The sequence below is a fragment of the Vitis riparia genome, chromosome 14, assembly GCF_004353265.1.
Source record: "Vitis riparia cultivar Riparia Gloire de Montpellier isolate 1030 chromosome 14, EGFV_Vit.rip_1.0, whole genome shotgun sequence".
Lineage (NCBI taxonomy): Eukaryota > Viridiplantae > Streptophyta > Magnoliopsida > Vitales > Vitaceae > Vitis > Vitis riparia.
In genome coordinates this window covers 26,673,802-26,817,980 of record NC_048444.1, presented here as the reverse complement: position 1 = coordinate 26,817,980, position 144,179 = coordinate 26,673,802, and the positions used below count along the sequence as shown (strand labels likewise).

The window sequence follows — 144,179 nt, the reverse complement described above, 5'->3', positions numbered from 1 at the left end:
CCAAGACTATGGCCAAGACACAATTTAAAACCATGACTTTAATGGATGGTGATCAAGCATCATAGCAATCCAACCAATAGAAAGTGGCTAAATCTACTTCATCCAACCAAATGAGGTGAGAAAAAGCATTTGGTTGATGCAGCAAATAGTAAAAATCACTGTGGAAAAAGGGCACTCAACACTAATTCCAACTTTACTTTAGTGTTATTTTGGATTAGTTATATCTATGATTGATTAATAAATAATAAATGGAATGACCTTTTTATCAAAAGCACAATTCAATTCAGAAAGTGCTTGTATATCATCTTCCCTTGCTTGGACTGCCACCATATAGGGCTGACCATATGTTGCTCACTATGCATTAACAATGTCAATAGCTGCTGTATTAGCTTGCAAAATGGAACTAATGGTATCCCACTGGACTAAAACTTCCATGTTTAAATTAATTTAGAAAAACCATTGTTTCCTAAATGTTTTGATTTAAATATTTGATACAAAGAAGATCTATCAATTTCAGACAACAAATATTTTTCTTGACTGATACGATCAATTGTTAATCTAAATCTATTGTGCTAATTATGTAAGGAGAGAAGACATTTACATCATAAAAAAAGCAGTTCATGAATTTAGAGTTTTTAAACCAGAACAAGGAAAGGGATAGATTCCAGAAGGTTTGCCTGTCAAATTGAACTTCCAATTCTGTCCATAATTACTTAGTAGAAAAACAGATTCAAAAGAAAATATATCAGTTTCACAGAAAACTCATACAATACTATAATGTATATAAATGAAAGAGATAAAGAGGATAACATATTCAACTATGAATGTATATATATGTGTGTGTGTGTGTATGTATGTATGTATTTTACAATATAAACTGGTTTTTAACCAAAAGCCACTTGTATAAATCAATCACAAGAACAATGCCAGGTTCTAGTTTTCACAGTTGAAACCCCTATAATCCAGGCTCTAAAACAATATTTTCATACATCAAGTTGATCCAAAACCTGGCAGCATACTTTCTAATCAGACTTGACAGGGGAAACTGTTGTTCTAAAATATTTTGCACTCCGAATTACCAACAGAAATAGATGCTTAAAATGAGGCATTCATATAGAAGAAGATGCATAACCATTCAGAATATAAAATATACCTAGTTTTCCAACCACAATAGGTAAATACCAGGCTTTAGCATAAGCAAAACTCATTAGAAAATTTATTCCAGAAGTATGCTAACCTTTGCCTGCTTTATCAAAGAATTCATGGGAGTATGTGCATTCACAAGATGCCTCACTTTCTGCTCTTTAGAATTCACAAGGAACTGGTCCACAGTAGAATTCTGTCTCCTAAGAGCTTCTGGCATATTATCCAATGGATCTGAAGGCATGCAATCAATATCCTATAATAAAAGATCACCTTGTGTCATTCCAAAAGTATTGGATGATTTAAAAATAGAAATATGGATTCGATTCCTATAAGAAACATAACATTTTTTTCTTTTCTAGGCAACAGCAACTTCACTAAAGTAAATAAATTATTAGCAGTATCTTGCTAATTTTTCTTAACCTCTAAGATGGTTCTTCTAAAGAAAAAACGCAAGAAGAAAGCAAATTACCATATAGAGGAGCAACAACATGCAAATCAAATTCAATCAAATCCAAATAAAAAGAACTTTGGATCCCGCAAAATTTTCATCATCTAGAAAGTGGTTCTTCTAACGGAAAAAACAAAAGGAGAAAGCAAAATGATCATATAGAGGAGCAACAGCATTCATACCAAATTCACTTAAATGTAAATAAAAAGAACTTTAATAAGCCATCATTCTCAGCTCTAAGATTTTACACCCATTATTTTGGTGTCCAATCTTTATGAGATTCACAAAACTTTCTCCTTTTTACATGGAGCTTTTATTGTATGAGATTCACAAAACTGTCTGCATTTTACAGGGAGCTTTTATTGAGAGCCAGTAAATTTTGCACATTGTTCAAGTTGCAAGGGAAGCTGCGGATGAGAAACAATGATCAGAAAAGTAAGGCATGATTTACAAGTCAACTTTGAGAAAGCCCACACCATATAGATTGAGGTTTCATGGACCATGCTCTTCTAGGGAGAGGTTGTAGGCTTAGGTTGAGGAGGAGGATGAGCAATCTTCTACTAGGAGTGTCTAGAGGTCTTATGAAGGCGACCCTTTACCTCCCTTTCTTTCCATTGTAGTGGTTAATATTTTGGGCAGATTCATGCAGAGCAATGTAAAATTAGTCTAACTATGTAATTAGGTGACCGGTGTCTTTAAAAAGCCATTTCCAAGGAATCTCATTGCCTCTTTTCCCTTTTTGAAGTGATTAAAAACAAACTAATGCACAATTTTTAAGTGTAAATGAAGGACGAGAAATCTTTTCAAAATATATAAAATCTGATTAAAAGAAGAAATTGAGAGGAACTTCTCCAATAGGAACAAGACAACAGCTCTACATCACAAGAATGCTACATGAACATGTATGAGGTAGAACGTCTCCACATTCCTCAAGGGGGTAAAAATCTCATACAAAAGGAACCCAATGCTTGGCTTCTCTTTTTTTTTTCTAAAAGATCGGCAACATTATTAGCTGAACAAGACAACCAAGCAAAAGAACAGCTCAAGATACAAGAACATCTAGAATTTGATAGAGCCACCCACTATACCTCCAAGGCCCTCGCTTTGATTTAGACACCCAAGATATCAAAATGGCAGAATATTTCACCTGTAAGTAAGAAAGGTAAAGAGCACTCTAAAAGGGCTAAATTCTTTGCCTCAATGACTAAACCTTATCGGGAATGTCATGACTTTACTTAGTTACTACCAGAAGAGGAAGAACAGGCAATAAACAGATAGGAGAAAGATGCAGGGAGCTAAATTGCAGTAAGCAATATTAGTGTAGCAATACACTTAGCTTATCATTAATAAAAGACCACTATCATTAACAGGGCTAGTATCTCTATGCTATATCTCTTAAGCATAAAGCCAAAAGCATTAGCATGAAGTTTGAGGCCAAAGATCTTCAAGATCAGGTTGATATAGGATGTATATTTCTGATTATTGCAATTTCATTTAAACTTATTTTCACATTTTTAGATGAAATTTTAGTAAACAGACTAAAAAATATATTTCAAGCTGAAAATATGGACATTAATGAAAAATGATAAGACAGTGTCAATGAGTGCACTACCATGACAAATTCAACTCCTATCTCAGCACGGTCAAACTGAACCATACACTTGTCATGATCAACTGTGAGTACACTTCCATTATGAACTTCTCTCGTTTTGGGATGAAGAGCAATTACTCGTTGTCCAACTGATAAAGGTCGCGCTAGATCTCTGGGAAGTCCTTCCCTGGCACCAGTACGAAGCTCAGTATAATGAGTCCTAACAGACTTCCGATACTGTTTAAGTTTCTCTTTTTCTTCATGTAGAAAGCGTTCAGAAAACCTTCGAGGTTTGCCAAGGGAACTGCATCAACAAGAAATGAAACATAGAGTATGTCACCATCCACATGTACAGTTGTAAATAGACATGGCAACAGCAGGAAAACAAATTACCTTCTTATGACATCCCATTCCACACGAGATAGTCTTTGAATGTGCCCCAGTCCAACATGATCTAAGTACTCTACAAATTCTTTTTTAACAAACCAAGGGTAATCAATTGCACTGTAGAACCACTCGAAAGTGCACCATCTACGTGCCATGTAAGATGATAAGGAACAAGAAATCTTCTTCTACAAATACAGTGAAAAAAACAATTTATGTCAGCTTTATTTTATATCTTAGATAACTGAAGTTTCTGAAAAAGTGAAGGAAGATGCAAATTCAACCTTTAGGTAGTCTGTGCTGTATTGTAGTGAAGTAGAGTATTTACTGGATTGTTTACTAAAACTATTCTCAGGAGACTTCATCTCTTTCTGGATCAATGTTTTCTTCAGATGCATCTTCCGCCTACTTCTCTGTTTGGTTGGTAAGTTAACATGGCTTGCAGTGGAACCTGCTAAATCATTCCTTGCTTCTTTCTGATCACTATTTAGAGAAAGAGGTCTGACAGATTTCCATTGTTTTGACAGAGCAGCAATTTGACCAGCATGTCTACCTTTAACCATAGATTTATTCTCTTCTTCAGCTAAGGCCTGAAAAAACAAGTGCATAGGAAATGGAGATGTAACAACCTGTGCAACAAAGCAAACTTGACACCGCAGCCATTCTTGAAGAAAGAATTGTGATTATAAAATAAAGATGTCTTGACCTCATTGTTATTAGACTTCTACCTTTGAAAAATGTCTCGAGTTCTCTCTAACTTTCATGTAGACCATTACAATTTTTTCTTGCTCTAAATTTTAAGACAAGAAGAAAAATCAGTATTCCAGAGTGTTTACTATATGTCCAGATCATGATAGAAGAGTTTTGGCAAAGTGTCTGCAATTTAAAAAAATCCCATGTATCTGCACTGACAAAACAGCTTTATAGAAGTGTCCTTGCCAGATTTCAAAACATTACTTGTGAAGTATCTTGAAGATGTGTATATGTATTTGCCTTCAAAAGTAAAGACATTATTCTTTTAACAACACTCCAACAATTCCCCACCTTAAGGATTTGAACCTTCAATTCGAGGATGCATTGGTTGATTATGGTAAATAACAAACCCCTAAAGTGATAATAACAACTAAATGAAAGGCATTTCAACAGTGCTGGAAAATCTGAACCAATGTTCTCAGAACCAGATGGGACAGCCTGGTCAGATATGCAAACGGTGGTCTTGATTCCTTAATTGGTCCAGGCACCTCAGTGGACCAGTTAGGAATAGAACCCAAACAAACCCACTTGGATGAGTAAGTCTCTAGGCAATTAATTCATTCTGTTTGGTTCCAACCAATCAAACGCTATTAGATTTCAACAAAAATCTCTAAGAACTGTGAAAATTCATTCAGGACCTAAGCCATTAAACTTAATATATACAGGATACTATGGCAAATTATAAAGTTTGTATGCTAGACAGAACAAATATTTCTCTTTAAAAAAAAAAAAGAAAAAAGAAAAAAAAAGAAAACAAAAGAAAGAAGAAAGACAGAACAAATGAAGATCCAAATTCAAGCAACAAACATTTGCATCACATGAGCATCCACATATAATAATCAACACAAATGAAATACATTTACATTCTTAATCTTTCTGGAATCAACCATGGTCATTTGTTTGATCTCATCTCTTCTAACGGCATGAGGAAAGAATAATTGCATTAATTAGCAGAATTCAAAATTCTAATAATTTTGTTTGACAGGAAAGAATAATTGCATTAATTAGCAAAGTTCAAAATTCTAATAATTTTGTTTGACAGGAACTTCTTTGTACCTTTTTCTTTTAACAGATTCTCTTTTTTTTTTTTCCTTGAATATGTTCTTTTAATAAATCATTATCATTGTTTGTTAAAAAATAGAATCAAATGGGATTACCAACCTCTGAACTCCATGAGGCAACATAACTGATATATCTAACATGAGGTTGTAAAATGACTGTACTATAACTTACATATTGGACAGAAATTTAGGAGGTTAATAACTAGTTCAAAACACCATTAAGGTGAATAACTCACACAAAATTCGAAAAAAAAGAATAATAGATCTGCTGCTAAATATAATCAATTTGCTTATTTCATTCTCCAGAAATACACTTAAAATGAGAATTGGAATATGCATCAGCATTTGATATCTGAAACTTGAACAAGAATTGTTTTGGTCACCAAGTCAACCCATAAATTGGCTGAGATTCATGACATCAGCGAGAAAAAGGAGTGTGAAAGAGAGAGAGAGAGAGAGAGAGGTGGAGGAGCACTGAAATTTTTCATTAAGAATAGTAGTCTCTATACTAACCTTTGATGCCAAGGACTTGTCTTTCCTTTTCAATTGTTTATTGTTAGATTCAGGTCGTTGCTGTGCTTCTGAAAGAGCATTAACATCAATGGCTGAGTCCCTTCCATGTTCGTATTTTATAGAGGCAGTAACCTCAACTCCAGGAATTGCTTTAACTACTCTCTCTTTAGCTACCATGAGCTTATTCTTGTCCCTTTGATGGCTTGCCAACATTGCTTCATGTACATTATCAAGGGTTATTTTTTCTTCCTTCAACTGTATAGATGATTCTAAACCAAAAGAAAAAAACAAAAAACAAAAATAAGCAAGAGATTGAACATGAAAATAAACACAAAATACATGATACACACACATACAAAAGCAACAAAAATGTGAATTCTGTAGCTGTACAGAAACTTTTGCGGTTGAAACTGAGGACATTGAATCCTGAAGTCAGGTCAGGATGGACTTTGATTTTTTCAATATTTCTTTCTTTCTTTCCCTTTTTAGAAACAAAAAATGCTCAATTACCAAATCCAATAAAAGAAAAAGGAAATAAATTTCTATCAATGCATGATGGTGTTCAAGGACTTGAATCTCTATAGTGCAAGAGTACCGAGGATCCAAAAACACCGAGATACTATGGGTCCTCAATTTCATTTTGGGGTTTGGAAAAAATTTGAGGGAAATTAGTACCAAAATATGGAAATTTCAAATAGAAATTTGAAAGTGATTAATGGAAACATTGAAAGAGTAATCACCATTTACAGTCATTATTACAAGTAAAATGGAAATATGACTTGTGATACACAAGCAAAAAAAATTATCAACAATCAGAATAGAAAAAATGTTAACAAAAACATGTTTGAATACTAAGATATCATATAATAATTCACCTACTTCTTCAAAATAGAGGATAATTAGCTAAAAGAACAGCTAAAAGGGATTCAAATGCAGCATCTCATGCAACAAAGAATAACAAATGGGAAGTTCTTCAGATATCTTGATATCTCCTTGAAATATATCAAGATTCTGCATGAGAAATTGAAGGCTTGAAAGTGAAGCCTATTTTTTTTCTTGAGACCCTTTGAGATGCAAAAGCCCAGCTGAGATCTTGAGGATTAGATTTAATATCTTGGAGATGATGGAGGCAATGATGGAATTGATAGCAAATTTGTGAAAATGGAAGTGGTATTGGTAAGGTTTTGCAATACTGCGTTGATGTAAGTAATGGAGATTAAAATACAGGGAACAGAAATGGGTTCATTCCTCAGGTGGAAGAGGTTGCATGATGACAATGATGGTGCAGTAGAGGTTTCCAAAGTAGTGTTGTTGGCATTGGTATATGTGTGCATTACCACAATGGTGCTAATGATAGTGGTGATGATGTGCTTCTCATGGTGATTACATACTAGAAGTGTTGATGGCAGTGTTGCTAGCAATGTCCATGGACAAGACTTATTAGCAATGTCCATGGAGAAGACTTTCAACCTAGGTTAGATGTTGCTGACAGAATAAGATCCTATCTAAGGTAAGAATAACAGGCACCAGAGGCATTTGTTGATGAGAGTGATATGGAGAAATCTTAAAACTGGTCATTATTTTTGGGAAGAGGACTCCCCAAAAAGAAAAAAAGAAAAAAACTAGAAGGGCACTCCATACTTGGATTATGATACTCTTTAAGTTGGTGCAAGTCATTAAAGTCAAATCGAAACTATCAACCCTTATTCTTTCATACAAGGAGTAGGCAATAATGTAATAAAACTGAAGTGGTTCTAACTCCACAAGCAACCTGAGAAGTTGCTGTATTGCATGGACAAAGATGTGGGACATGAAATATAACAAAGCACAGTAACATAGGTGAGGCAAATGATTGAAAGAAAAAAAAAAAAAACACATGAAATTAAGGAAAATATCTACACATGCATGTGCACATACAAATACTCCTCATCTGGTCCAAACTTTTGAAGCTTGTGAGGAAATTAAGCACTCTCAACCTAAATCTGCTTTACAACCTGCCCCTTTTTAGCGCTTCTGAGCAGTGTGGTGGAGTTGGTGAAACATCAATACACATTACAAAAGATGAAATAGATGAGCCTAGTTTGCCACAGAATGCAAAGCAATGTAGACCAGAAAATATATACAAATACAATGACCTTTAACATGAGATCCTAACATACACATACACATGCTCACACTCTAAAGAATTTAAGAAGAAAGCATTAAGCATTCACCAGATTCTACAGCAGAGTCCGGCATCATAAGAGACAAATCAGCCAATGTTTGCAGGGCATCTAAGGCAGAGCTTTCATCTACATAAAGAACAATAAGAGTGATAAGTATATATGTATCATAAAAAAATCCACATGTAATTGCATGAAAATTTGTCCTCATGGCTTGGGGAACAGTTTCCAGAACTAATGGGATTTTCTCTCTTAAAGTTGAAGAATAGGGTTTCACGGGAATAATTTTCTTTCATTGAGATTATTCTTTTATAGAGTTTACAACATATACAAATCTTTCAAATTAGGAAACTAAATTACTGATTAAAAGGAAAGAATAACTCCTAACAATTACTTTCCTAAAAATACAAAGATCGACAACTAATAAATAATTTACAGTTTTACAAAGTTATTTCTTTCCATATCAGTTTCGGTTTTCCAACACTCCCCCTCAACCTGGCTTAAAGATATCTTCCATAGCCAGCTTGCCAACTAGAAAATCGAATTGCCTTTTGTGTAGTTCTTTGGTGAAGACATGAGCCACTTGTTCCTCAATAGGGATATAGGTCATACAGACCAATCCATTGTCTATCTTCTCTTTAATGAAATGCTTGTCCATTTCCACATGTTTGGTGCGGTCATGGAGAACCGGATTGTGAGCTATTGAAATTGCTGCCTTGTTGTCATAATACAACTTCATAGGAGATGAACCTGTCATCTTTAACTCTTCCAGTAATCTTCTTATCCACATAATCTCACAAATACCATGAGTTACAACTCTAAAGTCAGCCTCAGCACTACTTCTAGCAACCACGTTCTGTTTTTTACTTCGCCACGTAACCAAGTTGCCACCTACAAATGAACAGTACCCAGAGGTGGACCTTCGATCCACTATGCTTCCAACCCAGTTTGCATCGGTGTAGGTTTCAATTTGTAGGTGTCCTCGTGACTTAAACAGAAGACCTCTACCTGGTGTCCCCTTTAGATACCTTAGAATCCTATAAACAACTTCAAAATGCTCTCGTCCAGGCTCATGCATAAACTGACATACCATACTCACTGAGAATGCTATGTCAGGGCGTGTATGGGATAGGTAAATCAATCTCCCAACAAGTCTCTGATAAGGATCCCGGTCCTTCACATTCTTGGTTTTTGTAGGCTGCAGTTTTACATTCGGCTCTATAGGTGTTTCAGTAGGCTTACATCCTAACATACCTGTCTCATCAAGAAGATCAAGAACATACTTTCGTTGATTTACAAAGATACCTTCTTTGGACCTAGCAAACTCCATCCCAAGAAAGTATTTTAATGCCCCCAGGTCCTTAATCTCAAATTCCTCAGCAAGTTTCCCCTTTAGCTTCTCTAGTTCATTGCAATCATCCCTAGTTAACACAATATCGTCAACATACACAATTAAGATGGCTACTTGACCTTCATTTGAATGTTTGTAGAACATCGTGTGATCATCTTGACTTTGAGTATATCCATAATGCTTTATTACTTTGCCAAAGCGCTCAAACCAAGCTCTAGGCGACTGCTTAAGTCCGTATAAGGACTTCTTCAATTTGCACACTTTCCCAACTCCAAAACTTTCTTCAAAACCTGGTGGAGGACTCATGAACATTTCCTCCTCTAGGTCTCCATTAAGAAAGACATTTTTAACATCCAATTGGTGTAAGGGCCAATTGGAATTTACTGTAAGGGACAACAAAACTCTAATCGAGTTTATTTTAGCTACGGGGGCAAAAGTCTCTTGGTAGTCTATCCCATAGGTTTGAGTAAAACCCTTTGCCACAAGTCTGGCTTTGTATCTCTCAATACTTCCATCTGCTTTACTCTTTATTGTAAACACCCATTTGCACCCTACAATTTTTTTTTTCCCTTGGTAAATTTACAACCTCCCAAGTGCCATTCATTTTTAAGGCATTCATTTCCTCAAACACTGCCAATTTCCAACTCGGTTCATCTAGTGCTTCTTGAATATTTCTAGGTACCACAAGTTTTGAAATATTTGTAGTGAATGCTCTATAGTTGTCAGAAAGGTTACTAGAGGAGATATATTTGGCAATGGGACATTTAGTGCAGGCTCGGGTTCCCTTTCTAAGAGCAATAGGGAGATCAAGGTCAAGGTCCTGTGCAGGAACAATTGGGGCTAATCCTAAACCGGGTTCGGGTGCAAATATTTTTGGACTGGGACCAAAGTGTGATAGTAAACTTAGATCAATAACAGAAGAAGAAGCATGTATATGAGTAGGAATAGAAAGAGGGTTACCTGAGACATTTAGAGAGCCATTGCCCAGGGCTTTCGGTTGACCATGTGCTGGGATGATCGGCTGGTCTTTACTTCTTCCAGGGACTTTTTTCCTTGATTAAACCACAGACTCAAGATTGTTTCTATTTTTTTTCATTCGTAGTATTTCTTTTTCTAACAGACCAATTTCAGATTCGGATTCAGTAGGCTTCGTTTCCTTATTTTCTTTTTCGAGAGATATATCAAGAATTACACTAGGCAAAGGTTCAACAATTTCCCAAAAATTTGGTTCCACTAATTTCTCCCCCTGAAGTAAATTTTTGGTAAAATATGGGACATTTTCCATAAAGGAAACATCCATAGTTGTGTAAAAACGTTTTGTAAGGGGATTAAAACATTTGTAACCCTTTTTATTAGGAGTATATCCTACAAAAACACATTTTTCTGCTCTTGGGTCTAACTTAGATCTTGACCTTTTTGGAATGTATACATATGCAATGCAACCAAATATTTTCAAGGGTAATTCAGAATTAATTCGAGATTCTGGAAATACCTTTTTCAAACACTAAAAGGAGTGGTATACTGCAAAATTTTTGTAGGCATCCTGTTGATTAGATATGAAGCAATTAGTATGGCATCCCCCCATAAGTATTTTGGAATATTCATGTAAAACATCATAGCCCGTGCTACTTCTAATAAGTGTTTATTTTTACGTTTAGCTATTCCATTCTGTTCAAGGGTATCAGAACACGAGGATTCATGTAAAATTCCTTTCTCGTTTGAAAAGGTTTTCAAAACTTTATTAAAGTACTCAGTCTCATTATCAGATCTCAAAATACTAATTTTTGTTTGAAATTGGTTTTCAATCATTCTGTAAAATTCTTTAAAAATCCTTTCGAGTTCAGATTTTTCCCTCATTAAATATACCCAACAAAGACGTGTATGGTCGTCTATAAAGGTCACAAACCATTTTTTTCCTAAAATTGTGGTTACTTTTGAAGGTCCCCAAACATCATTGTGAAAAAGATAAAATGGTTTTGATGCATAGTAGGGTTTTGGAATGTAAGTTTTTCGTTGGCTCTTTGCCAAAAAACAACTTTCACATTGAAATGATAAAGGATCAACCTTTTGAAATAACACTGGAAATAAATGTTTTAAATAAGAGAAACTAAGATGACCTAATTTGCAATGCCAAACCATTATTTGATCACGAACAGAAAGAGAACTAATACTACTTAGTCCTTGAGCAATTTCATTACTAGGTAAATTATCCTCGAAATAATAGAGACCATTGATCATCCTAGCACTGCCAATCGTCTTCCCTAAGCTCTGGTCTTGAAAAATACAATGGGATTTGTTAGATAATGTATAGTTATTTAGGTTATTTACTTTTCCTTTTCCTTTTCTTTCTTTACTGTATTGTGGGTCCCATTAGCATGTATATATATACCGAAGTCTAATGTGTATTTTTTACAGTTTTTCAATAACAATAATTAGGGATTCTCCCTTTTCTCTCTCTCTTCACATGGTATTAGAGCCTAGTGTCACAGACTTAGTCGTTCACTAAGCTCGTGCGGCACTTAGGCAAGTCAAGATGCTTGATCTTGCTAAGTTAGCCTTGATCCCCAATGCTTAGCTTGCTCGGCTAAGACACTCGCGACTCGGAAGCTTAAGAAGCTTAGTAGGCAACTCCTTAAAGAATGGAAGCTCTTTATTGCTCAAAGAAGCTTTTACAAGTGTTTTGGATGCTCACTTGCTTGGTTAGGAAGTGATTTTGGGTGGTGCCTTGGCCAAATGAGGCCCTCACCTATTTATAGGCACCAAGGGAACTCTCTAGAACCTTGGAGGGTTCCTTACAAATCAAGAATATTCTAGAACTCCCTACACTAATCTATGTACATCCTTATGTACAAGAAATCTCTAGAATTCTCTAAAAAGCTCTGGACTTCTCTCATGCCTTCCACCATAGTGTAGAGATGTGTGGACATCTCTAGGCATTTCTAGAACCTTCCACACTCTTCCCACCAATGGCTTAGTGTAGATGGCTCCAGGAGTCTCCAGAAGCTTCCCTCCTCCTATATAAGCCCATAGGGAGGGTCATTTGAAGCATCCTGTGACACTCTCCCCCACCGATGCCGTCGACGTCCTCGTCGTTGCCTCGTTCTGAAACCTCTCGATGTGTTTCCAGAACTTTCTCAAGGCATCCGCATGTTCCCAGCTTACCTGCCTCTTGGGTAGTCCTTTCCATCGGACTAGATACTCTATCACAGGAGGGACCCCTTGTCTCCTGGTGACCCGTTCAGCCAGGATATTCTTCACCTCCTTCTCCCGTGAGGCTCCAGATGGATGCAGACCCGTGCACTTTCGATGCTTAGAGTGCTGCTTCCTCTTACCCATTGAGTTCACCTTTCCCTTGGTGACCTCTTCCATGTGTGTGCGGGCTACCTCAGCTCGCTCCCCTTTTTCCTCCTTTACTTGCACCCCTGCTAGTAAGGAGGTCTTAGGCGTACTAGGCTTCGGGTTGAATTGGAGGGCACCTAGTAGCTGCATTGAGCCCATATGTGCTTCGTCCTCCTGCTCCCTCTCCTCGATCATGGCACTAAGCGCCTTCCTCTTTGGACAATCCCGTGCCCAATGTGGTCCGTCACATAGGAAGCATTTGATTTTAGGCGTGAACTCCTTCCTTTCCGCCTTACCCCTTCCTTCTTGGACGTTAGGCGTCTTGCCTGATCCCTTTTTAGGAGCATTGTGGTCTCTTGGAACCTCGTCTCCCCCACCCATGGCGTGGCTACCCTCGAAAGGCTCATCCTTGGAGGAGTCTCCCCTTCTATAATCCACCAAGGACTCGGCTACTGCTATGGCCGTGGCTAGGTCTTAGACACCACGCCTCCTCAACTCTTGCTCGGCCCAGCTTTGCAGGTTGTCCATGAAGTTGAATAGCAATTCCTCCCCAGTTATGTTAGGAATCTCAAGCATGAGTGAAGAGAATTCCTTGACATAGTCGCGTATTGAGCCTGTGTGCTTGAGACGCCTCATGTTTTCCTAGCCAGGTAAGCCACGTCCTTGGGTAGAACTGCCTCTTGATCTCCCTCTTGAAGTCCTCCCACGTCTCTATGGTGCAAATGCCTTTCTCCATATCGGCAAACCTTCGACGCCACCATAGAGTAGCTGTGTCAGTAAGGTAGAGGGTTGCAGTTCTCACCTTAGCCGCCTCATCCGTCAATGCGATAGCTTCGAAGTATCGCTCCATATGCCATAAGAAGTTATCCAACTCTTTGGCATCCCGTTTGCCACTAAACCCATGTGGCTTCGGCACCTCCACCCTAGATGCCTCATGTGTGGCCATGACCCGTGCCGACACAGCGGCCTTGTAGATGGCCAACTCCTGCCTAACTTCCTGGTCTCGGGACTCCATCCGAGTGGCCAAGGCCTCTATCCTTGACTCCATGCTAGCAAGCATGCTCAAGACCTTTCCTTGGAAGGACATGAACTCCTCGTGTGACACTGGCTGAACTTGTGAGACTTGCACCCCCTCACGAAGGTCTTGGATCTGCTCCCTTAGATCCTCTAAGCCCTTCTCCATACCTTGCTCGATCAAGTCCAACCCCTCTCGAGTGTCCGCCATGGCTAGCTCCACCTTGGCTAGCCTTGCCTCCATGTTGGCAACGACATCACGAGATTTATCCTTCTTGCCCCTGCCCCGTGCAGTAGGCTCGGTCTCTCTCCCACGGGTTTGCTCGCTACTCTCCTCCACGTTAGAGCCCGACATGCTTCCTTTGATATGCCCACCTCTTAACCGTGCTCTGATACCACTTGTCACGGACTTAGTCGTTCACTAAGCTCGTGCGGCACTTAGGCAAGTCAAGATGCTTGATCTTGCTAAGTCAGCCTTGATCCCCAATGCTTAGCTTGCTCGGCTAAGACACTCGCGACTCGGAAGCTTAAGAAGCTTAGTAGGCAACTCCTTAAAGAATGGAAGCTCTTTATTGCTCAAAGAAGCTTTTACAAGTGTTTTGGATGCTCACTTGCTTGGTTAGGAAGTGATTTTGGGTGGTGCCTTGGCCAAATGAGGCCCTCACCTATTTATAGCACCAAGGGAACTCTCTAGAACCTTGGAGGGTTCCTTACAAATCAAGAATATTCTAGAACTCCCTACACTAATCTATGTACATCCTTATGTACAAGAAATCTCTAGAATTCTCTAAAAAGCTCTGGACTTCTCTCATGCCTTCCACCATAGTGTAGAGATGTGTGGACATCTCTAGGCATTTCTAGAACCTTCCACACTCTTCCCACCAATGGCTTAGTGTAGATGGCTCCAGGAGTCTCCAGAAGCTTCCCTCCTCCTATATAAGCCCATGGGGAGGGTCATTTGAAGCATCCTGTGACACTAGGGAGAAAAAAACTCTAATTATTTCCGGTTTATCCGTGAATCCATTCTGGGAAATCTTTCAATGACCGTGTTTCATTCTGGTCACCCTTCCCATCTCCTAAAGCTTTCGATCAACCCTCACCGCCGTCGAAAACCCTCACCACCAGCAACTTTTCCAACGACTTTTCCGGCGAAGTCCTTTTCCGACACCGACCATACCATCAGGTGCGCAAAGAGGAGATCTTCAACTTTTCTCAAAGCACCGGAGGAAGAATCCCGGCCACGTGCGTCTCTTCTCCGGCAGCTTGAATCTCACGAGCCGGCGCGTGAGGGCGCGTGGGGAACTTTCCGGCCACGCGCTTCCATCTCTAGCCTCACCTGACGCCATCTAGCCACCCTCCATCTGCGCTTGTGTCATCTGAGCCCTAAAAGTGCATTTTTTTGGGTTTTTGTCTCCGCCGGCCCTCTAAACCGCCTTTTCGGCGACCTCCGGTGACTTCCTCTCCACCCTGAGCCCTGCACGTGTTTTAGGAAGTCCGTGATAAGCCGTATTAGGGCTCTCTTCGATCCAAACGTATTTCATTCACCAGATAAGTAGATATGGCTACTAAAAGTTCCGCTTTTTCCTCTGTCATATCCGAATCTCCTATGATTACTTCGGAGAAATTGGTTAGCAGTGAAAATTATTTGTCCTGGTCTGCCTCTATGGAGCTTTGGTCTATGGGTCAAGGTTATGAGGATCACCTTGTTACGCAGAAGGCGGATATCCCTGAGGTTGACAAAGTAGAATGGAGGAAGATAGATGCACAATTATGTAGTGTGTTATGGCACGTCATCTTCGGGCCTACAAAACATGCTTTAAATTTTGGAATCAGGCGAAAGGGCTATACACGAATGATATCCAACGTCTTTATAAGGTGGCTTCTTCTATTGTCAATGTCAGACAACAAGACATGGATTTATCTACTTATATTGGCCAGATTGCCTCTCTTAAGGAGGAATTCTTGACCGTGATGCCTCTTACTACTGATGTTGGGGATTAACGCATACAGATTGACAAGTTCTTCATGGTTCTTACGCTTATTGGCCTCCGTCCAGATCTCGAGACCGTCCATGATCAGATTCTTGGCAGTTCCTCCGTTCCATCCTTGGATGATGTGTTTGTTCGCCTCCTCCGTATCTCCTCCACTCAGACTTTGCCATCTGATAACACTTCAGATTCTTCTATGTTAGTCTCTCAAACTAACTCTCGAGGAGGACGCAGTGGTAACCGAGGTAGAGGCCAACGTCCTCATTGCACCTATTGCAATAAGCTTGGCCACACTCGTGATCGGTGTTATCAGTTACATGGGCAACCTCCCCGCACTGCCCACGTGGCCCAGTCATCTGATCCTCAGTCGCCTCAGTCTCCCAGTTCCTCCACATCTCAGGGTATTTTCCTCACTGACAGTGAGTATGACGACTATCTCCGCTATCAGGCCACCAAGTCAGCTTCTATTGCTTTTGTTGCCCAGACTGGTAATGCTTCTACTTGTCTTACCCACACATCTTCTCTTGGACATTGGATTCTAAATTCTGGCGCTTCTGATCACATATCTGGTAATAAGGATTTTTTCTCTTCTATTACTACTACCTCTGTCTTACCTACTGTTACTTTAGCTAATGGTTCCCAAACTATGGCCAAAGGTTTTGGTTTCGCTCATCCTCTCCCTTCCCTATCTCTCCATTCTGTCTTTTATGCCCCTGAGTGTCCTTTCAATCTTATTTCCATCAGCAAAATAACTCGCACTCTTAACTATTCTATCACTTTCTCTGATAAATTTGTGACCTTGCAGGACCGGAGTATGGGGAAGATGATTGGCATAGGACGTGAGTCTCAAGGCCTCTATCACCTCACCTCGCCTTCACCTGCAGTTTGCATTTCCACTGATGCTCTCCTCCTCATCCACAGTCGCCTGGGCCACCCTAGTCTATTCAAGTTCCAGAAAATGGTCCCTAGGTTTTCATCTTTGTCGTCGCTTGCGTGTGAGTCCTGTCAGCTTAGGAAACATACTCGTGTCTCGTTCCCAAAGCGTTTGAATAATCGGGCAAAGTTTCCTTTTGAACTTGTCCACACTGATGTTTGGGGTCCTTGTCGGACCGCATCTACTTTAGGATTTCAGTATTTTGTCACTTTCATTGATGACTATTCTCGATGTACTTGGTTATTTTTAATGAAAAATCGAGCTGAGTTATTCTCTATTTTCCAAAAATTTTATGCTGAAATCCAAACCCAGTTCAATATTTCTATTCGTGTGTTGCGCAGTGACAATACCAGGGAATATTTTTCTGCACTAGTTACTTCATTTATGTCCCAACATGGGATTATTCATCAGTTTTCTTGTGCTCATACTCCTCAACAAAATGGGGTAGCTGAACGTAAGCATCGACATCTTATTGAGACAGCTCGTACTCTCCTTCTACATAGTCATGTTCCTTTTCGTTTTTGGGGGGACGTTGTTCTTACAGCATGTTATTTGATTAATCGTATGCCCCCGTCTGTATTACACGATCAGATTCCTCATTTCCTTCTTTTCCCTGACCAACCACTTTATTTCCTTCCTCCTCGTGTTTTTTGTTGTACTTGCTTTGTTCATATTCTCACTCCTGGACAGGACAAACTTTCTGTCAGAGCCACAAAATGCATCTTCTTGGGATATTCCAGACTTCAAAAAGGTTATCGTTGTTATTCCTCTGAGACTCATCGCTACTTTCTCTCCGCTGATGTCACTTTCTTTGAGGACTCACCATTTTTCTCCACCTCTGAGTCTCTTCCTGTTTCTGAAGTCTTACCCCTTCCCATTATCTCCCCACCTAATGCAGTGCCTTCTCGCCCACTTCAGGTTTATCATCGCCGTCATCGTGTCGCTGTTCCTCCTTCTTTGGCCGCGGTACCTGCAGACTCACCTCCTATCCCTTTGGCTTCTCCTGCCCCGGTTCTGCCTCCTTCTACTGACTTACCCATTGCTCTTCGGAAAGGTAATCGATCTACTCGTAATCCTCATCCCATTTACAATTTTTTTGAGTTACCATCGATTATCTTCACCCTATTCTGCATTTGTTTCTGTTATATCTTCTGTTTCTCTTCCCAAGAGCACCCCTGAGGCTCTTTCCCATCCAGGCTGGCGACAGGCAATGGTAGATGAAATGGCTGCTTTACACTCTAATGGCACTTGGGATCTTGTTGTTTTACCCTCTGGTAAATCTACAGTTGGTTGTCGTTGGGTCTACACAGTTAAGGTTGGCCTTGATGGTCAGGTTGATCGCCTTAAGGCCCGCTTAGTTGCTAAAGGCTATACTCAGGTTTATGGTTCTGATTATGGTGACACTTTCTCTCCTGTTGCCAAGATAGCTTTTGTTCGTCTCTTGCTCTCCATGGTTGCTATGCGTTCTTGGCCTCTTTATTAGTTAGATATTAAAAATGTTTTCCTTCATGGGGATCTTGCTAAGGAAGTTTATATGGAGCAACCACCTGGTTTTGTTGCTCAGGGGGAGTCTGGTTTAGTGTGCAGGTTACGCCGTTCTCTATATGGCTTGAAACAATCTCCTCGAGCATGGTTTAGCCGTTTTAGTTCTGTTGTTCAGGAGTTTGGCATGTTCCGCAGTACAGCAGACCATTCCGTTTTCTATCATCATAACTCTTCGGGACAGTGTATTTATCTGGTAGTTTATGTGGACGACATCGTCATTACAGGCAGTGATCAGAATAGTATTCAGAACCTAAAGCAACACTTTTTCACCCACTTTCAGACTAAAGACTTGGGGAAACTCAAGTATTTCTTAGGGATTAAGATAACTCAATCCAGTTCCGGTGTGGTTCTTTCCCAAAGGAAGTATGCTTTAGACATCTTGGAAGAAACCAGTATGCTAGACTGTAAACCCGTAGACACTCCTATGAATCCAAATGTCAAACTTATACCAGGACAGGGGGAGCCTTTAGGAGATCCTGGGAGATATCGGTGACTTGTAGGTAAACTGAACTACCTCACCATTACTCGTCCAAACATTTCTTTTCCTGTAAGTGTTGTTAGTCAATTCCTACAGTCACCATGTGATAGCCATTAGGATGCTGTAATCTGCATTCTTCGATATATCAAAAGCACACCAGGACAAGGTGTGTTGTACGAGAACAGAGGTCATACCCAAGTTGTTGGTTACACAGATGCAGATTGGGCTGGCTTACCCACAAATAGACGTTCCACTTCCGGGTATTGTGTTTTTATTGGAGGTAACCTAATATCTTGGAAGAGTAAGAAACAAGATGTAGTGGCCAGATCTAGTGTTGAAGCCGAGTATCGAGCTATGGCTCTAGCAACATGTGAACTCATATGGCTGAAACATCTTCTTCGGGAGTTGAGATTTGGAAAGGATGAACAGATAAAGCTCATCTGTGACAACCAAGCTGCTTTGCATATTGCATCCAATCCAGTCTTCCATGAAAGGACCAAACACATTGAAGTTGACTGTCACTTCATTAGAGAGAAGATCACATCAGGATGTGTGGCGACTAGTTTTGTCAATTCAAATGATCAACTAGCAATATTTTTACTAAATCTCTCAGAGGTCCTAGAATTAAATACATTTGTAACAAGCTTGGTGCATATAACATATATGTTCCAGCTTAAGGAGGAGTGTTAGATAATGTATAGTTATTTAGGTTATTTACTTTTTCTTTTCCTTTTCTTTCTTTACTGTATTGTGGGTCCCACTAGCATGTATATATATACCCAAGTCCAATGTGCATTCTTTACAGTTTTTCAATAACAATAATTAAGGATTCTCCTTTTTCTCTCTCTCTTCACAGGATTCATAGAAGATAACACAACAATTAGAATCTCTAGCTAATTTGCTAACAGACAAGAGATTACAAGTATGTTTAGGAACATGGAGAACAGATTTAAAATCTATTCCCTCAGAGATTTTTATTAGACCTTTTCCTGCAATAGGTGAGAAATTACCATCAGCTATCCGAACTTTTTTATTTTCAGGACACGGTGAATAGGATTCAAACATGTTTGAGGAATTGGTCATGTGGTTGGATGCTCCAGAATCGATTATCCATGGAGTAGATTTAAAACAACAAGATAGAGCATATAATTCATTACCTGTGTGTGCCAAAGAAACACGAGAAGTACCCGATGTCAAGTTGGGTTTCAGCAGTGCAAGAAGATGCTCTTATTGTATCTCACCAAGTTTGAGGGTTAATTCAAAATCTGTGATTGATTCCCTAAATCATAATACATCTGATTTACATTCTCCCAAAGCTCTTGTATTGTTGGATAGCACATGTAATTAGAGCTAATGTCTTTTTCCATAGAATTCACAAGCCTTGTCATCACCATGGAATTCTCAGCATTCCATATAGCATAGTTCGGATCATCCACTGTAGGAGCCTTCTTTTCACCCGTCAGGTAGCCCATCTTTCCACGTCCTCTGATGTACATCCGAACTGATTGAGACCATCTCAGAAAGTTGTCACCATTCAAGCGAATTGTGGTGATTTGGACAGAGTGAGATTCCGAGGTGGTAGGATTGATTTTTGAAGAATCGGTGATGATGGGATTGTTCAGAGAAGGTTGAGGAACAGTAGTGGACTCATTTGAAATATCTGACATGGTTTCAGAGAACGGGGATTGAAAGAGAGGAAGAAATAGGATTTTGGCAAGCAAATTGCTAGCTCTGATACCAAGTTGAAGAATAGGGTTTCACGGGAAGAATTTTCTGAGATTATTCTTTTATAGAGTTTACAGCATATACAAATCCTTCAAATTAGGAAACTAAATCACTGATTAAAAGGAAAGAATAACTTCTAACAATTACTTTCCTAAAAATACAAAGATTGACAACTAATAAATAATTTACAGCTTTACAAAGTTATTTCTTTCTATATCAGTTTTGGTTTTCCAACACTTAAACTTTCCAGGAAACTTATCTCTAACAAGCAATCTGCCTCTACTGGATATGCTCCACAAGCACAACGATTACCCACAGAAAATGTTACTGAAACATTTAAAAAAGTGAATTTCCAATGTTTTCTTAACATTTAGGTGAATTTACTCCACATTAAGGTTGCTCATATATGCACGTTATGTTCCACAACCTTTATAAAGTGAATCACTGTATCATGTTCTCCATATTTATTTATTTACTTGACAGAAAACGGAAAATATTACTAATAAGAAAGAAAGTATGACAGGATGAGTTGAAAAAACAGCAGAATGAGCAAAGAAAAAACAAGCTGGACCCCAACTCCAAACACCCATAGAACAAAACTCCCAATCCAAAGCAAATTCTCACAAGCTCATGGGGAAAAAGTCCCAAACATACTTCAAAAAAGAAGTGGCCCCTCAAAGAACATAAAGATAAAAATTTTAAGGCATGTGTGAAATCCGGCTTAAGGCTCAAGTGAAATCTGATAACATCCATACCTCCAAAGAAAAGTTTTTTGCTCCTCTTCCTTTGACCACATGGAGAGCTGGGCTCAATTTTAGCATTTGTCACCTCAGTATCAATTTTTCTCTTCACAGGATTCATATTGTGTCCTTCAGTGTCACTACATGCTTCCCGACAATCATCAAACTGATTGTTTCCAATTTCTTCAACTTTCTCATTATCACAAAACTTCTTCCCCTCTTGAAGAACTACTGTACCAACACATTCCGAATCCATCAAGGAGCATGTATCTCCAGCGTAATCTCCATTCTCAGCTCCCCTGCTTTCTAAATTACCTTCAAAATAGTCTTCATCCGTCACAATACCATGAATCTTGGTCTGGACCATCTGCGAAGGCTAAATTACATGAACAGAAAATAAGTCAGATAAACAATATTATGGGAATTTATAATAAAACAACAATTGCAATGACAGAATATGTGAATGACTACCATTCTTTCCCTGCTCTGAACAGGTGATGCCTTCATGTGCTCTGTTCTTCTGAATGGGGCTTGAGAAGCATGAGAGCCCTCTCTCAGTGAAGCCTCCGTTAGTGTTAATGCTGCCACGTGTGCAACCTCATCATCAGTTGTATCCAAATCTGATCTCAGGCTTACTTTATTCAAAGAAAAATAACTTTCCTCATTGTCTTTTTTATATGAACATGAAACCGGGAAGCGAGGTGTCCTTTTCCTAACAGCATGTGGACGAATACCTAATATCAATTCATAGTTAGCCAACAGTTAAATTCAAGCCTATTTTTAAACATGGCATTGAAAAGGAATTTAGCATTAGATCACTGGCACTTTATGGGAAATATTCAAGCTACAGTTGCAGTTCTTATGCTCAAATTGCATAATTAAACACTGCAGAAAAGAAACATAAAGCAACATTTCAAAGACAGCCAAATCACTGAGTCAGCATTGAGTTTCTTTAGAAACTTTAATCACCAGGTGTACACACAGCATCAAAGAAGCATCCCAGTTGATTGAGGTACTGAAGTTTGTTATCTCATACCAATCTGAATCTGATTCCTGAATACCATTTGTAATATGAACAGAAATTCCCAGCTGATGTCCCTTTTGGAACGATCACTATCAAACCTAAGAACTCGTCTGGCTTCCTTTATTGAACCATTTGGAGAAATATTGAACCCAAAAAGAAATCAAAGCATCTTTTCTTGGGCATGGTTACTAAAAGATTTATGTTAAATGTGATATGCTCTAAACCCCAAAGAAAGGCAAAAATCTAGCTTACCACCTATGTTGGTTACTACCAGAATCATAACTAAACAGAAACCATCTAGTTACACTGAATGGAAAATTCGGGGTCCATCAATCCATAATAATGGGCCTTCATGCTTGCCTTTTCATGAATTTGAACCTGTTCCAATAACTATTCCTCTTCCAGTCTCAACAGAGTCATCAAATCTGTCCAAATTCTCCACCTGAGTCAATTATGCCACTAACAATTATGGAAAATACAAAAACAGATTTGGAAACAGGAGGAGATCTGCCTAGGCTTAATCACCAACCTGAGCTCCGTGTTTCTTCGTGAAAGGCAAAGCATCAGGCTCCTCAAGAAGTACCTACTGTCACACTCCACGAGCACAGCCAATTGACTGAACCGGAAACAAATCCCAAATGTGAAGGAGTCTCAGGATTCCCGAGCAGTCAACAAGAAGACATATTACAACAACAAAATGATTTGGACACGTCAATTGCAGTCAAGAAAAGTATCAGATCATGCATGAAGCATCCGATATCCAACTGTCCTACAGCAACCTATCTTCATCATATTGGCCTCTAAGTGAAAAAATTACAGATGTCTAAGTGCCTACAAGCATTCATGAAGCTCTAAAAATTCCCTAGTGGAAAGTTGCAATTATGGAAGAGATGCAAGCCTTAAAAAAGAATGATACTTGGGATATTGTGGAGCAACCAAAAGGGAAACACCCAGTGGGCTGCAAATGGGCGTTCACCATCAGGTATAAATCGGATGGTAATATAAAAAGATACAAGGCTCGACTAGTGGTCAAAAGTTTTACCCAAACCTTTGGTGTGGATTACAATGGGACATTCGCTCTAGTTGCTAAACTCAACACCGTTAGAGTACTGTTATCACTAGCTGCAAACCTCAATTGGCCACTTCATTAGATGGACGTGAAGAATGCTTTCCTTAATGGGGAACTTGATGAGGAAGTGTATATGGACTTAGCCTTGGGATTTGATGGGGGTAATGAAAGTGGAAAAGTATGTAGGTTGAAGAAATCTCTCTATGGGCTGAAGCAATCACCAAGAGTTTGGTTTGATCGCTTCACAAAGTCTGTAAAGAAATATGGGTACAACCAGGGCTAGACAGATCATACATTATTCTTCAAACACTCTCAAAATGGGAAAGTGGCTATTCTAATAGTGTATGTAGATGATATTATCCTTACGGAAGATGACTTGGAGGAATTAGCACGACTAAAAGGACTTTTAGCACAAGAATTTGAGATCAAGGATCTAGGTCAATTGCAGTACTTCTTGGGCATGGAAGTGGCTAGAACAAAAAAAGGGATTTCTATATCTTAGAAGAAATGCATAATTGACTTTTTTTTATTATAAATGAGCGCAAAATATATTAAAAAAGGCCGGAAGGCCGCAACGCATACAGGGAGTATACAAAGCAGCCACCAGGCCAAAAGCGCAAAAACAAAAACACCTCACCAACCCTTAGGGAGCCGCTAACCACTCCAAGAAGCCTAAAAGCGAAGAGGACTCCTCTCCCATATACACCTTAGCCCAACTCCACAAACTACATACAAAAGAATTCTTGAGTGTCTGAATAGCCAAAGAGCCCCCTCTAAAAGCTAACCTATTTCTTTCCTTCCAAACCATCCAAAAAATACACAACGGAATGGAATTCCAAATCTTTTTCCTCTTTTTACCCACAAAAGGGCCCCTCCAACAAAATAACACCTCTTTGACTGTCTCTAGAAACACCCACTGAACCCCAAATAAGGCAAAGACGATCTCCCAAAGGGCCCTGACCACTGTACGGTGTAAAAGAATGTGATTTACATTTTCCTCTTCACAACCACACAAAAAACAACGATTAGGGAGCTGCCACCCTCGCTTTTACAGCCTATCCAACGTGAGGATTTTTTCCCAAGTAGCCTCCCACGCAAAGAAAGCAACTTTGGTTGGGACCTTGTCCACCAAAATGCTCTTTTTCGGAAAGACGAGGGGATTGGGGGTTGCCAACAGATTATAAGCCTCCCGAATCCGAAAAATATCAAGACCCCCTCCTTTCCATAACACTGAGTCCTCCTCTGAGGATATCCTGAAGTCCCTTAGCAAAAGAAGCAACTCTTCTATTAACACTAGCTCCCAGTTGACTTATTGAAGGAAATAGGCATGCTTGGTTGCAAACCTTCTAAGACACCTATAGAATGGAATGGTAAGCTAAGAATGAAGGCAGATAATTCCATAGATAGGGGGAGATACCAGAGATTGATTGGAAAACTAATATACCTTGCTCACACAAGACTTGACATAACTTTTGCAATAAGTTTAGTTAGTTAGTATATGCATGACCTGTTTCAAGAACATCTAGATAATGCGCATAGAATATTGAGATACCTAAAGACTACACCTAGAAAAGGGCCTATTATTTGGAAAAAAAAAATGAGAAGGGGGATGTGGAGGCTTATGCAGATGTAGATTGGGCAGGTTTTGTTGATGATAGAAAGTCAACAACAAGATACTGCATTTTTGTACGGGGAAACCTAGTCACATGGAGGAGCAAAAAGCAAAATGTTATAGCCCAGAGTAGTGCAAAAGCTGAATATAGAGTACTAGCACAAGGAACATGTGAGCTTATTTGGCTTCAAAGATTGTTGGAAAAAATCAAGATACTAAGTATGAAACCTATGAAGCTTTTTTTGTGATAACAAAGCTACGATTATCATCGCCCACAACCCAATTCACCATGACCGCACGAAGCATGTAGAGGTATGTAAGCATTTCATCAAGGAAAAGATGAAAAAGGATTGATTTGCATGACTTATGTACCAAGCACACAACAAAAAGGAGATATACTCACCAAAGGACTGTCTAGACAAAGTTTTGAAAATTTGGTAGACAAGTTAGGAATGATAGATATCATTCACCAACTTGAAGGAGAATGTCAAAAGATTATGTTTTTTAGTTAGTTTAAATTTTTATTATTTAATAAAAGATTAAATTAGATTTTTTTGTTAGGCAACTATCTTATTTGATCAGGTTGTTTATTTTTAAATTTATTTTCTCTTCCTAGATTTCAGGTCAGCCAAGAGGTTCTCTCTGGCTTCTGTTTTACTATCTTGTAACTCTATAAATCAAAGTTTTATGTGGTGGAAAAATCAGGTTGAATAAAAAAAATAAAAAATAAAAAATAAATAAAAATCCTTTCAACTTAATAAAGATGTTGACTATTTCCTTTAAAGCCTTTGGAAATCAATCAAAAGGAAAGGTTCTATGGGATATTGTAACTTGTAAGCCTTAGTATGATGTGCCTAATTTGGCAAGAAAGAAATGTGAGAATCTTTGAACATACTAGGAGGACATTAGATGCAATTTAGGATTTATTTTACTCTTCTTCCTCTCTTTTTGTTTATACTAGCAAGGACTTCAAAGGCATTCCCTTGAGCCTTATATTGTTAGACCGGTGGCTTGTTTGCAAGTCAAAGAGGCTGGTTAGAAAGACTTCACAAGTATAGCTAGCGCCAATTAAGGGAGTAGTTAAATTAAACTTTGATGGACATGCTTTGGGAACCCTAAGGCAACTTTGGATAGGCAGTGTGATTAGAGATCATCGAGGTTCAATAATCAAAGCATACTCTAATCTTGTAGGTCATGGTTTTGCTATTGAGGTTGAGAGTGTAGTGCTTCTGGAAGACATTGTAAAAGCAAAAGCTTTGGCTAGTCCAATTTCGTGATGTAGGGGGATTCAATTGTTGTTATCTCGAGAGTGGCCAAAAGGAAAAGGGTTTATGGAGATTTGATGAGTGGCTGCATCAAATATTTGATAGTTGTACAAAGTTAGAATGCTCCATTTAATGGGTTCCTTGCTTAGTTAATCAATTGGCGGTGGACTAGCTAAAAGAGGTGCAAAGCAATTGGTATCTTTTGTTGGAGATTATGTGCCTCCTTGAGTCTATCTAATGTTTGTTGGAAACATTGTTTCACTTTTTGTAATTTCTCCCACTTGTTCAGCTATATGGCTACATGTAAAGGAATCAATTCCTTTGTTTTGATCTAAATTTGTACATTGTGGAAGGATGTCTCATCCTTCTTGATCTTTTTAATTAATAGCAATGATCTATTATGTTTCTGATTTTTTTTTTAAAAGTACGAAGGACATTGGAGAAGTGCTCTAAAAAACACAAAGCAATCCAGCCAAGACATATACTGGTTTTCCTGACCCCTACACCAAGTAAAGGCTCAGGATATCTGTAAACCATATTAAAATCACCACCAATGCACCAAGGATCCTCCCATAACTTCCCCCATTCTCCTCTTCCCACACTTTACGTCCAACATAGGGCCATAAGTCCCCATAAACACCAAATGAAAACCATCTTCAAAATTAAATCTACAAGGCGAAGAGAAAAAACCTTCCTTAGTTCTAACTAAATCCAAAACCTTGCTATCCTAAAAGATAAGCAAACAACCTGCTTAGTTTATTCAAGGCAAACCAACTCTGACCTTTGGGACCTTAGCAGCTGCGTTAATTCACCAAGACAATGAACCAACCAACAAGCCCTCCCTCTTATCACCAGACTGAGTTTTGACTGCCATAATTTAAAGAAGATACTAATTTCCCTTGCTCCCTTTTCTTGCTTGTCCCACCTCTTAAACACAAAATTTGGCCTCTGTTTGCTCCTCTGCTTTCCAATTTTCCTTTTGGAGTGGTATTTGAAAAAGAAAAAAGAAGCAAAAACAAAATAATGAGAACCTTTTCATTTTCCTTTATTGGCACCATGTTAGTTCCTGCTTATGTGCAACTTTTTTCCCTTTTATCTATAATAGTACTTCCTTTCTTAGTAAGACAAAAGAGCGAGGAAAAACTACAATAACTAAAAAGTATAATAAAAATACAGAAAATATAACAACCAAAAAAAAAAGAATTCAGAAAAGAAAAAAACACCAACAAGACGTCCCCATGAGCTATACTTAAAAGCAGAATCTGTTACCATCTGAGAGACTCCTCTTCAATAATGATAGGCATCCATCATTTGCAACTGATGGAGGCTGCAAAAGGTCTTCTTTTGAGATGCTAAGATGAACTTTTCCCCGCACAGGCTTCTGAGTTTTTCGAGGTGTACCTGAAACATCATTGCTCTCGTTGTCGCCACCTCCCTGACAGTTTACAATCCATAGAATTAAGGAGCAAAACTGAATCCATTCCAAGGGAGTAAACAGAATAGTGATTCACCTAGGAATATTCTCATGAAAAAGTAAAAAATAAAAACCTACAAGATATGGACACTGACTATAGATTTAGATCAAAATCACTTATGTCTAAAGATGGTGCAGTTTGAAGGCCCACTAATAATGATTCTAGATTTAACAAGAATATTATGTCAAATCCAAATTAAAGAACTGTTAAAATGTAGCTAGAAGCAGCTTAGTAAAAGCAATTGTAAGCAGAGATCACAGTACATAAATGAAACACGTAGCCACCTCTCATTCACTTGAAAAAGCATAATTAGGAATAGCATACAAAATGCGGTATCTTTATCAGGTTACAACATACAAGTCCCAGATCAATTAGAAGATGCCTATATCTCAATGGAAGTAACATGCTGCACCAGTTCATTATTTCATATAAGAAACAAAGCTTTATTAGATATAATGAAAGAAACAAACAAAGAGATATTCTTCTAAAGTCAAAACACATGCGACCAATAAAAGAAACAAAATTTGCAAAGTATCCACGCTAAATCTTCAAGCACTCAAGGAGAACAAGTATCCGCCAGAAGGATCTATAGAAACCTAGCTCCCCTCTTAGCTAAACTGCTAGCCACCTGATTGACCAACCCAGTTATCTGCATAAAAGAAGATACCATGTCAGAAAGCATGAATTCTCTTTGTTCAATGAACAAGCCATCATGGACCGTTACAGCTCTACCTCCCAAAGAAACCTATGCAATAACAATGGACGAATCCCCTTCGACATGAAGGTCTTGTTTGGGGTCCATAATACCCAGCTAATAGCCATGCCTAATCCTTCCCAAAGAGCTAAAGCATTGACAGAAAAATTTATACCATCCAGTTTGGAGAAGACCCTCACCGCCTTCTGTCTCAAATCTCCTAATACCTTTTCACATGCTCATCTAAAACCGTAAGTATCAAATTTATCTTGAAGAAATCCAAGGTGGAAAGGGCTAAAGTAAACACTTATTCTTCTTCTCTGGTTCTCTAAGAACGCAACTTTGTAATCCAAAGATATGAATCTAAAAGGAATATTAAGAAACTCTATGGTTATTGACATCAAAAATGATGTGAGGAATCAGATCTTATCTGATATTTCTGCTATTGAACCAAAACCTGTTCACAGAAATCCTTCTGGTCCAACCATCAACCCCGTTATGGTGAAGGTCATGCCACACACCTTCATAGATCCCCAATCCTTTCCTCTTAACCAAAGATTATAAGAGATTACAAACACAATGCAAATCTACTTTGGGGTCAGCCAAAAAATACCAGTGAATGAGAAAAGTCTCCACCAATGCCAATAAGCTAAAGGGCATGGAAGAAAAAATGATCAATGGATTCTCCACAAGCCGTACACAAGATACATCTATAAGGACTGAAAGCTCATAAGGCCTCCGAATATGAAGTATGTCAATGATATTACCTTCTTGTGAGGCACTAGCCATACCAAGCTTTGAATTTGGAGGGGCCTTCGCCTTATAACTTATAGCTGAATGGAAAGTGATAAGATTATCACTCTTATTTTTTCTTGTGATCGGAAACAAAATTGTATTAAAAATGAATAAAAGTACATGAGAAGGATGAGGAGTCCCCACCATAGTTACAAAAAGCTTATCAAAAATGGCTAAACTCCACCACAATAAAGCCAACCAGTTTGGACTAAAAAGAAATCCAAAAGCCTCTCCACTAGCCCTCACAAAAATCTTCTTGTTATTATTCAGCCACTTTTGTTCTACACTCCAAGGATCAATCAAGTTGAACAACATTGAGAGGAATGTTTTTAAAAGCAAGTGTACAAGAGGCCTAGAAAAAGGAATAGAAGTGGATTAGATCCCACAATATCTATGCATCCTCCACTTATCCTTAAGGACCCTAGCATTTCTCTCCCACCAACAATCCACATTAATGTGAGACAAGCGATCTACCACAAGATCTTACCTTTTAGGGAGCTCTTGAAACCCATATATGAGATGGTCATCATGCCACATATGTTCCTGAGTGGAACCAAGTCCAACTTAGCTTGTTTCAGTAGATGGTGCCATAGCCACATAGTCACTAGCATGTAAAAAAAGATGATAAACTATTTATGTATTCCTCGAACATAGAATGCACAAATTAAGGCTAAGGGCTTTGTAAGGTCTTCTCAACTATAGCATAGCATGTCATTGGTATTTACCTTTTTATATGTCACTAACCAAGCAAAGGCTTTGACCTTAGATGGGACTTTAAACTTCTATACGAATTTGGCCATAGAAAAGGGACATAAATCTGATAGATTGGACAAAGCCACATATAAGGATTTTACTAAGGAAAAACATGAGGATAAAAACCAATAGGTTATGATAAAAATTAAGATTACGCATCTAGGATGATTGGAGACAAATGCACACAATTGAGGGAAGACATAAATCTTTCAAGGTCCTCATCTCCAAATCAATAAGGTTACGATGAAAATTACGGTTCCAAGTGGAAAATGCTCCTAGACTAGAGAAGGTTCCCAAACAAGAGGAAGAGTTGCCAACAAAAGAGCTAGAATAGAAGAAATTTCATTTAACCAAAATCCAGCAACACTCTTCTAAAGGAGTCAAATGAAATATTCCCAAATAAGAGAGAAAGAAAGAGAGAGAAAGAGAGCAAGAAAGAGAGAGAGAGAATAGGTCATCCATTAATACTTCTGCAACAAGTAAAATTCTAGGAAGAAGATATATATTCAAACTTAAGAAGATAGTGGAAATAAGGGTGTCCATCCATCTCAGTATTCTGAAAAAACAAAAAGGAATTTTCGAACCTTCACCAACAATGAATTAGATAAGGGGTAAGAAATAATGAAAATTTCAAGAGATGACATTTAAAATCCATTTTCCAATGAAGGGTTGGTTTCATAAAAATAACATAAATAAATAAAAGCCTAAACCTTTACTTGTACACTCTATGACCCTAAAAGTTGACTTTCAGATGATCTTAGGACTTTACTTTTCTCTCTATTTTACTAGTAGCAATTTAGAAAGAAAGTTTCATTTCTCTTATACTAAGAGAAGGAATAAGGGAACAACTCTTGACGAAAAATCATAAGAGAAACAGCTTCCAGAATATCATTAACTATATTCAAAAACAACAAGATACGTTTAAGAGCATTCAAAATGTCTGCTAAAATCAAAACTACAAACTCACCAGGACATTGTAGTGATCTGTCATCATTGCTATTAGGCCAACCACAGAAGCTGTCCCCTCTGGCAGAGATAGGTATGCCTGAATATCAAATCAAATCAAAATTATTTTTTTTATAAGAAATAAACAATTTGTTAAATCATAAAGTCAAGGAAGGACATCAGATTATCAATGTATGAAAACCTAAGATGGTAAAAATTTCTTGAGTTTGTCAAAATGCAATACCCCACAATGAAAAATATGATACATTCAAGCAAATCAAATATCTAAAGATCTTAGCAAATTTTGATTTGTGGAGTGGGTGTGTGAAAGGTGATAAAAAAAAAGAGTGGGACTCCATCAAGGACAGAGTTTGCTTCTCTATTAGCAATGGAAGAAGGGTCAAATTTTGGAAAGATAGATGGAGTGGTGACTCATCTGTGAAAGAATCTTTTCCGTCTTTGTTCTCTTTCGCCACAAACAAAGATGCATGGGCAGTGGATGTATGGGAGCAGAATGGGGAAAGTGGCTAGTGGAGCCCTCACTTTTCTAGGCAGTTTCATGAATGGAGTGGGAGCTTGAAGGAGTGACAATTTTTCGAGAAACTCCAAGCTTGCCTAGTTAGGAGAGAAGACGATCATAGTTTGGAGTGGAAGGAATTCAAGGGTGGCAAGTTCTCTGTTAAATCTTTCTACCATTCATTGGTCTAAGGAAGAAGTGAGCATTTCCCCGCAAAATGTGTTTGGAATCCCTGGGTTTCCCTAAAAGTGGGGATTTTTTTGCTTAGGAAGCATCGGGGGGCAAAATTTTATCAATTGATCAACTTAAAAGAAGGGGATGGAGTATGTGAAACATGTGTTATGTATAAAAAGGTGGAGCTAATCATTTACTCCTCCACTGCCCTATAGCTAGTATCCTGTGGCAGTTGATTTTTTCTCTGTTTGGTGTGGTTTGGGTGATGCATTCAATAATAAGAGAAACTTTGTTTAGTTGGCATGGTTCCTTCATTGGCAAGAAGCGGAAAAAAATCTTGGAGGGCAACTCCAGTGTGCTTGTTATGGAAGCAATGGATGGAAAGTGATAGAAAGGTCTTTGAAGATTTAGAAAAAAAAAAAAAACAAACAATTAAACTCTCATTTATGAATACTCTTTTGGAATGGGTTAAATTGTATGTAGATGATTATCCCATGTCCATGATAGGCCTTGTAGATTGGATTACTTCTGAGTAAAAGATAGGGGATGAGGGGGCTATTTTTTGTTTCTTTCATCATTCTTCTACTTGCCAGTTGTTCAGCATCAAATGTATAGACTACGTGTACTTTGTTGCGCCTCTGGTCCAGGCACTTTTCATGTGTTACCCCCTCAATAACCAGAAAAACAGAGAGATGTTCATAAAAGCCAAAAAAACCAAGTGGATTCAGTTCCCTACACAGATTTACAGTGTTAACAACCAGAAAAACAATTCCACTTGTTTAAGGGAACTGACCATAAACTGGTCTGGTTCATGGCCCTCATCCAAACCTACCCCTGAAATAACACCCTCTAAACATAGAAGTGGACTACATCTCTAAATATGAGCCTAATGAACACAGGAAAATATCCAAAAGCATTAGCTGTCTCCTAATTATAATTTTTTTCTTTTCATGAAATATTTTTAATATGAAAGCAACTTTGACCAGCCAAACTCATGTATGACTTTGAACAGAACAATTTTTTTTATGGATAACCTTTTTTTTCCTTTTTTATTTTTGTCTGCACTGAGACTCAAACCTAGAAGCTCTCTCAACCCCACACCAAACCACTTGTTCTAGGTCCCAAGGGCTTGAACAGAACAAATACTTGTTGAAATCACCCAACTGAACTTCAAGAAATACTAAATCTACTAGGTTAATTGAGGAGATACTCCTTATATGGATGTTTCCATCAACGGACAATGTCAAATTGAATTTGATGAATGTTCCTTGGATAAACCAGGACAATTGGGAATTAGAGGAACACTTATGCATCATCATGGAACATTAGTGTAAGAGCATTCTCTAAGAATGCTAGAGTGGTCTAGCTATCTAGGTGGAGATGGTTGCCTTGTTGGAAGGCCCAAGGCTTGCTAAAGCTAAGGGTTTATCTAACCTTCTAGTATAGAGGAATTTTTAAATAGTCCTATCTTGGATAAATAAAAAGAGAAGCTCATGAAGGTGTGATGGATGGTTGCACCAAATTTTTTATATTAATATAGAGTTGGAATGTTCTTTTTACAAGCTTCCTCGAACAGCTAACCATGTGGCAAATATGTTAGCAAAATGAAAAGTCAGAAAAATCAATCAATTGATCTCTTTTGTTGGGGATTCTCCCTCACCAAGCTTTTGAATTCATATTTGTAACCACTTTTAGTTATGCATTCCATTGATTTAGAGTAAATAAGTTTTTCTCGTTTTTTATCAGTGTTGATCACTTTTCCAGCTATTTTAATGCAAAAAAGCTGCTAGAAAAATAAAAATAAGTTGCATAAGAGTTGTAACTTGCATTAAAAAGAAACTTTTAAACTAAATATTCATACATAAACCAAAGTGTCCAAAGTTATAGAAATCATGAAGAAAATTCAGAGAATCCATTTCTCAGATAGGCTACTGCTCAAGGAAAATGCATACTCGATTCATATTGTAAAGGGCCTCCACCATTTCCAGAGATCTGTTACGTACTACACCAGCTACCTGGAAATCTACAAAATTAGTAATCTAGACAAGATGCAAAAAGCACAGTAAACTATTTTGTAACAACAAAAAATTTCACTGACAATGGCAAAATAATAAATATGAAATCACAAGCAAGAATCCCCCAATTACATATAAATTTTCATTAGATCGAATAAAAGCTGACATTTAAAGAATAAAGCAAACAGTGACAAGTGAATCAAAATAGCAAAGAATGACATACCTTCTTCCAATCTTTCCCATACTTCCTATAGGCTTCATAAAAATGCTCAAGCTCTTCCTTGCTCCATTGAGATCCTAACATATCAGACAACTTCCTCTTCTGTGCAGAACAGAAGACATGATAGCCAACATATTGAGACAGATCAGAGTAAAGCTTTTAAAGAAATTAAAATTGTTATGAATAGCTCACAATAAGAAAAGCTCAGCATGTGTCTAGAAAACTTAAAGAGGATGACCACATTAAGATCTTGCGCATACTTCAAAGAGTGAAGGTCGACTGCATCCTTGAGTCAATGCGATGCAATTTAGCAAAGATAGGACACTTTAGTTGAACTGTATGCTACCTTTCTTTGGCCTTAGAGGAAGGCAACAAAACCACACAATGTTCACCAATTTCCAAGCAACTCTTCAAAAGGATAGATAAGGATTAACTCATGGGAGGAGATCTATAAGGAATCAACGGAATTGCTTTAAAGTTATAAGTATTATAATATTGATCAATTATTAATGGAGAACAAAAGATCTAAGACAAAGGACCTGGGGAATAGACATTTGGAACATGAGCCTTATGTCACAGGATGCTTCAAATGAGCCTCCCCATGGGTTTATATAGAGCCCAGGAAGCTTCTGGAGACTCCTGGAGCCATCTACACTAAGCCATTGGTGAGAAGAGTGTGGAAGTTTCAAGAGAAGCCTAGAGATGTCCACGCATCTCTACACTATGGTGGAAGGCATGAGAGGAGTCCAAGGCTTTCTAGAGAATTCTAGGAATCTCTTGTATATTCTTGTACATAGGTTTGTACATAGAATTATGTAGGATGTTCTAGATTATTCTTGAGTTGTAAGGAACCCTCCAAGGTTCCAAAAAGTTCCATTAGTGCCTATAAATAGGTGAGACCCTCATTTGGCCAAGGCACCACCCAAAATCACTTCCTAACCAAGCAAGTGAGTTCTCAAAGCACTTGTAAAGCTTCTTTTGAGCAATAAAAGCTTCCATTCTTTAAGAGTCGCCTACTACGCCTTCTAAAGCCTCCGAACCGTGAGCATCTTAGCCTAACAAGCTAAGCATTGGGAGTAAGGCTGACTTAGCAAGATCAAGTGTCTTGACTTGACTAAGTGCCGCACAAGCTTAGGAAAAGACTAAGTCCGTGACAAGTGATATCAGAGCAAAGCTATGAAGCGGGCATAGTAAAGGAAGCATGTCAGGCTCCAACGTGGATGAGACTAGTGAGCAAACCCGTGAGAGAGAGACCGAGCCTGCTGCACGGGGCAGGGGCAAAAAGGATAAATCTCGTGATGTCGTTGCCAACATGGAGGCAAGGTTAGCTAAGGTGGAGCTAGCCATGGCGGAGACTCGGGAGGGGTTCGACTTGATCGAGCAAGGCATGGAGAAGGGCTTAGAGGATCTAAGGGAGAAAATCCAAGACCTTCGTGAGGGGGTGCTAGTCTCACAAGTTCAACCAATGTCACACGAGGAGTTCGTGTCCTTCCAAGAAAAGGTCTTGAGCATGTTTGCTAGCATGGAGTCAAGGATAGAGACTTTGGCCACTCAAATGGAGTCCCAAGACCAGGAGGTTAGGCAGGAGTTGGTCATCTACAAAGCTGCTATGTCGGCACGAGTCATGGCCACCCATGAGGCATCTAGGGTGGAGGTGCCAAAGCCACAAGGGTTTAGTAGCAAGCGAGATGCCAAGGAGTTGGACAACTTCTTATGACATATGGAGCGATACTTCGAGGCTATCGCAATGACTGATGAGGCGACTAAGGTAAGAACTGCAACCCTCTACCTTACTGACACAGCTACTCTATGGTGGCGTCGGAGGTTCACCGATATGGAAAAAGGCATTTGTACCATAAAGACGTGGGGGGACTTCAAGAGGGAGATCAAGAGGCAGTTCTACCCCAAGGACGTGGCTTACCTGGCTAGGAAAAACATAAGGCGTCTCAAGCACACAGGCTCGATATGCGAATATGTCAAGGACTTCTCTTCGCTCATGCTTGAGATTCCAAACATGACTGAGAAGGAGTTACTATTCAACTTCATGGATAACCTGCAAGGGTGGGCCAAGCAGGAATTAAGGCGCCAAGGCGTTCAAGACTTAGCCATTGCTATGGTAGTAGCAAAGTCTTTAACGGATTACAAGAGGGGAGACTCCTCCAAAGTTGAGTCTTTAGAGGGTCTTTAGAGGATAGCCACACCATGGGCGAGGGAGACGATGTTTCAAGGAACCACAATGCTCCTAGAAAGGGATCAAGCAAGACGCCTAACGTTTGGGAAGGAAGGGGTAAGGCGGAAAGGAAGGAGTTTATGCCTAAAATCAAATGCTTCCTGTGTAATGGTCCACATTGGGCACGGGATTGTCCCAAAGAGAAAAGCGCTCAGTGCCATGATCGAGAAGAGGGAGCAGGAACATGAAGCACATATGAGCTCGATGCAGCTGCTAGGTGCCCTCCAAGTCAACCCAAAGCCTAGTACGCCTAAGACCTCCTTACCATCAGGGGTGCAAGTAAAGGAGGCAAAAGAGGAGCAAGCTGAGGTAGCCCACACACACATGGACAAGGTCACCAAGGGAAAGGTGAACTCAATGGGTAAGAGGAAGCAGCACTCCAGGAACCGAAAGTGCAAGGGTTTGCATCCATCCTAGGCCTCACAGGAGAAAGGAGGTGAAGAATAGCCTGGCTGAACGGGTCACCAGGAGACAAGGGGTCCCTCCTATGATAGAGTATCTAGTCCGATGGAAATGACTACCTAAGAGGCGGGTAAGCTGGGAACATGCGGATGCCTTGAGAAGGTTCTGGAAACACATCGAGAGGTTTCAAGAAGAGGCAACGACGGGGACGTCGATGGCATAAGTGGGGGAAATTGTCACAGGATGCTTCAAATGAGCTTCCTCATGGGTTCATATAGAGCCCAGGAAGCTTCTGAAGACTCCTAGAGCCATCTACACTAAGTCATTGGTGGGAAGAGTGTGGAAGGTTCTAAAGAAGCCTAGAGATGTCCACACATCTCTACACTATGGTGGAAGGCATGAAAGGAGTCCAAGGCTTTCTAGAGAATTCTAGGAATCTCTTGTATATTCTTGTACATAGGTTTGTACATAAAATTATGTAGGGTGTTCTAGATTATTCTTGAGTTGTAAGGAACCCTCCAAGGTTCCAGAGAGTTTCATTGGTGCCTATAAATAGGTGAGACCCTCATTGGCCAAGGCACCACCCAAAATCACTTCCTAACCAAGCAAGTGAGTTCTCAAAGCACTTGTAAAGCTTCCTTTGAGCAATAAAAACTTTCATCCTTTAAGAGTTGCCTACTACGCCTTCTAAAGCCTCCGAGTCATGAGCATCTTAGCCTAACGAGTTAAGCATTGGGAGTAAGGTTGACTTAGCAAGATCAAGTGTCTTGACTTGTCTAAGTGCCGCACGAGCTTAGGAAAAGACTAAGTCCGTGACACTTAGCTGTTATCATCAAATGCAACAAGAAGTTCAAAGAGGTAAAGCCCAATGGAATTTCAATTTTCTACAACATTTTTAAGTATCTATCCAATCAAGCCATCTTCCTTCTACTAGTGATTCAACTAACTTATGAATAATATCAAAAACTATCCAAGAAAGATAGAAGATTGTGGAATTTTAGTGGTTGGTTGCATTAAATTGTGGATCAATTTTGTTAGGTTCCTTAGGTTAAGTAATCATAAAGCAGATGGTTAGCAAAGCATGAAGCAAAATATTTGGTTTCTTTGGTAGGACATTTTTACCTCTATAATTTGGATTGAGAGTTGTTCTAACGATTTTCACCAGTGCTACCATTTTTTACTTGTGTGCATCTGTTTTCCAATTTTATTACACTTAGCTTAGAGGATTGTGTACTTATGGGAAAGACTTCTTTACTTCCTTGTATTTGTTATTTTAATACAATGAAATGGTTGATCCTATTTGATGGTGCATTTGTGCATGAGTGGACAAACAGTTAAGCTTTCTTTTTTTTTTTTTTACATTGCATGTTGAATTTTAGCCTTTGGTCCAAGCTATTCAGATTAACCAGCTTAGATTGGGTACCTCTTAGGAGCATCGATGACATGATGTCCATCTCAAATAGAAGTTTGGGGAACTTTATCAAAGGTAAAGTCTTGTGGCAAATCACTTGTCTCTCGATGATATGGATTGTGTGGAGGGAAACAAATGCTAGGATTTTCAAAGACAAGAGGAGGACTTCAGAAACACTATGAGATCTAATTCATCTCTATTCATCCTTCTGGGCCTCTTGTTCCATGATATTTAAGGGCATTCGTCTCAGTGTGGTTCAGCTTGATTGGCAGTCTATGTGTAAGCCATAAAGGTTAGTTTTGAGAAGAGAGGAGATTTGTTTCGATTTTATTCAAAGGAGTTGTGTTAATCTTCATGGAGGGATGAGAGGTTTTATGTTGCATGTTCTCATAGGTTTTATATGGATGTATAGGTCTTTTTGGTTTTTTAGGAGAAGGTTTAATGTTCCATTTGTTGATCAATTTTTGTAAATTTAGGGAGGATGTATATATATATCTATGTGTAGTTACTGAAATGTTTTTAATATTTATCATGTTGCACCCCATAGCAAAATGGATTGAAAGAGATAATAAAGCACCAAGGAGAGACTAGCATCAAGACTACATTACACTAGGTCGACTTCATAAGACAATTTTTTCCCTTTGTTGACTTTAGCCAATTCATATTTGTCATCCATATTGCCGATGTGAAACTTTTTTTTTTTTAGATAAGTGAGCGCAAATATATTAAGGGCCAGAAAGCCACAAAGCATACAGGAAATATACATAGCAGCCTAAGCAAAAACACAAGAACAAAACACTCACCAACCCTTAAGGAACGGCAAGCCATTCCAAAAAACCTAAAAGTGAAGAGGACTCATCTCCCATAGACACCCTAGCCCAACTCCACAAGTTACAAACAAAAGAATTTTTCAACTTCTATATAGCTAGAGAGCCCCCCCTAAAAGCTAATCTATTTCTCTCCTTCCAAAGCGTTCAAAAAATACACAACGGAATAGAAGTCCAAATCTTTTTCCTCTTTTTCCCCACAAAAGGGCCCCTCCAACTAAGTAACATCTCTTTAACTGTCTCTGGGAACACCCAATTAGCCCCAAACAAGGCAAGGACAATCTCCCAGAGAACCCTTACAACTATACAGTGTAAAAGAATATGATTTACATTTTCCTCTTCACAACCACACAAAAAACACCGATTTGGAAGATGTCAGCCCCATCTTTGAAGTCTATCCAAAGTTAGGACCTTCTCCCAAGTAGCCTCCCAAGCAAAAAAAACAACTTTGGTTGGGACCTTGTCCACCCAAATACTCTTTTTTGGGAAGGTGATGACATTAGGGCCTGTCAGCAGCTTGTAAGCATCTCTAATCCGAAAAAGACCGTGTCCCCCTCCTTTCCATATCACTGAATCCTCTTCAGGAGAAATCCTCAAATCCCTCAGCATATGAAACAGCTCTCCTAAAGCATCCAGCTCCCAATCGTTAGAGTTTCTAGAGAGTCTTATATTCCAACCTCCTTGGCCAAGGCTAGAATCCCACATCTCATTTACCGAGGCGTTCCTTTGGGCCGCCAAGGCAAACAACTGGGGGAAAGTTTGGGACAACGCCTCATTGCCGCACCACTGATCAATCCAGAAATTAAACCTTGGTCCCTTCTCCCACTTTGAACTCTATATTATCCCAACACCAATACGACTCCTTCAAGATATCCTTCCAAACCCCCACCCCAAACGTTCCGCGAGCCTTATTAGTTCTCCAACCAAAACCCTCATAGCCATACTTCACCCCGATCACCTTCTTCTAAAAGATTTCTTTTTCAAAGGCAAATCTCCAAATCCATTTGCCCAACAAGGCCTTATTCAAAAGATCAATCTTCCGAATGCCTAGACCCCCTCTCTTTTTGGGTGCACACCACCTCTCAATTGATTAAATGAATTTTTCTTTCCAGACTTCCCCCTCCCCAAAGAAAATCCCTTTGTAATTTTTCGAGCCTTTTTGCAACTAGCTTGGGCATACGAAAGAGAGACAATTGGTAAATAGGTATACTAGCCAAAGTGCTCTTAATGAGGGTAATTCTCCCGCCATTTGACAAATATTGTCTTTTCCAAAGGGCTAGCCTTCTTCTCATTCTTACTTCCACCCCGTCCCACATAGTCGTGGTCTTGTGATTGGCCCCCAGGGGCAACCCCAAATAAACAGTAGGAAGGGCCCCCACTCTACACCCTATCTCCACAACCAATTCGTCAATGTCTTCAACCTCCCCAATCGAAATTACTTCACTCTTAGCTAGGTTTATTTTAAGACCAGAGGCTGCCTCAAACCACGCCAAAATCCAGCTTAGATAGGTAAGGTGATCTTGTCTTGCTTCACAGAAGATAATAGTGTCATCAGCAAATAGTAAATGGGACACATTCATCTCCATTCCCCCCCTCCCTCGAAGACTACAGCCGGAAATGAATCCCCCATCAACAACCCTTCTTAAAAGCGCACTTAGCACTTCCATACCTAACACAAAAAGGTAGGGAGATAGTGGATCTCCTTGGCGTAACCCCCTGGAATTGGAAAAATAACCTGCTGGCACCCCATTAACCAGAATAGAAAAACTTGCAGTTGAAATACACCACCATATCCACTCCATCCAACGAGCCCCAAAACCCATCTTGTGCATGACCTTCATGAGGAATTTCCAATTAATGCTATCATAGGCTTTTTCAATATCCAATTTACAAATCAGCCCTTTCTCTTTACGTTTATGCCAAAAGTCAATCACCTCATTGGCTATGAGCGAGGCATCCAAAATCTGTCTTCCCTTCACAAAAGCATTTTGGTCCGCAGAGACCACCTTGTCTAAAACCTTCTTAAGCCTATTGGTCAACACTTTGGCCAAGAGCTTATACAATCCCCCTAGCAGACTAATGGGCCTGAAATCCCCAAGGTCATCAGCCCCCCCTTTCTTGGGGATGAGGACTAGGAAAGTAGAATTGAGACTCTTAGCAAAGGACTTCTCATCAAAACTCCTTGAACATATCCACAATCTCCTCCTTCACGAAGTCCCAACAAGATTGCCAAAAGGCCACTGTGAATCCATCCGGGCCTGGAGCCTTATCTCCATTCATTCCCATCAGAGCTGCATGAATCTCTTCCTCAGTGAAAGGTTGTTCCAAGCCTTCAGCTTCAATATGGTTTAACCTTTGAAGATTCAGCCCCTCAATATCAGCTTTCCAAGCTGGCTTCTCTGACAACAGCTACTAAAAAGCATTCACAACCCCCTCTCTCACCTCCTGCTCCTTCTCCAGCCACCTCCCATTGATCTTAATCTTTTCCATGGAATTATTTCTTCTATAGGCATTAGCCATCCGGTGAAAGAACCTAGTGTTCTTATCCCCTTTCTTAAGCCACAGCTCCCTAGACAATTGTCTCCAATGCGTTTATTCCAAAAGCACCCATTTTTTAAAGACTTCCTTAACTTCTCTTTTCAACTCCGTCTCTCCTTCAGTCAGGCTCCTTTCACTCTCCACCCCATCCCAAAATTCTACTTGTTGAAGTGCTAAGTTTTTATTGACTTCCAACCTTCCAAACACGTCCCTGTTCCATCCTTTGATTTTATCCTTCAAGACCTTCATCTTTGTAGCCAATCTAAAGTTGGCCCTCCCTCTCCCCCCCGCCTCCTGCCACCAACCCTGAAGAAGCTCCTTAAACCCATCAACTTTGAGCCACATATTTTTTAACCTAAATGGGGACGGGCCCCTTCTGATCCCTCCACCTTTCAGAAAGATGGGAAAATGGTCAAAAGTGGGTCTGGGAAGCCTACTCTGGACAACCCCACTAAAATAGTCAAGTCATTCTGGGTCACTAGAAAACGGTCCAGTCTAGCTCAAGATTGATTGTTCCTACCCCCACTCCAAGAAGCCACCCCCTCTTGCATAGGAAAATTCAGGAGCTCTAATTCGTCAACCACCTGAGCAAATCTTATCATGGCGCCAGTCAGCCTCCCCTAATTACTCTTTTCCCATTAGGATAGGGTAACATTGAAATCGCCCCTTAAGCACCAAGGGTCATCCCAGATGCCCCTTATAGCCCCTAGCTCTCCCCAAAGAATCTCCCTATCTTCTTTGGAAAACGGCCCATACACTCTTGTGAAGATCTAGGCCTTCCCATCTTCTATATTCCTAAGTCTGCAAGAGATTGAGAATTGCCCCATCTCCATCTCAAGGACCTCCAGGGTTCTTTTATCCTAGCATATCAGAATCCCTCCCGCAACTCCCTGAGCACCCATGGCACCCCAATCAAGGAACCTCCCAGAACCCAAACTCCTCACCAGACCCTCTGTCATTGACTGAATTTTCATTTCCTGGACACAAAACAAATCAACCGTCTGGCTTCTGATCATGGCCTTAATCACTTTCCTTTTAGAGCTATCATTGGCTCCACGCACATTCCAACTCAAAAGCCTTATCTTCATTGGACTTCCATAATCTGGCACCCTCTTCCTTGCACAGTACACTTCTTCTTCTTCTCCCCCTCATAATTGACTGAACATTCAAGCCTTTTCAACTCTCTTTCAAATCTCAATTTCTCCAGCTGAACTTTGTTGTGAACTCTTTCCCTCATCTTCCTAATTTGATCAGAAACTCCAAGATATCTTTCTCTAGTCCCTCTATCGAGAATCCCAAAAGCTTACTGAACCTAACCAAATCACTTTCCTCTCAGCTTGCTTCCACCCATCCTCTTTCTTCTTGTGGCATAGACCAGGCAAGGCACAAAGCCTCTCTGCTCTCTTCCATGCTGTTATTATTGACCTCTATCATTTCCCAACACTTCCCTTCTTCCTGCTCTGTAGACCCAGAACCGTTGCATGGTCTATGAGTAACCCCCTGGGTTATGTCCAAGAGAGCCCCAGAAGGGTCGAAAAAACTCCCCCAAAGGAGTCCGACCAAAAATAGAAGAAGGGGAGGAAGGAAGATCAAAAACCACCATTCCAAAGGAGGAAAGGGCGTTATCATACCTTGCAGCTTCCTCCAGCAAGGCACAGTCAGTCTTAGAGGTCCCCTCCGACTAAGTCTCCTCCTCAGAAAGCCTCCGCAGACCATCCTTCACCCAGAAAGGGGAAATAGCAGCGTCTCGGCCCCTCATTGGGCTTTGGCTACTTACCACAGCAGGACGACCCTCCTCCGCCTGGGCCCTAACCATAACTAAAGTATTGCCGATGTGAAACTTAATCCTTGACTTCAGTGGTGTTTGTTTTTTGGCTCAATAGAAAAGGTCAAAATATTTGGCTTTTTCTATTCAGCTAAAAGTAACTTGTTGATATCAACCAATATAACCAAAGTGAACTTGTTATCAATAGGTTCAGTTTATTTGTATTGGTTGATATCAACAGGTTACTTTTAGCTGAATAGAAAAGGCCAAATATTTTTGCTTTTTTACTCAACCAAAAAACAAACACCACTTTCCTTTAACCTATTTTCATTCAATTCATTTTTTAAGCCCTTTTAGTTTATGCCAACTCAAGATCCTTTCTTCCTATAAATTTCATTTGAAAATCTATAAACCCTTTGAAAGTCAAGGTCTTTGCACAGTCCTTGGCATATAAGAAGGTTAATACAAATTATTTGCTCTAGAAGAGGAGACCTCATAAGGCCCACAACTCGAAATAGTGTATTCTGTGTAGAAGTAGGGAATCAATAGATAACTAGCAACTTGGGGCTATGTCTTTCTTGGTCCCCATGTTTAGCTAATCAATTAGCAAAACATGAATCCAAGAGGATGATTTATTTTGTAGGGGATTATTTACACCCTTGAGAGGTATATCGTTTCTATATTCTTTACATGGTCTTCTATCATGTTTGATTCTATCATGTTTGATTTACGTAGCTATCTTGTTGCTCATGTTAGATATTTCTCCGTCTTTTTTTTTATCATCCTTTGTACTCTTGGAAAAATCTTACGTCCTTAATTTTTACTTAAGAATTTACTTCAATAAATTGTTTGTTTCCCATCACAAAAGAAAAAAAAAAGGTGCAAAGTGGGAAAAGAATGGATCAAATTCCCCATGAAGATTCATAGTTGATATCAAGGGCTTATGATGGATTAAAAAAATAAAAATAAAAATAAAAAAGAGTTGCCAAAGATTTCATCACCCCAAACATAGACATGACTCAAGACTTAGCTCAATTCTTTATATAAAAGAATTACAAAATTGAAGGCTAAGGATAGATGTTTCCTTCCTTCAATAGGACCTTTAAAGAAGATTATCATGTTTTGGGAAGATTGAACCATTCTTAATTTTAAAGATGAGGGTTTAGGGAGATCGAATCATTTCCAATTTAAAGATAGTGGATCATTTATTTGAATAATTGATTTTAAAGCTTTGGCTACAGTGAGAACAAACGGCTTACCAATGTATTCAATCTTAAAATACCTGTTAAGGAATGGATTTTGGGTGACTTAACATCCTTCTAGATCCTTGCTCCTCTTATTGGTACCTAGGGATGATTTCATGTTGTTTGGCTTCCCATGAGAGTCAAGGAAATAGATGCATGATGTATCACTAGGCGAAAAAGAAGGTCTAACAATTTCATTTAGTCTTGCAACCTTATGGACCCTCCTCCAATAAACTCTATTTTTGTATCTTATGCCCTCTTTGTTGGAACAAAGGGGTGATTAGAATGTTTGGTTTTCCCATGAAAAACAAGCAAGAAGACGTGTCACTAGAAGCATGAGAGGTTTGATAATTTCATAAAATTTCACCAACTTGTGGGTCTTCCTCACATAAAGTCTTCTTTCACATAGTTAATCTACAAAACCACCTGATCTATACCTAATAGATTTTTCCATTATCCTTCACAACCAAGTTGTAAGTTCCTTTAAGATTTGAGAAAGAATTCCCCCTTTTATATTGGTCTATGATACTCAAACTCTCCAACTTCATCCAACATATGCATATTGACATAACACAACATGGGTGCCATTACCCTTCACAACCAAGTTGTAAGTTCCTTTAAGATTTGAGAAAGAATTTCCCCTTTTATAGTGGTCTATGATACTCGGACTCTCCAACTTCATCCAACATACGCATATTGACATAACACAACATGGGTGTGGTGTGGGATCTTTGTCGGACGCTCCCACTTTACTTTGAATATGGTTGTTTGATTTTGATTGTTTTTTTTTTCCAACTTTCTTAATATATTAGCATATTGAAACAAAATAAATAAATAAATAACAATTAAGGATAAGAAAGAAAAGATAAAGATAAAAGAAAAAAGATAGGAACTCCTTATCAAAGATATCTTTACTTTTAATTGATTTCATTTTATTTTTTCCTTTTATTATTTCATGTCACCACACCGATATCTAAATTTTGGATCCATTTTAGCCGGTTCCCCATATCCTAAAATTTGAAGTTAAAAGAACCAAACTCCTAAACATCTAACTGCACCCAAGTCCAAGCAACATAGATGGTGACTATAAATGAATTACAGTCAATTTACCAACTCAAAGAACAAGAATTTTCAGCACTTTTTGATTTTGTATTGACTTGACTCCAGAATCTAATCCTAGAAGGCCAAAGTGAAAATTCCAAGGCCTACTCTTCTTCTATTTTATTTTCTGCATTGCTGTATTTACTCAACCCAGACTTAACCTTAATTTTACCCTAAAACCTTGCTGTTATAACTAACTCCTGACCCTACCTTAACCCGTCAGTTTGACACTGAAAAACTAACATTTCCCTGGAGTAGATAATTTACAGTAATCTTTCTCCCTAAACTCCAATCCAATATCAATTTTTTTTTTGTTTATCAGAAACAAACATTTTCATTCATCAAACAAATGATAAATACGAGAAGGATAAGCAATCCTTCAACGATGTACAGAAGATGGTAGAAAGTAACCATGAAAACCACAAAAACTAGCCTCATAAAATCCCACATATAAACAGGAGCAAAAAACATTGGACACTCAGGGGAGAAGGAAATCTCAAACAAAGGAGGCCACATGCTTTGCTCCTTGCTTGGCTAACTAATCTGTGACTTGGTTTGCTGAACAGGAATCCAAGACAAAGCACAACCCAACCCAGTCTATAATCACTTAAAAACCACATAATTTCTACTCCCCATTCCTGACTAATACAATATGATCCAAGACAAAAGCATATGTCAGCAACAGGTAATACATAGAAATGTCAATAAGTAATTACAATTACAGTTGTAGGTCCCTGCAGCTAGGTCAAGATGAAAACAAGTCTCACTGTAGGGACCGTCCATCATATTCTATAATCAAACCAGAACAGCATACTAGAGTATGAATGGCTAATCATAATAGAAAAGTTCTTGAATAAGCACATGGATACAAGAAGCTTTCATTTAGCAACTATATACGGAACTTTTCTTGAAAGATTGATAAAACCAGGTAACTGCTTCTCATAGCATCAGCAGATGGTAGATAGTGAATGAAGCCAAAACTCACTCGTTGCCTAGATTTGGTTGAATTCTCAATGTCTCTATCAAGAGAAACTTCATGGGAGTTTAAAAACCGCTTATTCACACCTCTATATTTTTTTGTTGGAGCCATGAATTTCTTTCTTTATCAATCTGAGAGGCATCAATAAGATAAAAGGTAGCAAATCAAATTTCTTAAGCACAATCTGATTGATAAAAATATGGTAATGGATAAGAAGAAGAAAAAACATAATCTCACAGAAGGGGCAACAAATATAAAAGCTCATCAATTTATAGAAAGGGAGGCACAAGCCCAACGATCATATAAAAGCATATTTAGAAAAAGATCTGAGAACTCTCAAAAAATATGTTGGAGAATGCAAGGTCAGAAATGATAAGTTAGCTACAATAAGTCAGCTACAATAAGTCAGCATATGATATTATTAATGAAAATTGACATATGACATAGACATAATAAATATGCAATACCAAAAAAGAGAAAAACTATTTGGCCACTTAAGATTAATTATTCACAAGGAGAGAGATTGCTGATGATTTACATGTTACCATGTTGTTATGTATGGCAACTAATGCACCAAGGTCAGGTTGAAAGGACAGTTGTAGAAGTAGTTAATCTTTATGAAGCAATATGATGTACAACCAAGATTAATACATTCATAAGATAAACATTGTCCATCTTTTATTTTTGTTCAAAAAGAAAAAGAACAGATATGAGGTAAGAGTATAAGATCTACTCAAAAATAAATAAATAAATAAATAAAGGATGGGGAAAAAATTACCTTAACACTGGACATTCTATGACATTGATGATTTTTTATTTTTATTTTTTGATAGATAATGAAGTATAGAAGTATGAATATTAAAAGAGGCACCAAAAGAGTGATGCAGGTATACAAGACATATACACCGACTGCCAAGAGGCTCAACCAAGAAAAGGAGCTACAAAACAGGAAGGGCTCCAACAACACCACCCTCGACAAGAGCCCAACCAATCGAAGTAACTAACTAGAGTCTAAGGACCATCATTTATAAACATCTTAGTCTCCAACCACAAAAAAATAAATAAATAAAAGAGTTTTTTAGCCTTTGGAGCAAAAGCTCATCACCATCAAAGGCAATTTTGCTCCTTGCCTTCCAAATCGTCCAAAAGATTCATAAGGGTCCTGCTCTCCGGTCTGTAATCATATGGATGACATTAAGAGTCTGATAAAATACTGCATGTTGGTAGTTAATTCATCTACCAGTATCTACTAGGCAGTCTATAAAAATGGTCAATCACCTATTCTATCAAATGAAACAATCCCCAAGGTGTACAACCCAACCTCTTTAGTAACACCAGATAACCATCTAAAATGATCCTGAGAGATTCTTGGAGTACCTTCTCTTGTCTAGAAAACTAGATGTTCAACCTTATAGTGAATAAGGCCCAAGGCACCAGACTAAGGAAATCCAATCTATAAATTTCAAATGGCCTCTGAAAACGAAGAGGGATAAAGGCAAAGAAATGGTCGCAGAGAGAGCAGAATGATGCAACCAACCTATGCTATTTTGCAAGACTGAAATGATGCAAATGATGATGGTGGTGGAAAAGACTGGAATCATATCAATAGAAATAGCAAAAACACAACATCATGAAAATCAATAGAAATTGCAGAAATAGAGCATTATGCACCCGATTGAATTGAAAAAAAATACAAATATGGTTTCATTTAGCTGTGCACAATTAAGACTCAATTTGGAATTCCAATTCGAATTTGATAACCCTGCTTGTACTTGGGAATTTCAAGGATTTGGGGCAATTAAGCCATCAAACTGCATTTTCTAATAAATTACTCAGATTCCAATAATAAGCTTCCATTTCACTAATGCTTGCTTTCATTTTACCATAAGGGAACTGGAAATGGATTTTAAAATTCCACCCAAAACCCGAAAAAAAAAAAAAGGAGAGAAAAAAAAAAAAGCAAAGAAGAGAAAAAGAAAATCTCAATTCAATGCACTACAGAAAAAATAAATAAATAAATAAAATTCAAATCAAATCAAATCCTCCACTACTATTTAAGTCCCCGGCATCAAACCAATCTATTCACATTCACAATCACAACCAGTTTTAAAAAATAAATTGATAAATACCCAATTTATATTTACAATCGACTTAGGAAAAGATCAAAACCAACTTGAAGTTACAAAATTAATTTGACACGCTCAAAAAAATAAAAACCCAAGTTCAGTTCAATGCACGGCTATCACAATTTGCAATCCACTTCAAGCCCTCCAGCAGCAAGCCACAACCAACCCAATTCAAATTTATACCCAGATGAATCAGTCCAAAAAACTGCTTCGAAACCTCCCTCCAAAACCAATCCCTCACAAAAAAGGTGATCAAGAAACTTCAAAAAACTGTTTGAAAAAAATGTAGCGAAATTCAAGAAAAATTTTGAAATTGTTGAACGTAGAACCATAGTTTACGCATGGAAGTAAGATTGGAGAGTGTCATCCTACCGAGTTTAGGGTTTCGGAGATGAGATTGGAGAGATTCAGCGAGAGGGAGGGGAACGGGGCTTCCACAGAGAGTAAAGACTAAAGAGTTCTAGAGAGAGATGGTGTTGCCGCGAAACTTGAATGTATGGTGGCTAAGCCAATTGGGTCAATTGATTTTTCTATTTTATTTTTCTTTAATTACTATGTAAAATTAATTGCATTCTATAAATGAAAATTTATTTTTTTAAATACAATTTAAATTTAAATTTTAATTTTAAGTTTATTACTAATTATTTCCAAAAACATAAAAAATAATAAATAAGATTTTTAGTTAAACATTTTTTCAATTTTTACTTAAAAAACATTAAATTATGGTTCTTACATTTAATTTATTGGATTAGATGCACAATGAGTCTAATTTGAATTAAAAATACGGATCAAATTGAATTGAATTTAATTTAATCTCTAATCTTAATTATTCAATTCAAAATCAATCGGATCTTATTTTTCTAAATTTTGGTTAACTCAAATTGATAAGATTTAACGAGTTATACGATCCAAAAATCATATATAATATTTTTTTTTTATATATTTTCTATTTAGTGATACCAAAATTTAAATAATAAATATGATAAAATTTTAAGATAATATCCAAAAGGGAAAATAAATCTATATATATTTCTAAAAGATGAAAAAGTGTATAATATAATTACAATTTAATATTTTTTTAAATATCTAAAAAAATTTATTTAGTATATAAGATAATATTTATTATAAAATATTATAAAAAAAATGAAGTTATGGTTATTCGAACCTTGTCTCAATTGAGTTCAATTAAATTGAATTTAAATTGAAAAACTTAACCAAAATTTGACATCCAATATTAAAAATGATTATCTAAATTTACTTAAATGTCTGAGTTTAAGTTTAATTAAGTCAACTCATCTAAGTTACACCCTTAAATAATATTAAGCAATTTTTTTTATAAAAAAAATTATTTTATTGAAATAAGATTAATTTTAATAACTATTACATTAAATAAAAAATATACATATTTCATAGATAAAACTATTATATTTTTCAAAATATAGATAAATCATACTACTATTTTTTAAAACTCTCGAAATAGAAAACCATATTTAGAAGTATTTTTAAAATAATGTAATTCAATAGTAAATAATATAATAGTTTGAAAATAAAAAATAAAAATCGAATTAGATAAATGAAATTTTGTAAGATCGGAATATTTTAGTTATTTTAATTGTGAAGAAAATAAAAATGAAATGAAATAAAATATTCAACTTTCTAATGGTATAATAAAAAATATTACCAAAATGCATAAAATATTTACCTAAAATTAAAGTCATTGCGTCACACTATAGTTAATAACTTTATTCTATTTTAAAGTTTTGTTTTAATAATTAATGCGATGTTTCATATCGAATAAAGAGGATAAAGTTTTTAGCATTATATACGTATGAGTTCTTAATGTCATGAGCCCTTTTTGACCCATTGTAGATAGTATCTATATGATTATGAGCGATGGTTATAAATTGTATCGATTATCAGACCCGAATTTGTTTGACACTATGAACGGTATTTATTTATTTAGTCCTATAATCCCATGTGACACAAAAAGTATGTGGAAATATTTTTAATATTTCGCATTGGTGTAGATAAGGTTTAGGCTGAACTATTTTTCATATCTAAATTAGTAAATTCTCAAATAAATATTTTGTTTTTGAAAATAATTAACAACTATTTTAAAAAATCACTTTGAAAGACTATTTTCAAAACAGTTGTCAGACAAACGTACAAAAGCTTTGAATGAGATCAATCTTGCAAATTAAAATTAATAAATTAAAGTTAAAAAAAAAAAAAAAACCAACTAAGTATATAGGTTTAATTTGAAAATTATTCTATAGGTAGAACTATGTTAAATATATTAGGGTTCTTTGATTAAAACGAGACATTTTGATTAGAAGAAGATGAAATGAATCATAAATATTTTGACAAAACTTACAAGGCATATTTGGATTAAAAGGACATATTTTGATAAAATTTTATCTTAAATATACTTGAAAAATATCCCTATATATCATTCCAATGCAATATGGACAAGAACACTTTACAAGGCATTTGGAGCAAAATGCTCAATTGTTCATTCAGGTCAGGATCATAAATACTAGACCTAGCATTATCATCCAAAAAGCTACAACAAAATTCAATAGGCCATGCCAATCTTCCCCCAAGAAAAAGATTTAAACAAACTGTAAATTAGTAGCATTAACCGAGCAAATTGAGTAGAACAACAGATCAGTACCTTCCACACTGGAAAATCTGACTGCAAAGAATGTGTGAAAACTCTAAATGCTGTAAATCCAATCTTCTTATCCACCCACCAGTTGGGTTGTAGTTGGTATTTTGGAGATTATAGATATGGCTGTGGCCAGGAGGAACATCTGTATTTTGTCTTTCTGGGTTCTGGGGCCAATCTTAAGGAGAATGAATCGCCAGACCCGCTCATTTCAGGAACCTCAAACAAGCTGTCAGCTGCAGAGATGAACTAGGCACTGGGAACTGGAATTCTAGTCATGCCATGTCTTCTCATCAGATGATTCATCTCTCAATTATGCGTTGTCTCCGGGGTCTGTCATGATCAAAATCCCAGTTCTTGTCTGACCGATTATTGAAATCCTTATCCCTTCCTCCTCGCCCACTTCCAAATCTTTGTCCTCGTCTGGGCCCATTGAAATCCCGGAAATTGCCTGCTCTGTTACTCATTCTGGGGCCATCATAGTCATTCCCTCGGAACCCTCCTCTATTCTTACCACCACGAGATCCTGGGGACGATCTATTAAAGTCATCGTTGAAAGAATTTCTTCTGCCACCCCTCGCACTGTTGGACCTGAATTTTGAATCGTGAGTAAAGTCAAAATCCCCACGGCCTCTAGAATTGTTCTGTCTTCTACCAGGAGCTGCTTTGTTGGCTCTGGATCTGTACGAACGTGGATCATTATCATTAGATTCAGAGAAGTGTCCATCTTCAGTATCAGAACCTCCTCTCCAACGATCCCGTCTACCAGAACCCAATTTATTCCTTTTACTTTGCGATCCGAAATCTTCCCCCAGATCATCATCAGTGCCAGAACCAAGCCCAAGTTCTTCATCCGAACCAAAGCTCAATCCCCTGGATGGACCAGTTGCACCTCTACCCCTTTGTCTAGAATCAGCAACATGACTCGATTTCCATTTGGGATTAACTGAAAGTTCTTCATCTGAATCAAGATCTAGTTCATCATCCTCAATGCCAGATAAAGCTGCTTTTCGATGAATGGGCCTAGAGGATTTATTATATTTTGAGGATTTTGTTTGGTGACGACCAGGAAAATTCTCATCAAAGCCTTCTATATCTTCAGACCCTGAGTATTCTTCAAGCTCAGAGAAATCAATTGAAGAAGTCTTCTGTGCTGGATTGCTACTGGATGTCTCTAGCTCGTAATTGTCAACATCATCATCCTCATCATCAAAGTCATCAAATCCCATTCTTGGTCTGCTAACATCTGGATCCTGATATTCTCTTTTGTGGCCCCCTGGAAGCCTGCTACCTTTGTTGAAATCATCGTCTGGCCCTCTAAAATTCTCTCCTTGAGCCCGATCATCTAAAGGAGCATCCTGGCCCATTCTTGGAGAATCCGCATACTCAAAAGCAGCAACATCTGCCCCATCTGATTCATCATCATCAAAATTGAAATTCCAGGCATTAGGAACTCCAGCCCTGCTGGCAACCTTCTCCAACCTTGTTCTGGGACCCCTTTCCCTTTCTTGTCTTTGATTCTCCATAAACTCATCAGGTGGACGCTTGTGTTCACAATGAAAACATGCCATATTTCTCCTATAATTCAAGAAATTGCAGCTGCCAAAGAATATGATGAACAATTTGTCAAACTCCCAATCAAACTAGACACCCTATACTTAGTAATATGGAGAATTATATTAAAAACCATTCAAGGGGTAAAACTGTAAATGCTACAGTTGCAACAACTAACAAGGTGATATTCAAGACCAAATATAATTTCTTAGACTGCAACCATCAGATCTACTGTGTTGGGTTGAACAATAACCATTGGGGGCCACAATAAAATGGGTAAAATACAGGCATGCACCTACACAAACCTAAGCTTTACAGGATTGCTACTTTTACCATCGACAAATAAACTGCATGCATAATGGACACTACTATGTTATTGTACCATAAGAAACTTCAAAATCACCATCATGATAGTAACCAAATTGGATTATATAGGCATGGTTGCTTACAAGACAAGAGCTAGAGTTGATTCAGAGGTAAAATGAGAAGACAAAAGGAAAATGTGTGCATTAGAAACTTACTCAGGGCATTCCCATTCTCCTGGAAGCAGTTGCCTCTTTGGCCGCTTGGCATCACATTGCAGGCACACTGTATTCTTTGCAAAATTCATGAAGTCGCACCTGAGAACAGAGTTCAGCATCCTCAAAAACTTAGAACATTCCACCTCCAAAATTAGTTGCCAAAGGCATAATTGACTTATGAGAGGTTCAAAATATGTTTTCAAACAAACTATAACTACAGTATCAATCCAGGCAATAAGACAAAATCACCCATTTTTTAGGTGATTTAATCTTGATATCTATGTTCCTGTTGACAGCTAGAGGTATCAGGGTTAATTATCCATAACTGGATAGAAAGCAGGTTGCTTTCCATTGCTATACTCAAGCATGCACCTGGAGAGGGGCACATCAGAGACAACACGAGTATAACATGAATTAAGTGTACTTAAACCAGCACATTGTTCTGAGTAGTTTATCCAAGCTTCGGTTGACAAACAACATGCCATATGGTACTGATATTTCCAAGGATGCATTTGAGTATCCAGGTGTAAGTTCCTTTAACAAGTTACCCATCAATTGAAAGCAATCAATCGAGGAATTCCACTAGTAGGTGTTCAACACATTTTTTTTCTCTCTACTTTTATGCCCATGAAAAGATAATTTCACTTATACGTTTATATGCATCCATGGAAACCAGCACTCTTCTAGTATGGATCTATACAGATAAAAAAAGCAATCATAAAATTTTCAAAGAGGGAACATACTTTGGACATAGCCAGTCCCCTTTTTTCATCTCAATGTCATCACGTCCAACACGTTTCTTTGGTGGGGGAGGAGGTTGCTTCACTTTTGGTGGGGGCCTTTTTATTACTGGAGGGGGAAGATTTGGATCTATTGGAACTGCACTCAATTTCACAACCTCATGAAGCAACTTACGGACTACATTCTTGACAGATTTTTGTTTCATAAGTGACTTATTTGTGACTAATCCATTCACTGGATCAAACCCAAAAGTCAGTAGAACTCGCATAACATCAATAGTCCGTGCCTCATCCTCTTTATTGGTTAGCAGATAAGCTTTCTCACAGGAGCTCCTCAGACTGCAGGAACTACATACCTGAAATATGAATAGTGTGGTCATTATTAGAAGAAAAGTTTATAATCAGTAATATAGTCACTTCAAAATAAGGGTGACATGATTGCAAATGCATGTTCCATCCCATACAATGAATCAAGGACACTTTGTGTTTTTGGCCAAGTTGGACATTGTTTTATGCACCAAAACAAGTCACAATTCATTTTATTTTGAAGCATCCATTAGAGGATCTTTATCCTTTTGGGCACTGACATCAATTTTTTTAGGCAATAAAATTTATAGATTCACAAAATAGTAGTACACCACTGAACATTTTAGCTTTTGGTCAGACCGCTCCTATTTTTTGAATGCTTTTTGATTTCTTTCCTTTCAAATTGTTCAAAAAATGCACAGAGAAGCAATTATCCACGCCTTCTTACATTATCTTCCCACAATGGAACCATGCTCAATGAGGAGAAAAACAATTGTCATAAAATCTTTGATTTGACACAATGAAGAAGAATGTGATAAAATTGATTCCTCTTCATCTTCATAGAGAGCATCTATTTGTTCACAGCCACCTTCTCCTCCCAACTAGCTTTCTAAGCAAAAAAAACTCGCTTTAAACACAAACCAAGAATTCCAAAATATGCCCATTGGGAAGGCGGCGTGGTATCCTAGTTAACATTTGATAATGCAAAATGCGCCCTGCTTACGCTGACTAAAAGTGAAGTCTCTTCCCTAGTTCCCTTCACTATGATTGTGGGTCTCACACTCCCTTGAGTTTTTGAGGGACATATTCTTAGGGTTGGGCTGCCCAAGGATTCTCTGTAGGAAAATTTATACTTTTATTTCATAGATTCGTGTGTCTTTTCTTTCCTAAAGACTTTTTATTCCCAGTTTTGTATATCTTTTATTTTTCCTAAGCACATGAAAAATGATCTTATAAATAAGAGGAGCTTGTTTTGTGGTCTAAACCTTTTTGTATAGGCTCCTTGTATAGTGGAGAATCATATTTTGATTGATTCTCATAATTGTGGGGCGAACAACTCATCCTTCTCATGTTCTTTTTATCCTTAATTGATACATCTTTTGTTTTTTATTAAAAAAAAAAAGAAAAAAAAGACAAGGAGGATGAAGCTAAGGACCACTTTACTTTTTTTGATAAGTCAAGCTAAGGAGACTATACACAAGGAGTATATAAATGGCACCAAGAAAAAAGAGAAATGAAAGAAGAATACAACACCTTCCCTCATCTACTTGTCACTTAACCAATCAACGAAATATGCTATATACATAGAAAACCCTTCTAAATGAAGTCTAACACCTTCCAATAAATTATGCATAAAAGAGGATGTAAGCATTTGTTCTGAACTTTCCACACTATTCAAAGACCTGCAGTTTCTCTCTCACCAAATGGTCCAAAAAAGGAACAAAGGCCCCCAACCAAGCTCTCTTCCGCCTCCTTCCCACATAAGATCTGTTCCAACTTAGTAACAATGGTTTGATTGAAAAATGCATAACCCAATACAACCTGAACAAAGAAAAAACCAACTGCCATGGGATTCCTGCTATAGTGCACTGAAGAAACATGTGATCGATGGATTCCTCTTCCCTTTTACACATACAACATCTATTTACTAGAGACAACCTTCTTCTTTTCAACTCACCCAAAGTCGATACCCTTCCCCATGTAACACATCTTCTTTTCTTTTATCTATTACAATATGTTAAAATAGATTTAAAAAAACAAACAAAAAAGACTTGCAAACATCATCACCCTTCACCAGCTAAAAAAAGGATAATGAATGTTCAGATATTAGTTTGATTATGTCCGAGCAATCTGGAAGGTAGACCAAACCACATAATAACAAATGCAAGTCTCTAAAGCCTGAAGGGCTTTTATTAAAATACAAAACCTTGATTTAGAAACATATTTGCACTTATATTGCAAATGATAAAATGTAAGAAACAAAAAAAAAAATGACAAAAAGAAATGCTACCAGTTTTATCATAGGGTTTTCTGAAAGTTAATAAATATCAACAAAAAAACGAAATAAAATAAAGTTTATAAAACAATGACCACTAAAAGAGAAAAGAGTAGACTCACATCTCCTTCATCAAGGTGGACAAGCTTTCTTAATAGTTTTGCAGAGAAAACCAGCTTCCTGTCCTCGCTAGGGCATCCATAACCAACTAAAATTTGAATATCTTGTCTTGACAATGACCTGATATCCAACATCATCTCAGCAGAAGAAATGCAAAGTGGATTCATTCAACAAGCAGGATAATAAACTACATCCACTAAAGGGTCTGTTCGTAAGGTCGGTTAGTGCAACAGTAATGAGCTAACTAAGATTGACCCACCCACAGATTAGTGGAGGAAGTTTTTTTCCTTCAAATATAGACTGAATTTTAATAGGTTGGTTATCATTTAGAAGGTGGAGAACTACAAATCCCAGAACCGGAAATTGGGGGATAACATGTGTTAATTTTTAGTGCATGTTTTCTGGTGTAGCAACATTGCCCAGATACAGTAACAATATAATTGTGTTAATTTTCATATAAATGGTCAGAAACTTATAGAAGAGTGGTATCTATACTACATCCATATACTAAAACAAACAATATATGGCCCTTCTAAGCTCTGAATTCTCAATCCAATTTTTAATTTCTTTTTTGAACTTTTTTGAAAAAAAAAAAATCAAAAATTTCAATTTCCTTTTTCCACTGCATTTCTCAGCAACAAGGCAGAACCGCATTTCCTCAATACTCAAACGGCAAAACAACATTTTCAATTCCAAGGAGTACTCTGTTTGGTGAGAATACACAGAAAAATGGAAAAATTCCCTGAATCTCTGATTCCTTATTTTCCCTCAGAAAATGAAATCTCCATTCAGAATGAATCGGTTTTTCCAGAAACTGCTCTCATTTCCAAAAGCAAAATACCGAAAACTTTGCAAATGCCACTTTGGGGTTCTTTTCAGATGGAAAACCTCCATTTTTTTTTTTCAAAAACCCAAAAAAAAAAAAAAGGAGTTTAAAATTTCTTTAAAGCATCTTGACTTTATATTCTTTTCATCATTTTCACTCCCATTACTAAAAAAGACCTAATTACATAAGAAAACTCAAGTTTCCTTCCCTTTTCCCCCATTTTTTCTCTGAAACCAGACAAGAACATCACCTCAAAATATCAAAACGATCACGTCCAAAATTGAGGCAAGCGGTCTGAACAGTCTTCCAATCCCTAGTGAAATCAAACCCGAAATCGTCCACAACCTCCTTCACATCGCCAAATCCCAAACTCTCAACCAAACCATCCTCATCTTTCCTCCTGTGATCAAAGTAGTTCTGCTGCACCAACCTCTCCATCAACTCCACCCACTCCTTCCACGGGTGCGCCAGCTCCACCACCCCACCACCCAATTCTCTCCTCTCATTCTGCGGCTCCGGTTTGTGCTCCTCATCCGGGTCGGCGGTGGAGTCGGTGCTTGGTTTGGATTCGCGCCAGGCTCGAATTCGTTGGAGAACTTGGTCCTTTTGTTCGAATGATTGGCGTTCTTTCTCGATTTGGTCAATTTGGTCGAAGACAAAACTAAGGCGGGAGGAGAGGGATGAGGGTTTGGTGGTAGAGGGGGTGGTGGCGGGGGTGGCGGAGGGAATGGTTGAGAAGGGTCTGGAGAGGAGGTGGGAGAGGAAGAGAGAGAATGTGAGGTTAGGATTAGGGTTTTGGGAGGAGAGGCGTCTGAGGAGAGGAAGGAGAGTGTTAAGATTTTGTGCCATTTGCGACAGACAGGGTTTAGAGCTTAAACCCTCATATAGTGAGGATTTGAGACTTGAGGGTGAGAGGCCATACCAGTGTGAAGCTTAAACCTTGAACTTGGGAGAGGTAGGGTTTTGGGTATTTATTTATCTATTTATAAATATTATTTAACTTTTAATTATTAAAAACCCAAATTTTTTTCTTAATGGAATTATTATTTACATCCAAATTATTTGACAAATCCATAGAAAAATATATGGAAACATTTAAAATAAAATAAAATAAAATAGAAAGTTTTTCAAGAATTTATTCTACAAACAAATTATTTTTTAGAACAAATCTAAGATGTTTGAAATTATTTTCTATATAATATTTTGTGCAATAATTATTACTTACAAAAAATCAATTGAAAATTTATTTTTTCATATAGAAGTTTATGCATAAAAATTATTAGTAATAACTGTTATTTATAAATAAAAAAATTGAAAAAAAAATATTTTTTAAACAGAAGTTTATATGTAAAAATTGTTTTCCAAAAAATAGATTATTTTTTTAATCCTAGAATCATTTATTTATATCTTGATCTCATATTCATCATGATGATTTTATTGAAAAAAACCGACATTTATTTTACTCAAGATTGGGCCTCTCTACTAGATGTTCTACCACTAGCTTCTAAGGGTATTCACATTTGGCATGTGCCTGCTCCGACTGAGATCTTTGAAGATGATTCCGTACTATAGTTTGATGGAGGAACTTTAAGATGCCCTTGGGGAAATGCACCAGATGCCGTAGCTAACCGAGATGACTCTTAAAGCATGTGCACAAGCTTGTAATGAGGGACGTGTTCTTGCTCGTGCGGGTAATGAAATTATCTGTGCACCAATGAACTAGATTTCATTGTATACTTTCATTGGATAGAACAATCAAATATTATTGGTTCACCATCACAAACCTGTACATGTAATCTATCGATTCTAATATTCTGAGAATAATATACAACAAAAATAGGAAAAAGGATGATGTCTTTTGCTTGGTTAGTCCTAAAATCAGGAGGCTGACCTTCTTCTGAGTTCCAGCATGAATCTGGTGTTTATTTTAATTCCCCACTGGGGTTCAAGCAAGAGAAGATGATAATCACTAATCAGAACCACTCAACCATACACTTGGGGTAAAAGCCTGCTTCTGTAGCAACAGAAGACAGACCCTGCAGGTCTTTCTGAACTTTCCGTCTCTCATAGAACACTGAGCAGGCAAGTGATGTGCACTTCACCCCGCTTTCCACGATCCAATCTCCACCTCCGCAATGTCGGCATATCTGCAAATTAAACAACACCCTTTAACCAGTTGTTCACTAAGAAGCAGTGGGAAGTTCTTGTATGATTTGCTGGAAAATTCAATGAATGATGAACACAGAAAACAAACCATAGAAAACCATAGATTATGGGGCAAGAAGAAATGGTTTGGGCTATTTCAAGAACAATCTACTGCAGGGAGTAATTAAATTGAATTGGTCAAATAATCGATACAAAATACAGATGATGATGAACACTAGGAATCTGGCATGATAGAAAAAGATCATATTACTTACAGCTGCAAGGTGTTGAATATCTCTCTCTAATTTTGCAGTTCTTCCAATCACAGCTGCAGCAACAGCAGTTCCATCTTTAGAACATTTATCGCATATATGGGCTGATGCCGGGGAAAGCTCACCACATAGGATACAGTGTTTTGAGAGATAGTAAAAATCAATTCTGGTCCGGTATGGATTTGGAGCATGAGACTTGTGTTTAGCATAAGCTTCCCTAACTGGGCGAGGCATCTCTGAAAACCACTGGTACAAATCAGCTCCAACAAGTCCAAATACCCTTTGCAAAGCTGGTATTATCTGCTTGTTGATGTAGTATTGATCATTTAATCTGTAGGGAGAATCGATTGCCAAAAGATCCAGTGGATCCACAACCAAATCAACCAGGCGAGCTCCAGGCTCCCCGTGGATTACAACATAAGGTACTCTCTCCGCATAGCATGGTTCAGCCCTGGGATCGCCTCTCATTGCTTTAGTGGCCACAATTGCCGCCGGTGGGAGTGATGAAGCTCTCGAACTGTATGTACCTAAGCGAACCTCCTTTGCAAAAACAAAATCCTGAAGAGACACCCTACCAGATAGAATCCTTTTCCACTGTCTCTGCAAGTATACTTTAACCTGTACACAACAAATGGAAAATATCACCTGAAAGGAAATTCAAAACACATGTAGGGAGACTTGTAGCCTTCTCTGAGGGTGAAACGTGGAAGCACTCATCATGAATGCCGGATTGAAGAACAAGAAGGCCCTATTTACTTGGAGGAGAATTCATGGCTGCAGTTATTTTTCCTCAATGCAGAGATGGATTCTACAAAGTTGCAGTAATCTACTCAACTGCCTACTTTGTTCTGTATCATGGTTACAGAAACAGCACAGCTGACAATTGCTTCTACCAAATTCTGGGCATCATTTGAAATACAAAAACATAAACTGTTCCCTGGCAGTACAAATAATCGACAAGGTCCCACTTGGATTGACCATCTATAGATAAAGTCATAAATATTGTGCCAAGTGTATATCAATGTAGGGCAAAATGCAATGATAGCACATACCAACATATAATTGGCTCTTAAATAATACCTAAGACGACTGAATCTTCTAAACAAATATCAACATATAATTGGCTCTTAAATGATACCTAAGACAACTGAATCTACTATGACAAATACAGTATAATTTGGCTTAGAACAGAAGGAAATATTGAAAGAGCTTAAAAGCACTTCTCTGCAATAATTCTCTTAGGGTCTCTTTATCTTGGAAATATCACATATTGGTTGAGAAAATGGAGGGAACCAACCTGACTTAGTCAAACACTAACATCACAATTATTCACAAGTACATGCTAAACTTTAACGTTTACAGCACTGTGCAGAAAACACAAAGAGTGTATGAACTTCTACCTTGGAAATGTCTTGATGTTCAAAAAAAAGTATCAGGGATTGCTCCATTGTCTTAGCAACAGCGCCACATGTGTCTCTACGTACTGTCTCAATACCTTTAGCATCAAAGGTGGGTTCAATTTGATCAGGGCTCTCATAACTGTAACCAACGTAACGTTTCTTGGTAAGAAGGAAGCAAGGATGATAGACTTTCTCCATTTTCAATGTAACTGGATTAGGGTTCATTGCAGTTACTGCAGACGCAATCTCATGTCCAATTTGGAAAGATTCTTTGACAGTGCGGCCTTTAAGGAGGACAAACATGCTGCACAATAAGAGGCTATTTTAACCAGGGAAATCAGAAAACAATAGGAAAAAAAATGGAGTGATGACATAAGGAATGACACTGGAGCTCTTAAGCATGGATATCAACTAAGATACTGAGAGTACAGAAAGATGGAGATATTAACAGGATATCTAAAATTTTTCAATATCAGTAACAGCTTCAATGAAATGATCGAAACAAGAAGGAAATGTGTCAATAGAGACAGCTACACAGGAAATCGTCCCCTCAAATGCATGCATGACTGTATGTGTAAAGTGCAATCATTATACATCTTAAGAATGTATGCAGGACTCCAATAAATACAATACCATATACTGTAAACCTTCTAAATGTTATGTAAAGATTTTTAAAAAAAAAACTATTTAAACATGATAAGTGCAATACCAACTGAAAAGGTTCTACAAGGCGTTGTAAAATGAGATCTTAGACCACAATGGTGTCCACAACAACCTCCCATCTCCCTCCCTTGAAATCAAAGACTGACTCTGAGCGCAAAAGAAAAAAAAAGTGAGTGAGTGGGGGAGGGATGGAGGGAGGGAGGGAGGGAGAGTAATAAGGCCCCAGCTAGATTTTCAAAAGGGTCAGCTTGTTTTAGTAAGGTGCCAACTAGCACATAAATTTCTGCCCCTGGAAGGGCATTCACAGAAATAGGGTAATGCAGATGATCCAATTGGGTGATCCTAACGTTAACTTGGACTATGAAACTTATCACATTAAGGGAACTATCATAGGCAAAAAAAAACAACATGATCATGAAATTTTAGCAGTCTAACAGTCACCGCATGTTATCTTGTGAGTGTGTAAACCATTAGAAGTGACTCCAGCTCCTTCAATGCAAACAACTCTCTTCTACAATGGAAAATAGAAATTGATAGTATACCTGTCAGTATCACCATAAATAACTTTAGCTTTCCATTTATCATGTGTATTTACAAGTGAAATAGCATTTTCCAGTGTCCTACGGCCACATTGAACAATGCTGTCTGCAAGCTCTGCACAAGGCATACGACCACTATATCCAGCAGCTGTATAACCATATGTTACATTTGCTATCAGCTTCAAAGCAAGCTGTCTTGCATTAAATATCTGAAAGGGAAAAGATATTGTGAAACTAGTGAATTTAATGGCTTACATTTGTGCATTCTTTCTTTCAAAACAAAGTCTAAATATAACTATAATCTAAACATGATCTAAAGACAGTTTGAAAACTATTACTTCATCCAAGAAGTAATGACAAAAATGACCTTGGAGTTTTAAATCTGATAATGAAAGGACCACATATCAAAGTCATGATGTGAATAAACACGTGTTTAAAAAAAAAAAAAAAAAAAAAGGAGAGAGTTTATCTCACCTTACACAAAAGCATATATATTAAAAATCCAAAACCCATGGAATATATGCATGTTTAGGAAGAAAAGAAAGGGAAAAATGTTCCAAATTTGTGTTCTTCAAAGTTTGCACCTTTGCTTTCATTTTTATTTTATATTAGTCGTAAATGTCAACATTCTTTTCACTTGAACAAATAAAAGAACAAAGCTTAAATTCCATGAGTTATAGAAATTTTGGACAGATAAACACGTCCATTTAAGGTAAGCGTCCAGAGTAACAACTGATATCAGAATTAGATCACTAGGTGCAGAAATTCTAAGAAATTTCTTATGCAGAATTAGATTGAGGTAATTTTGAAGTATAACACACCCTTTGAAGAACCTGCTGGGAAGGAACCAACTTCTTCATTGCTTTTTTCACCATTATTCTAGTTGACAATATTTCTTCCAACAAACGAGGCAGCACGCCTTTACGTGCCTACATTGCAGCACAAAATGAATGCTAGTTATAGATAACACATAAGACGAAAAATTTTAGAATTACACCTAAAGTCAATATAACTAAACTAACACATTAACAGAATGCTAAAATGGACAGTTGGACAGAATCCAAGCCACATTGTCATCAGTTCTAAAACTCAATCAAATCAGTAACAACTTTTTCTCCTTGCCACAAGTTTAACTAATATATGCCATTTCTTCTAATTAATACTTGTCCTTGCGACAACGTAAAAGTCAAAGGAGACAATCAGACTAGCAATTCACAAAATATGTATTATAGCATAATGAGCTCCATGTGTAGCTAAATTCAAACTGCACTACAACCACTGGAAATTAAGAAGAGAAGTATAAAGAACATGTGCTATCATAAAGGTTATGAGAATCAAGAGGGTATTCTGAATCCACACAAGGTGGAGCTACTCCCCAACAAGTAAGGAAACAGTTAAGGACATGTTCTAATGCATGGGAAAAGTCACTAACAATCTTGGCTACTGTGCTTATGCTGTTTATTACAAAATTCATCACTAGTGACACAATAACCAAGTTAAAAGTTTTATGGAAGTAGATCCAGTAATACCTACCCTTTCTGTCCAGGTCCATCAACAATCTCAAGTTTTACAATACTTTGTTGCAAATGCATGCTCAATAATAAATATGATAAACAGATGAAGATGAGTAGAAGCTCTATAATGGAAGAAAGAAATAACTTCTGAGAAAGGATACCTTTGAAGGCACATACATAACACCATTTGGAGTGAGCAGTATTTGATCTTTTAAATCATGTAAAGCATGCGGATCTGGTGAATATATGCTAACACCAAGTACATCTGCCTTTGAAGGTGCAACTTTTCCAAGGCATGTAGAATAGCAGAGGTTGTATGCAATTATCATAGATGGATAAAGAGACTGAAAATCCAAAACCACTACTGGATCGGCATAAAAACCAGATTCTGGCTCCATTACAAGAGGCAGGCACTCCATAGCAGGTTGAGTAGCAACCTAGTTAAGAATAAAGATGAGGCTTTCTCAGCATTTCAAAGTTCAAAAGGATCAAATTGAGCATAATGAAAGAAAGTGCAGGTGACTGATAAACAGAAGTACGCAAAGTCAGTTCTGCTTTCAAATGCCACAAAGGGAACAAACATCTAGATGACCAAATAACAAAATCTCAAGAAAAAATAGATTAATTATATGTTGATTGAGAATAGAGCAGAAAAAGATGTGTATAATGATTGATGATATGCCAATTACATTGCTCCAGGAAAAGACTGAGTTTAAATATCATGGGGCATTTGGGCATGCCATAGAGATAATACCATTTCAAATTGTTTCCAATAGCGATGCAGGATATGAAAAGGAAAGAAAATAATTAGGGATGGATGACTAATATCACACTAGTTGAACTCGAGGAATCACTCCTAGAAACCTTAAGCTTCACACTCAGGTCCTGGTTGCATCAAGTAGGCACTCAAGACACAAATCCAACAGTTAGAATGCAGTGAGTGAAAGCAACGGTCAATAACATCATCTCATGCATAAAATGGATTATAGAGTGAAAATATATAAAAAGATGAAAAAAAAAAAAAAAAACACATGCTGTTAGTATTTAAAAGGAGAGGCCATCAGCAGAAACCTGTTGGGGCCCAGGAGAAATCGCAAGGAAGTTCTGAGTATGTGCCAGTCTTAGAAACATTGATTCAACACGGTACTGCGAACCTCGGGAGAGAACAGAAAAAAAATCAATTCCAAACACACGAGCAAGCTCCGATGTCCGGTTTATCTGCACAGACACATACATAAAGGGAAGTTGAAATACAATAAATAAAAGACATCAGCTGATAGATACTTTTTCTTATCATAGATGGATCTACATGTAGGAGATATATTTTTCCTTTTTGAACAGAATATCATCAGATGTGTCATTTCCTTTAACTAAAAATTAGTAATATAAACATATATGATTTATGGCAAGCCTCAGAAACTAAAAGAAGTAAAAAAGGAGAAAACAAAGGATAGAGAATCCCATAATCATTCCCCAAGATAAGTGCAAATAACTTCTCTGAATAAGCAAGAACTGACAAGTTGGCAAACTAATACTTATGAAGATGAATATATTTTGTTGAGGCAAGTCTCAGATTTTTCCCATTCCAAGACCATCATATTGTTGTTGCTATGAAAATATGAGACATTGATATCAATTATAAGATAGCAGATATAACATAAAACATGGAAATTTTGGATAGAGATTTCAAAAAACATTTATTGACACTGCAAGATATATGAAGATATCAACTGAGACATAATACCAACATAAATTTTAGACCATCATCTTACTTGTGCTTTGGCAACCAAGAAATATAAGATTTCATTATAGTAAACATTCTATTTAAAATATCCACCATCAAATTAAATAGAAATGAGGATACACAAAGCCCCTAGCAATTCCAATCATGCATGCCAAATTATTATAATCAGATAGGACAAATCTCATGCTTGTGTCAAAAGAATTTACTAACTTATTCATTCTTTTGCATGTTAAAAAGAAATGGAAGTAAAATGAATTCCAAGTTAAAACCATTGTTGCATGGAGGAACCAAAAAATAGAGAGAAAAAGGAAGAAGAAGAAAAAGAAGAAAACCACCAGCAAATCAAGAATGGGGCATGAATAGACCTAAGTGCACATTCCAATTCAAATCATCATTAACTTACCATGTCAAGTTGGTTCATTATCTCAAAATTCAGCTTTGCTCTCCGTATGACATATTCAATACTACGATATCTTGCCCTTCCAGGACCACTTGAAAACCACTTAGTCAATACTCTATTACGAATTGATGGAATTTTTTGCCTCAAAACAGCTTCTGCTACAGATTCAGCAGTGTACATATTAAGTTTAATTTCACCACGCATCAGTCGCCAAACATTAAGGACAATTCTACCACCGACATGGACACCACTTGCATGAGTCCGACCCCATTCATCCTCAATAATTGCCTCTTCAAGTAAAACCGAATCATCAACCAAATTTTCAGGAAGCATTTCATCAGCTACTCTTTTCTCAGGAATTTCAAAATTTCTAGAAGCTGTCTTGGTTTCAGATGGTGTCCTAGATATTTTATTAAGTAAACCTATACCAAGATGTGAAGCCCTTTCAGCCAAGAAACCAAGGGAACCACCTTGAATATCCCAGCCAATCAAAATATCTGGATCAAATGAACATATAATATTAATAAAGTTGTCAAATAAGAATTTCTCTTCAGAGGAAACCAACACCTTGCAACCAGATATTCCGTCAAGTTTTCTGCAAACAGAAGGAGCTAAGCATGAGATGCAAAGAAGATGATCATTCATTCCATTACCAATAGAATGAATCAAAGTATAATAACGATTAGTGGATGAAACAGAAAAGAGAACCTCATGAATTTTGAAATGCTAAAATTCAAGGTAGTATAGCATGACAAAATCTTGCAAGATACATTTTGAGGAAACAAAAGAATATAATAAAAAGTGCAATTAGTTTGTTTCTCCAAGAAAACAATAGGACACCTTCAGCTAAAAAAAGAAAAGGATTTAACTAATGAGGTAGATCCAAAGGTGATGTTACTGTTTAAGGTAAATCAAACATACAAATTATGTGCCTGGGCTTAAGCAGGACTTTTAAAATCCTAGTCAGGTTTGGGACAATTTCAGATTTGAGCAACTATTCTGAGTCCACTTAAAGGACTAATTGAACAATGCACATATTATTATGACAGACTAAGCACATTGTATTTAAGGGCCACTACATTAGAAAAATACACCATGATTAAGAGATACTGTTCCATGTAAAATTGGATGCTCAGTTAAGTGATTTGAATGCACTTATTATTACCCAAATTCAGATAAGGAACTTGAAGCAGGGGTACAAGCACAACACTCGGGCTTTAGATCTGTTATATTTTCAACAGGCTCGAACTGAAATCAAAATGGAATATATCTAAAGACAGGCCTGCAAATGACTGGAAAGAACTTCCCTGGCTGAAAGACTGCATCCAAATCCAACTGAAAAATATCATACTCATCCAGAAAGGGATTCCCTGATATAAATTTAGAGAACAACAAAAAGAAAGAGCAGATTTGTGGTCTGAGCATTAACAGGATGAGCAAAATGTGAAGTGGACACCATATGGAAACTGAACTTAAATCATATATCTAAATACTGTTTTATTTTTACTTTTGATTAGAATGATGAAAAATCCATCCAAGAAGTACACAATCCTATGTCGACTCTTGCTACAATTCATAGAGGTATAAAATCCCGTACAAAAGAAACCATTTGTCTAGTCTGCATTTTGCTAACACATCTGCCACACAATTGCCCAAGTGAGGAGCCCAAGAGAAGAAACATCCTAATTTTAAGAAATATCAATAATTTGGTGCAACCACCCATCAAACTTCTACGGTTCTCTTTCTTTCTTAGTCGCCCATAATCTGACAAATAGCATAATCTCCGACTACAAGAAAATAGGAGAGACCCAAAGCTTTCACCTATAAAAACCATCCTGAAAGGGTTAGAATCTCTACCTCAATAGAAAAACCCAAAGCAACCCTCCTATCCCCAACTACCTTGAGTTGTTCAAAGAACATCCATCCCTCAATGTTATTTTCACATTACATAGCATGGTACATTCATTAAGAATAGCAACATTATTCATGGTCCTAACTCAGCACTGATCACGTTATTATACATTAAATATATTAAGTGTTTCAAGTCAATTTATCAATTTTTCATCTAGTATAAGCTGAAGGTTAAGGTTGTCTTTGCTTAAGGAATCTGATCTTCCTCTGGAGAATTATTGAAAAATTTATACAGTTTAGTTGTAAAGTGGATGTGATCCTTTCTCTGCCTTGGTAATGATTCCAAGAAGCCTAGTAGACTGGTGCTAGCAGTAACCTTTTATTCTGATAATTGCTATTCAATTTTGTTTAGTTTCTTATTGATATCTGTTCCTAAAGTGATGCTAATCCTCCGACATCCATACCATTGCAAAAACAACCAAGAAGAAAACTAGACATATGAAGCTATAAATCAATCAGTAGATTTGGTGAGTATGTGAATTCTCAATATGAGATTAAAAACACTCATACCTCTGACAAGGTTCAATATTACTTCGACAAAGCACAAAAACTTCAAGAGCAGAATCATCATCTTCCTGAATCACAAGAACAATCACATTGATGGCATCATATCGAGGGTCAGGTCGGAGATCTCCTCTAGATTCTGCTTGAATCTGTCAGTCAGGATTGCATTCAAATCAAACATCAAATTCCAATTCCCAAAATACACAAAACATCATGATAGGTCATACCAATTGCTAACAAGGACTCAAATATTACTTTGACAAATGCCAAGATCCAATAAAGAAATTGATTATTATAGATGTATCAATGTTGAGGAAAATAAAACAAACATTTAAAAAATTTTAATGCCCAAAAATAATTTCAATAGAACAAGTATGTTTTTCATACAAGCACAAGTGAAACACCATCCATATTTAATAGATTATTAGAAGTAATGAAAGCATGAAGCAAGGGTTTCTTTATTGTATCCAATGAGCTCTAATGAACTCATCAATCATCATTTACAAGCAACTTGAATCTATCTCCAAGTCCTGCACAGATCTAGCCACCACAAACTACTTATTTCTATTCTATGTAACCCAGTTACAACTCAAAAATTTAGGAGACCATGTAGGGAGCATCTCTCTTTGTAGAACACATTCTGAGACACACTTTTGCATTTTTGCAAGAATACCAGGCATGATGAATTGATAAGAATGCTATTAGTGCTACCTCTATGCTTAACAATGTTACTTGCTGTCCCCCACCAACACTTGCCGGGTCCCGAAATCCAATTTGACTAAGAGGAGTAGGTTTTGATTTCTCCTCTGGGCCTGAAATCTGAGAGATATCCTGTGAGCAATTAGTGCATTTTTTTACTTTCATAATATTCCCTTTGACCTGTGTTTTTTCTGGCACCTCATCATGAAAAGCATTCTTTTTTGCATTGAGGTTGTCATGAATTTCATGATTCTGTCGATCCAGGACAGGTTTCACATGAGACACAGACCCCACAGGCAAAGGCTCAGCAGAGGTATCTGCAATGAGCACTTAGCAGTTAGTCAAAATATATGATTCCAATCAAAAGCATTGAAATAATTTTATTTTCCAGCGAGGAAGTTTCCATTGATGCAGCTTTTAAGATCTCTCTTGAAGTCACTAGAATTTGACAACCAAAATATAGATAATAATTAATACAAGCTGGAAAAGACAAGATAGCATCATTTATGAGGCCTACTTCATACCTGTGTCATCATGCAACAGCCATCTATGAACACAATCTGCAGATGGAGGTGAAAATACTGGTGTCAACAAGTACAAGAATGAGCCATCATTTTGATAGTGGGTAGGCACACCCATGCCAACTTCTTGGTGATTATTTAAGTCATTATAGCACTTGTTCCAAACTTTTTTCTCTTCCTGGCAGTCCCCCACAAAAAATGGGATGAATTCATCCAGAATTGTGCCTTGAACTGCATGATGAGAAAGATCATAAATGGTTCAAGGATAAACTTGAAAGAAGCATAGTAAATAAGATCAGTGTCAAACATAGAAGAAGAAAAAAGGCATGAAAATGTGAAGCATATGTTCAATAAGATATCAATCCTGTTTAAGTTAGAAAAGATAGCCTAAAAGTGTGTCAATAATCAGAGAAAAATAAATCACTACAAGGAGTTCAATGTAGCAAAGCTTTGCCAATTTGTTGCTAAGACGAGTGCCGCAACATGAATATTAAGCTCGGTGCACCCTTAATGCTCCCCAGTGTGCCTAAGTTCATTATGCAGTAACCAATTCTTTTAGTCAATTAAAACAATAACAATAAACAAATAAACTACACAATTTACAAGTATTAAATACAAGTATAGATAAACAATTTTGAGTATAGCTTCGACAAGTTTTGAGAAGAGAATAGATGAGTAAAAAGGAGAAAGAAAACTTCTCTCTTTGATAAGATTTTAATGTTAACCAATGATGTTTATCATGAAACAAGGCACCGTCACTACAATTGCAATATTTCCTTGAGAGATAAACTAAATGTAATCAGGAAGTGTTTCTTGGGCTTCCAAATCCAACACTATTTTGTTCTATCCCTAAATCATTTCATATATTGGTTGAATACTAATAATGATTTGTCATTACTTCGTTATTGTTTTAAAAACTAATACCTTCTCTCTTTTTGGAATAGTTGTTAGAAATGTAGTAAAACCTCTATAAATAATAATATTGTTAAAATAATAAAATCTTTTAAACCCAACTCGGGCCCGTGTATGTAGAAGATAATAATTTTTTTTAGGAATCCTTAAGACCCAAAGAAAATATAAATTAATAATTGATGAAGTCTATAAAAAAATAGCACACAAAAATTCATAATATAATATTAAGTAACTTTTTACAACTTCTATTTTTCTCAATTCATTTCTCAGAACCATCACATATTTGAAACCTCTTTATTTTCTAAGGTATGAAGTTTTAACACCAAATCTTTTCCTTTTAAGAGTCTTTCTATCTTCTACAATTAATAACCATCTCTTTTTTAGTGTGTCTTAGATTTGTATGTATTAACTTTTGATCACATCCATTGTTTTTGGATTTATAAGTCATACATGTATAAGTATTGTACAATAGAAACATGATAATCTTTCTAAATTAATAAATATTCATTCATTAATAAATTATTAATTTATCGATGAATCAATAACCTTGCTAAGATAATAATTTCTCTTGATCCCAAAAGTATTATTTTATAGGGGTTTTACTGTAGCTTACTAACAGAAAGTTCTTTTCAGTCTTTGATTGTACACCGCAAATTGTTTATAGATGTGTAGTTAGTAAGCAATTGATAGAGAAGTAATAATACCACAAATATTGTGTGATATGAGATATCTCGCATCCTATGGGCAATCCCTTAAGTACATAAGGCAACAAATTGCTTCAACCATGGCCATTGAAAGATTCACCTAGGTTTTTTTTTCCCAACTATGCAATTATGAGCATTAAAAAGCAAAATGATTATATAAATAAGCAAGCTCATATGATAACTCCAATTAGCTTTAGCATTTATACTAACTAGCGAGCTTTTACAATAAACTTGATAAAAAGGAAATAAAATAATCAATTTTTTTTCTTTTTATCAAGAATCAATATACATTTTTCTGACGAAGTTTTTTTCAAATCAAAATGAATTTAGCAACTAGAAAATTTTAATAATCAACCACTTAGCACAAGAAAGACATATGGTTAATGTATACTGTTAAGAGAGAGAGAGAAGAAAACCTTGATTCTCATTCATATTGTGTCTACTTACAATTGAGAAAATATATATATACAAGGCTAGGAGTCCTAACTACCATACATGTGACCTATATTAAAAAGGAAAGATTGTACACTATAAATTCATTATATTCAACACTCCCCCTCAAGCTGGAGCATATACGTCATATGCACCAAGCTTGTTACAAATGTATTTAATCCTAGGACCTCTGAGAGTATAGTGAAGATGTCTGCTAGTTGATCATTTGAATTAACAAAACTTGTAGCAACACATCCTGATGCGATCTTCTCTCTAATGAAGTAACAGTCAACTTCAATATGTTTGGTCCTTTCATGAAAGACTGGATTGGATGCAATATGTAATGCGGTCTGGTTATCATAGATGAGTTTCATCTGTTCATCCTTTCCAAATCTCAACTGTCGAAGAAGATGTTTCAACCATATGAGTTCACATGTTGTCAAAGTCATAGCTCGATACTCAGCTTCAGCACTAGATCTGGCCACTACATTTCTTACTCTTCCAAGATATTAGATTACCTCCAATAAAAACACAGTACCCTGAAGTGGAACGTCTATCTGTGGGTGAGTCAGCCCAATCTGCATCTATATAACCAACAACCTGAGTATGACCTCTGTTCTCGTACAACACACCTTGGCCTGGTGTACTTTTGATATATCGAAGAATGCGGATTACGACATCCCAATGGCTATCACATGGTGACTGTAGGAATTGACTAACAACACTCACAGGAAAAAAAATGTCTGGACGAGTAATGGTGAGATAGTTCAATTTACCTACGAGCCGTCGATATCTCCCAGGGTCTCCTAAAGGCTCCCCTTGTCCTGGTACAAGTTTGACATTCGGATCCATAGGTGTGTCTATCGGTTTACAGTCTAACATACCAGTTTCTTCCAGGATGTCTAAAGCATACTTCCTTTGGGAAAGGACCACACCGGAACTGGATTGAGCTATCTCAATTCCCAAGAAATACTTGAGTTTCCCCAAGTCTTTGGTCTGAAAGTGGGTAAAAAGATGTTGCTTTAGTTTCTGAATACCATCCTGATCACTACCTGTAATGACGATGTCGTCCACATAAACAACCAGATAAATACACTGCCCCAAGGAGTTATGATGATAGAAAACTGAATGGTCTGCTGTACTGCGAAGCATGCCAAACTCTTGAACAATAGAACTAAAACGGCCAAACCATGCTCGAGGAGATTGTTTCAAGCCATATAGAGAACGGCATAACCTGCACACTAAACCAGACTCCCCCTGAGCAACAAAACCAAGAGGTTGCTCCATATAAACTTCCTCAACAAGATCACCATGAAGGAAGGCATTTTTAATATCCAACTGATAAAGAGGCCAAGAACACATAGCAGCCATGGAAAGAAGCAAGCGGACAGAAGCAATCTTGGCAACAGGGGAGAATGTGTCACCATAATCAGAACCATAAACCTGAGTGTAGCCTTTAGCAACTAAGTGGGTCTTAAGGCGATCAACCTGACCATCAAGACCAACCTTAACTGCATAGACCCAACGATAGCCAACTGTAGATTTACCAAAGGGTAAAACAACAAGATCCCAAGTGTCATTAGAGTGCAGAGCATCCATTTCATCCACCATTGCCTGTCGCCAGCCTGGATGGGAAAGAGCTTCACGGGTGCTCTTTGGAAGAGAAACAGAGGATATAGCAGAAACAAAAGTAGAATAGGGTGAAGATAATCGATGATAACTCAAAAAATTATAAATAGGATGAGGATTACAAGTAGAGCGAGTACCTTTCCGAATAGCAATGGGTAAATCATCAGGAGAAGACAGAGCCGGGGTAGGAGAAGCCAAAGGGATAGGAAGTGAGTCAGCAGGTGCCTCAGCGAAAGGGAGAGGAGCAGCGACACGAGGGCAACGATGATAAACCTGAAGTGGTCGAGGAGGCACAACATCAGATGGGGAGACAATGGAAAGGGGCAAGACTTCAGAAACAAGAAGACTCAGAAGTGGTGGAAAAGAATGGTGAGTCCTCAAAGAAAGTGACATCAGCGGAGATAAAGTATCGATGAGTCTCAAGGGAATAACAGCGATAACCCTTCTGAAGTCTGGAATATCCCAAGAAGAGGCACTTCATGGCTTTGGCGGAAAGCTTGTCCTGTCCAGGAGTGAGAATATGAACAAAACAAGTACAACCAAAGACACGAGGAGGAAGGAAATAAAGTGGTTGGTCAGGGAAGAGAAGGAAATGAGGAATCTGATCATGTAAAACAGGAGGGCATACGATTAATCAAAGAACAAGCGGTAAGAACAGTGTCCCCCCAAAAACGAAAAGGAACATTACTATGGAGGAGGATAGTACGAGCTGTCTCAACAAGATGTCGATTCTTGCGTTCAACTACCCCATTTTGTTGAGGAGTATGAGCACAAGAAGACTGATGAAGAATCCCATTATGAGACATAAATGAAGTAAATGGGGCTGAGAAATATTCCCTGGCATTATCACTGCGTAACACACAAATAGAAATATTGAACTGGGTCTGGATTTCAGCATAAAATTTCTGGAAAATAGAGAATAACTCAGCTCGATTTTTCATTAAAAATAACCAAGTACATCGAGAATAGTCATCAATGAAAGTGACAAAATACTGAAATCCTAAAGTAGACGCAGTCCGACAAGGACCCCAAACATCAGTGTGGACAAGCTCAAAAGGAGACTTTGTCCGATTATTCAAACGCTTTGGGAACGAGACACGAGTATGTTTCCTAAGCTGACATGACTCACATGAAAGCGACGACAAAGTGGAAAAACGAGGGACCATCTTCTAGAACTTGGAGAGACTATGGTGGCTTAAACGACTGTGAATGAGGAGAGGAGCATCAGTGGAAATGCAAACTGTAGGAGATGAATCCGAGGTGAGGTGATAGAGGCCTTGAGACTCACGTCCTATGCCAATCATCTTCCCCGTACTCCGGTCCTACAAGGTCACAAATTTATCGGAAAAGGTAATAGAGCAATTAAGAGTACGAGTGATTTTGCTGATGAAAATAAGATTAAAAGGACATTCAGGAGTATAAAGGACAGAAGTGAGAGGTAGAGAAGGCAGAGGAAGGGCCAAACCAATACCTTTAGCTACAGTTTGAGAACCATTAGCTAAGGTAACAGTAGGTAAATCAGAGGTAGTAGTAATAGAGGAGAAAAGATCCTTATTACCAGACAGGTGATCAGAAGCTCCAGAATCTAGAATCCAGGGTCCAAGAGAAGATGTGTGGGTAAGGCAGGCAGAAGCATTACCAGGATGGGCAACAGAGGCAACAGAAGCCTGAGATGCCTGAGGTGCGGAGGAGCTCGGAGGCTGAGGTAGCTGAGAATCAGAGGACTGGGCCACATGGGCAGTGCAAGGAGGCCGTCCATGTAACTGATAGCAACGATCGCGAGTGTGGCCAAATTTTTTGCAATAGGTGCAATGAGGACGTTGGCCTCTACCTCGGTTACCACTGCGTCCTCCTCGAGAGGTAGTGTGAGACACTAACACAGAAGAATCTGAAATGCTATCAGATGGCAAAGTCTGAGTGGACGAGATACGAAGGAGGCAAGCAAACACATCATCCAAGGACGGAACTGATGAACTACCAAGAATTTGATCGCGGACAGGCTCAAGATCCGGACGGAGGCCAATAAGAGTAAGGGCCATGAAGAGCTTATCAAGCTGTGTTTGTTGAGCCCCAACATCAGGAGTAAGAGGCATCACAGTCAAGAACTCCTCCTTAAGAGAGGCAATCTGGCCAATATAAGTAGATAGATCCAAGTCCTGTTGGCTGATATGGACAATAGCAGAAGCCACCTTATAAAGACGCTGGATATCATTCGTGTATAATCCTTTGGCCTGAGTCCAAAATTTAAAACAAGTTTTGTAGGCCCGAAAATGAAAAAGGATCTTGGGATCAACTGATTGCCATAATACACTACATAACTGGGCATCTATCTTTCTCCACTGTTCGCGCTCAACCTCAGGGATATCTGCCTCCTGTGTAACCAAGTGATCCTCATATCCTTGTCCCATAAACCAAAGTTTAACAGAGACAGACCAAGAAAGATAATTTTCACTGCCAACCAATTTCTCCGAAGTAATCATAGGAGATACAGATATGACAGAGGAAAAAATGGAAGTTTTAGTAGCCATATCCACTTATCTGGAGAATGAAGTATATTTGGATCGAAGAGAGCCCTAATACGGCTTCAGATGCGACTGAAGAAGGAAAAACCGAAGAATCGCCCGTGTGAGAGACCAAATGGAAAAGAAAAACAACCGTGGCACCACCGGAAAGGTAGAAGAACACTTCCCAAGGCACGTGCAGGGATTGGGGTTGAGAAAAAATAGCCGGAGGACGCCGGAAAAACTGTTCGGAGGGCCGGCGGAGGCAAAAGAACCCCAAAAGAGGCACGTGCAGGGCTCAGATGGCAGAAACAGGTATGAAGGGTGGCTAGTCGGCGTCAGGCGAGGCTAGAGGAGGAAGCGCGTCGCCGGAAAGTGGCTCACGCGCCCTCACGCGCCGGCGCGTGAGATGCAGTCGCCGGCCGGAAAAACGCGTGTGGTTGGCGCATGGGTGGTTTTCTGGCTCCGGTGCTTTGGGAAAAATTGGAGATCTCCTCCAAGCGCTCCTTGCGGTGTGGGAAAAAGACGTCGTCGGGAAAGTTCGCCGAAAAAGTCGCCGGCGGTGAATGTTTTCTGACGACGATTCGACCGACCGGAAAGCTTTGGGGTCTGGGGAAGGTGACCGGAATCAAACACGGTCACAGGAAGGTTTCCCGAAATTGATGACACGGGGAAACTAGAAAGAATTAGGTTTTCTCCCTTGGCTCTGATACCATGTTAAGAGAGAGAAAGAAGAAAACCTTAATTCTCATTCATATTGTGTCTACTTACAATTGAGAAAATATATATATACAAGGCTAGGAGTCGTAACTACCATACATGTGACCTATATTAAAAAAGAAAGATTGTACACTATAAATTCATTATATTCAACATATACTTTCCCTACAAAATTCATGTTGCGTCACGAATAAAAATATTATTAATTATTGAAGAAAACCAATAAGACCACATGACAACAATTGCAAATAAAATCATTGTGATAAGACAAGAGTGCTATGGATTTTTCTATTATCAGTCTTTGACTTGATTTGGGTGTTTTCGATTTCAGTGAGAAATATCCTCTTCAAATGGAAATTTATGGGGCTAGATAAAAAGAGAAGAATAGTTTGACGCTTGACTTTAATTTGCTTATTTTGGTGTATTTGGAAAGACCGCGACCAATTGACTTTCAATGATAAGAGCTCTCAGATAAAAACATTGAAGGAGCTTTTCATTAAATCACTTTTAGAGTGGTATCATACTTCATTAGAAATGGAGAACCCCTCTACTTTGGATTTCTTAGATGCTCTTTCTTGTAGTAAGCTTGTCTTGTTTTTGTAGGTTAACCTTGTATATGTTTGGTACTTATTTTGGAATGTTTTGTGTATACACATATACATAGTGTGCTGCCTCTTTTTGACAATTCTTAATATAGACTTTTGATGTTTATCAAAGAAAAAAAAAGTTAATTGCAAAGAAAAGAAATGCTTTAATATCTATAGAAAAGAAATGATATCAGACATAAAATAACCAAGAACAAGACCATTTTCCAAGAAATATATACTATATTAAATAATGTTTTCTCTAAGAATCAATCGTATGAATCTTGCCAATCAAGACAACACTATCACAATAGTCCTGAACACAACTCACTTCACTCTCTCCTAAATAAAATTAAATAAATAAGATCACATAAAATTAAACATGAGTGCAAGAAAACTTTTTATTATGTTCTTTAATAGTATGGTAGAAAAAGAACGTTAGTGCCACCCAGAAGAAATTTCATCACACATACCCAAAGCTACTTTAATCAGTCTTATTCCAACTAAATTTCATTTAGAAATCCAAAGCCTCTCCTAAAGTTAAGGCTTTTACATGACTTGTGGCAAGTAAGAGGGCTAATACCAATGATATGCACCAAAAGTGGAGGCCTCTCAAAGCTCTTAATCTGAAGTGGTGATCATGCACAAGGAGAGCAGTGAATTCATTGATCATTTGTTTTTTCATTGCTCAATAGCTTTGGGTTTATGGCATAGACTATTTAGCTTTGTGAGGGTAGATTAGGTACCACCATGTACAATGGTAGAGGTGATGACCATTTCCTTTAAAGGCTTTAGAGATCATGATAAACAAAAGGTTTTATGGGGTATTGCAAGCTTTAGTTTGACTTGTCAAAATGATAGAAAAGAAACACAAGGGTTTTTTAATTTTTTTTTTTTTTTTTTTTTTTTTTTTTGATAGGAAGGGTTTTTTAATATTAGGACAAAGGATGCAGTTTGAGACTTGTTCATCATCAAGTGAAGTAGTAATCAAGTTAACCTTCAATGGATGTTCTTTGGGGACTCCATGACAACTTAGGATTTGCAAAGTTATTAGAGATCATTGAGAGCCCCTCTGGTTGCGAGTTGGAGCTGCCACAACTTATGGCAATGGGAGGGTCCCCGGAAAAGTAAGAATAATGAGTGCTTCGCCTACTTGGTAGATCTATTATAAACTTGCAAGTAAGAGTTTCACCATTAGGGCTCAAGTTGTAGTACTATTAGAGAGCTTTGTGCAAGCAAAAGTTTTGGTTTGTCCAACTTTGTAGTGGAGAGGGATTTTGCTTTTGTTATCTCATGGGTTGCTAAAAAGGAAAGAGGTTCATGGAGTCTTAACCGGTAGCTATGCTAAATATTTGATATCTTTAAAAAGTTAGGATGCTCCATTCGATGGGTTCCTCACTCTGCTAATCAAGTGGCAAACTATCTAGTTAGAAGAGGTGCAAAGTTGTTCGTATCTTTTGTTGGAGATTATTTACTTCCTTAAGTTATATTTAGTAGTTGTCTAACAATGTTAGAGATTATTTCAATTCTATCCTATGGGAATTTTTATTAAGAGAAGGTATAGTTCATCGAAGTTCTTGCATTGATACTCCTCAACAAAATGGGGTAGCCAAGAGAAAGAATAGATACTTGTTAGAAGTTACAATGGCCCTTATGTTCTCCACTCAAGTCCTAAAGAGTTTTTGGGGAGAAACTGTAGTTATTGCAACCTATCTCATCAATAGAATGTCTTCCCATGTCTTGAGTTTCCAAACACCATGCAAAGTCTTTCTCAAATCATGCCCTAGGACACAGCTCATCTCCTCCATTCCACCCAAAGTGTTTGGCTACTCAACCTTTCTTCATGTTCCCCAATAGCATTAGAGTAAGCTTGATCCCAAGCCACTATGTGTATTTTTCTAGGATACTTTCCAAACCAAAAGGGCTATAAGTGTTACTCTCCCGCCACAAAAAAGTTCTACACCTTCATAGATGTGAATTCTTTGAAAATCAGCCCCATAACTCCAAAACCGATATTCAGGGGGAGAATAGAATTTAGGAATACCAATTTTAGGAAACAAAAACCATGATTGAACCTCAAACACTTGAGTTTGTTATAGTTCACAATTCAAATCCTATCTCTCCTGCTCCAAGTCTCCCACTCCAAACAACTAAATTCGTAGACACTAAGTCGAGTACTCCTCTTCACCCAATCCAATCTCAAACTGTCAATAACAGTGAGTTCATTGTCTACTCAAGGAAAAAGAAGTCTCAAGAAGATACGGAGCAACAAACACATCCCAGGCTAGCACATGAAATTGAACCAAATTCAGTCCCAAAAGAGACACATTTGAGTAACATTGATTCTAATCCTAACAAGTCTTGGAAGATGAAGAACTCAATTTGTCAATTGCCAAAAGGAAAGGAGTAAGATCTTGTACAAATCATCTGATTTATAACTTTATCTCCTATAAGAGTTTGTCACCAGGTTATCGAGCTTTTGTTATCAGGCTTACGGATATTCAGATTCTCAATGATATCCATTAAGCTCTACAAATACCTGAATAAAAGACAACCATTGAGGAAGAGATTCGAGCTCTTGAAAAAATGGGACATGGGAGCTTGTTGAACTTCTAGAAGGAAAGAATCCATTTGGGAGTACATGGATCTTCACAATCAAGTACAAAGCAAATGGTAGTGTTGACTTGTTCAAAGCTCGACTGGTTGCTAAGGGATTTTATGCAATCCTATGGAATTGACTACCAAGAAACCTTTGCTCCAGTTGCCAAATTGAATACAATTCATGTTCTGTTGTCATTAGTTGTTAATCGAGATTGGTCTCTTCATCAACTGGACGTCAAGAGAATATTCCTCAATGGTGACTTAGAAGAAGAAGTGTATGTTAAAATTCCTTCTGATCTTTAGACTCAGGCAAACATTAACAAAGTCTGCAGGAAAAAAAAATCTCTATATGGTCTCAAGTAGTCTCTTCAAGCTTGGTTTGATCGTTTTACCAAGGCTGTAAAGAGGTTTAATTACTCTTAGTGTCAGTTTGACCCCACTCTGTTTCTAAAACACACACCTAAGGAAAGATCTGTCATTATCATCATTTATATGGATGGCATAGTCCTAATTAGAGACCGTAAGGAAGAAATAGGCAAACTCAAGAGTTTTCTTACCCATGAGTTCAAAATTAAAGACCTAAGAAATCTCAAATATTTTCTTAAGATGAAAATTGCTAGATCAAAAACGGGTATTGCAATCTCCCAACGTAAGTATGTTCTAAACTTGCTAAAGGAGATTGGGATGCTTGGTTATAAACCTACAAACACACCTATTAACTACATTATTAAATTAGGAACTGTCGAAGGAAGTGCTTTGATGGGTAAAGGGAGATATCAAAGACTTGTGGGGAAAATCATCCATCTCTCTTACACAAGACCAAACATTACTTTTTCAATCAGCGTGGTTAATCAAGTCATTAACAATCCAATTGAGGAACATATGAAAGTTGTGTATCGTATTCTAAGATATCTCAAAATGACTTTAGGAAAAGGACTCTATTTCAAAAGAACATTGAAGAGAAACATTGAGATTTTTTCAGATGAAGACTAGGTTGGTTCCATAACTTACTAAAGATCAACCTCAAGATATTGCACCAATGTATAGAGGAATTTGGTTACTTGGCAAAACAAGAAACAGTTTGTTGTAGCTTGGAGCAACACAAAAACAGAATTTAGAGTTATAGCACATGGAATTTGTGAAGGAATGTGGTTAAAGAGACTTCTAAATGAGCTGAAAATTCCAGTAAAAGATTCTATGAAAATGTTTTGTGATAGTCAAGTTGTCGCAAGTATCGCTGAGAACAAGGTTCATCATGATTAGACAAAGTATGTGGAAATAAATCGCCATTATATCAATGAGAAGATAGAAAAAGGAACAATTTCATTGGTTTACACTCCAACAGCTCTCCAAACAACAAGCATCCTTACCAAGGCACTTTCTATTTCCAACTTGGAAAACTTGAGATCCAAGTTAGGAATGATCAACATTTACAACCTAGTTTGAGGGGGAATGTGGAAATCCGGAATGTACAATTGTATTAACAGCTGTGTTACAGCTACAGTTGTGTTACAGCTGTGTTCTAGTTGTGTCACAGCTGTGGTATAGTTGTATTTCCTATTCCAACTTATTCCCTGATTTTATGAGAGACTTTATCTCCTGAAATCAAGGATTAGATTTCTTTTCTAAGATAGATGGCCTCAGCCATTCATGCATAAATATCAGTGGTATAATCAATTTGAATAATAGAGAAAAAGAAGTTTTTTTCTACCTTAAATTTCTTCAAAATCTGTTTTTTGGGCAGATGTGGTGGATGGAACAACCTTTAAGCTCTCAATTTCCTAATCTTTATAAAGTTACATCAATTAGAAGTTCTTATGTTTCATCTATCCTCGACTTCTCTTCTCCTTTAACTTGGAACTTTAACTTTTGTTGAAATCTTATTGATTTAGAGATAAAGGATCTTGAAAGTCTCATATTCATTCTCCCTTGTGAAAATCTATTATTGTCTTCCTAGATGTGAGAGTTTGGTCATTATCATCTTCACACTTATTTACGGTCAAATCATTCCTCTTAGCCTTATCTAATCAATCAACTTTAGTTTTTTCTCTCCAACAAAATTCATATGAAATCAAATCTCATCAAATGTCAAGACATTTACTTTGGTTAGTGGCCAACAAGAGGGTTAATACCAATGACTTTCTTCAAGTCATAAGACCTTTCAAAGCCTTTACTTTGGATCATTGCACTTTGTGTATAGGAAGTGGAGAATCAATTTAATCACTTTCTTTTACACTATCCAATGACTTTGGCATTATGGCACAAGCTATTTAGACTCGCTAGATTGAATTGGGTTCGTTCTAGAAGTATCAATGACATAATGACCATTTCTTTTAGAGGTTTGGGGAGTACTATTAGAGGCAAAGTTCTATGACATATCGCTCGTTTTATAGTGATTTGGATAGTATGACGAGAAAGAAATGCAAGGATTCTTAAGGACAAATAGAGAGCGATAGAGATGGATGATATAGAATCAAATTTATTTATATTCCTCTTTTTGGGTCTCTACTATAGTTTTCAAGGGCATTCCTCACAATATTATACAACTTGATTAGATTTTGATATGTAGATCAAAAGAGTTAAAATAGCAAATAGAGGAACAATGCCAAGGGAACTTTTTGTAGGAGTTTGCACAAACCCCTAAGGAACGTCGAGTCAGTATATTGTCTCCCACTATACCATTTTGATGTCTATTAGAGTGTGTTTCTCTAGCTCTGTTTTTTATTAGATTTTGTAAATTTGGGAAGGATTTCTCACTTTTCACTTGTACTTTTATACATTTTAATGAATATGTTTTGTTTTTGATAAAAAAAATAATAAAACAATAAAATTTAAGAAGAAAAAAAACTACCATTCTCCCAAATACTGTTCCTAACAACACATTTTCACGGTTCATACGAAAATCATGACATTAAAAAGAAAAAAAAAAAAAGACCCTTTATGTTCTAGCATTCTGTTAAATGCAGCATCCATTTCTTCATGACACTCTCTTATTTAATCTTCCAAAACAGTATAATTTTAAGCAATAGTCGCAACTCCAAAGGCACTTCACATACCATAGTCCAATATCATCTCTAAACCATAAGTCTCTGGCCCTGATTTCTTACCCTTCAAGGCAATCTAATGCCATGCAATAATCAAGAAAATACAAGGCTGGAGATGACAAACATGGAATCTTAAAGGCAGGGGAAACACGAACCTATACCTCCTATACCAATCAAGATTAGAGCAGGTTTAAGCAGGTTCCAAGCTTAGGAAAGAAAAAAAAAAGTACACATGGGTTGTAGCATACAATTCAAGGCAATTGGAATTCTGACCTGATTTCCCTTTACAACTTTCCTCATTCTCAAGAGAAGAGCAATTGGGGATAGCAGGTGACAACGAGGCATTATCAAAAGTCCCATCCGTCCAGTCTACAGTGGGAGGCTTCTGGTGGAAGGTCATGCCAATAAGTTCCACAGGTTTTGCTTCCATGTTGACAACTGTGGATACTAAATTGTGAGTCCCAGACAAGCCAGCATCATTTCCCCAATCTCCACCACCACAATTCTTAAATTGTGAAAGTGTTGTGCCAGTAGCACCATCCCAACCTTCAAGATTCTCAGAAGATATTTCAGGCAAACACTCAATGGAGGTCCTGCAGTCACGGCCACTTTTGCAAGTGTACCCATCTCGACATACCATTTCATGTTCAAAAGGTGAATTTGACAAACAGCTTGAAGCAGATGCTTTAGTTTGCTTCAATCTCTCATCAACAAAATGTTTATCACCAGTATCAAACTTCAAAAACTGAACATCAGTTGAAGGATCAGGTTTGCAAGCATACTCTTTGCGATTAGAAAATTCAAAATCGACCATGGAAGCTGCAGAATCTCGCACCTCAGTGTTAAAAGGCTGCAGTGATTCTTTTGTACCAGTGTTCATTTGAGAGTGGCCTGTAATAGTGAAGTTTCTGGATCCAGCAGTTACTTCTGTGCCAACCTCATCATCCCGTCTCCCGCAATGATCAAATTGTACATCCTTCAATATATTGATGAGCAATGAGCCATCAGTGCTGGAAAAACTAGGTAGTTTACCATACATAGAACAGGCAGAATAGTCAGAGTTAAAATCACAAGCCTCTTGAAAATCCATTTGCTGATGGGTAGATGAAGGCCAGAAGTTGGGAGACTGAGAAGGCCTCATGTGATGCCCATTGTCCTGCAATGCATGAAACTGTTTTGGGTGAAGAAATGAAACATCTTTCAGTTCCTTTTCTGAAAGAACCTTTTTAGTATGAATCACACATTCAGATGGCTCAACCCGGTGGCATCTTTTTCTCCTCATCAAGTCCCGCATAGAGCATCCAACTAAAGTACTTGTTTCTTTTAAATCATTGACATCTGTTCTCACATTGCATAAAGCCTCACAACATTTTTCTTCCTCATTTCTGGCCAAGAAACTTTTATCTGCACCGTCTTTAACTTCACTGGCATCTTTCTTGGCCATGTTCAAACTGACAGATTTTAAGTTATCATTCACCTTTTGAGTTGTTATTAAAGGTAAAGAGCCCCATAAAGACTGGTTCCTTCTATGCTTATTAGAGAAACTTGCACCAGTATCTTGAAGGACCTGGTGCTGAGAAAACCTCTTAGTCTCACTTTTCATCTCTGTTTCAGATGAATTACCTGAACAATCATTAGGATCATCACCAGAACCATCCACTTGGGGGATCATTTTCTCTAATGAAGTTTGAGGTGAATGGCTATGATCTGTGGAACAAGAGGCTCTCTCCTTTAGACCCTTAAAGTCAGCTAAATCCTCAACTGAATCAAGAATGTCCTGACACTCTTGTTGGGATTCATTCTCATAATCCATATTGGCTTTCTCCAACACCTTATCAATAGTTACTGTGGGCAACAATGGACTCAGAATGGTCTGACAAACAAGTTCATCGTCAGAGTTTATATCTTCTGCAGCCTGAGAAGAGGCAAGCCAGCTTAGTAGCCCCAGGGCTTCATTATCTGCAACCTGAAAAAAATAAATAATCTTTCAAAATGCTTGAGTAATGAGACTATAATATGGCCAAACATAATAGAGAAAAGGAAATAGAAGCCAAACAGCTTGCAGTGATATAAGACAACGTTAGGATAGTTGTTTCCAATCAAATAGATGGACTAGGGCTTCAATCATTTAGGGTTCAAGGATAAACTTATAGGAGTGGGAAAAGTATAAAATAAAATATAGAAAAAGAAGAGATAAGAACAGGTCAAGTAATTAAAGACTATGTTGCTGCCATAGTTGAAGATAATAACTTCAACAATCAACCATGACATAAAATAAACTTCATTAGATTCACTAAGCAATGACCTTTTCCTCTTCACTGTTGCCAAACTCCATTACCAAAAGGTGACAACATTCTCTACAAGAACTTGGTGGTCTGCTTTCAGGTAGCAGGGGAGCTTTTTGATAAGGAAGGTATGACACCTCTTTGGAAAAAGCAAAACAGTGCACATCTGAGGCAGAGGAACCTCCATCTCTTAAACTGAAGTAAATGATCTTAAATCACCTTCTTGTGTGGGTGGAGGGTGCTGATATGTCGACTTAATCATGCTTTATTTCAGCCTTTTGATTTTATATTGCTTACTTTATAAAGAACTATAAACTCACTGATGCCACAATAAAGCTCAACATCAACAGCAGTTATATGAAAACAACTGTGCCACATGCTGGACCATTGTTTGTTGCCTAACTACTTCACCAACAAAGAGCATCCGGCAATGAAAACCACACATAATTGTAGATAAATTCCAAAAAGATGAGGGACCATCTTTACATGAGCAAACATCCAATAGTTTATCCAACAAAATATCATTAGGTAGGTTGTTCCTGATTTGATATAGGAAGGTATTTATAGAAACATCAAATAATGATTAAATACCACTTAGTCAGAAAAAAAGGGAAAAAAAAAATATCATATTGATCAACATTGTGAAAATAACTTAAAACTTTTAAAATTGGGTGTTGATCACTTTTAAAACTTTAAAACAAAAACAATTTATATAAGAGATAAATGTAAAGAATGTAGAGAGAGCAATTGCAATGAAGGCTTATAATGGTTTAGCAACCACCCGCCTACATCCAATCTCCTTAAGCACTTTTCCGAGTGAGAGTTCCACCATTCTTCAAGGCTTCAACCCAAGCCTTTAATGAGTACAATTAGATTTTTAGGTTCCAATGGACCTTCACACTTCTCCAAGGAGTATCCCTCAACTCCTATACACTGTCACGCTTTTCTCAAATAATAGAAAATTTTAATCACTTCAAGGTGATTTAACTCAACCTCAAACTTGAGCAAATTTAATACAAGTCAATAAATGGCTAGGAAGTAAAGGTGCACTCAAGAAGACTTCAAGTTGAAGTAAAAGCACACCTTCAAATGATTTTGACATGTCACAATGAATAGCAATCAATAACAGGTTGGTGAAGACTCGTTAATGTGAAATAAGGATCTTTCATATAGCATTGGGAGGCAAACTAGCTGTTAGAGTCAAAGGTTGGTTGGTTCAGTCAACCGCCTGATCAACGACCTAGGTAGCCATTGCAGCATTTATTTCATAATAGGTAACCATTGCAAGAGACACGGGTGCTGTTGATTGACCGCCCAGTCGAGCCGGCAAGCTATCCATAACTTTCTGCAGGCTTTTGAATGAGGAAAACAATGCATCAGGGCACTCGCTCGACCACGCAGTCGACAATGCTGTTGAGTGCTCCAAAATTTCGAAAAGCTTCCAAACAAATTTTAACAAGCTAAACCCTTTTTAAGTTATCCAAGTTAGAAATACCTCAGCTTTCAAAACAATTTCATAAATGGTTCTTAAGAAAAAGGTTTTCATCAAGGGATAATTTTTATGAACCATTCTTTGACACAAGGAAAAGTTTGAAGTGATAGATCATCTTTTAGTGTGCACCATTTCCCAACCCTTATAAGAGATCAAAATAAAAATAAAAGATTAATGCCCCGGTCTTGATGCCTTGACATGATTTTCATTATCCTCTTGAACAAAGCACCTTTGATTTTGAAATGCAATAAACTTGCATAGGCTTCATTTCCAATTATTAGTCAAAACATTTGATCACTTGCCTTTTGGAAAACCTTGGGCCCACACACATTTTGGGTGAACTTGTAAAAAATGCAAAAGGAACATCACAAAACAAAGTGGATCACTAGCTTGGTATTAAATCAGTATAAAATAAAGGGAATAAAGTAATTTGACACACCACATGGTAGCCCTCACTTTACAAGACCATAAATAAGCCAAACTTCCAGGTAAATTATGACACTGAGAAAACAATTAGCTAGGAGTAAAGAACATCAATATTGAGAATGAAACAGTCTATCAAAAAAAAGAGAATGAAACACAAAGATCATGATCGGTTACCTTCAGACCTGATGGTCCAATATTTTCAGATCTTTGCCTTTCGTCAACCGACAATTGTTGTAGACACATACCCCTGCCTTCACTGGGTATTGCATCATCATCTTCTTCACACAATGAACCTTGTGATACTGGAGAAATGTTCTTATTTTGATCTTTGAAACACTTTGAAGGCTCTCCATCATTGTCATTAGGGCTAACAAGTACATCTCCAACTAAATTTCTCTCATCAGCTGAAGATGTTATTGACTGCATAAACCTCTCATCTTTCTCCAATGGAGTAAAAGCCAAAGAGTCACCTGCTTGATTACACAACTCTCCAAGTTTGTTCTCAAATTCAAGCCCATGTGAGAGACTTCTCAAAACATCTTCTGGCAGTGGTTTGCCAGGATCAGGAGGCATTGCCACCTCATGCATTCCAGTCCTTTCAAACTCCTCCTAAGGCAATGAATGTAAACTTCAACAAGGGAATGGCAAAGAACATAAATTTTTAAATCATATACATAGATCAGATGAAAGCATACCTCCCAAATTGGTATCAGTGACCGGACCATTTTCACATCTGAATGGGTTTGTGAAAGGGATGAGTACAATTTAAACTGCTGATTAAGAATCTCTGTTGGGCACCAAAAAAAACCAATTTAGTGAGGAAATCATGAAGACAATACCAGATATCTGACAAACACTGCTATGAATGCAAACAAACCTTCTACAATAGCATCTCCCTCAAGCTCACAGGTACTTTGACGCTTAGGGCTGCAAATGCCCTGACCTGGTGAAGCATCTAGTTGACTAGAAAATTGCCACATCCAACCACCTGGAATTGTGGAAGATATCCAAACTGGTGAACTTAAACATGTGTCACCACTTGAATCTGCCTAATAAGAAGTACCAACATCATACAAAATTATTATGAAATTGAAAGCATCAAAGGCAATTCAGATTGATCCCAAAGACTTCTGGAACATAAAAAGAGGGAAAGAAAAGGTGACCTGCAAATGAGCAGATATGCAAGCAAAGTCATCTGGCTCCGGTTTTTGTTGGCCATTATAATTAACTTTCCTTGAGGAGAAAACATCAGGTACTGGATGACGAAATTTCATCTTCGATAGATGTAGATGACCCATCCCATACAAGTTGTAGTCAATCTAACATTATTCAGCACAAAAATGTTAAACAAAAAGCAAGAGCTCTGAAAGTGCAACAGTTGTGCTAAATGCAGAACTGACAGAACAAAATGACAAGGCCAGCAAAGTGTCAGTCTGAACAGGGCATAATATAAAACTAGCAGAAATCAAACTAACCAAGTTACCCAGGATTTCTACCATTATCAAACAAAGTCATTTTAATAAAGAACGAGTGCAATTCAGAAACCGCCTCTCATATGCACTAACACTCCTCTTGGTTCAAGCAATCAAGGGAATGAGAATAAAACACCTTGGTATAAATCCCAAGGATTGGTATCCCAAGAATCTATCATTTCCATTTTGATGTATGAAATGCAGGAATCCAATTAGAAAGCAACTGCCATTTTTATGTTTAGTTTGTATAGAGATTGAAGTTTTGATTAATTTTTAAATAATAAGGAATTTGATATTTATATATCTTTTTTTGAGGAAAATAATTTAGTCAATACAAAATTTTTGGATTGATTCTCCAATGCAAAAATACCCATAATTTGAGCCAAAAAATTTGCTTAAAAAGTTTTAAGTCTAAAAAATATTGATTTACAATCAAACCCAATGTAAATAAAAGTTCTGCGAATAACTATTCAATGATGATAGAAGAAAACTAAAAATTACAAAAATTTATAAAAGGAAAGAGATCTTCAAACTATGGTATTTGCAACATTATTATAATCTTATATTTAAGATAGGTTATTATGGTATGCTGGTAAATGAGTTAATACAATTCTAATTCCAGAACATGGGAATAAAACTCCCACCATCTCAAACCACAAGAAAGATCCCATCACAGGTTAAGAATTGTTTACCAGAAATTGGAGAAGAAAGGGAATATGTGATTCATGGGGCTGTAAACTTTTATCAAGAACTGAACCTCCCTGCAAAACAAGTGTGTCATCTACCATGCAAAAAACAACACAATGCTATGTATCTATTAAAGAAAAAACAAAAGAAACAACACAATATTTATGTAATCCATAAAATGAAAATAGATATGCATATATACAAAAAGTAGTCATCATTTTATTAACTGGAAATCAACCACACTTAGATCCATAAGAATTGAAGGTAATATGGAAAAGAAGATTTGAGTTCCATAAACTCAAAAATTTTCCTCATAAAGCGAGGGAATAGAAAGGACTCAGAAACAATTTTGATAATTGCAGTCACAAGCTAGGCTCTCCTGAATGTTTATATATGCATGCATGTAAACTTTCTTTTATCAGATATGACAAATCCATTGCACTAAGAGGGTAATTATAGACAAGAGCAAGGACCCCTTCCATAATAGGTGGCTGATCAAAAGAGAAAAGTATGAAAATATTGCTCCACAGAAAACAAACCAAACAAACAAACTGCACAGCTTAAGTCAGGAAAAATAGCATGCTAATTCTCTAGTAGAATCAAAACTTAGCAAAGTCATTCATTGCATTTCCACTAATCTCTCTCCCTATTAGAAACCAAGAAATAATGATCGCCAAATCTCCTTCTGCAGATAGAATACCCATTAAAAGTTTAGTATTATTGAACCACATAAAGGCAATAACTGATCAAAAGTCTCTTCACTTAATCTTTCAGACTAGCAAACAAGGTTCCGGACTAGTAGAATATAGGCTCAAAATAGAACCCGTAGAAGCTTCAGTAACAGAGGCCAAAAGAAGAGAAGAAGTAAACCAAATCCAAGGAGCCTCCATCCCTCCATTTGTCTGGGGGGAAAAAAACATAGCACTTGTCTACCTCCATATGAGTGTGCATGTGTGTGAGAGAGAGTTTAAACCTAGATGCTTGAATCACAAGGGCTCAAATGCATCGAAAAGTAAAAGAAATAATACTAAACTCTTTATACGAATGATGAAGCATGATAACATAGAAACAACAACTCAAGCAAGAAGAAGGATGCTCTAAAGAACACAGATGCACTTCCCCTTCAAACCAACCTAGCATCCTGAAACAGGAAATTTCCCTTGAAAAAAACCCCTCTCTCCTCTCCTCTCCTCTCCTCTCCTTCCAGTATAACACAAGAAGAAGGGGATAAACACGCTCTTCTCCCGACAACCAAGAAACTGCACAAATGAAATAACGCCTCAAGGCAGATGGAAACAGCTCAACCTGAATGAGCTAGGAAACAAAGTTTGGCTAAGAGATGTAGTGGTCAGTGTGCGGCTGGAAAAACGAGTGTTACATATCTTTCCAACCACACACTGACTGCACCCATTGTCTAAACATCACATCTGCCTCCTATTCATGGAACCTATATTATTAGATAAAAAAAAAATCTATGAACAACATTTTCTAGACCTGGGCAAATTAGCCTTATTGCACAGTAAGATTGATAGAAGACCTGTCACTAACAATAATTGATTGAAGGTCTGTCATTAACAATATTTGCACTTAAAAGATTAAAAAGAAAATGACAAAAGCATCATGCTTACATGGTAGAAACATCCCAATTTATTTTTAATAGGTAAGAAAAATATATAGAAAGTACTAGAAGGCACTGTAACTTTATTATGATACACAAGAAACACTTCCTTATTTCTAACAGTGATCAACTATGTCATGTATCAATTTAATTTCAGGAGGCAAAAGATGCCGAGCCATGAGTGGAAAGTGCAAACTGTATTCTCAAAATCAAGTATGTGGAGTAAATTATACTTTTGCTTTCACCTCTGGATTATTAAGTTCTGAAACTTGTCCCCTTAAACTCTAAAACACATCAAATACCCAACCTGAACTTTCAGGGGAATAGACACCATCAACAAAAAGTGAGAAATGGACATTATACGCTTAAACTATTAAAAAATATTGTATTCTTGTAAATGTCAAAACTAGCCTTCACGTTTATAGTTTAACAATAACGAGTCATCTTGTAACTGGGGCACCCATGGCCAGACTGTCAAGGTTCTCCCCCACCCTCCCTCCTCCCAGATTTCTTCACTAACAAATATATAAATACAAGGGACTAGGAAACAGAAATATTCCAAAAACAAACAGCATCCATTACTAAAAAGCTTGTAAAGAACAAAAATAACGCTTGAGTTGCTTTTATTTGTCTTTATTTAATTTATTTCTTGTATTTGTTTTTGCTCTTGATGCTGCAAATTGTTTTTGCCTTCTTTTTCATTTTATTTCGGCCTCAGAATGTGTTGCAGAAATCAGATACAGGAAGAAGGTGAATAGAATTTCACTGTCTATATAGCATTGGCAAGTGGGTCTGTTTTCAGAATCTGTGGTTATGTAAGAAGATAGGTTTGTTGTTTTCTCGACCATACTAAATTCCACTCCTGTTATAAATTTTGTCAAAAAAGAAACCTTCTTCAATGATCAAATTTTTTTTTTTCCAGGAAATCACTTTATGCCAACAGTCATGCTTGCATCCATAAATCAAATTCAAAACAGGACATAGTTGAGGGGAATGAAAGTGTAATTACCTTAAAACATGTTAAAAAAAAAAATTGAGGAGCCCCAAACTAAGATTCATCACGCTAGCCAAAGAGTATAATGATATAGGAATGTGAAGTTCAAAGATAACTACAAAATGATTTCAAAACAAGAATGTAATAGAAATAAGAGGTTCAGGAATCTGTACCAGAAGAAGATTAGCAGCACGAGAGACATCATGCGGATGGTAGCTTATATTTCTGTCAAGGTATATTATAGCACAACCACAATAATATCAAAGTTAAAAGAACAAAAACAACAAAGAAATAATTCCTAGAACTTTTTAACAATTATTATATAATCAGTATTATCTTTCTAGTAGAAGTGTAGATTACTGACATTTTAGGAAGATATCAAGGGATTAGTGAATAGCCATATTACCAATTCTCAATGTTGGTCTGTTAGTTTTGAGAAACTGCCAGAGCAAAATGAAAACAAATGCAAGGATCTTTGAGGATAAAACAAGGAATTCAGAAAACCTTTGGGACATGATTCATTTCCTTGCTTCTCTTTGGGCTTTTTGTTCTAAGGTTTTTAAGGGGATTCCCCTTAATGTGATACTCCTTGATTGGTTAGCGGCGTGCAACTCCATTGGGGTGGCCTAACTCATAGCAGTTGCCTGTATCTACTTTGTATTTTCTCGCATTTGTTTCATTGTAGTTTTGTTTTTCTTTGGTGGGAGGATTCCTCATCCTTCTCTTGTACTTTCCTTTTTATCAATATATGCCTTTGTCGTTTCCAATCAAAAAAAAAAAAAAAAAATGAAAATAAATGTGGCAACAACTTAAGCTTCTATCCACCTGGTTCAAGGCACCACAAAAAACACACACCCGCACACAACAACAACAACCACCAAACAAACAAACAAAATCAGAAAAACATATTGGTAAAATAATCTGGTATTTGGATACAGATATATTTTCACAAATAGCTCCTCTGACGAATGGTAACCATAAAAGTTTTTTGCCCGAACAAGGCTGCAGCCATGCACATGTTGTCGTTTTGAACCAGCATTACCTTTAAGCTGTTGAAGTTCAGACCAAAAATACATTCACATCATGTCAGTGGAAGCAGCCATGTAAGAGGAAAGCGCCACAAAGTCAGAAGCACCATTCATGACATAACTCACAACTCAAAATGATTGAACCAAGCATACCTTCAAGGCTTTCTCAACACCAAGAGATACAGCATGTGTGTATGTATCAGCTGCAAAGTACAAAGAAAGTCATATTTAAAAGACACACAGTGTAAAACTATTTAACTAGATGAAAAGGACCATAGTGTATAATTGGCATCCAAATTAAAACAGTAAGCATAATCACCAATCATAACAATCTTAACTGAATACTTAGATTATTTGTTGAATATCAGCACTATGTGCTGCATCCTCAAGGCAAAGGAAACACAAAAAACTGCAACAAGCAGTAAATGTCTTCACATAGAGTTCAGTTGTTCATATACATGAATGAAAATGCTAGCATTTCTCCAGGCCAGATTCAAACAAGATGCATTAATACAAGTTGTAATATCCAAATTCTGTTTTATCTATTTAGTATAAGAATAAATTAAATGCATGTCACAGTTAGGCCATCCAAACAATTGAAGATTGAGACAAGCAAATGCATCTAACCAAATAAGAGAGTATGGCTCACATAAACAGAATTGATATTATGGCAGTGTTGCTAAACATTAATTCAACAGTTGCAAAACAAAAGCTACATTTGATATTAATAATGATAATGCAAGGTCCCAGTCAACAACTACTGTGGAAACAAAGCATCTTCATGTAGCATAGAGACACCTAGAAAAATTCATTCGCAAGGGCCAAGGTAGCAATATAATCCAAAATTTTATAAAATATAGAATAACATATATTTCCAATCTAAAAAAAGTTCTATTAAAACCTTTGCAATTTATTTTTGTAATTAGAGATTTTTCAATTCCTTGCTAATATAAATTAGTAATTCTTTTCTAGAATTTTATTTTTTAAGAAAATATTTCAAGCATGCTTTGGATAGCTTTCCATTTTTTGCTTTAGTTGGAAATTGAACCCAAAATCAAAATCATATTTCAAAGTACGATATTAATAGTTTAAAATTTTTTGAACATAAAATAACTTCCTGCATAAATCAAAATAGAGCTTTTACAAAAAGCAACATTAAAAAATTTTAAGTCATAAGTTCGTTTAATAAAATTAGTCAAACAGGTAAAAAAGCTATTATTGAACTTCAAAAAAAAAAAAAAAAGTTTTTCACTTCTCAAAAGTCAATCCAAATAGGGCTTTATAGTTTCTGAGGCACAGACAAAATCAAAGTGCCTAAGTGAGAGTTTCTCACTAAAGTTACTTCTTTTCTCTTTTAAAGAAAAAATGGAATATCATATTAATAAATTTTTAAAAATTTCAAGAAAAGAGAAAATGCAAAAAGAAAATAAGGGTGGGTTGGAATAACGTATATGGTGGGTTTACTGTTTAAAGTCAGCGTGAAAAATTTTTATTTAGATTTATTTCTTCTACTAGTACTTCAAATCTATCAAATAAGAATGCACAGTAAAACCATAATGAGACAAAGTCTTGGGGCTGATTAGTAACCAAAATGAAAAAAAAATTCAAAAAATATTTCCATTTCCAAAATGAAAATACTTTTTTGTTTGTCTTTGGATCATTTTCAATTATTTCAGTGTTGCATTTTCAAAATAGAAAATGCAAAAATAATACTGTAAAATTCCCCAAAAATGACCAATTTTTAGAAATATTTTTCAATTGAATACAAGTTACAAAAATAAAAAAAAAATAAAAAATTACTAACTTTTAGTTTTATGTTTTTGAAAAAAAAAAAAAGGTTTCATCTCTGCTATTAAACAAGCATGTGTAAGGTTTTTCTAAAAGAAATAAAAGATTTATTGTAGGAAAAAAAAAATAGAAAGAGAGCAAGTTAAATGAAATAGAAGAATTTTTTATTTGAAAAATAGTCATGGAGTACATGCAACATTGTAGTTATTATAGGTGCCACATTTAATAATCAAAGTTTGTTTATCAATAACTATTATGTCGGTTAAAACAAAGAGGAATTAATGTTTCAATTAATTTTAAGGGGGTTAGATGCAATTTGTTGGGGCCAAAATTTAAATGAAATAAAATTAGAAGTTTCAAAAGATTTTGGGTGTATGGGGAAGAGGGCAGCCACAAAACCAACCAGCACCCCCCTCTTTTGGGGTGCATTCAGCTACAAATCTTCTCAAAAAGACAGTACACAAAACAAATGCAAAACAATAATATTTTAATCATTTCTATCATAAGCACTGCAGAATAATCTCAATAATACAAGAATGACCAAAGTATCAAACTAAAGAACAGTAAGCATAAGCATTCCATAATATTGCACATACTCAAACACAAGCAGTAGGTGCAAAGAAAACATAAAAAAGGAAAAGTAATGATACTCTAACTCCAAACATGTAGAATACCTTCTTGGGGTGACTGAGGCATTAGATCCGTGCATGGCACATACAAATAGGGCAAAGCCTACACGAGATCATAGGCATAAAATTCAGCATGAAAGCTTCAAATCAAAATTAGTGAATGGAGGAGATAATCTAACAACACAATTGTAGCATACGAAAAAAGGGTGGTGGAACTATAAGGTCAGTCATGGAGCATGAGTAATCTTGAACCCATAACAGCTTGCAAGCATCTATAAAAATCCAATTTCTGAAACTAAGATGTCAGAGAAACCCAAAAACTTTCGATCTCAAACAAATAGAGCAGTGATCTTACTCGATGAACATGCAAGCAAGTCTTCTGGCCCACAGGAGTAGAGCCATAAATCCTTATTACAGGAACTTCCTTCACCATACCACCTTCAAAATTCCACCAGCAATGATAAATATTTTTTAATAAGTATTATCATATAGAAAGATGACAGTTTGAATGCAATAAAACCTTAACTGTTTAATGCTGAGAAAACCAAGGAAAAGAAATAAAAGGAATTTCAAATCGCATATTTATGCTGTTTTATTTATTTATTTATTTATTTATTTATTTATTTATTTATTTATTTATTTATTTATTATTACTAATGAAACACTCACCTCAAGTAGCTCAATTATTTTAAAATTAAGCATGATTAGTGTCGGTTTTTTTGTTCTCTTGAATTTCAGATAATGAAAATCTGAAAGTAACAAAAAGAAATTAACTTCTTTTCTTTTCCCTACATTTTCTCAACAACCAAATGGACCCGATGAAACTCATCAGACTCCACTACCATAAAACTAATTCAGAATAAGAGAGAGATCAAGTAGAACCCAACCAGGTGTTTGGTTGCAGTTTTGCAGACAGCTGAGACAAAATAAAAGAACCAAGGTTCTCGCACTTATGTAGACTAAAATGTTCTACTGCTGCAATTTAACGCGTTGAGGCCTGTGATTTCTCAAAACCCAACATTCTGACTCTTACTTCAATCCCAAACTGTTCTATTAATCAAAGTTGATTAGTTCAGGCCTTTGATCTCTCAAACTCAAAACTTCCATATTTTTTCTTTTAACTCCTTTTTCTCGGCAACCAAACAACGAAGAACTCATTAGACTCTACTACCAAAAGTACAATCCAGAGACATGGGGATCAAAATAAAACCCAAACCCTCCGTTTGGTTGCCGAGAAGGCCTAAGCAAAATGAAAGAAAACAACACTATAAATACCGATGCCAAACTCTTGTAACACTCAATTTTTTTTATTATAATTATTTGAGCTCCTGCTCACTCAAATACAAATCCTCATTCTCCTGTTATTTTCCCTCCTTTTTTCCATCAACGAAACAGACCCAAACAAAGAACTCGTCGAACTCCACTACCAAAAAACACAATTCGAATAGATAAATATTCAACAAAAACCCTAACCCTCGCTTCGATTTCCAACATAACTAAGCAAAACACGAGAAATTAAAACTTCAAACATCAATGCCAAACTGCTCTATCACTCAAATTTGATTGACCCTCAGCCCTTGATTTCTCAAATTCAACCCTCCATTTCCTTTTCCTCACCAACCAAGTAGACTCCAACTCCAACTCTGCAAAAACCAAAGCAATTCAAACGACGTCGTTTGGAGGTTGCTCTCATTACCTTGAAAGCTACTGTAACAAATGTCGAGGTCTGGAATCGGAGGCGCCATATAGTAATCCATCGAAACGATTCGAACACTGAAAATCTTCGCATCGTCCTGTGAATTTTCCATCGATTTTCTCTGAAATTTACAAAATATTCATCGAATTTTGCAGCTCTGGTTTTTGAGTTCCGGATTTTATACTGCAGAGGAGGGGCAAAACTTCTCCTGTACACTTCGTTTTGACATTTCTGACCCTGGACCTTCAAGACTTTTACTTCAACTGCCATCGGCAATTTCTTGAATAATTAATTTTTTTCATAAATTGACATAAAATAATTATTTTTTTCCTATGAAGTCAACTTTAATTTTAATCATTAATTCAATGTTAAACTTAGAAACCACCCGTAAAACCAAACTCATTGATGTAATTAAATCAAAATTAACAAAATTTAATGATGTCATATGACTTAAAATTTAATAATTTATATTTAATAAAAAATTAACAATTGTGCATAAAATAATTGATTAAAAAATCAATTTCAATTCAAAATTCCTATATGCCTTTTCATAAAAATCTACCATTTTTTCTTTGTTTCTTTATTGTAAACTCATAACTTAATACTAGTAAAAAAAAAATAGGTAGTTTACATAAAAATTATTGTCAAAGTGATACTGTTAGAAAAATTGGGTTAATTTAACCTAAGGTTACCCTAAAAGGGGGTGAATAAGGTGATGGTCTTTTTTTGTAAATTTAAATTATGTTAATGCAAGAGACAATTATATATAAATATATAATAAAACAATATAAAAACAATTGCATATAAAGTAAAAGAATAGGGAAAAGAGAATGCAAACACAAGATTTTTATAGTGGTTTGGCGCAACCTAACTTACGTTCACTTTCCTCTAACTTCAATCTTAAGTTTGAGGTTTCACTAATTCAAGACTTCCAAACCAAGCCTTCAAACAATTTAATTGGATTATGGTTCCAATACACCATCTTATACTTTTGGCTCCAAATTGTGATGTCCCACATCAGATAGGGGAGAAAGTTTTTAATGCTATATATGTAGAGGTTCCTTTTAATCTTGTAGAAGCGTTTTAAAGTCATAAGGGTTATTTTGGGCCTAGAGTGGACAAGATTTACACGGTTTGGTGCGGGTCATTACAAATGGAATCAAAGTCGATCTTTGACTCTAATGTAGGGGTTTGTTTAGCCTTATGAGGCATGTCTGTCTATTTGGCCCAATAATCCCATGGGACATAACGAGAACGTTGTATCTACATGGGGGAGTGTTTGTGACATCTCATATCGGATAAGGGGGAAAGTTTCTAATGCTATATAAGTATGGACTCTTCTTAACAAAGTAGAGGTGTTTTAAAGTCGTGAGGGCCCCTTTAAGTCCAAAGCAAACAATATTTACACAATTGGGTACAGGTCGTTACAAATGGTATCAAAGTTTATCCTTGACCCCAGTGTGGGGATTTGTTTAGCTCCATTAGTGTTTGTCTATTGGTCCCGCAATCCCATGAGACATAATGAAGACGTTATGTCTGCATGAGGAGGTGTTTGTGACGTCTCATATTGGATAGGGGAGAAAGTTTCTGGCTTTATATATGTAAAAGTTCTTCTTAACTTTGTAAATGCGTTTTAAAGCCATAAGGGCCCCTTTGAAGCCTAGAACAAACAATATTTATATGGTTGGGTGTGAGTCATTTCAAATGGAATCAGAGTCAATCCTTGACTTTGATGTGAGAATTTGTTTAGCCCTATGAGAGGTGTCTATTTGTTTAGCCCAATAATCTCATAAAACACAATGAGAACATTGTATCTGCATAATGGGGTGTTTGTGATGTCTCATATTAGATAGAGAAGAGATCCTGGCGCTATATAAATATGATCTCTTCTTAACAATATAAACGTGTTTTAAAGCCGTGAGGGCCCTTTCGGGCCTAAAGCGGATAATATCTATACGGTTGGGTGTGGGTCGTTTCACCAAACATCCTTTACAATCTTCAAGAGATACATCACTCTTAAATAACTCTTCAAGTGATACCCCACACTTGATAATCCCTACCTTACGCTTAGATCCCTCCTCTTAAAGATTTACAAATAAAATAAGAAATAATCTCACAAAATCCTAGTACAAAACTTTAGGCTCAAATGATACAAGAAAACTATGATTGAATGGTGCACTAATGACATGCAAGTTTTAAAATAGTGGTGCACTAAAAAAACACTATCCCAAGGCTCAAATATATTCAAGAAATGTTTAAGAACGTTAAACTCTTAAAACAATGCAAATTGAAGCCTTTTTATAGAGGAAAAAAAAATGTCAAACTAGCATTTGGGGGTTCATTCGGTCGAGCTCCAGTTCGATCGATTCACTAGTCATTAGCATTTAATGTATGACAGGTGACCGTTAGACCTCGATCACCCCTTGACCGTCACTTGACCGGTTGAAATAGTGTTCTAGAATAGATAAAAGGTTTTTGCACCCCTCGATTGGTTAAGCCGAATAGGTCAATCGGTTCTTCATCTAGTTCAACTGGTTGAGCTGTTTTTGGCTCAATAACCATTTTTTTCAACTTAAGACTTTTTAGATAGGTTTGGAAAACATTTGACACAAGGTTTTAATTGAAAGCATAAAATTATCTAAATTTAAAATTTTAAAACAAAATAACTTTTAGATGATTTTGCTGCATAAATAAATAATGTAATGCATGAAAAAGTCTAATGCACCAATAACCACCAACAACCTTACAAAGAGATCTTATGAAACTTAAGTTTTGAAAAATACTTCTCCTTGAAATCTTTTTCTTCTTATGGATTTTCTTTTGATTTAATTTTGTCTTTGTAATTGTTACTTTGGAAATCTTCTTGCCTAATCATACTTGAAATATAATTATTAGTTCTAAACCTTATTGTGTTATCATCAAAATCAAGATTAACTAAATGTTAGTTCACGTATACATTTCCACACCATATTGGAAAGCAACCTATCAATTAAAAGTCTATGTAATAGTGATTCTACGAAGCATTGTTAGTCTAAAAGTATTTTTTGAAAAAAAAAATCTGTATTTAGCAAAATTTAATAAACACTTTTAAAAATTTGAAAAATCACTTATAAAAATCACTTAGTACGTGTTTAGTACTAATTCCAGGAAGTGTTTCAACTTTTTTTTTTAATATTTAAAAAAAATTATTTTTTAAATATTAAAATGATTAAAAATACTTCCTAAAATCACTACCAAATGCACTCTTAATAATAAATGATTCTCCTAAAAATACTTATAAATAAAACACTTCCACTAAAAGCATTTCAAGTAAAAATATTGTAAAATAGACTATGATTTTGTTCCTGAACACTTTTAAGGAGAATGATTTGAGGTACATTCAGGAATGTTCTTGAAAATTGTTCTAAAAAAGTTAAAAATAATTTTAAAAATACTTTTTTCAGGTTTTTTTTTTATAAGAAAAGTGTTTTGAAATTAATAATGTTTTCAATCTCCCTTTTATGTTTTCAAATATTTTTTAAAAATAAAATTTTATATTCTATGCTTTATTACCGATTATTATTCATATTTATCCCATTGTTTTTTTTAAAACAAAACAGTTAAAATATATTCCTTTTTAAAAATATTTTGCTTTTTTTTTTTGCTTGTTAAACAAATTTAATTTTTATTTTTTAACAAACAAGCCCTTGATATTTGGATATTTAGAAAAGAAAAGAGGGTTTTGGGTGATTTGTTGTAGTAAAAAAGTAAAATAAAACCTTAAAAAAATAACTTGTGAGGTGATTAGTAACTATTTTTTAAAACACGAATGAAAATCAATTGTTAAAATTATTATTTGATGTTTTTCAAAATAAAAATTTATTTAAAAATATGAAATATTTTTAACATATTTTTAATATTTTTAAATATGTTTTAAAAATAAATTTTATATTTAATGTTTTATATTTAATCATTTTATATATTTAAATAATTATTTTTTAAAATAAAAGAAAATAATTAAAAGATACTATAGTTATAAGACAAATGCTTACGTGTTGTTTAAAAAAAAAAAGGAAAAAAATTATAGTTATAAGACAGAAGCCGCCACAAGCTCTTCACAAGTCCAATAAGGAGAAATGATGGTGCTACCCGCCATTTCTCTGTCAACTAACATAACAGTTTCAACTAACATAACTGCCACTTCGGCTCCAACCACCCTCCACAAACACAGACTTCACAATTCAACTCTCAAATCCCTTTCAAAATCTGGTAAACTAGATGAGGCTCTTCGTCTAATAGAATATTGGCCGTCCAAATCCCCGGCCACCGCACCGGATGTTGAGGCTTGCGCCCTCTTCCTACACTCCTGTATCTCCAGAAAAGCCCTGGAACATGGCCAAAGACTCTACCTTCAGCTCCTCCTTTATAGAGATAGGTGCAACCACAATCTTCTCAACAACCCCACATTGAAAGGCAAGCTCATCACTCTCTTCTCAGTTTGTGGAAGAGTTGATGAGGCTCGCCGCGTTTTTGAGGATGGTGGGGAGGATGTAGATTTGCCGGAGTCGGTTTGGGTGGCCATGGGAATTGGGTACTCAAGAAATGGGTACCCGAAAGAAGCTTTGCTTCTCTATTATGAGATGGTGTGCCAGTTTGGTCAGCTGGGTAATTTTGCGTTTTCTATGGCATTGAAAGCATGTTCGGATCTGGGTGATTTGCGGACCGGTAGAGCGGTCCATGCCCAGGTGTTGAAAGCTACTGAGGATCCGGATCAGGTGGTGAACAATGCGCTTCTTCGGTTGTACAGTGAGGATGGGTGTTTCGAGGAGGCGCTACGGGTGTTCGATGGAATGCCTCATAGGAATGTTGTATCTTGGAACTCGTTGATTGCGGGTTTGGTTAAGAAAGATGGAGTGTTTGAGGCAATTGAGGCTTTTAGGATAATGCAGGGGAAGGGAATGGGGTTCAGTTGGGTGACGCTTACCACGATCTTACCTGTGTGTGCTCGGGTTACTGCACTTGGTAGTGGGAAAGAGATACATGCTGTGATTGTGAAATCCACCGCAAAACCGGATGCACCAGTGCTAAATTCGCTTGTGGACATGTATGCAAAGTGTGGAGCAATGGATTACTGTAGAAGAGTGTTTAATGGGATGCAAGGTAAAGATTTGACTTCATGGAATACCTTGATCACAGGGTATGCAATCAATGGTCGAATGATGGAAGCGATGGAGTCGTTCCAGGAGATGATTTGTTCTGGTTTCAGTCCAGATGGGATCACATTCATTGCCTTGTTGTCAGGTTGTAGCCATGCAGGGCTTGCAGATGACGGCTGCAGATTGTTTGAAATGATGAAGATGGATTACGGGATCTCTCCAACTGTAGAGCATTATGCTTGTTTGGTGGATGTCTTGGGTAGAGCTGGGAGAATCAAGGAGGCATTGGAAATTGTGAAAAACATGCCATTTAAGCCGACGGGCAGCATATGGGGATCATTACTCAACTCATGCCGACTCCATGGTAATGTTCCTCTTGCTGAGGCTGTTGCAAAGCGGTTGTTTGAGCTTGAACCCAATAATGCTGGGAATTATGTGATGCTGTCAAACATTTATGCAAATGCAGGGATGTGGGAGAGTGTTAAGGTGGTTAGAGAGTTTATGGAAAAGAGGGGTATGACGAAAGAGGCTGGATGCAGCTGGCTTCAAATCAAAAGCAAAATTCATACTTTTGTGGCAGGCGGGAGTAACGAGTTTCGCAATTCAGTTGAGTATAAGAAAGTTTGGAAGAGACTGATGGAAGCTATGGAAGAAGTTGGATATGTCCCAGACACTGGTGTTGTTCTTCATGATGTAAGTGAAGAAATGAGGGCAATGTGGGTGTGTGGTCACAGTGAACGGCTTGCAACCATGTTCGCACTCATCAACACGGCCTCAGGGATGCCTATTAGGATAACAAAGAATCTTCGTGTTTGTGTAGATTGCCACTCCTGGGTGAAGACTTTGTCCAAGGTCACTGGGAGAGTGATTGTCTTGAGAGATACAAATCGTTTCCACCATTTCAAAGATGGGGTGTGCTCATGTAAAGATTACTGGTGATTTATTTTCCCAACTACTCACTTCTAAGCTGTAACTTCATTATCTGAAAAGCAGACATGAATAGAATACTGGTACGGCTCCCTCTGATGCTTTGCAATGTTCTGGTTTGGATTATCCGGTTCTGCATCTGATAACCAATTCTCTAGTGGTTTTAGATCCTGTTCCGCCATGTGACTAAAAATTAGCTTTGTGTTTTTAAAAATGGAGAATTGTTTTTCAAAATTCACAATACTGTTTGACCGTTATTCTCTATTTTCAATTTTTAAAAACTAAGTGAAATAGAGAACGGTTTTTATTTAAACACTCTTCAAAAATACATTTTACACAGACTCGTTTTTGAAAACAACCCCTCTTGTCCTCTTCCGAAAAAAAGCCTCAAAACACATCTTTTTCCAATTCCCATCATCAAAGTTCAAAACCCATCTCACCCTCACAAAACGGTGTCATTTTACTCTCTTCCAACTTCATCAACCCCATCATCAAAAACATGCAAAAGCAACAAGAAACATAAAAACCATTCACAGGGATCACCATAAATATAGCACTGATGAGCTGCAGAGAGACTCCCTCTCCTAATAGCTCATGAACCCGGTTGAGAGCCGATGTATTGAAGTCATTAAAATCCAACACATTCTTCTTCATCAGCACAACTGTTCTCCTGTCTTCTTCTTATCATTTTTACCAGTAATGGCACTAACAATTGAACAAACATCTCTTCTTCTTCAACAACAACAACACAGCAAAGCAGAAGAAAACAAAGAATGTGAGAGCAGAAGAATAGATGAAGAAGAAGCTTGGAGATGCATTTGTTTATAGGCATACTATACACGCATCATATCCAAATCTAATACATGTAATAATAAAGATTTGATAGAGATATCGGCAGTTACTATTCAAATCTAAAGACACTCCTTAGGTAAGAGTCTCACACTTCTTCAAATGGACACTTCCCTCAGTGGTTTCAGAAAGTATTTCTCAAAATGCTTTCTTACTCACTCTTGAGTTCTCGTTAACATGTAAATTATAGATAATTTTGTGGGAGGATGAATGTTTTCATAGCATTTGCACCATCTGACTTGATTCCTGACATCAATGGCGGCGCATTGGGATCAACTGTTTTGCTACTTCACCTTCATCTTTTAATATTAAGTACGGCACACATCATAAAAAAAAGTGATAAGCTTCCAATTTTCTAGCAATAAATACTTCTTTATTTTAAATATAAGCATGAATATGAATGCTACAAAGTCGAAAATCGGTATTATAAATTACAGTATACTATAGTAGCAATGTGCATTTCAGCCATCGAAATCAGCACTGTGTACAAGATTTCCAGGAAAATTTAGATGGAGACACTGTTGGGAATCCCTTTGCCAGTAAGCCCGCCTTCGCTTGTGGGATATGTAGGGACCACTCCCCCTGATGACACGTGACACGGATTTCTATCCAGATCAGCTTCATCTGGATTTCCTCAAGAGGACACGTGGCACACTTCTCCTATCCGGACTTCCTCAAGGAGAAGCACACGGCACTCGCAAACATCACATCCGGACGACCGCCATATGTTTGTCCGGATTGTTGACCAAAGTAAGCAAATCTTACTACGTCATCCCGACAGCCTGCCACAGCCCACATTCCGCCGCCTGCAGAGCGAAAGGACAGGAATGATGGCAAGTCACTTCCCACGATCTCTGACAGCCGCCCGTAGGGAAATGATGACCCTGCCACCACCTAGAGGCATCATGACGAGCCAAAAAGTCTTCCCATCATTAAAGAGGGAGACAGAGCTTCTGTCACTATATATATGAACCTTCACACAAAGAGGAAGGTAAGTTTGCTATACCTAGTAAAAGGCCAACTGATTAATCTCTCTATACATGACTGACAAAACCATCGGAGGGTGTGTCCGGACACCCTGTCCGGACATCTTTTGCAGGGACAACTGAACCAGAACTCAATATTGGTTGAGAGCGTGCGTCCATTTGGCAGCTACGTGGATCACAGGGACGCGAGGCCTCAACAGGATAGAGCAGTGTGTATGGTATCTTCAAAGGCCCAACTCTGTTCTTGAATCTCTCATCTCCATTTCTCTCTATGATCATTTCTTCAATGTCTGCCAGCTTCCTTCCGAATTTCTCAAATGAGGGCAATGTGGACGTACGGCTTGCAACCATGTTTGCACTCATCAATACAGCCTCCGGGATGCCAATTAGGATAACAAAGAATCTTCATGTTTGTGTAGATTGCCACTCCTGGGTGAAGATTGTGTCCAAGGTCACTAGGAGAGAGATTGTTTTGAGAGATACAAATCGTTTCCACCATTTCAAAGATGGGGTGTGCGCTTGTAAAGATTACTGGTGATTTATTTTCCAAACTACTCACTTCTAAGCTGTGTTCTGCTGCAGAATAGAATATTGGTACGCCTCCCTCAGATGCTTTGCAGTGTTCTGCTTTGGTTGATCCGGTTCTGGATCTGATTACCAATTCACCAGGATCACCATGAACAGCTCTCACTGATGAGCTGCAGAGAGACTCCCTGTCCTAAGAGCTTATGAACCAGGTTCAGAGCCGATGTATTGAAGTCATTAAAATCCAACACATTCTTCTTCATCAGCACAACTGTTCCCTTGTCCTCTTCTTATCATTTTTACCAGTAATGGCACTAACAATTGAACAAACATCTCTTCTTCTTCAACAACAACAAAGCAAAGCAGAAGAAAGCCAGGAATGTGAGAGCAGAAGAATATATGAAGAAGAAGCTCGGGGATGCATTTATTTTTAGGCAAACCATACATGCATCATATCCAAATCTAATACATGTAATAATAAAGATTTAACACAGACATTGGCAGTTACTATTCAAATATAAAGACACTTCTTAGGTAAGAGTCTCACACTTCTTCAAACGGACACTTTCCTCACTGGTTTCAGAAATTATTTCTCAAAATGGTTTCTTACTCACTCTACATGTAAATTATATATAAATTTGTGGGAGGGTGGATGTTTTCAGAGCATTTACAGCATCTGACTTGATTCTTGGCATCATTGGCGTAAATTTAGATGGAGACACTGTTGGGAATCCCTTTGCCAGTAATCCCACCTTCGCTTGTGGGGTAGAGCAGTGTGTACGGTATCTTCACAGGCCCAACTCTGTTCTTGAATCTCTCATTTCCATTTCTATCTATGATCCTTTCTTCAATGTCTCCCAGCTTCTTTCCGAATTTCTCAAAAGCTTGCAATGGTGTTGTGTCCAGGGTCCATTCAGGACTGTCTCTCTGTCCAAGATAAACCTCATCGGAAGAATGCCTGGAAAGGATCTCAATAAGAGAGATGCCAAGAAGGGTCTGCAGCTGGGCAGTGATTGTTTTCAGGAAAGCCTTATCAGGATTGGACTTGAGTTCTTCATACTCAGGAGTGCCTTCTTCAGGCATGAATCTGCGGCTTATCGTTGGGCGGTTTGGGAGGTAGCCTGCATAAGGGTACTGCCCGAAATTCAATGCAGCATGGAGAGCAGAAGCCACCCAGATGATAATGGTGCAAGTTTGTATCAGCTCTTTGACAGTATGCATTTTAGGCCACCAGGGCTCGTCCTTCTTGTCGCCATGACCCTCTTCCCTCACTTCCTTCCACCAGGACTGAAGCTCAGAGTCTTTCTGGACCATCTCATCTGTCTTGTAGTAGAATGAGCAATATTCTTTCACCCATGTCTCAATAGCTGACCAGATCTCAAGTCCATCAACAGCATAGGGGTAGTCATCTATCAGTAGGCGGAGTCCATGAGGGGCCTCTGAATCCTCAACCGTTATTCCTCTGAAAGAGTGCCCAAGTTGGAGCATATCAGTTAGATGAAAATCACAATTTTCACTAGATTCATTGCACAGCAGGAAAGAAAACAATCACTAACGGTATTTATATACCTCTTGATGAGATCAGCAGGAAGTGCTTGCTCAGTGAGAACCCAATCTTTGTAAACAACAGATGACATTTCCATGGCATACTTTGATGGAAAAACTGTGCTCTCCACCACTCCACCAGCATTGATGAGGATTTGTCGAGCTAATGCATTTATATTCATAGTATCACGGAAGTGAGGATGCAAAAGCTTGTGAATTGGGTGAAGCACGCTGAGCTGCCTGTTGGTTGCGATCACAAATGGTTCAATTGCAGCATGTGTATTCAACCTGCAACCAATATCAAAGATATTCATAACCCGCTTCAGATTTAAGCCCAAACTGTATTCACTTTCCTTTGGGATATTACATACCAGTGGCTGAGGAGCTGATGATAGCCAGAGTCATTCACAGCAGCATAAGCTTTAGCCAGCTGCCAAATGGAACCTTCAACACCATCTTCAGCTGGCGTATATACTTTGTTGACAGCTCCAAATTTATCCCCACTAGGATGTGGTAGGCTCAATTCAATCGCCAGTGGCTTCAAAGTTCCGTCGTCTTTCAGGAAGAGGAGAGTCCTTGAGGCATAAGTTTTCGTGGAAGTTGCGTTTATCCTCCTCAGGTATGGCATGAAAACATCATGGTGATCTAATATGAATAGCCTCTTCTTCTCCATTGCCTAGTAAAAAGCACCATTTTTCAGTTACTACGGCTTGTGTTCCAATGCAAAAAATTAACATGTCGATATTGAAAAATTTAGTCTGAAAGAAGGCAACCTAAGAGCGTTACCTCGTTTATAGTAAGGTCATCCAGGTGATTCTCTATGTGTTCTTTGGTTATTGAACTGTTTTGGTTACCATAAACTTCAGGATCCAGCTTGCTTTTTGGAGGAAACTCCTGCAAACAAAGTAGAAAAGCTAATAATTATCAGAAAAGAGCTAGAACAGTAGATGGAGAGAAAGAAAACAAAGTCTGGAAGCCTTTCCAAGTTCCATTTTCTCAGAAAACAAACAGGGCATTTAAAAATATTTGAAAGGAAGCTGTAGTTTACTTGGAGTAGACGGATGACAACTGGGTTGAGTCCAGCCAGCATTTCTCTTGCAAATTCTTCATCGGTCCTCCATGCAGACTTATCCTCTGCTCCAGCATGATAAAAACGTCATCAATTTTACGAAAAATAAATATATAAATCTGGCTTCAAAGATTACAAGATGTTAGATGTATGCAGTACCTTTGATGACTTGGGGCATTGGGAACTTGAAGAGATGTTCCCCATCAGTACGAACCAGTTCCTTGAGCATCTCAAGAGGGATGTTGTCCTTAATTTTGTCAAGTAAAGGGCCCTCTGGGACCTTGATTCCTCCTTCGTAGAGGTCTAATACATCTTGGAAGCTGTCAAACTCATTGTGGGTGATGTCACATAGAGCCTCAAACTCAGGGAGAAGGAATTGAACTATGGATTTCAGGGCATAAGCCAGGAAGTCTGACATCTTCAGGTGACCAAATCTTTCATCTCTTGGAACATATATGTTTAAGCTCATCACAAGTGGCAATCTGCTCTCGGTGTTGGGATCTGTTAATTAAAAGAAGAGCAGAAATCAATCATATTCATCCTTTTATGATAAAAGCATGAGAAAACAATATGAATTTGTGTATCAAATATCTACCTTTTTCAGATGGTGGTCTACCAGTTCTTCCCCTCCTGGGATAAGGATACTCTGCAGATCCTCCCAGCACAGGGCGGGCGTTTTTGAGATCCCTGTCTGGATTCCCCAAATCATTATAGTAAGCATAGTCATACACTCGATCCCATTCCTTAAGCTCTCCGGTTCCATCTCCCCTCAGATTCACCAGCTCCCCTTCTCTGTACTTGAGCAGTGGCCCTGGTGTTTCACTTGGAAGATATGTCTGCAGCAGATAAAATAAACACATTCCTTTAGCAGACAATTCTCCTTGCCTAAGCTCAATGGACCACAATGCCACAGCAGACTCTCCTAGTATCAAGCAAATTAGTCTTACCTGATTAGTGAAGAAAACACGGTCAGTTTTGTAGTGCTTAGCAGGGTAGACCCAGGAATTACAAACAAAGTGAATTCTGCCACGTCCAGGAACATCTTCAAGAGTGAGAGTCCTGAGGTAAAACTCACTGTGGTGATTGTTTCTAATAATGAATGCCCCTGGCTCTCCAATCTCCTCATCCCAATCGAACGTGACCTTGAATGCAGACTCGCCCGCGGTTAAAGAAGTGATTGTGGTAATCCAGTCTTCCAAGTACGCTGGTTTTCCAATTTTCCCCTGTAACCCATTTGCTACAAAAGCATCAAAGCAAAAAACACAAAACACAAAAAACAAAAGCACTTAGAAAAATGCCCACTTGAATGGAAGATGTCAAGAAAGTCATTTGACTCATCTCTGAGAATAACAACCCCTCTTGGCCTCTTCCAAAAATCACATCTTTTTCCAATTGCTATCATCAAAATTCAGAACCCATCTCACCCTCACAAAACGGTATCAACCTCCTCTCCTCCAACTTCAACAACCCCATCATCAAAAACATGAAAAAAAAAAAAAAAAACTCACCAGGATCACCATGAACAGCACTGACGAGCTGCAGAGAGACTCCCTGTCCAAAAAGCTCATGAACCCGGTCCAGAACCGATGCATTGAAGTCATTAAAATCCAACACATTCTTCTTCATCAACACAACAGTTCCCTCGATCTTCTTCTTATCATTTTCCCCAGTGATGGCACTAACAATTGAAAGAAGCTTCTTCTTCATCATCATCATCATCATCTTCAACAACAATAACAACCACATAGCAAAAGAAAGCCAAGAATATGTTAGACAGAGAGATGAAGGAGAAGTATGTACGAAGAAGCAGCTCAGGTGGTGCAAGTATTTTTTACGCACATATGCTATATGACGTTTTTGAGAAGCTTCGCTTTTTCTATTTAGAAACTTTCCTATAATCCTATGCCTATAAAAAAAAAATAGAATTAATAACATACACATGGTTGCAAGTCTATACTGACCAACTTCAGTCAAGACAGGTTTTTCTTTTTTTTTTTTTCTTTTTTTCTTTTTTTTTTCTTTTAATAAAAAAAAATGGGTAGTTTCTAATTTCAGCAAAATAAGATAGAAAACCGAAAAAAAAATGATTTATATTATGAATTATGTCTTTTCTTTTTAATGGGTTATTGTTATTTTACTGACAACTAGAATAAAAATAAAAAAAGAAAAAAAGAAAAAAAAAGTATATGAGAATCTAGGGTTTATTAAAGGCCAAAATGGAGGAATGGACTATGTTTATTATATATATATATATATATTTTTTTTTTTTTTTTTCAATTGGTGTATTTATCACATGGTTGCTCTATAAAGTGGGGTTGCTTGGGTGGGTCTTAAATCTCTCAACCTTTTGGAATTGGAATCATGCTTTATTCTCATGTCATTGGCATATATATATATATATATATTTAATCTTTGCTTTGTTCTAGCTTTATGAAACATGATTGCACATCATACATACCAAATGTCAATCTTTTGCTTTAAAAAATACCGATTCAGTACCTTCTGAACGCATAATTCAATCATTGAAAATCGATTATTGAAGATATATGATAAAATTTAGGATATTAGATCAGAGTACAAATATATGATATCAAGGTATATTTAATAAAATAAGTATAAATAAATGAGATTAAAGTTTTAAAAAAAATACTAAAGTATAAAATAATGGAATACAAATTAGATATAAAGTAATTAGACCATCTTATATTGTGATCGATCCTCTTTTCACTGAATACCAATTTGATAATGTAGCGAGAGCGATAGTAAAATAGTCATGTACATGACTAAAAATAATATAATTATATTAAAAAATATATATATTTTTTACATCCATGGTCATAACTTTGGTCGTAGGGGCGTAGAATATTTAATAGCCTAATAATTATGGATCGCACAATTTTCTTATTTGCTTTCTCAATAATATAGACCATAGAAATTGTCATTTTCTCTTGTTCATATCAATACTATATAATAAAAGCCGCAATGAGATGTGTTGTAGAAGTTTTGTTGTGACGGTTTTTCGACCATATTTTGTTCAAACATTTACCCAATCACTATTTATATAACTATACACATGTGCTATGCAGGTGCAACACAAATTCATGCAATACCCAAAGAATGTTTGGTCTCACACAAACCATCAACACAACCACATGTCTATGTAAACAACATCAACCATCATTAATATTTCCAGCAAATTAGTCAACAATGCATACAGCTTTCCACTTGATTTGATGAAACATGAATGAATTGCCTACTTTTCATTAATATTTCTACCAAATTACTTAATGATATAGCTTTCAAATGTAACTAATTTTCCTTGTATATTTATTTTTGGGTGTTACTTGCCTTCCACCTATTATGAGGAAAAAAAACTATTCCACCTTCATGTTGAGATTTGCATCTCAAAAAATTACTGATTTTTATTTTTTATTTTTTATTTTTAAATAATTATTTGGATATATTTTTTATTTCTTATTTTTAAAAATAAAATTTTTATATAGGATTTCCAATTTCCAAACCATAAGACCTTCAAATTGACCCATACCAAAAAGATGAAGTTGGTTGTTGGAAGTGCTCTTCCTAACAATCAATTCAGAATGGTAGATAGTCATGTAAGAAATCACAATGATCATAATATTTTATTCCTATTAGAACATATGGGTAAGGATATCATCTCACAATTGCTTGGTGAGACAATGTGAGATGGCTTTTCTTGACCAACTCAGCCTAAAGGACATACATGTGCTGCCATGCCAACTCAAATTTAACTCAATCTATTCAATTTAGACACGTTTGGCATTTAGAAAAGAGGAATAAAAATCCTAACGAGAGTAGGGTTTGATTTCCATAATAGTGAATTTTTTATTATTCTCGTTCTTAAAAATAATCCGAACACATGAATGAATAAAAGATGTAAAAGATAGAATTGATTTTTCCTTCTCATTCTTTACTCCAACATTTAAAACATGACCTTAGTGCAAGGTAAGTAAGAAAGTCAATAAAAATTGCCAATTGGGACATGGGATATGGGCCATGGGCCAGGTAAGGATCCCGCTCTACATGGGATGTTAAGCCAACTTAAGTTGAACTTCGAGGGTGTTTGTTTTTTTAATCTTTTGCTGAAAGTAATTTGCTTTCAAACTTTATGTTGTTTGTTTTTCCACTTTTTTTTTATGACTTATTATAAGTTTTTGGCTAAATAGAAAAAAAAAAATCAAATATTTTGCTTTTTCTTTATTTTTTTAATATTTAATATAAACAAAATATTACAAAAACAAAAAACTTAATACTTAAAAGGCTGAAAACAGGCTTCATCGAAGGCAAGATTTTCTTCCTCTTGAAATTGCAATCTAGTCATTAGAAGACTTGAAAACCAAGATGATATCAAAGTAGAAAATGAGTAGTAGATAAGCTAGTGTGAAGAGTGAAGTGTGAGCATGTGAAGTTTTCACTGTATCAACTGCCAGTCTTCACTTAGTTTTGGAAGGTGACAACTAACTATGAAATGGTGGACCAGAAGCTAAACATGACCAGTAGTTATGTTTTTCTACCCCTTGAAGATAACTGTTGATCAACAAGAAGAATATATAGCTCTTAATCCAATTATGTAATGATCAATAAATTCAGTTTGATTCTATGTCTGTCTACACGAGTCAAAATTCTAGCTGCAGAGAGACTCCCTGTCCTAAGAGCTCATGAACCCGGTCCAGAGCCGATGTATTGAAGTCATTAAATCCAACACATTCTTCTCATCAGCACAACTGCTCCCTTGTCTTCTTCTTATCATTTTTACCAGTAATGGCACTAACAATTGAACAAACATCTCTTCTTCTTCAACAACTACAACAAAGCTAAGCAGAAGAAAGCCAAGAATGTGAGAGCAGAAGAATATACAAAGAAGAAGCTCGGGGATGCATTTGGTTATAGGCATACTATCCAAGCATCATATCAAAATCTAATACATGTAATAATAAAGATTTGATAGAGATATTGGCAGTTACTATTCAAATCTACAGACACTTCTTAGGTAAGAGTCTCACACTTCTTCAAATGGACACTTTCCTCAGTGGTTTCAGAAAGTATTTCACAACATAGTTTCTTACTCACTCTTGAGTTCTTGTTAACATGTAAATTATAGATAATTTTGTGGGAGGGTGGATGTTTTGAGAGCATTTGCACCATCTGACTTTGATTCCTGATATCAATGGCTACGCATTCAGATCGACTGTTTTGCTACTTCACCTTCATCTTTTAACATTAAGTGTGGCACAGATCATAAAAAAAGTGAAAAGCTCCCAATTTTCTAGCAATAAATAATTCCTTACTACAAATATATGCATCAATATGAATGCTACAAAGTCCAAAAATAGGTAATACTATATTAGCAATTTGCATTTAAGCCATCTTGATCAGCAGTGTGCTCATGATTTTCCAGGAAAATTTAGATGGAGACACTGTTGGGAATCCCTTTGCCAGTAAGCCCACCTTCGCTTGTGGGGTAGAGCAGTGTGTATGGTATCTTCACAGGCCCAACTCTGTTCTTGAATCTCTCATTTCCATTTCTATCTATGATCATTTCTTCAATGTCTGCCAGCTTCCTTCCGAATTTCTCAAAAGCTTTCAATGGTGTTGTGTCCAGGGTCCATTCAGGAGTGTCTCTCTGTCCAAGATAAACCTCATCGGAAGAATGCCTGGAAAGGACCTCAATAAGGGAGATGCCAAGAAGGGTTTGCAGCTGGGCAGTGATTGTTTTCAGGAAAGCCTTATCAGGATTGGACTTGAGTTCTTCATACTCAGGAGTGCCTTCTTCAGGCATGAATCTGCGGCTTATCGTTGGGCGGTTTGGGAGGTAGCCTGCATAAGGGTACTGCCCGAAATTCAATGCAGCATGGAGAGCAGAAGCCACCCAGATGATAATGGTGCATGTTTCTATCAGCTCTTTGACAGTATGCATTTTAGGCCACCAGGGCTCGTCCTTCTTGTCGCCATGACCCTCTTCCCTCACTTCCTTCCACCAGGACTGAAGCTCAGAGTCTTTCTGGACCATCTCATCTGTCTTGTAGTAGAATGAGCAATACTCTTTCACCCATGTCTCAATAGCTGACCAGATCTCAAGTCCATCAACAGCATAGGGGTAGTCATCTATCAGTAGGCGGAGTCCATGAGGGGCCTTTGCATTTGAATCCTCAACCGCCATTCCTCTGAAAGAGTGCCCAAGTTGCAGCATATCAGTTAGATGAAAATCACAACTTTCACTAGATTCATTGCACAGCAGGAAAGAAAAAAATCACTAACAGTATCGATATACCTCTTGATGAGATCAGCAGGAAGTGCTTGCTCAGTGAAAACCCAGTCTTTGTAAACAACAGATGACATTTCCATGGCATACTTTGATGGAAAAACCGTGCTCTCCACCACTCCACCAGCATTGATGAGGATTTGTCGAGCTAATGCATTTATATTCATCGTATCACGGAAGTGAGGATGCAAAAGCTTGTGAATTGGGTGAAGCACGCTGAGCTGCCTGTTGGTTGCAATCACAAATGGCTCAATTGCAGCATGTGTATTCAACCTGCAACCAACATCAAAGATATTCATAACCCGCTTCAGATTTAAGCCCAAACTCTACTCACTTTCCTTTGGGATATCACGTACCAGTGGCTGAGGAGCTGATGATAGCCAGAGTCATTCACAGCAGCATAAGCTTTAGCCAGCTGCCAAATGGAACCTTCAACACCATCTTCAGCTGGCGTGTATACTTTGTTGACAGCTCCGAATTTATCCCCATTAGGATGTGGTAGGCTCAATTCAATCGCCAGCGGCTTCAAAGTTCCGTCGTCTTTCAGGAAGAGGAGAGTCCTTGAGGCATAAGTTTTCGTGGAAGTTGTGTTTATCCTCCTCAGGTATGGCATGAAAACATCATGGTGATCTAATATGAATAGCCTCTTCTTCTCCATTGCCTAGTAAAAAGCACCATTTTTCAGTTACTATGGCTTGTGTTTCAATGCAAAAAATTAACATGTCGACATTGAAAAATTTAGTTTGAAAGAAGGGAACCTAAGAGCGCTACCTCGTTTATAGTAAGATCATCCAGGTGATTCTCTATGTGTTCTTTGGTTATTGAACTGTTTTGGTTGCCATAAACTTCAGGATCCAGCTTGCTTTTTGGAGGAAACTCCTGCAAACAAAGTAGAAAGAGCCAATAATTATCAGAAAAGAGCTAGAACAGTAGATGGAGGGAAAGAAAACAAAGTCTGGAAGCCTTTCCAAGTTCCATTTTCTCAGAAACCAAACAGAGCATTTAAAAATATTTGAAAGGAAGCTGTAGTTTACTTGGAGTAGACGGATGACAACAGGGTTGAGTCCAGCCAGCATTTCTCTAGCAAATTCTTCATCAGTCCTCCATGCAGACTTATCCTCTGCTCCAGCATGATAAAAACGTCATCAATTTTACGAAAAATAAATATATAAATCTTGCTTCAAAGATTGCAAGATGTTAGATGTATGCAGTACCTTTGATGACTCGGGGCATTGGGAACTTGAAGAGATGTTCCCCATCAGTACGAACAAGTTCCTTGAGCATCTCAAGAGGGATGTTGTCCTTAATTTTGTCAAGTAAAGGGCCCTCTGGGACCTTGATTCCTCCTTCGTAGAGGTCTAATACGTCTTGGAAGCTGTCAAACTCATTGGGGGTGCTGTCACATAGAGCCTCAAACTCAGGGAGAAGGAATTGAACTATGGATTTCAGGGCATAAGCCAGGAAGTCTGACATCTTCAGGTGACCAAATCGTTCATCTCTTGGAACATATATGTTTAAGCTCATCACAAGTGGCAATCTGCTCTCAGTTTTGGGATCTGTTAATTAAAAGAAGAGCAGAAATCAATCATATCCATCCTTTTATGATAAAAGCATGAGAAAACAATATGAATTTGTGTATCAAATATCTACCTTTTTCAGATGGTGGTCTACCAGTTCTTCCCCTCCTGGGATAAGGATACTCTGCAGATCCTCCCAGCACAGGGCGGGCGTATTTGAGATCCCTGTCTGGATTCCCCAAATCATTATAGTAAGCATAGTCATACACTCGATCCCATTCCTTAAGCTCTCCGGTTCCATCTCCCCTCAGATTCACCAGTTCCCCTTTTCTGTACTTGAGCAGTGGCCCTGGTGTTTCACTTGGAAGATATGTCTGCAGCAGATAAAATAAACACATTCCTTTAGCAGACAATTCTCCTTGCCTAAGCTCAATGGGCCACAATGCCACAGCAGACTCTCCTAGTATCAAGCAAATTAGTCTTACCTGATTAGTGAAGAAAACACGGTCAGTTTTGTAGTGCTTAGCAGGGTAGACCCAGGAATTACAAACAAAGTGAATTCTGCCACGTCCAGGAACATCTTCAAGAGTGAGAGTCCTGAGGTAAAACTCACTGTGGTGATTGTTTCTAATTATGAATGCCCCTGGCTCTCCAATCTCCTCATCCCAGTCGAACGTGACCTTGAATGCAGACTCGCCAGCGGTTAAAGAAGTGATTGTGGTAATCCAGTCTTCCAAGTATGCTGGTTTCCCAAGTTTCCCCTGTAACCCATTTGCTACAAAAGGCACACAAGTTCAATATCATCACTAACAGATGGTCACTGCATTTTTACATACATGTTATTCTCAAAAATCACTGGGTTGAAAAGGCTTTTATGTTTGAGCTTGGACTTGCTACAAGCAGCAGTGGCTTTGCTGCATGAAATTTCAGAATCTGCGGCTGTTTTGGCAGGTATTTGATGAAGTTTTGAGAAATATTTCACAACAATTCATCTCCTTGGTTTATGGCATTTCTTTCTCTTTAATTCCAACAGGAGTGATCCTCAAAATTTTTATGAATTTCAGTTTCAACTTTTGTGAAATCTGGGGAAATCTAACCCAAGATCTAAGACTAAAAAATCACCCAAGATCTAGTGGCTTAAAAAAAAGGGCAGCTGCATGGGAATTTCATATTGAGTTAGGTGGGCATGTATAGTGGTTGATGAAGAGAAATATAAACAAGAGAAAGTAGTAGAAAACAAAAGCATAAAAAACAAAACACAAAAAACAAAAGCAGTTAGAAAAGTGCCCAGTTGAATGGAAGATGTCAAGAAACTCATTGACTCAATTTCTGAGAATAACCCCTCTTGACCTCTTCCAAAAAACACATCTTCTTCCAACTCCCATCATCAAAACTCAAAACCCATCTCACCCCTCACAAAACGGTATCATTCTCCTCTCCTCCAACTTCAATAACCCCATCATCAAAAACATGAAAATAAATAAATAAATAAAAATAAAAACTCACCAGGATCACCATGAACAGCACTGACGAGCTGCAGAGAGACTCCCTGTCCCAACAGCTCATGAACCCGGTCCAGAACCGATGCATTGAAGTCATTAAAATCCAACACATTCTTCTTCATCAACACAACAGTTCCCTTGATCTTCTTCTTATCATTTTCGCCAGTAATGGCACCAACAATTGAATGAATCATCTCTTCTTCTTCTTCTTCTTCTTCTTCAACAACAACAACAACAATAACAACAGCAAAGCAAAAGAAAGCCAAGAATATGAGAGAAAGAGGGATGCAGGAGAAGAATATATGAAGAAAAGCTCAGGTGGTGCATGTATTTATAGACATAAACATACGCGTATAAAATGCCTAAAATCAAACATATGAAATATCTGAGAAGCTTCACTTTTCTATTTAGAAACTTTCCTTTTCCTTCTTTAAAAAATAGAATTAATAATATATACATGGTTGTTATTTTTAGAAACTTCAGTCAAGAAAGGTTTTTTTTTTTTTTTAATAAAAAAAACATATGGAAGTTTCTAAATTTCAGCTAATTAAGATTCAGAAGAGGAAAAAAATGATTTCTAATGTGGGTTATTGTTATTTTATAGATAATTAGACTAAAAATAATCATAAATAAATAAATTAAAAAAAAAAAAAAAAAAAAAAAAAGGTGTGGGGGTGGAGGGAGAGAATCTAGGGTTTATTGAAGGGCAAAAATGGAGGAATAGACTAGGTATTTTGACTATTTTCCATTGGCTGGTTGGGTTGCCTTTCTTGATCCATGGATACATCCTCCATTCTTCTAATGCATTACCTCTATGTATATTATATTTTATTTATTTATTTGAATTGGTGTCTTTATTTTATTATAAATGAAGGAGTTGTCACTTATTGATCACGTGGCTGGTTTGTTGGGTCTTACATAGTACAGCCCTTGTTGATTGATATAACAAGTTCCTAACTTTATATCTCTAACCCTTTTGGAATGGGAATTATGCTTTACTCCCATGTCTTTGGCCTTTTTTTTTTTTTTTTTTTTTTGGCTTTATAAAACATATTTGCAGATCATGCATACCAAATATGAATTTACCTTTTGCTTTAAAAATAATGAAAATTCACAAGTACCGATTCAATATCTTCTGAACACGTAATTTCAATAGCTGAAAATTCATCATTGAAGATATTATAAAATTTAGGTTATTGAACGAGAGTATAAATATACGAGATCAATGTACATTTAATGAAATAAATATAGATAAATGAGATCGAAGTGCAAAAAAAAAAAAAAAAACTAAGGTATAAAAGAATGAAACACAAATTAAGTACAAGCAACGAGACCAATACATCATGTGATCGATTCTCTTTTCACTAGATACCAATTCGATAATGTAGCGTGAAAAATAGTAAAATAGCTATGTGGATAACAAACATGATTAAATCTTTCAACCCTTTTGGAATTGGAATCATGCTTTTGTCTCTTGTCTTTGGCATATTCTTTTCTTCTTTTTTTTCCTTTTTCTTTTTTAGTTTGTTTCATTTTACCAAACATCAATTTACCTTTTGCTTTAAAAATAATGAAAATTCGTAAGTACCAAACTAGTACCTTCTAAATGCATAATTTCAATCGTTGAAGATATGTAATAAAATTTAAGTGATTGAATAAGAGTATAAATATATAAGATCAAGGTATATTTAATAAAATAAGTATAAGTAAATAAGATTGAAGATACAAATTAGGTACGAAGTAATGAGAGCAACGTATTTCGTGATCGATTCTCCTTTCACTGGATACCAATTTGGTAATATAGCGAGAAAAATAGTAAAACAATTATGTAAATAACAAATATGATTAAAAATAATAAAATTATATTAAAATATATTTTTTTATTTTATTTACATCCATGTTCATAATTGTCATTTCCTCTTGTTCATATAAATAGTATAGTAGCACAATATTCAAACAAGGTACGTAATTAATTTAGTATTGGTCCAATTTTAATGGGCTTTTTATAATCTTTTTATTTCCTTCATTTGTTTTAAATTTATTGAATCAGGCAAATATGGTCATGGCATAGCTTGAGGGTAAAGAAACCACCCAAATTCCAAGAAAATCTTAAACCCTAGAAGTCTAGAAATGTGACTTCAAACAAACTATCCAAGAATTTCTCAATTATTGCAATTTTTAGTTAATAACTTAATAATATCATGAATCCATGATTCATTCAATTAATTCATGTTAAATATGAAAATTTTTCCTTTTTCAAAAATATTTTAATATTTTTCATGTAACCAAATTAACTTCCAAGCCAAAATTTAAGTCAAAACCAACATTTGTATTTTTTTGTTTAATATGTGGAAAAAAAATGTGATATATATAAAATCAGTTTATGAAATAATTTTCCATATTATCAATAGGGTACATGAGAAAATCAAGAAAATGCATGAAGTGTTTTTTTTTCTTACTTTGGTATACCGAATCAATTAGCAAATGGTGTAGTTTTCTAATTCGGCCATTTTAGTTGACTAATTTTTCTTTCTCATGAAAATGTATGAAATGACGCGGTTTTTTTTTTTTTATAAAATGAATCAATTGTCTATTTTTCATTAATATTTTCATCGATTTAGCAAATATTTTCACCGAATTAGCAAATGGTGTAGCTTTTCAATTCGAACATTTTAGGTAATTTCCTTTCTCATTCGAATGTATGAAGTGTTTTTTTTTCTTCTTGCTTTGATAAAACAAATCAATGGTCTATTTTTTATTAATATTTCCACCAAATTAACAAATGTTGAGCTTTTTTATTCGACCATTTTAGTTAATTAATTTTCCTCATAGGCCATTTGATTAAAAGGGTAATTGAAAATCCAATTTTGAAAATCTAACCATTTCTCCGTCATTTTTTTGCTATATTTTAACAAAAATGATCTCATTCTTTTCTTGTAAAAATAATTCATTCTTTTAAAAGTTAAGACATAAATACTTAAAATTACGGTATGAGACAAACAATTTTTTTAAAAAAAAAACCTTGACTATCTAGATATATATTTTTTTTCTTATTTTTAAAAATAATTTTTTACATAAAATTTTTTTAAAAAAAACTCTTAAATAAAAAGTAGAAAAATATCTTATTTTCTTTAAACTCTTTTTAAGACTTAAAAATTTTCAAAATCTAAAAGTAAACTTAGAATTGTGGAAATTTTAGAAATGAAAACCCAGTTTTCCACCAAAAAAAAAAAAAGCCCAATTCCACACCAAAATAAACCTTTCCGTGGAAACTTAGGGTTCAAGAAACACATATGCTGTCACTTTCTTGAACACCACACTACGTCATTATTCCCATAGACTTTGCATCTTCTGAATGAACCCCACTTTAAGAAATGCTCCAATTCAACTTGAAATTGGTGGTCACTTTCTTTTTTGATAAGCGATTCAGGAAAAACCCAGTTTCCATTTTCACATTGACTTGTCTTTCTCGTCCTCATCCTGCAACTTGTGCTAGGGTTTCCAATTTCCAGGCTTAGACCCATTCCATAAGACCTTCAAATTGACCCATACCAGAAAGATGAAGTTGGTTGTGGGAAGTGGTCTTCCTAATGATCAATTCAGAATGGTAGATAATCATGTAAGAAATCACAACAATCACAATATTTTATTCCTATTAGACCATATGGGTAAAGATATCATCTCACAATTGCAGAATGAGACAATGTGTGATGGCTTTTCTTGACCAATTCAGGGCTGAAGGGCATACATGGGCTGCCAAGCCAACTCAAATTTAATTCAATCTATTCAATCTAGAGATGTTGTATGTGAGGGGTGTTAGGATTAAAGCTCAAAAAGATATAATAGATAGAATTGATTTTCACCTCCCCATTCCCCATTCTCTATTCCAATGATTCAAACATGACCTTCCTTCCTGCTAGGTAAGTAAGAAAAGTCGATAGAAATTGCCAATTGGGACATGGCCCACTATTCCAACAATTCAAACATGACCTTCCTGCTGGGTAAGTAAGAAAGTCAATAGAAATTGCCAATTGGGACATGGCTTATGGGTGATGGCTTTTCTTGACCAACTTAAAGCTAAGGATTCCACATGGGATGTCAAGCCAACTTAAGTCCAACTCCGTCCATTCAATTAAGTTCATTGGTTTCCATCATGTTTAAGGTTGAAACAAACCCAATCCTGCCTAACCTGAATTCAATAACTTCATTATGAATTCTGAAATCCACGTAAGCATTGAGGTCTGGATTTTGAATATAACAGTGTTCAATACAAGTGGAAATAAAGTCTTCTTATCTCTAATGAGGATCCTAACCCAGCACCTAATAATTTCCAATATACCAGGAGTTTAAATGCATAAAACATTGGTTCTATCAAAGGCAAGATTTTCTTCCTCTCAAAACTACCATCTAGTCATTAGAAGAACTTGTAAAACAAGCATCAAAATAGAAAATGAGTATTAGATAATCTAGTGTGAACTTGACCTGGTGCATATGAACATGCGTGAAAAAACAAAAAAAAAAAAACTGGCACCATCAAGTGACGTGTTCTAATCTTTAATTTGATACTTATCACAAGCACAAGCTCGTAGAATTTGAATCTGGTCAATGTGACCAAAGTTGAGTTTTCACTGTATCAACTAACAGTCTTAACTTGTTTTGGAAGGTGACAACTAACAATAAAATGGTGGACCAGAAGCTAAGCATGACCAGTTTCACATGAAGTTCTATTTTTCTACCTCTTGATGATCAGCATTAGCATTATGAAATGGTAAATGTGCTAACAGTGTACCCTTTTTCTAATATATTTATCTTCTTATCTATCAAAAAAAAAAAAAAAAAAAGTATAACTAAGGGGCAGCCATGAGAGCATTATTTAATAGGTGGGGTCAGTCTAGGTTTTATGATCCTTACATTGGATTAGGTTGAAATAATTCTAATTATTCTATTTACATATTGTTTCTCCTAAACATCTAAACAATCTCCCAACCATGCAAAGCATTCTACAAAAACTAATGAAAACCAAATAGATGAATAAATTTTTTTTTTTTTTTGATAGGCAAAGGTAGAAATATATTAGAAAAGGGCACCATGAGGAAAACCCAATAGCATACAGGGAGTATACAAAAGGCCCCTTAAGGCACACACAAAAGAAGAGAAAAAACAAGCCCGACCCTCATCTAGCGCCTAGCCAATCAATAAAACTAGGTAAAGTAAGAGGACCTTCATTTACAATTGTTTTTGTCCATACCCAAAGATTACAAACAAAAGAATTTTTCAACCTATGAACCGAGAAGTCCTCATTATCGAAAGCAATCCTGTTTCTTTCCAACCAAATCGCCCAAAAAAGGCACAACAGGACTGCCTTCCACACCTTTCTATGCTTCTTGCCCAACATAAAGTCCCTCCATTCAATAAGGGTCTCTCTAGCCAAAGATGGGAGGACCCAACACACTCCAAAAAGGGTGAGCAATAAATCCCATAAAGCTCTTGCCTTGGAGCAATGTATAAGAATGTGATCAATTGACTCCTCTTCCTCACAGCACAGAAAACATCTGTTAGCAACAGCCCACCCCCTCTTTTTAAGCTGATCCATAGTGAGCACCTTACCCCAAGAAGCCTCCCAAGCAAAGAAGCTCACTTTGGAAGGCACACTAGGGTTCCATATCAAACCATGAGGGAAAAGACCAGCTCTTCTTGAAGATAGATCATTATAGAGTGATTTAACTGAAAAAATCCCATTCGAATTCACCTTTCACATCATTCTATCTTCCATAAGAGGACTAAGCCTTGCACCTCGGATTGCCAAAAGAAGCCTCTCCACCTCCTCCACCTCCCAATCATTGAAGGGCCTAGAAAATCTAGGACTCCAAGCCCCTTCCCCTCCCGAAGTGTCCCAAAACTCCTCTACCCAAGCCTCCTTAGAGGAGGCAAAAGCATACAAGGAGGGATAAGAATTGCATAAGGCGAGATTCCCCCACCATATATCTTTCCAAAATTTTACCCTTCTACCATTCCCCACTAAAAAAGCGACTTTATTTTGCATAAGGGCACCTTCCTTCCTTATTTCCTTCCAAAATCCAACTCCATAACTCTCCCTAACTTCTCTAGAACTCCAACCCCCTTCTTCCTCCCCGAACTTCCTACTAATGACGTGCCTCCAAAAGTTCTCCCTTTCAATCGCAAAACGCCAATTCCACTTGCAAAGAAGGGCCCTATTATTCATAGTAATGCTCCCTGCACCATGTAGACTTAAGCTGCATCAAATAAAAAATAAACACAAGCAAAAAAGAAAGGAGAGTAATGTATTTGTTGATCTTGGGATGCCATTTATACCATTAATAATTGGTTTCGTATCTTCAAAGCTTATATTTAGTTTAATATATATTGTCATGGCTTGGCATATAACATTTTTTTACTGGATTTTGTGATCTTTATATTGGATTAGGTTGAGATAATTTTAATTATTGGATTTACATATTATTTCTTCTAAACATTCTGAACAATCTCCCAACCGTGCAAAGAATTCTACATAAATTAATGAAAACCAAAATAAACACAAGCAAAAAAAGAAAGGAGCATAGTGTATTTGTTGATCTTGGGATGCCATTCATACCATTTATAATTGGTTTCATATCTTAGAAGATCATATTTTGTTTAATATACATATATATATATATATATTATAGGTAAATAAAGCAAATATATTAAAAGTGCTTGAAAAAGGCGCAGAAAGTACACACGTAGTGTAAAAGTGGCAGCCAAATACAAGCAAAAGGAAAGAGAGACAACAAAGCAATACCCGAAACAAAAGACTTCACCCTACAACCCAGAAAAACTCCAGACTTTACAAACACTTGGGTGAGTAACAAACCAAAGGAACTCACTACTACCTCATCCACTCTTTGGAAAGCCGAACACCTAGACCCTAGGCCATCCAACAGCAACCCCAAAAACACAACCTAAAAAGTTTCTTGCAAACCAACTCCCACCCACTGCTCCATTCTCAATTTTTTGTTTAATATATTGTCATGGCTTGGTATATGACATATTTTTGTATACATATATAAGTAGAACAAGAAGATTCTAACTGTATATCTACCAGCTCCAACCAGACCCTTTCTGTTTAATCCAAGACCTTGAGTGGGCTAGGAATATATGCTTGGAATACAAGCATTGCCTTGGCACAACTGCTGTAAAGCACAGTTGCATGTGGGGAATGAGGTGCAACATTGAATTGACTTGAGTTTAATATATTCTCTTTTCATTTCGGTTTAGATGAAAGTTACTAAAGAGACCATATTAGAATCAGAATGATGCAACAAAAGAAAACATAAGGAGTAATTGGGTGAAGGGGTTTTATTTGTAAGTTACAGAAACAAGGCAAAACCTATTCTCAAATGGTACAAGTAAAATTCTCCACAACTAACGTAAGTAATGTATAGAAACTGCTCAAGGGATAGGGAGTCACCTTAAAACTTGGATTTCAACTTGGAGGTAGGTTTCCCACTGAGAGAGCTTCCTGGAAACTGTGATTTGGGGACAAATTCCAGACGAAGCTGGCTTTCTTTTTATGGATCATGAGTTTGTTGGCATTGTCTAGCTGGTTGAAACATTCAATTCCTTGTATGTAGCTTGTCATATATGATAAACAAAGAAGGGGCCCAATCTTTTGGCATATAAGCTTGGTTATTTGCTGCTCCCATACAATAGGCTGATCTGCTGCCATGACTAGTAGTGAAGCAAGATGAAATCCAATGCCTGTTTTTGTGGTTTATAAGCTCAGTAAATAAACCTGGCAACATTACTTGAAGCATTGGTCAGACAAGTATCACAAGTGCAGTTGGAACAAATTCCATTCTTATAGTTTAAAGTTCACTAAATGGAACATTATTACAGGTCCCTTCTGTATTTGATTTACAACATTCATCAACCATTTTAGAAGCCACATATTTACAAAATCGGCTAAAGTAAAAGGAATGAACACAGGACAAATGGCACCAAGGGACTTCCTTGCTTCGTTCATTAGGGTCACAGCTGTCATGGTAGAATTACAGTCTACATTCCCTTGAGAAAAATAAATAATATGGACATCATTGCAAGGAAAGCCACCACACACAAACCCATGAAAATGCGGACAAATCTGCAGTAGAAGCTAACTTAGCTCCACAATTTATTTTTTTTGAACTACGACAGGCCCGCATGCCTTTCCCACCTAAGGTCTTCAGAGAATTCTGAGATTGCAGCTCGAGGGTCACCATTTGATATAGACAAGTAGTATTGGGCAGTTCCATCATCTATTTGCATGCTTCTCTTCAAGGACTCAATTACCCTTCTCCTGCCTTGCTCAGAGGAGACCTTATTCAACAAAGAGTTGAGCTTTTTGTTAGGCCCACCTTCCAGATACAGCACAGCTACTTCCCTTTTTGCATAGGAATCCAGCTCTATGTAGCAGATGGCATTGATAAGAATGTCTGGTTTGCTTACAGGGATCAGTAACCTCTCCCTCGAGTATATGCCATGATCACTCATCATGTTGTTTAAACGTTTTATGTCCATAACCTGCAAACACAAGAAAAATGTTTTCAGGACAGCAATGCATTCTTCTGGTTAATAACAAAAGGGGGTAAACAAAGAAGCTTTCCTTCAAGAAGTGAAAATCTAAATAGTGGAAAATGATAGCAGAAAATCAATCTCTGTGCAATCAAGGAATGTATAACTATGGGAACAACAGTTGCCACAACAGGGAAGACTGATCTCCATCATTGAATCATTCAGCATGCTACAGTCAATGTTAAGGCCTCTAAGAAAAATGGGATAACACAAAAAACAAGTAACGAGGCGGTGCCAAATATTGCACTTTTGAATAAACATCTATCTTTCAAATTTATATAAGAATATTAACTTTTTTTTTTTTTTGATAAATATCATGAATATAATAAAGGGCAAAGGCCACCAAGCATACAGGACGTATACAATCTGCCTCAAAACGAGAGCACAAAAAAACAAGCACCCTTACCCTCCCTTAAGTGGCCGCTAGCCACTCCAAAAAACCTAAGAGTGAAGAGGACTCCTCTCCAATATACACCCTAGCCCAACTCCACAAGGTACAAACAAAAGAATTTTTGAGTTTCTGTATATTTAACACCCCTCCCTTGAAAGCTAACCTATTTCTTTCCTTCCATACCGTCCAAAAAATACACAATGGTATAGAATTCCAATTTTTTTCCTCTTTTTCCCACAAAGGGGCCCTTCCAACTGAATAACGCCTCCTTCACCAACTCTGGGAACACCCACTGAACCCCCACTAAGGCAAAAATAATTTCCCATAAGGCCCTTACCACTATACAATGCAAAAGAATGTGATTTACACTCTCCTCTTCACAACCACACAAAAAACATCGGTTAGGAAATTGCCAGCCCCGTTTTTTAAGCCTATCCAAGGTAAGAATCTTCCCCCACGCGGCTTCCCACGCAAAAAACGCCGCTTTGGTTGGGACCTTATCCACCCAAACGCCTCTATACTGAAAGTCGCAAGCATTGATAACAACCAGCTTGTTGTAGGCATCCTTCACCCCGTACCTCCCATGGCCCCCCCCCCCCCCCTTTCCAAAGCACCACGTCCTCTTCTGAAGATAGTTTGAAGTCCCTGAGCATAATAAGCAATCCTCTAATCAAGTCCAGCTCCCAATCATTAAAGTCTCTATGGAATCTAAGATTCCAACCTCCTGAACCACTGCTATGATCCCACATCTCATTAACCGTTACATTCCTGTTGACTGCCATCTCATGCAGTAAGGGAAAAGAATGGGACAGCCTCTCATTCCCACACCACTGATCAGACCAGAATTTCACTCTAGTCCCTTTCCCTACCTTAAACTTTGTATTTTCCCAACACCACTTAGCTTCCTTCATAATCTCCTTCCAAACCCCCACTCCATAAGTACCCCGGGCTTCTTTGGTTCTCCACCCAAGCTCTTCCTGACCATATTTCACCCCAATCATTAACCTCCAAAGATTATCCTTTTCAACTGCAAATCTCCAAATCCATTTGCCTAACAAAACTTTGTTCAAGGAGTCAATCTTCCGAATGCCAAGGCCACCCTTCTCCCTTCTAGTGCACACCACCTCCCACTTAATTAAATGGACCTTCCTCTCCAAGCTGCCCCCTCCCCAAAGAAAGTCCCTTTGTAGTTTTTCAAGCCTCTTTACAACACTTTTCGGCATACGAAAAAGGGACATATTGTAAATAGGAAGGCTGGCCATAGTACATTTGATTAAGGTGATACGCCCTCCCTTTGAAATATACTGTCTTTTCCACTAAGCTAATCTCTTTCTCATTCTCTCTTCCACCCCATCCCAAATGGAGGCAGCTTTGTGATGAGCTCCAAGAGGTAGCCCTAAATAAACAGTGGGCAGCACTCCCACTTTACAGCCAAGTTCCACAGCCAGCTCCTCAATGTCTTCCACCTCACCAACTGGAATTAGGACACTTTTATCAAGATTAATTCTAAGACCGGAAGCCACCTCAAACCAAGCCAAAATCCAGCTTAAAGCGGACAATTGCTCTTTGCTAGCTTCACAAAAAATGATCGTGTCATCAGCAAAGAGTAGGTGGGAAACTATCATCTCCTCTTCCCCTCTCCCCCGCATTCTGCAGCCTAATACGAAGCCCCCTTCAACCGCCCTTCTAATTAGAATACTAAGAACTTCCATTCCCAACACAAAAAGATACGGGGAAAGGGGATCTCCTTGTCTTAACCCCTTGGAATTTGAAAAGAAACCAGCCGGCACCCCATTGATCATGACTGAAAATTTGGCGGTTGAGATGCACCACCAAATCCACTCCACCCACCGCGACCCAAAACCCATTTTGTCCAGAATTTTCATGAGAAAGTTCCAATTAATGCTGTCATAGGCTTTCTCAATGTCCAATTTACAGATCAGCCCTTTCTCATTTCTCTTTTGCCAAAAATCGATCACCTCATTGGCAATAAGAGACGCATCCAAGATCTGTTTGCCCCTCACAAAGGCGTTTTGGTCCCCGGACACCACCTTATTTAACACTTTCTTTAACCTATTCGCCAACACCTTAGCCAACAGCTTGTACAAGCTCCCTAACAAGTTGATTGGCCTGAAATCACCCAAATCTTCAGCCCCTCCTTTCTTAGGAATGAGGACTATAAAGGTGGAGTTAAGGCCGTTGGCAAAAGAACGCTAGACATAGAATTCTCTAAACAATTCCATAATCTCCTCCTTCACTAACTCCCAGCTTGATTGCCAAAAAGCGATTGTAAACCCATCCGGGCCCGGAGCTTTATCCCCATTCATACCCATTAAGGCTGCGTAAATTTCCTCTTCAGTAAATTGCACCTCCAGAGAATCAGCTTCACTAGAACTTAGACATTTAAAGTGCACCCCCTCAATATCCGCCCTCCAGCCAGGTTCTTCAGAAAGCACCTGCTGAAAAGCACTCACTATTTCCTCCCTCATCTCCTGCTCCTCCATCATCCAAACTCCATTAACTTTTATTCTATCCATAGAGTTGTTCCTTCGATGAGCATTAGCCATCCTATGGAAGAACCCAGTGTTTCTACCTCCCTCCTTAAGCCACAATTCCCTTGACAATTGTCTCCAGTGTGTCTCCTCCAGTAAGACCCATTTTTTAAAAGAGTCCTTAGCTTCTTTTTTCAGTTCAGTTTCATCTGCAGACAAGCTCCTTTCCCTTTCCACCCCGTCCCAAAATTCCACTTGTTGCAGGGCTAAGTTCTTATTAATTTCCAGCCTACCAAACACCTCTCTATTCCACACTTTAATCTTATGCTTCAGCACCTTCATTTTAGTGGCTAGTCTGACACTGGCCCTCCCTCTAACCTCAATTCCCTGCCACCAACCCCTCAGAAGATCCGTGAATCCGTCAGCTTTAAGCCACATATTTTCAAACCTAAACGGGGACGGACCTCTCCTCAACCCTCCCCCCTTCAGCACAATAGGAAAGTGATCTGATATCAGTCTGGGCAGCCTACATTGCACAATCTCACTGAAGTGGTCAAGCCAACTCTGGGTCACCAGGAATCTATCCAATCTGGCCCACGCCTGATTATTCCTCCCCACACTCCAAGTAAGCATCCCTCCTTGTAAAGGAAGATCAATGAGTTCTAAATCATCCACCACTTGAGCAAACCTCCTCATTGCACTCGTTAATCTCCCCTGATTACTTCTTTCCCTCAGTGACAGGGTGACATTGAAGTCACCCCTATGCACCATGGATCCTCCCAAATGCCTCGGATTGCTCGTATTTCCTCCCACATCCACTCCCTGTCCTCTTTAGAAATGGCCCATAAACCCCAGTAAACATCCAGACTAGTCCGTCTTCCACATTCCTCATCCTACAAGAAATTGAGAAGCTCCCCACTTCCATTTCCATTAATTCCAAGGTCCTCTTATCCCAGCAGATCAGAATCCCTCCCGCTGTCCCCTGGGCATCCAAAGTACCCCAATTAAGAAACCTGCCAGTGCCTAAGCTTTGCACCAGCCCCTCTGTCATTGCTTGGATCTTGGTCTCCTGGAGACAGAACAAATCCACTCTTTGACTCCTTATCAAAGCCTTGATTACCTTTCTTTTTGAGCTATCGTTAGCTCCCCGAACATTCCAGCTCAAGATTCTAAGCTTCATTTTACCACCATAATCTGACACCCTCCTACTAACATCCCACTCTTCTGCTTCTTTCCCCCCTCGTAGTTAATAGAGCATTCCAACCTTTTCAATTCCCTTTCAAACTTGGATTTTTCTAAAAGGTTTTTACTATGAACCTTTTCCCTTCTCTTATGGATTTTAATCAGAAACTCCAAAATTTCTTTCTCCATACCTTCTGTAGAAAATCCCAAGAACTTGCTAAATTTGGCCAACTCACTTTCCTCCCAATTTTCCTCCTCTCATCCCTTTCCATCACATGGCATGGCTAGACTCAACTCCTTACCACTGCTCACCTTGCTGGCGCTTGGGCCCTCCCTCAAATCCCATCGATAATCATTTTCCTCTTCTGAGGGACCCAAGGGGAGAAGCATACGTAAGGGAGATTCTTTCAAATAGGTTACCCCATCATCCCCAGAAATGTCGCAAAAATCCCCCAACGGGGTTCGACCAAAAAAGAGGATAGAAGAAGGAGAGGGTGCAGATGCCAATAAGTCACAAGGGATAGGAACACACCCGTACCTCGACGCTTCTTCAATTAGGGCGCAGTCAGTCCTTGACTTCTCCGCTGGACAAGGCTCCATTTCCTCTTGCCTTCGCCTGCCATCATAATCCCAGAACGGGAAGCCTTCAGCATCTGACTCCTTTAGTTGACTTGGGCCAGCCCACACAAGAGGCAAGGCCACTCCAACTGGATCAAGACAATCTTCCCTCCCAGATAGCCCACCCGCCTTAACGGACTCCATTGGCCTAATACCCTCTAAAAACGAAGGCCCTTCTGATGACGACGGCCCACTGGAACTCGGCCCGGCCTTAGGCGATTCAGACCTGTCGGGCCTACCACCCAAGTCAAGGCCCTGAAGAGGCCCAGTAAGCCCAAGCCTCCCAGGCAACCCTTCTTGGTCCCCCAGACCCGACCCTTTTGGGCCTCGGGACCGAGCCCAATGGGACCCCGGCCCACCTATCTGCTCCCTTGTCCCATCAGCAGCCTGCAAGTGAGTCTCGAGCCTCGCGCCTTCCACCACTTCCTCCACGCGTGTAGCGACTTCACCCTCAACCCCACCTGCAGCGTCACCGCTATTCTTTCTCCTCTTTTCTGCCGGCAGCACTCTCATTACCGGCCTGACCTCCCACCATAGGACAAGCGAGTAGCACACCCCCTCAACCCCAATTTCTAGCATGCTAGGAAGCTCCTCGCCGGATAATTTCACCAGAATTCTTGCCCACTGCAACTCTTCCAGCCTCTCCGTCTGCGAATCTGTCACTAAAAACCCCTCGCATTTCTCCCCAACTATTCTAAAGACGTCCCTATCCCACAGCGAGACGGGAAGCCCCACGATTCTTACCCAGGCCTCACTCTTCTCCTCTCCTTCTAACAGACACCCCGTCCTAGGGTTCCACTTCTCCAGTCGCAGCAACGTCTTCCCTACCAAAATCCCTCCCATATTAACGGCTTTTTCGGCTTCAGCACTCTTCTCAAACTCTAACAACACCTTACCCCTTTCCAACTTAGCCAAACCTAAGTTGCCCCTCAGCCCCCACGCTCGGGCCATTTGGTTCCCCCAACTCCTTAAATCCTCCCCCTTTACTGACTTTGGATCCCACACTCCAACAATGCACTGATCCAGCCTTTTTAGGTTTTGGCCAAGGTCCTTGTGGCTTACTTCTACCCTAACCACTGACCTACCATTGCGTTTCTGACCCGTCACCACTTCCGCATAGCTACTTCCCGCACATGGCGCCATCAGCATCTCCTTCTTCTTCTGACAGTCCTTCCTCTCCGTGGTATCAACCAGTGCCTTGAGTATATCCAACATCGCAGTCCAGCCCCCTTTCCCTCCATTTCCTTTAGGGATAAAAATATTATACCTTTTTTTCTCCAGATCCTCTACACCCAGACGGATGAAGCTTCCTCCCTTATTCTCATCCCGCAACAGTGAAAAGATCCTCCCTCTCTCCCTCCAGTTTCTGACCCATCTGCCTGTTTGAGAATCCTTAATACACAAGGCTAACCCTTCCACAACAAACCCTAGGCTCTCCGGCCCCATTTTAATCCACGAGGAAACCCCTCTCTTCCTTTCCTCAATGAAGACTTGCGTTTTGCCTTTTTTCCTCTCAACCTCAATTTCGAACGTCTTCGACTCCACCTCGAAGCTTCTCCTCCATCGACTGGTACGAGCTTCCAAGCCACTGAAATTTGTCTCACCATCGCTCGCGAACAGCTCCGCTGGATCTCCTCCCTTACTCCCTCTCACTCTCTCTACAGCCCTCTCTCTCTCTCTCTCTCCTCCATTTATATAAGAATATTAACTTATTCAACCCTGTAATTTGATTTCATCCAGTCATTTCTTAACTATTACTAGCCAACACAAAAATCCCATCTCTCTCAATTATTCTCACCACTAATGGAGGTATTCTATTACACACACCTCCATGGAGGAGCCTCATGGAGGTTCAGACCCCAGACCACCTACACAAAGTAGATAGATGACACCACCCAGGCAAAGAAAGAAAGTTACTAGCTTAGGTTTATTTATTTATTTATTAAAAAACATTATTGTTTCTATCGTTTCCACTTTGAAGGGGTCAAAATGAGGACTTCCTATGGGATGTCCCTCCCAAGCAACACTCTTGGTCAAGCACACTGTGCTGAGTTCTCATGGGATCTGGTGCATTAGTTCTTGTATGGTTGCTTCCTAGAGCTTACTAGATAAGTTCAAGAGGCTGGATTTATCTAGAAGCTATTATTGAGGATTTTAAATCCCTTTGTCAGAATAACATGTAGCAATACTATTATTTACATTTTTTTTGTTTTTTGATAGGTATTATATACAATATTCCAATGAAGTTTTACCTTAGGTCAATTTCAATAGTTTTCAACATTCTTTCCCCTAGCTTTCAAACTCCTATGAGCATTTTTCTTCCCTCAAACCCCAATCTTACCTGTTGGCATTCATACTGACCGTAATGATTTATTTCCACTTTCTTCATCTAACTTTCTTTTCCCAGATTTCTCAAGAAGCTTTTTTTTATATATAAGTAAAAGAGAAGAAATTGTATAGAAAAGAGACGCTAAAATAGCAACTCAAAAAAATTCAGAAGAGATGCACCCCCCTCCCCAGCTGGGACAAAAAAAACAGCCATCAAAAGCGGAGGAGCCAAAAAAACCACTCTCATCGAGATCCCACCCAATCAATGAAACCAACTAAAGTCAAAGGACCATCTTTTATGAATAATTTCGTCTCCGACCATAGAAAATAAGCAAAAGAGCTCTTAAGTCTTTGAATGGACAGCACATTATCTTCAAATGCAATTTTGTTCTTTGTCTTCCAAACCGTCCAAAAAATACATAAAGGGTCTGCTCTCCAAACTTCCCTTCTCTTTTTTCCCACAAAGACTCGTCCCAGCCCAAGAGCATCATCTTAACAGATTTCTCAAGAAGCTTAAAGAGGCAATTAATGCTCACACAAACCCTAGCTTGTTATTCTGACGTTCTCCACCAGACTCTCTTTCCCTTACTTTCTCAAATCCCTACATGTGGATTTATGGTTTGTTTGTGGCTTCTCTACAACTCTAGCTCTAGCCCCAAATGGACCATAATCAACAAATCTAGGGATTTAATACTTGATCATTTCTTCAATTCAATCCACTGTATGCCTGTCCATGCCAATTCTCCATCAATCTACTTCCAACTCGGATGGAAAACCACCATTCCCCAATTAGCATATAAAAGAAATCAAAAGATGCAGAGACTTGAGCATTGAGAGAAACCACATTATGGACAATGCCAAAGGTTAGGACCATATTTAACTTGTGTCTCCTGGAGCCCTGTTTTAATGGTATCAGCATCAGGTAATAACCTTTGTAAGAAGGCTGAAAGAGTGCAAGACATGAAATCCTACCCTTTCACCCAACTCACCGTGTGGCTAGCTAGAAACCCAAATTAGCTTATAAAAGAAATCAAAAGATGCAGAGACTTGAGTATTGAGAGAAACCACATCATGAAAAATGCCAAAGGTTAGGACCATATTTAACTTGTGTCTCCTGGGGCCCTGTTTTAATGGTATCAGCATCAGGTAATAACCTTCATAATAAGGCTGAAAGAGTGCAAGACATGCAATCCTACCCTTTCACCCAACTTAATGTGTAGCTAGCTAGAAACCCCAAAATCAAACTTGAAGGTGTGAAGAAGCCCTCCCAAATACAAACTGACCCAAAGCAAAGTTGTATGATCATTGATCTGCTATAACAGCTTGCTTTCATGCATTTTAAGGTCCCTAAGAAACACTTAGCATCTGTTTGTAAACCACTTGGGCAAGCCAGTACTCACCAACTATCTTATAAGTTCCCTAATTCGAAATATTATTGCAGAAGTGGGTTGTGACAAATTCATTGATCTTGCAGTACGCATGTCTATCTAGTATGGTATCATCTTGCATAAACCTTCTTTTTACTAGTGTTTAAATGCTTCTATGCGATTTTATTTTATTTGTGCTCCTTCATTATCAAAGCAATGAATGGACAATAGAAGATTCCAAATTCCTCTCTTTTCCATGCATCTTAGCAGCCAAACAGCCAAATCGGATTTGATATCTGAACTAAATTAACTAAACCACCATATGGAGAGATAATGTCCGCTTGGTAGCTGAGAAATCAAAGAAAAAAAAAAAAAAAAAATTCCGAGTTCGAATCCCATATTCCAGTTGCATTGAAAATAATCAAAATCAAATACATTAGTCTAACAACCAGAACATTTGGCTTCTTTTCGTTTTTTCCTTCATTTTCTTGAAAACCAAACAATACCTGAACAGAGTATTTCACAGCAAGGCTAGCACAGAGTCACCACGCACCAACCGATGAGAGATTGCAAATTTTCCAAGACTATTATCTCTCCAGAAGCTTCCGGAGCTCGGAATTCCAACCACGTCCTTCAATTTCCACGGAGCCTTAAAAGCTCGGACCTGGATCCCTCTGTCCGAGGCCACCAAGTTCCAGACTCGGCACACGCAACTCGCCCGAGCCAGATCGGCAACCGGCAGCCTCTCGAAAATGCCCCTGAGGACGTCCTGGCAGGTGAGGGCCGAGAAGTGCGAGTTCATAGGAGAAATGACGGCGTCGGAGTCGCCGGAAGTGGATGCTTGGGAGGTGGAGCCTAAGGTTAGGGTTTCAGAGAAGTTGGGCATGAGGTGTTTGAGGAATTCCTCTTCTTCATCGCCGCAACACCCCATTTTGCGGTCCGTTTGGACGCCGATAAAATGGGTTGCCTGCAACAGATAGAGCCGAAAGAATCGAGTCAAAAATTTTCCCTTTTTTCCCCAATTCTCTAGAGAGCCAAACAGAGGATTTAGGGAACGAGATACATGGACGCTGGCTTAGTTCAGTCTAGTGGTATATCGATAACAGGAACGTCCGTTTTGACTGTCCGGTGGATCAGGTGCACCTGCCCTCAGGAAATTATTTTGAAAATTCCTCAAGGATTTTATTGAATTTAATTTATTGGCTATTTAAAAGTAAAAATAAATAATTATTTTTTAAGATATCATATTTTCTAACTTTTTTTTTTTAACTTATATGAGAATTCTTTACTAATATAATTTCTACTTTAACATCTAACTAAAATTCAAAGCAAATGATTATGTTAAATAAGGTGAAACTTGGAATCATTTTAATGATTCAATCATAATTATCGCATTTTTATCGGTTTGTATTTAGTCGATTTCGTCTTATTGATTGGATGATGGACAAAAATAATTTGTTTTTTTATTCATTTTCTTAGTATCAAATGTATATTATTTTGTATATTTCAATACATTAATTATTTGAAAAGGCAAATGCATTGAAATTGTTCTTAACTTGATGATAAAACATATATTTCTTATTAATTATTTGATCCAACTTGTATTTTTATTACTCTTGATACTAATATATTGATTCATATCTCGATATCGGCCTTTTTTCTAAAGCAAAATTGGATATATATTGTGATTATAAGAATTATATTGGGTTATTATTTCAACCTGCCAACAATCTCTCCCCGAACGAGACCCTAGTATTTGAACTCATGATCTTAACTTCAATACCATTTGTAAGACCTTAATCACTACCAACTCTTCTAAAAACAATTATTGTCACGAAAAATGCATACTCTTAACTTTATAGTACATTCATCGAAACGCCTTACAACATTCGAACACAAAGAGAGTTGATAAATGTGACCAACCTCCGATCTGTTAACAATTATTTACTTGTAATGGTGATCCATCAATACAAGAGTCATTCTTATTTTCATAACCAATAGATAAATAAGATAAAAGGTCATATCTACAATATTTTTTAAAATGTTATTTTTTGTTTGTAATCAATTTTGTTTATTGTAATGAATGAATTGATTTTTTTTAGATAGATCTCATTTGATTAAATCTTTTTTTCGATTTTAAGCCACACTATGAGTGTGTTTGGTATTGATTATAAAAAGTGTTTTTGACATTTTTAACACTTGAAATTTTTTTATTTTTAAAGTATTAAAAATACTAAAAATACTTCCTTAAATTATTGTCAAATGTATATGTTGATAATTAATGGGTTAAAACTATTTTTGTTTAAAAAGAAAGAAATTATCCAAAATGTAATTGGAATTATTTTGAAAATTCCTCAAGGATTTTATTGAATTTAATTTATTGGCTATTTAAAAGTAAAACTAAATAATTATTTTTTAAGATATCATATTTTCTAACTTTTTTTAACTTATATGAGAATTTTTTCCTAATATAATTTCTACTTTAACATCTAACTAAAATTTAAAGCAAATGATTATGTTAAATAAGGTGAAACTTGGAATCATTTTAATGATTCAATCATAATTATCGTATTTGTATCGGTTTGTATTTAGTCGATTCTGTCTTATTGATTGGATGATCAACCAAAATAATTTGTTTTTTTTATTCATTTCCTTAGTATCTGATGTATATTATTTTGTATATTTTGATACATTAATTATTTGAAAATAAAATGCATTGAATTTGTTCTTAACTTGATGATAAAATATATCTTTCTTATTAATTATTCGATCCCTCTTGTATTTTTATTACTGTTGATACTAATATATTGATTCATACCTCGACCCATCTTGTATTTTTATTACCGTTGATACTAATATATTGATTCATACCTCGATATCGACCTTTTTTTCTAAAGCAAAAATGGATGTGTACTATGATTATAAGAATTATATTGGGTGATTATTTCAATCAGCCAATAATCTCTCCCCGAACGAGATCCCTAGTGTTTAATACCAATTGTAAGACCTTATGCACTACCAACTTTTCTAAAAACAATTATTGTCACGAAAAATACATATCCTAACTTTATAGTACATTCATCAAAACGCTCTATGACATTCAAACACAAAGAGAGTTAATGAATACGATCAACCTCTGATCTATCAACAATTAGTCATGCTTATTTTCATAATCAATGAATATATAAGATAAATGGCCATATCTACGATATTTTTTAAAATGTTCTTTTTTTGTTTGTAATCAATTTTGTTTGTTGTGATTTTTTTATTTTTTTATTTTAGATAAATCTCATTTGATTAAATATTTTTTTCGATTTTGAGCCACACTATGAGTGCATTTGGTATTGATTTTAGAAAATGTTTTTCATATTTTTAACACTTGAATTTTTTTTATTTTTAAAGTATTAAAAATACTGAAAACACTTCCTAAACTTACTACCAATATTCTATGTTGATAATTAATGGATTAAAACTATTTTTGTTTAAAAGAAAGAAATTATCCAAAATGTAATTGAAATATTACTAATATTTCAACTTCACATAAGGTAGCATTATATTTGGTTTTAAGAAAATATTTAAAAAAATTATTTTATCGTGTTTGAATCAACTATAGAAAATACCAAAAATAGAATACAATAAATTTAAAACTAATATTTTGAAAATTATTTATTTTTATCTAAAAAAATTGAAATCGAGGGCGCAATACTTGATATTAAATCCTATCTTTAAACGAGCTTAGAAAATAATTTTTAATACTTGAGTCGACTTTTAATTAAGTTCTTCCAACTCGAATTTAATTTAAGTTGAGTTTATATTATGGTTTAGACAACCAAAATCTAACCGACTGATTTAATATTTTTATAATATTTATAAATTTTTATTCTCTCATAAATTTTTAGATTTTTTTAAATAATAAACTATAATCATATAATGTACATTTTTCATTTATTTGAAAATATATATATATATATATATTTACTATTTTGGAATTGTGCCTCTTTACTATTTGAATTTGGATATAAATGCATTGGAATTTTTTTTGAAAAACATTATGAATAAATTTTGATTCATACAACATGAAACTAAAAAAATAACCTTGGATCAAATACCTCGAATTGATTATTTTTTAATTCATATTAGTTTCCCGTTAACCATCAACCCAACCAACCTACCCAAGTTAGCATTGTAATTAAAATATATGAAATCACTTTGAAATAGTATATAAAAATGAGTTATTAATTTTATGTTTTGTATTTTATTTTTTTTCTTTATATTTTCTTTCCCTTGCATTTTCTCTCAATTTTTCCGGAACCAAACATAGTCCAAGCAAATAAATATAAATAGATGATCATAATCATTCCAAAATCATGGGTATCACACTTTCAGAAATAATAGAATCCAGACAAGCTTGAGTCAACCAGTGTCTCATTGCAACCAAAGAGCTTAGTTACAAACTTACAAAGTACAGAAAACAACAAACTAGATGTAACTTGTAAGTGAAGAAAAATCAGAAGACTACCCAATTTGATAGATAAGCTGGTCTTCACAAACATTCACTGATAAGTCAAAAGCTTCAAAGCTTCAAAACAACAATCTCTCTCACTATGATTCTGGCATAGAGAACTTGGAAGAGAATGGCACAGTATGATACCAGAGAAGCAACACCCAGGGATCTGAGGGAAGCTCATGCCTGGTAGGGTTCACTTGTGAATGTTAGTAGGAAATGGATCAACTCGCCCACCCATGACCAAGCCCATATGCATTCATGTAACCGTCTGAATGATCATGAGCATGACCATGGGCACCATGATCATGGTGATGGTGATGGTGATGATGGTCACCGCCTTGGGCTTCATCGAGCATCTTCTGGATATGCTCGGGCACAGGCTCTTCCTCAACTTGTCTGACAGATTTTGGTAATGAGGACACAAATCGAAGAATGTTTTCAGCCAGCTCATCAGCTGCATCTTCCTGAGATGATCAAACACAAAATATTGGAGCTACAGTAATAAAAAAACATATGATTACAAGAACAATGGATTGCTAGTTTCAGGCAAACACAAAGTTAATTGTTTCTGCCTAGATTAAACAAATGAGCATAACAGGAGTTTTGACATGTCTTTTATATTGGGTAGCAAAGGGTTTTGAGTTGTACAGGTCATGTTCATCGGTTACAGAATGCAAGAGCCTCAAACATGGCAAGCAAACAACGGCACATGTAACAACATGTACCAGTAATAGGATTAGTGCAGTGGTTTCCTGATCTATCAATAGCTCAATCAACAAAAGAAAGTATAAAAGCTAAAAATGAATTGATCAGTGGTTATGATTTCTTTGTTTTTAATTGGGCGATCCATTTGCAGAAAATGAACTCAACTGAAAAGCACCTTATCCCAACTACTTGTGTCGACATATGTTTATGCAAATTACTTATAAAAAGAAAATGAAATGATGAGATCAGATAGAAAACTGGAAATGTACAAAAGGAAGCAGGTGAGTTGATGGATATGCCTCTCTTCACAATGGACCATGTCAAACAAAAATGGTGGAAACAGTTTCTGTATAAATGTTTTTTTTTTCTAAATAGGTAAATAAACAAATATATTAAAAGCACTTGGAATTGGTGCACCAAGTGCACACGATGTATACAAAAAGGTCAAAATGCAAGCAAAGGAAAAGACAAACAACTAACCACAGCCCGAAACCAAAGCAATGCCCTAAAGTGCTAGAAAAATGGAGGGATAAATGTTACAATAATTTCCAAGAGAATGATGGGAGCCATGATCTATTATGGCAATGATTTTCTTCCTTTTCTTGGGGATGGCAATTTTATCAAGAATGGGAAGATGAAAGGAAAGGAAGACTTTCTTGAGAGAAAAAAAGAATTCAAACATAGAGTACAGAAAAGGTCAAAAAGGAGACTACAGGTCAACCCAAAAATCTATTAGTTATAAAATGCTTAGAATACCAAAAGGCTAAAACAAACGGCACAAACATTTCTTTTGATCACATCACAAAAGTAGCTAGAATTCAGCCAACCTAATTGCTGGCTTGTAAAATTGTTGTTGCTGGTCTTTTCCAACTTTTTCAAAATTCAATCAACACTGCAAATGTTGGGACAGAAAGATCTATATTACAGATTTACAATCTTCCATTCCTCAATTATTTTGGATGACATGATTGGCAAGGCAAATCCAAAATCTGTCACCAACACAATACTTTTGGTGGACATGATATGCAAAGAACATCTAAATGCAGCAACAAACTTCAATGGTTTCAACCCTAAACATTTAGCAATACAGTTTTAACTATCAAATTGTCATTCTTCACTGAAGTTGCATTCAGAACTGATCCGGATCTCCTGGCAGTGCATTGATTTTGTAGGGACTACATAACTGGTAAAGCTGATCAGGACCATTTATTAAATCATTTCCCGGTCAGGACCATACAAGAATCAGCCTCACTCACCAATCAATTGTAGCACAGTTGCATTACAGTGAAACTACTCTACTCCAGAAGCCAATGTGTAGTTAAATGATCCATTTGATACAAGACTTTAATCCACTTTATTCTCAAGTCAAATTGTTTTAAACTAATTACATAATCATCTCATCTATAAATTTTTAGAACAAATCATCTGATATTCAGCCAAATGGGGCCTAGAGTTTGAAACTTATGGTTTCATCAAATACATTGAACATCAGGCAATGGCAATAGGAAATATTAAATCATTACCTGAGGCCATCTGCTACCGGAATGAGTGATGAATGTAGCATGTGGAAGCGCATCAGCAACCTTCCGGCCCCCTTCACTCCATTCTTTGGACCAACCACTAGACCAAAGCACTTGCACTGGCAAACCTTTCAACCCTTCCGAATCACCCCATTCCTGCAAATCAAAGCTAGAATTCAACTTCTTCCCTGTTCCAACAACTGCTCTAGCTCCATCCCTACCCTTCAAAAGAACTCTATGTGCCTCCACATCTGAAATAGGAATCTTTCTCACACAACACAAGTTGAGAAGCCTTGCAAACACAAACTCAAACCCAAGTACCACCTCCCTAACCACTGGGACGCCCAGTGGCCATAGTGGCAAAGCCGAGGCCCCTAGCATGGTATCAACAAGCGTCACACTCCTCACCACACCCGAATTCTCCGAAACCCAGTTCGCATAAATTCCTAATGCAGAATCATGCAGAACAAGATGCACTGGAGCCAACCCCAGTGAATCTATCACCTGGCCCAAAACCCTACCCATTTCTTCAGGGCCCAATTCCAATACTTTAACACTCTTTCTCTTGGAAACCTGAATCTGAATTTCCTCATATGGCATCTGCCCAGTTTCAACAAGATGATCAAAAGCCCAAAAGAAGCCCTTTTCTTGAATAAGACTATAAACCTCCGAAAACCTCCCTAAAACCCCACCATCTCCCATTTCCTCCACCAACACCGATTTATCAGAAAACCCAGAACCAGGGAGATCAACACCAACAGCATGAACCCCTCTGGACCCCAAATATTGGATAACATTGCGAAAGGCATACGAACTAGACCCCAAACCGTGAACGATCACTACATTCTCAGATGATTTGGCGCCTTCTTGGACCGTGAAGACTTCAAATGGGGGATGGTGTGCGTCGGTCTGGACCTTGATGATTCGACCCTTGGAGTAGTGGTGGCGGAGGTTGGTGGGGAGAGAGAGGAACCATGATTTGGGATCTTGGGGAGAGAGAGAAGGAAGAGAGGAGAAGAGGAAAGTGGCAAGAGAAACTGAGAGAGTGAAGTAAAACCAGAAGGAGAATGGATTTGGTGAGGTTGACGTTGGGGGTGGTTTGGGGGTTTTATGGGTTGGTTTAGGGGTTTCGCGGGTCGGTTTAGAACGAGGGTTTTCGTCGATTTCTTCAGTTATGATCGCCATTGATGTGGGGTCGGAGCTCTGCGGAGGCAACAACAGGGGGTTGAGGTCAAGGTCGAGGATCAGTGGCGAATCTGGCGATCACCACGATACTCTGCTCAAGTGGGACTGTGGGTATGAGCCCTCCCGAAACGCTGCGTTTCAACGCGCTTACCTTTATAAAAGTAAAGTGAATGTTATCCTTTCTATTACTACTTTTATGCCCATGTACAAAAGATACATAAGTTTAGGAATATTTTAGGTATCCATTTAGGTTCCAAAGTTTTAATCATGACCAAAATTGAAAATATAAACAAATAAAAAATCAAATATATATATATAAAATGGTTTATTACACTTTGCCCCCAACCAATACCGTATTTTGCACATTGGTCCATCAAGTTCAAATTCGAATAATGTACCATTTATACTTTATAATTATATACGATGTGTATTTTTTTAGTCACAACGTTACATTTTTTTTGGGAATGACATATCTTCTCTGTGTGACAAGGGCAAATTGGTCATTTTTTAAGAAGTGAGGGCAAGGATCATCCTATTTTTAACCTTAATTTGCAACCCTCCTCTCTCCCATCAATCGTTTTTTCCTCTATTGCTGTTGGTGAAGCCCTAAGTTGAAGCCCTCCTCCCCTATTCTTTTGTCCTTTTGAAGCCCTAAAACACAGCCCCACAAAGTTGCTACTAAAAACCCATGAACAAAGAGGAACAATGGACAAGGAGAATTTATGTGGGGTTTTTGGTAGCAACTTTGTGGGATTGAGATTTTAAGGCTTTGAAAGGAATGAAGAATAGGGGAGGAGGGTGTGGACCCCGCATTTCGGCTCAATGCGTTTCCCACTCGATGGCGAGCTCGATTTTAATTTGAAAAATGATTTTATTTATAAAATCAAAAATGACTTGGAGTTGCCACTTATCTTTGTTTTATTTTTAAAAGGATAAACAAAATAAGAAAAAAAACCCTGAGTGTGACTCCTTATTTTGAAAAATGTGGTTTGCGAAAAACCGGATCGGGTTCGGGGGTCAGGTTACTTATCAGGAAGGTACGGTAAAAACCGTAGCACCCTTCTAAGTCCCTAAAGTCGGGTCTCTACTAATAAAATGAAGCAATCATGACAATGGACGAGTAAAACGGTGAATACCCAGAACTATCATGCACATATGAAAATCAAAACATGCATATAGAAATGTTAGAATGGGAATAGATACGTACCTGGGTGACGAGCCACAATGCGCTATCAAAAAGTGAGGTTAGTGCACAATTAAAGAATAATTTCAAGCATGTCATAGGGCAGTATAGAAACAATCGTGCATGGCAATTAAATCAATCAATCGATCAATCAATTATAAAGTCACACATGTCGGGCTTCCACCAAAACCCATTTATTTTGCATGAATTAATATCACATATTCCATTATTCCGGAATTATGAAAAAAAAAACATTCATGCCTATTAAAATCAAGAGGAGCAGAAGATTGCGGGCGGAAATGGATCCGGCGAATCGCGAGTGTCTAATGAGCCAAGTTGTCCGGGGAATCTGAATTGTCGGCTGGATGCTCTCCGGGTAAGCACTATCAGAGGATCCGGACATGTCTGACCGGGGAAGTTGAATCGCCCTCCTCTCCCATCCGGCGTCAGGCGTCGAATGTGAGATATCCAGAGAAAGTGGAACGTCGACTGGACAGAATTCCGGATGTGAGACATTCGGAGAAGGTGGGACGTCGGCGGACTGAATTCCGGATGTGAGACATCCGAAGAAGGTGGGATGTCGGCCAGACAGAATTTCAGATGTGAGACATCTAGAGAAGGTGGAATGTCGGTCGGACAGAATTCTTCCCCGGGTGGAATGAGCTATGTCGCACGTCACAAGGGGGACCGTGTGCGTGTGCAAGGGAGAGAGAGAAACAGGTTTGGTGGTATGGTTAAATAGGTGTACACACGGGTATGGTAGAACATGGTTATGAGTAGCATGAAGGATGGGTATGGGTTGTATGGATATGGTAGCTTGGGTGAGTGGTTTTAATGGGTATGTGAAGGAGTGAAGGATAGCATGCATCCGTGAGACTCCATGTAAGTGAGGGAGTGGGATGGAGAATGAATGAGAGGAAAATGGGTATGGTGGAGGATGCTTGATTCCTGCAAGCTTGAGTGAGGAAATAGGTATGACGACCTAGAGAGAGAGGTGGATAGATGAACGATGGGTATGGTGGATAAGGGAAAAAAAACATGGGGATGAGATGACGACACGCTTGCATGAGAATAGAGATAGGGGTCATGCAGAGTGA

At 37.4% G+C, this 144,179-nt stretch overlaps 8 protein-coding genes across 17 annotated transcripts in view; 1 reads left to right on the top strand and 7 right to left on the bottom strand.

The window, feature by feature from the left end:
• The window catches only part of LOC117930775 (protein ALWAYS EARLY 2), a 52,376-nt gene extending 3,544 nt beyond the window's left edge, over positions 1 to 48,832 (bottom strand). For 3 of the 8 annotated variants that reach the window (XM_034851486.1, XM_034851487.1, XM_034851489.1), the window contains exons 1-15: positions 48,726 to 48,832; positions 46,234 to 46,358; positions 33,734 to 33,832; positions 33,448 to 33,510; positions 30,827 to 30,904; positions 27,412 to 27,577; positions 21,644 to 21,906; positions 21,188 to 21,548; positions 10,902 to 10,952; positions 8,110 to 8,187; positions 5,897 to 6,165; positions 3,854 to 4,159; positions 3,579 to 3,757; positions 3,207 to 3,489; positions 1,238 to 1,399 (exon numbers count right to left, since the gene is read on the bottom strand). In XM_034851486.1, the coding sequence (XP_034707377.1) occupies positions 1,238 to 1,399; positions 3,207 to 3,489; positions 3,579 to 3,757; positions 3,854 to 4,159; positions 5,897 to 6,165; positions 8,110 to 8,187; positions 10,902 to 10,952; positions 21,188 to 21,548; positions 21,644 to 21,906; positions 27,412 to 27,577; positions 30,827 to 30,904; positions 33,448 to 33,510; positions 33,734 to 33,832; positions 46,234 to 46,338 (2,463 nt within the window). In that variant the 5' untranslated portion in view covers positions 46,339 to 46,358; positions 48,726 to 48,832. The remainder of the gene's footprint in view (positions 1 to 1,237; positions 1,400 to 3,206; positions 3,490 to 3,578; positions 3,758 to 3,853; positions 4,160 to 5,896; positions 6,166 to 8,109; positions 8,188 to 10,901; positions 10,953 to 21,187; positions 21,549 to 21,643; positions 21,907 to 27,411; positions 27,578 to 30,826; positions 30,905 to 33,447; positions 33,511 to 33,733; positions 33,833 to 46,233; positions 46,359 to 48,725) is intronic. The other 5 variants (XM_034851488.1, XM_034851493.1, XM_034851490.1 and 2 more) reach the window with 5 other exon arrangements.
• Positions 48,833 to 50,779: 1,947 nt separating this feature from the next.
• On the bottom strand, positions 50,780 to 58,019 carry LOC117930801. Its single transcript, XM_034851535.1, has 5 exons — positions 57,335 to 58,019; positions 56,261 to 56,378; positions 53,840 to 54,192; positions 53,097 to 53,195; positions 50,780 to 52,620 (listed from the first exon to the last, which is right to left on the bottom strand). The coding sequence occupies exons 1-5, from the start codon at positions 57,931 to 57,933 to the stop codon at positions 51,324 to 51,326; spliced, it is 2,466 nt and encodes an 821-aa protein (XP_034707426.1). The 5' UTR covers positions 57,934 to 58,019; the 3' UTR covers positions 50,780 to 51,323.
• A 772-nt stretch (positions 58,020 to 58,791) lies between these two features.
• On the bottom strand, positions 58,792 to 96,784 carry LOC117930800 (DNA polymerase zeta catalytic subunit). Of its 3 annotated transcripts, none has more exons than XM_034851532.1 (23): positions 96,639 to 96,784; positions 95,298 to 95,380; positions 94,988 to 95,045; positions 92,679 to 92,728; positions 92,434 to 92,546; positions 91,671 to 91,713; positions 88,891 to 88,959; positions 87,890 to 88,045; positions 87,604 to 87,775; positions 87,422 to 87,513; positions 86,901 to 87,335; positions 82,797 to 84,489; positions 69,400 to 69,627; positions 68,888 to 69,192; positions 68,183 to 68,325; positions 65,765 to 66,356; positions 64,689 to 64,835; positions 63,779 to 64,054; positions 62,925 to 63,032; positions 62,107 to 62,312; positions 60,902 to 61,205; positions 59,505 to 60,119; positions 58,792 to 59,231 (listed from the first exon to the last, which is right to left on the bottom strand). In XM_034851532.1, exons 1-23 carry the CDS (start codon positions 96,748 to 96,750, stop codon positions 59,058 to 59,060), a joined length of 6,174 nt encoding a protein of 2,057 aa, XP_034707423.1. In that variant the 5' UTR covers positions 96,751 to 96,784; the 3' UTR covers positions 58,792 to 59,057. The 3 variants fall into 3 exon arrangements, with proteins under 3 accessions (XP_034707423.1, XP_034707424.1, XP_034707425.1); XM_034851533.1 differs by having other exon boundaries at positions 95,830 to 96,730; XM_034851534.1 differs by lacking the exons at positions 88,891 to 88,959; positions 91,671 to 91,713; positions 92,434 to 92,546; ... (2 more) ...; positions 95,298 to 95,380; positions 96,639 to 96,784 and having other exon boundaries at positions 87,604 to 87,771; positions 87,890 to 87,981.
• Positions 96,785 to 100,753: 3,969 nt separating this feature from the next.
• LOC117930602 (pentatricopeptide repeat-containing protein At3g14330) lies at positions 100,754 to 102,809 on the top strand. Its single transcript, XM_034851236.1, has one exon. The coding sequence runs from the start codon at positions 100,754 to 100,756 to the stop codon at positions 102,710 to 102,712; it is 1,959 nt and encodes a 652-aa protein (XP_034707127.1). The 3' UTR covers positions 102,713 to 102,809.
• A 2,647-nt stretch (positions 102,810 to 105,456) lies between these two features.
• LOC117929787 (probable linoleate 9S-lipoxygenase 5) lies at positions 105,457 to 109,486 on the bottom strand. The gene is made up of 9 exons (XM_034850195.1): positions 109,183 to 109,486; positions 108,622 to 108,911; positions 108,270 to 108,510; positions 107,834 to 108,175; positions 107,654 to 107,739; positions 107,392 to 107,499; positions 106,977 to 107,281; positions 106,630 to 106,893; positions 105,457 to 106,522 (listed from the first exon to the last, which is right to left on the bottom strand). The coding sequence occupies exons 1-9, from the start codon at positions 109,418 to 109,420 to the stop codon at positions 105,769 to 105,771; spliced, it is 2,628 nt and encodes an 875-aa protein (XP_034706086.1). The 5' UTR covers positions 109,421 to 109,486; the 3' UTR covers positions 105,457 to 105,768.
• Positions 109,487 to 112,952: 3,466 nt separating this feature from the next.
• Positions 112,953 to 117,303, bottom strand: LOC117929788 (probable linoleate 9S-lipoxygenase 5). The gene is made up of 9 exons (XM_034850196.1): positions 116,999 to 117,303; positions 115,978 to 116,267; positions 115,626 to 115,866; positions 115,190 to 115,531; positions 115,010 to 115,095; positions 114,747 to 114,854; positions 114,332 to 114,636; positions 113,985 to 114,248; positions 112,953 to 113,877 (listed from the first exon to the last, which is right to left on the bottom strand). Exons 1-9 carry the CDS (start codon positions 117,186 to 117,188, stop codon positions 113,118 to 113,120), a joined length of 2,586 nt encoding a protein of 861 aa, XP_034706087.1. The 5' UTR covers positions 117,189 to 117,303; the 3' UTR covers positions 112,953 to 113,117.
• Positions 117,304 to 124,820: 7,517 nt separating this feature from the next.
• Positions 124,821 to 135,071, bottom strand: LOC117930334 (F-box protein At1g55000). The gene is given in 3 exon segments (XM_034850941.1): positions 124,821 to 125,553; positions 134,489 to 134,517; positions 134,520 to 135,071. Coding segments are annotated over 3 exon segments (798 nt in total). The 5' UTR covers positions 134,914 to 135,071; the 3' UTR covers positions 124,821 to 125,178.
• Positions 135,072 to 138,313: 3,242 nt separating this feature from the next.
• Positions 138,314 to 142,034, bottom strand: LOC117930935 (protein AUXIN RESPONSE 4). The gene is made up of 2 exons (XM_034851742.1): positions 140,718 to 142,034; positions 138,314 to 138,953 (listed from the first exon to the last, which is right to left on the bottom strand). The coding sequence occupies exons 1-2, from the start codon at positions 141,897 to 141,899 to the stop codon at positions 138,711 to 138,713; spliced, it is 1,425 nt and encodes a 474-aa protein (XP_034707633.1). The 5' UTR covers positions 141,900 to 142,034; the 3' UTR covers positions 138,314 to 138,710.
• Between the last annotated feature and the right edge of the window lie 2,145 nt (positions 142,035 to 144,179).

What these genes read in the sequence shown, in the direction of transcription:
- LOC117930801 (XM_034851535.1), bottom strand. Translation starts at nt 57,933, where the DNA reads ATGGCACAAAATCTTAACACTCTCCTTCCTCTCCTCAGACGCCTCTCC. An exon ending in TCCACCTTGATGAAGGAGAT is followed by an intron (nt 54,193 to 56,260) that starts GTGAGTCTACTC and finishes TTCATATTTCAG; the next exon opens with GTATGTAGTTCCTGCAGTCT. An exon ending in GGGGACTGGCTATGTCCAAA is followed by an intron (nt 53,196 to 53,839) that starts GTATGTTCCCTC and finishes CTCTGTTCTCAG; the next exon opens with GTGCGACTTCATGAATTTTG.
- LOC117930800 (XM_034851532.1), bottom strand. Translation starts at nt 96,750, where the DNA reads ATGGAAAATTCACAGGACGATGCGAAGATTTTCAGTGTTCGAATCGTT. An exon ending in TTTCTCCTGGGCCCCAACAG is followed by an intron (nt 64,055 to 64,688) that starts GTTTCTGCTGAT and finishes ATTCTTAACTAG; the next exon opens with GTTGCTACTCAACCTGCTAT. An exon ending in CCCAGCAGGTTCTTCAAAGG is followed by an intron (nt 62,313 to 62,924) that starts GTGTGTTATACT and finishes TTTCCCTTTCAG; the next exon opens with ATATTTAATGCAAGACAGCT.
- LOC117930602 (XM_034851236.1), top strand. Translation starts at nt 100,754, where the DNA reads ATGATGGTGCTACCCGCCATTTCTCTGTCAACTAACATAACAGTTTCA.
- LOC117929787 (XM_034850195.1), bottom strand. Translation starts at nt 109,420, where the DNA reads ATGTGGTTGTTATTGTTGTTGAAGATGATGATGATGATGATGAAGAAG. An exon ending in CATCAGCTCCTCAGCCACTG is followed by an intron (nt 106,894 to 106,976) that starts GTATGTAATATC and finishes TATTGGTTGCAG; the next exon opens with GTTGAATACACATGCTGCAA. An exon ending in CCTGCTGATCTCATCAAGAG is followed by an intron (nt 106,523 to 106,629) that starts GTATATAAATAC and finishes GCACTCTTTCAG; the next exon opens with AGGAATAACGGTTGAGGATT.
- LOC117929788 (XM_034850196.1), bottom strand. Translation starts at nt 117,188, where the DNA reads ATGATTCATTCAATTGTTGGTGCCATTACTGGCGAAAATGATAAGAAG. An exon ending in TGCTGTTCATGGTGATCCTG is followed by an intron (nt 116,268 to 116,998) that starts GTGAGTTTTTAT and finishes TGCCTTTTGTAG; the next exon opens with CAAATGGGTTACAGGGGAAA. An exon ending in TAGACCACCATCTGAAAAAG is followed by an intron (nt 115,532 to 115,625) that starts GTAGATATTTGA and finishes TTTAATTAACAG; the next exon opens with ATCCCAAAACTGAGAGCAGA.
- LOC117930935 (XM_034851742.1), bottom strand. Translation starts at nt 141,899, where the DNA reads ATGGCGATCATAACTGAAGAAATCGACGAAAACCCTCGTTCTAAACCG. An exon ending in CCGGTAGCAGATGGCCTCAG is followed by an intron (nt 138,954 to 140,717) that starts GTAATGATTTAA and finishes TGATCATCTCAG; the next exon opens with GAAGATGCAGCTGATGAGCT.